Source organism: Strongylocentrotus purpuratus, unplaced genomic scaffold (genome assembly GCF_000002235.5).
Source record: "Strongylocentrotus purpuratus isolate Spur 01 unplaced genomic scaffold, Spur_5.0 spur5_contig_818, whole genome shotgun sequence".
In the NCBI taxonomy this organism is placed as follows: domain Eukaryota; kingdom Metazoa; phylum Echinodermata; class Echinoidea; order Camarodonta; family Strongylocentrotidae; genus Strongylocentrotus; species Strongylocentrotus purpuratus.
This window is the reverse complement of record NW_022145522.1, coordinates 1,828-140,201: the sequence shown is the minus strand read 5'-3', so window position 1 is coordinate 140,201 and position 138,374 is coordinate 1,828. Positions and strand designations below refer to the sequence as shown.

The 138,374-nt window shown below is 37.0% G+C and overlaps 6 protein-coding genes and 1 long non-coding RNA gene across 8 annotated transcripts; 5 read left to right on the top strand and 2 right to left on the bottom strand.

Moving 5' to 3' along the window:
• Positions 1–17,432: 17,432 nt before the first annotated feature.
• On the top strand, positions 17,433–26,716 carry LOC115922127 (calcium-responsive transcription factor-like). The gene is made up of 6 exons (XM_030980221.1): positions 17,433–17,861; positions 20,204–20,376; positions 20,828–20,935; positions 22,314–22,460; positions 23,707–23,933; positions 25,377–26,716. The coding sequence occupies exons 2-6, from the start codon at positions 20,308–20,310 to the stop codon at positions 25,396–25,398; spliced, it is 573 nt and encodes a 190-aa protein (XP_030836081.1). The 5' UTR covers positions 17,433–17,861; positions 20,204–20,307; the 3' UTR covers positions 25,399–26,716.
• A 2,064-nt stretch (positions 26,717–28,780) lies between these two features.
• On the top strand, positions 28,781–46,237 carry LOC105442606. Its single transcript, XM_011674873.2, has 12 exons — positions 28,781–29,242; positions 30,896–31,161; positions 32,062–32,303; positions 32,579–32,751; positions 33,481–33,658; positions 34,221–34,881; positions 35,128–35,589; positions 35,783–35,925; positions 38,482–38,613; positions 40,770–40,921; positions 42,157–42,277; positions 43,998–46,237. The coding sequence occupies exons 1-12, from the start codon at positions 28,896–28,898 to the stop codon at positions 44,277–44,279; spliced, it is 3,159 nt and encodes a 1,052-aa protein (XP_011673175.2). The 5' UTR covers positions 28,781–28,895; the 3' UTR covers positions 44,280–46,237.
• Positions 46,238–61,001: 14,764 nt separating this feature from the next.
• On the top strand, positions 61,002–66,349 carry LOC115922122 (ribosomal protein 63, mitochondrial-like). Its single transcript, XM_030980210.1, has 3 exons — positions 61,002–61,208; positions 64,083–64,194; positions 64,856–66,349. Exons 1-3 carry the CDS (start codon positions 61,138–61,140, stop codon positions 64,997–64,999), a joined length of 327 nt encoding a protein of 108 aa, XP_030836070.1. The 5' UTR covers positions 61,002–61,137; the 3' UTR covers positions 65,000–66,349.
• A 1,427-nt stretch (positions 66,350–67,776) lies between these two features.
• Positions 67,777–109,225, bottom strand: LOC105442604. Of its 2 annotated transcripts, none has more exons than XR_004063326.1 (18): positions 109,114–109,225; positions 103,522–103,654; positions 101,712–101,830; positions 100,542–100,827; positions 99,888–99,997; positions 99,271–99,380; positions 98,676–98,720; positions 95,898–95,979; positions 94,929–95,041; positions 94,175–94,353; positions 93,606–93,736; positions 92,988–93,103; positions 91,684–91,896; positions 91,328–91,445; positions 70,460–70,558; positions 69,954–70,029; positions 69,354–69,458; positions 67,777–68,944 (listed from the first exon to the last, which is right to left on the bottom strand). It is a non-coding gene; the product is annotated as an apoptosis-inducing factor 3 (long non-coding RNA). The 2 variants fall into 2 exon arrangements; XR_004063327.1 differs by having other exon boundaries at positions 100,542–100,707.
• On the top strand, positions 73,612–80,214 carry LOC115922108. Its single transcript, XM_030980187.1, has 2 exons — positions 73,612–76,204; positions 78,652–80,214. The coding sequence occupies exons 1-2, from the start codon at positions 74,420–74,422 to the stop codon at positions 79,468–79,470; spliced, it is 2,604 nt and encodes an 867-aa protein (XP_030836047.1). The 5' UTR covers positions 73,612–74,419; the 3' UTR covers positions 79,471–80,214.
• A 185-nt stretch (positions 109,226–109,410) lies between the features above and the next one.
• Positions 109,411–115,629, top strand: LOC585298 (cytochrome c oxidase subunit 6A, mitochondrial). Its single transcript, XM_030980204.1, has 3 exons — positions 109,411–109,552; positions 113,059–113,219; positions 114,973–115,629. Exons 1-3 carry the CDS (start codon positions 109,450–109,452, stop codon positions 115,054–115,056), a joined length of 348 nt encoding a protein of 115 aa, XP_030836064.1. The 5' UTR covers positions 109,411–109,449; the 3' UTR covers positions 115,057–115,629.
• Positions 115,630–122,713: 7,084 nt separating this feature from the next.
• LOC764654 (ribosomal protein S6 kinase 2 alpha-like) lies at positions 122,714–134,428 on the bottom strand. The gene is made up of 6 exons (XM_030980179.1): positions 134,330–134,428; positions 133,639–133,787; positions 132,872–132,989; positions 125,672–125,871; positions 124,538–124,750; positions 122,714–123,646 (listed from the first exon to the last, which is right to left on the bottom strand). Exons 1-6 carry the CDS (start codon positions 134,397–134,399, stop codon positions 123,608–123,610), a joined length of 789 nt encoding a protein of 262 aa, XP_030836039.1. The 5' UTR covers positions 134,400–134,428; the 3' UTR covers positions 122,714–123,607.
• Positions 134,429–138,374: the final 3,946 nt, after the last annotated feature.

Genomic DNA, 138,374 nt, shown 5'->3' with positions numbered 1-138,374 from the left:
TGGAACAGTTCGGACTTATGTATCCATTTTCAACGTGGACAGAAGTTTGGCGTGTTATCGTCGAATCAACAGCAGACACATCGGTCACTTGTTCGGAAACATGACCGAATACAATGTTGATTGCTGCGAAGGTTAAGGACAGCCTTTTTTTAAGCAGATGCCTCCACAAGGCATGATGAATATGCATGAGCATTGCATCATGAATATGCATAAGGGCTTATCGCCGTTCAGCGGTACTTGATGTTTAAAACCTGATTGATTATCAGGTCGAGAAGTCATCTTGAATGTGTCGAGTTGGTATCGGTCTGAAGGATATAACCCGAGTGTTATGCTTGTGGGGAGTTTGGCGTGAGACGAGAGAGCACAATTGTACAGAATTTTATGTTAAGGCAGTGCATGCATCTCCAATGCATGATGCAGTTTGTAGAGGTTTTATTACTTTGATGTAGGAAGAAGATGTGCATGCATGAGGCGATGAGCAGAGGATGTTAAGATATAACCTTTTGATGCAGTCACGATGTAAATGATATATCCTTTTTTTCTTAGGGAAAGAGAGCTCCGAAAGGCTTATTTTGTACAATCTTGTGTATATATTCCTCTTACCAGAATGCATAGGCCATACACGTAGGTGTATCTTCACCTGAGAGAAAGTGATATATGCGCATTGTGATCCAAAAGGGTGTTCATGTGTATGGCACTGTCCGAGACTTGTGTTGTGTAGCAGTGTGCATGGTCTCACAGCATAGAGTGAAAGAAAATGGGCTCGTTTGTGTTGATAACTTACCGCTAGATTGTTCCACTGGGATATATTGAGATTCAAAGAGTTTTAAATGATGTATAATGCCTTCACCATGTAGTAGTGTATATGATGTTATGGAGAGGAAAAGGTGTGAGTGAGTGGGTGAATATATGTGGGAGTGTGTGTGTGTGTGATAGTGTATGAGTGAATGAATAAATGAATGACATCAAAACAATATGATATGTTGTCGCGTACTTGTCATTAAAATGTACTATAACTTCAGATTTATCAAGTGCAAAGATACTGCTATAATAGTATCACAAACAAAACATTTTGATATACATGTATTATTAAACTTCACAGCAGCAACCCAATCAAGTTATCATGATGGAATAGTGAAATTCAATGCTAATTCTGGTCAGGTTTATCTCTGTCCAAATGTACATGCATGTACTGGTATTTGAGCATCATGGCTAATAGATTTTGTTACCCTGGATTATAATTGTAATGTAAATCCTCATGTTTTTGTTTTTGTTTTTACATGCACTGTATCAAAGCAGAAATGGGTTCAAATTTATCAAAAGCTAAATCATACTTATATTTGAGTGTGAATTAATTAGCTCTGAAATCAACTGAGGGATAAAAATATAATATTTTAACATTTAGGTCTGATTCGTTGACATATGGAGAGTATTTTAAAGTCACTGGAATGTATTACTCACAGTGCTACATTGTTGATCATGAGGACCAAAATTAGCTTGCACTTTGTCTGCCGAGAGCCAGGAGGGTACTAAACTTGTATACCATACTTTCATATAGAGAGCTAACACTTTTCTTGCTCCCATCATCTAATCAGGAGTGTACGAGGCTGAAATGCCTTGAAAGAGATCACTAGTGTTTTCGTCTCTGATGGCAGATACAGAAGGCCCCAGTACGAATGGAAATAATGATGATTGTAATGTACATTTGTAAAGAAAATTGTAATTTTCTCTAACTTCTTGAATTGCAAGGGGGAAAAGAGAGTTAGTATATTTTGCTTATGGATTTCTAACAACTACTCTGTTCAGTCTGGAGCATAACATCATTACACATTCAGGTGCAAGAGTGAATTTGAAAATTCTTTTTCTCCTGCTTTAGAAGCATTTCTAAATATATGCATTTTATGAAAACTACTATGTGAAATATTATTCCATCAGTGTAGTTTACATGGTCTCTTTAGACTCAGACGGGCATTGACTCTGTGATAAAGTTTATTGAGTTAACGCCCTTCCGGCTCCAAACAGAAGCATGTAGTACGCTCTTTTCAGTCTTCTGTGTATGAAGCGCAGGCTCACTGCACTTGTATACGTCACAGCCTTGTATTATCATTACATTTCACTTCAAATACAAGAACACTTTGGCCCGAATTCACAAAGCAGGGTTTGAGCTCAAACCTCCTTTTGTTTCGCCAAACCTCCTTTTGTTCTTTACAAACCAGGTTTGTAAAAAACGAGTAAAACGAGTCATATGACGTACAAAACCAAGGTTTGTCGACAAACCTCCTTTGTGATTTGGGCCTTTGTGTCTTGATGATAACTTAAAGCAGTTCTGAAAAGACATTTTTTCTGTGACAGAGTTGGTCAAACCTGTATTTCAAGATCACTAAAGGGAATGAGAAAACCTGTGTTTAACTAAGGACAGTTGGTTTTAAGCTTCCTTTCATTACAGCTTTTGATGAAAAAAATGCTCAAGGAATGCAAGATTGTGTCTTTATAGACAGGTGGTCTTTATAGACAGTTGGTCTTTATAGGCAGTTGGTCTTTATAGACAGGTGGTCTTTATATGGGACAGGTTCAATCACTGTGAATGATACACTAGTTGTTTTGAATATGAGATATCCTTTCTTTCAAACTTTTTAAGAGACAACACTTCATAATTTGGACTTGACCAGACAAAGATCAATGGCATTAAAATATAAACCTTGCTCATAAATATTTAAGGAGTAATATTTGTTTCCATTACTTATGATATGATATAGGTTCAGTGATATGTACTCTATATGCTTGCATTGTTGAAGGATCAATTCTGTCTTTAAGATATTCTTTGCAGAAGGTTTTGATTGTGGTTTCTATCTGTAGTCAAGTCATGTAAAAGCAATATTTGTTTCTTGCTATATACATTATGTGTATTTAAGTGTTATTTACTTTTGGTTTCGACCCTTTTCAAGGAGAGGAAGTCCTTTTTATACACCAAAATAGTTTCAAAACAATATTATCTAATGCCTCGATTTCTGGCAGATGCTGGGTATAAGTAACCTTGCCTTTCACACACTGAGTTGGAATCTGTTTTGTAAGCCATCATGCTGATGTTCAGTTATATGTGAACAGACCATCTTGATAATTGAGGAAAAATATAAGAAAGTAAGTTCGGTGTATTTAATTTTATCTCCTGCTAAAACCCAGAGGGGTGTCAACTCTGAATGAAGTTAAATGAGTAAACCCCATTCTGGCTTTCAGGAAATGATATCACATTGAAATCAATTTTCTTGAAAAGCTCTTTTTAAACAGATGCAATTTGTGGTTTTGGATACTTGAGTTGCAAGTTTTAAAAAAATTGTAATTTGTGAATACATTCCTCTCTCCCTACTTGAATGACTTGAGAATTCTCATATTTCCTTGTCAAAATTTAGCTCATTTATTTTACAATAGTTACCTCATCTTTCATATTCAGTTTGAATAACTTCAAGATGGTACTTAAAATTTTCTTTCCAATTATGATAACAGATGGATCAATCATTCTCTAAGTATGAACACACATAGCTTTGATAAACAGAAAAGAAACAGGAAAAAAGAAGTCAGTTCACATTTATTTTTGTTTCTGTTCATAGAAGAGTTAAAGGATTCCTTTTCAATGTGTGAAAGCTGGGTTTGTTTTTCTTCAGGAAACATGTTTGATAAAGCACTTTACTTGATAGGTGAATGTTTACATTGGAATTGGAGAGAACTAAATGCAATTACAACCAAGAACTATTAGCTTGCCATGATTTAATTTTGGATAAAAATATAAAAATGATTTCAATATGAGAAGGAAGGTTATCTGTTTCAGTCTAATAACAAATAAGAGTGCAAAAATATTTTTTTAATTAAGCCTATTTTTCATGGTATTATGAGATTAAAATGAAATTTGAAGTAACAATTTTATTAGTCCAGACATGTGGTTGCTGTTATTGTTTTGATTGTAGTGTTTTTTCCTTCATGTTTTGATCTTATATATAGTATTATATATTGTGTGTATAGTATTTAATAACACCTCTGTATACATTGTAAATAGTCAAACGCTTGTTATTTCCTGAGTGAAATTAAACTTTGTGCAAGTTGTCTGTGAAACACGCTAAATATGATTCATGTGTTTTCTTTCTTGGATTTGTGCCATACCCCCCCCCCCCCCCCCCCCATCCCTGAGAAGTCTGGATCTGCTACCATATAGCAACATGTTGAAGATGGTGAGGGTAGGTGAGCTAAGGAGGAGGGGGGGGGGGCAGATTAAGCAGGAAACAGAGAGAGAGAGAGAGAGGGAGATAAAATGGGGCATACATAGCAAAATGTAGATGAAGGAATAAGAGCAGAGGAAGGAGAGAGACAGACAATAAGGAATAGGTAGTGCAATTTACAAGACAACAGAAATGAGCATAGATACATCTCAAGAGAGAGAATGAGTGAGTAAGATGGGAATACAAGGCAAACATTTAAAAGATGATGAGAGTGTAACAAGAGGAAGAGAAGGTGGGTGGGAGTCAGTGGGCATAATATTTGTCTCTAACCTTGACTTCACCTTTTTAAGGAAAGAGATGGAAATTGGTTAGAATGACTCAACAGTTCATGTAGACTGCTCGTCATGTGATCAGAGATGATGTCAATTATGACTCTTCTCTCAGCTCAATTGTATGATGTTAAACAACACTAAACATTCACCTGGGATTCAAGTACATGCTGGGTTGAACCTGGGCCCGGTTTCATAAAAACTTGTTAACAATAACAAGTGCTAAACTTCTATGACAAATTTGCTCTCGGCCAATCAAATGCCATGATTTCAGTAGCTTAATAATAATACAAATTAAAAAAAAATAATAAAAACGGTGCTTATATAGCGCTTACCACCGAAGTCTCTAAGCGCTATAACAAACAAAATACAATGATAAACAGTTACATATCAAACAAAACACCAAGAAAATGGAAATAAACCTACAAATTACATACATATGAAATATACATAAATGTGAACAGAGTAAGTTAATCATCAAAAGCAATTTTGAATAAATGTGTCTTGAGACAAGTTTCGAATTGGTTAACAGTTGGACAGTAGTTTATAACGGTTATTGTTACTTGTTACTGATAACAAAATGTTATAAAAACAGGACCCAGGTACGATTCTAGAAGATATTTGGGGGGTGGGAGTGGGGGACTTGTGGTTCATGCATTCATTTTCCACATGTGAGTCGCTTCAATTAAATTACAATATTTGCACCTTTTTTACATTCATATTTATTCCATTCTCCTTTCGTACGATTTCACTCTCAAATGGCGCATCGCCATAGACCGTGCTAGTTTAACGCAGGCCTACGTCAATAAAAATGATGCCTCGTGTGCCATATGAACATAACAACCTTATCTTCGTACAATTGATATGGCATCTTGGCTCCGATGGAAATCTTACTTAACGAACGATTCAACATTCATATTATGGATGTTTTTAATTATTTTTGTTTTGCTTTTTTAAAGTAATGTACTATTTTTCTGTTAAAAAGTGGAGAGATTTCACAAGCATAGAAATCACAATTGCAAGCGCCAGGACGGATGCAACCACTTCGTTGTCATGGTAACAGTGCTGATGGTGATGTTGAAAGTGTTGATAAAATCCATGGTGTGATATAAGGAGCTATAATCTATCTCGAGGAGGTACGATGAGTGAGTAGATTAATGATTGACGCTGTTTGTCACGTGATAGTTAATGTGATGACGGTACCCAATGTGGTTGCATGAATAATTTTCAGTCAAATCTTTCTTTTGAGTTATCTTCTGGGGAGGGGGAAGCCCACAGCAAACGTCGATTTCACACAAGACTCGTCGGTGGTGATTTCTTTTGTTGAATCCACTGTTACTAAAGTGACGCAAATGAGACGTAATTACATTATGAATGATTGAAAAGGGACGTTTTACAAATACAGACACAAATACGGTACTATACCATTAATGTTACATATAGAAATGTCAAGCCAGTCGTAGTAAGAAGAAAGAAAGCACACTTTTGTTCAATTCAGTTTATTTCAATTTATTCCATTATCATATGAAAAAGAAATGTTTAAATTGTACGAATAAATACAAATACACGACGAAAAAGAAAACTACGAAAAAAGCGATATGTTTGAAAGCACTTGACCGTATAAAAACATTATCAAGGTGACGAATTGTTTGTCACAAACCCATCAGTAAATAAAGTCTTCAGTTTTGGTCAGAAGTGACTCATAAACACTCATGAGCATTTCTTGAAGTCAATAAATTGACGAGATTCGTTTTGTTTTTTGCGGGATTGAAATTTGGTAGAAACTTTGACTTCTACATCCACCTTCCCGTTGATAAGTAATGAAATTGATAAGCTAGCAAATTATTCAGATGGCAAATAATTTTCCGTAGGGTGGGTTTAATATTGTTTCATGTGTCCCTCCCCTTCGTTACTCACTGTATTCAATTTCCATTTCGATGCATCTACTCTCATTACTCAATCACTCTCTCCCGTCCTTCTACTCTTCCGCCTCCTCTTCATTTTCCTCTACCTCTTTCTCCTCCTCCTCCTCCTCCCCTCCTCCTCCTCCTCCTCTCTCCTTCTCCTCTCTCTCTCTCTCCTCCTCCTCCTTCTCCTCCTCATCCTCCTCTCTCTCCCCCTCCTCTCTCTCTCTCCTCCTCCTCTCTCTCTCTCTCCTCTCTCTCTCCTCCTCCTCTCCTCCTCCTCCTTCTCCTCCTCCTCCTTCTCCTCTTCCTCCTCTCTCTCCTCCTCCTCCTTCTCTCTCTTCCTCCTCTCTCTCCTCCTTCTCCTCTTCCTTTTCCTCTACCTCTTTCTCCTCCTCCTCCTCCTCCTCCTCCTTCTTCTCCTCTCTCCTTCTCCTCTCTCTCTCCTCCTCCTCCCTCTCCTCCTCCTCCTCCTCCTTCTCCTCCATTCTCCTCTTCCTCCTCTCTCTCCTCCTTCTCCTCTCCTTTTCCTCTACCTCTTTCTCCTCCTCCTCCTCCTCCTCCTCCTTCTTCTCCTCTCTCCTCTCTCCTCTCTCCTCTCCTCCTCCTCCCTCTCCTCCTCCTCCCTCCTCCTCCTCCTTCTCCTCCTCCTTCTCCTCCTCCTCTCCTCTCCTCCTCTCTCTCCTCCTCCTCTCTCCTCCTCCTCCTCCTCTCCTCCTCCTCCTCCTCTTCCTCCTCCCTCTCCTCCTCTCCTCCTCCTCCTCCTCCTCCTCCTCCTCCTCCTCCTCCTTCTCCTCTTCCTCCTCTCTCTCCTCCTCCTCCTTCTCCTCTTCCTCCTCTCTCTCCTCCTTCTCCTCTTCCTTTTCCTCTACCTCCTCTCTCTCCTCCTTTTCCTCTTCCTTTTCCTCTACCTCTTTCTCCTCCTCCTCCTCCTCCTCCTTCTCCTCCTCTCTCCTTCTCCTCTCTCTCTCCTCCTCCTCCCTCTCTCCTCCTCCTCCTCCTCCTCCTTCTCCTCTTCCTCCTCTCTCTCCTCCTCCTCCTCTCTCCCCTCCTTCTCCTCCTCCTCCTCCTCTTCCTCCTCTCCCTCCTCCTCCTCCTCCTCCTCCTCGTCCTCCTCCCCGCTTCCATGATGTCACCATATGGGGTCATGATCACCATGGTGACCCCTCACCAAGAAACCTCCCTCCATGACGAATTGATAAATCTATCAATCTCAGGATGAGACAGCCGTGTATGTGGGTAACCATTCATTCGTCGTCGTTTCGTCGTCGTTTCCTGGTCGTTGATGTCAAACCGCGGGCCATGCTGCGAAAGTTCATGGAATCACCTCATCATTGCTTCGACTGTTTGATTGCTGGTGAGTCATCGATCGCGGTGTGATGCTACCTAGAAGCATAGTGCACGGGACAATGGAATCATTTAGTATGCGATCAGGCTTACGAATGCTTCGTCGGCGTGTGGGCGCGAAATGTAGAGCAGAGATTATTGACAACTAGCTGGTTGATCAATTAAGAATATTTTGCTTAACCAGTCAACGGAGGGGTTTCATTTTGTCCATGTAAAATGTGTATATTATGATCCAAGTTCAGATGGTAGTAGTAGTAATATTTATTTCCGTATAAAAACATAATAACAATGCATGAGGTAGGCCTACGGTGGATTGCCCACATCCAGCTTATCCGACATGGGAAAGCTGGCCTTCCGTGGATTAGATTACTAGTAGTCAGCACCCGAAGACGTATCAATGGCATATAACTGATAAACGGTGGGTTGGGGGGGGGGGGGGTTGTTGCAGGACCGACTCTACATGCCTAGATAATTATATGGAGAGAGATTAACATATTGCCCTCTCCCCTTTTTTATCATATTTTCTTAGAGAAGTAATTTTTTGCCTCTTTTAGTTTACCAACCCTAGTCCTGCATGCTCACAGTATATCACTCGTTAACCTCGCCCTTTAAAAGGTTGTTTGTGCATCATTACATTTTTTGGTAACAGGTGAAAATCCCTGCGTGTACCCAAATTTCACCCAGGGGAAAGAATTATGACTCGATGACTAACGGTATTATGAACGGATGGTGCGACGTCATGTGACTCATTATTATATAAACTACCAATGGGTCACCCCCCCCCCCTTCTTATTATCTTTATCTCTCCTTCTCCCCCTTCTCTATCTATCTCGCGCACACACACTCTCTCTCTCTCTCCCTCCCCCTCATTCCCCTATCCTCGTTCTCCCTACCATCTTCCCTCATCTCTCCTCTTCTCTCTCCTCTTCTCTCTCCTCTTCCCCTCTCTATTGTGTCTTTTTTTGCGCCATACTAGCAGCATAAGCTGTACTCTATCTTGTACATGACCCAACAAAAACTTCTCTTGCCCCATGTACATAGTAATAACAATAATTATTAATCTAAATTGTACTTCATTTTTGTATTTACTAAATCAATATACATGCAGCCCCTTTCTTAGGCCAACTCATCTATATACAGCTATACTTATTGGGTGCTTTAATATTTATGCATATAACAGGTTATAAAATAATTTATCGAAGAAGACTGCACACTTATTGTTAACATTTTACAATCGTAAAACAGAGACGGTTTTACGACTGTGTAATAATGAGCTTCATTTCGAGACTGACATTTTAACAAATGAAAACAAGAGCAAAGCCAACAAACAATGGGAAATTGGGAAGAAACCCTGAGGACATTAGCATCTTATCTAGGGCAAGTTCACCTCAATCTTATTACCCTCATGCCAGTATACGCCACAGGCAGGAGACCCGGAAGTGCTGGGAAGGCAGTGACATCTTCCTATATATCCTCCTTTCTGCAAATTCGCCATTTTCAGCCTTATAGGCAACACTGCCGCCCCAATAATAATTATGTCATGATAGCTATCATCCCCGGGGGGCGGGGGGGGGGGGGGTACTCACATATTAAGACATACGGGGATGTGCGCTCTAAAGAGTCACTTGCTAACAAGAGGCTGTTCACACCGCAATGAGATGCGCTCTATCAGCAGTCACTAGCTTTTTTTCTAGCGCGCGCTAGACCGCGCTATCTCTCTGAACCACCCCAAGAGGTGCTCCAGTGGCACGCCGTTTTGGCTCGCCGGGCTCGCTGTTGGGCAGACCGAAACGACGTTGTACCTTCAAACCGTAGAGATAGCGCGGTCTAGCGCGCTATCTCTGCCGGTGTGAACAGCCTCAAAGAATCCCTAACATCGGTTCCATTTTAACAAAATATCCCTAAACATGGGTCCGTTTTTCAAATTTCCAAAATGTCGGGTGTTTGCATGCTTTTTTTTTTAGAGGGTGGGCTTATTGGAACTTTATTCTTCTGCTATATTGTCAACAAGTGCCCCTCCCCTATCATATCATGCCTTTTCAAAGTGGTGATGTCTGGTAATGTAAGTAAACTAAGAGAGAAAATCCTATGACTAATTCGATATAATTGTTCCGTCTTTGTCCAATACAGTTTATCGTGTCTTACAATAAATAAAAACTAGTCAAATGCAAAATTGTTCTCAGTCATGCAAAAAATAGCTTCTTTGACGATGTGTTTACTTGATTAATGGCAGTCCATGCATGTAAAAGGTCTATTATAACGATTCGAATATAAAAACGTTATTGGGGAACAAAATCAGTGTACCAACACCCTACACGTGAGTAAATTTATTTGAGTAGGGAAATTATTTTTCCGTAATTTTAGTCAACTTTTAACTGTCATAAATTTTGTATGTGATACACTCACAATTAAAAAGGACATGAATTATGTACAAAACATTATTATCATAATGTATAAGAGCACTTATTCAGTGGCGCATCCGAAATCTGGTGGATGCGTTATTAACTGAAGAACCCTGTATGCTTATTCTGTAGGTTTTATTAAGATAATTTTCCCAGGCCTTCCAACTGGATTCCCTGTGATATAGGTATGCTACTGGTCTGTGTTCCCGCCCTTTGTTCATTCTTCGTTGTTAGCTTTTTGAGAATACAAATACGAGAAAGAACCACACCTGTACTGACGTCATTCGCTATTGTTTGTGAAACAGTGAATGGCATTAGTTTCACGAACTCTTTTTCATAAAATCAGGTTAAACATGCATTCACTTTCCCGCCCAATCACTGCATTTATGTCACCACACGCTATATAGCTACAGCAGGAGGAAAAGAGGAATAAGGATGAAGAAGAGGACGAAGAAACCGGGGTTTTGTCAGTCTCGGGACGACACAGAAAATAGAAACGGCTGTCAAAATGGGGAAACCCCCCTGCGCTTTTGGGTTGAGTCACGCATTGCATGACGTCATGCTAACGGTTAACATGCAGACCATGGCATGTAAATTTATTCCCCCCCCCCCCCCCTATACTCAGTGTTGCAATTTTAAATAACTGTTTCTCAGTTCTGATGCTTTTCTAAACATCTGAATTTTTAATGTTGATTATGATATTGGTCTTCAGTCGTTCCCCTTCCCCTATGTTTTTACCGGTTTCGTTTGTCTTCTTCGGTTGACATGCAATAAAAGAGAAGACTATTATACGTGATTAATTTTCTTCTCAGAATCAAACCAGGGATATTAGGAACATAAGGTCGATGATATATATTATGACGAGTTGACGACCCATATGAGAAGAAAAAAATCGTCACAAGTTTGGCAAAGGTAAAGGAAAAACAACTCTGTATAGCCCTATACTGGCTTGTGTTGTCTAACCTGTAACATGTCATGTGATTTACATTTATCATGTGTCTGTTTATAGCAGTCATAATAAAAACAGAATGCCATCAACCGATGTTTGAATTGCATGGTGCCCGTCAACCGGATTAAAAGATGTTTTCCAAAAAGTGGTTTAATTGTAAGAGTAAGAGTAAAGTTTATTTAACCATAAAATGAAACATGTACATACAAATGAGTAACATAGTAAACATAATACGGTAAAGGACACCCTTAGAAGCAAATTGCTTGTGGTGGGGCCAGGCGCGGATCCAGGATATCTTAGGGGAGGGGCCCCACCCTTTTTTTTTTTTTGCTCCCGAAAATCTGAAAATCGCGCCGGCCGAAAAGTCGCTCAGTGGGGGGGGGGGGGGGGGGGGGGGGGGGGGGGGGTGGGGGGGGGGGGGGGGGGGTACAGAGCACATTTTTTTTTTTTTTTTTTTTTTTTTTTTTTTTTGCTCCCGGGGGGGGGGGGGCCCAATCCACAAAATTAAAAATCACGTGATTTTACATGATTTTTTTTCTCAAGGGGGGGGGGGGGGGGGCCCCCTGGCCCTCCCCCTGGATTCGCCACTGGGTGGGGCCTTAAAAAGAAAAAACAAACTACACATGTATGATAAGTAAGCAAATAATATCAGATCCGGTTTAAATAGAGACATTGTAAAAAAAAAAAAAGCGATAAACTTGGCTGAGCAACAACATTTTGAAGGGGCGACGTACTCAGTCTTTAGGGTTAATGAGTGTATTCGGGGTGAGCGAGATCACAATTGGCGTAGTGTCTATGGTTGGGGGGGGGCGGCCGGGGAGTCGATTCTCGTCAAAGGGGGCGGGTAAGAGGACACTTTTTTTTTTTTTGGTATCGAAATTGAAAATTTGACATTTGCTCCGTTGGGGGGGGGGGGGTTAAGGTCATCTTTTGAGGTCGGCCAAAAAAAAAATCCAAAAGGGAGGGGGGGGGGTTAGGGAAATTTAGGGGGGGGGTTTACACACAAAAAATTACCAAAGGGGGGGTTTAAACCCCCCAACCCCCCCCCCCCCCCCCCCCGTGTACGCGCCTGATTACAGTGTATTCCAGGGCACAGTGTTCTCATGAATTGTTCAAAGATAATGATTAATAGAAAGTTCATTGTACAGTATGGTGTTATTTTCAATGATAAGCATGGGTTCAACATTCTGTAGAAATGAAATGAGAGAGAGAGAGAGGGAGAGAGAGAGAGAGAGAGAGGAGAGAGAGAAGAGAGAGAGAGAGAGAAGAAGGGGACTATGGGGTTTGGAGTGACAATCAGTCCCCCTCCCTCCCCATTGAAATTTGTTACACCAAATCCTTAGAAGCTAAGCTCCTTTCGGTATTTCGTAAATCTCCCCTTTTTTTTTCTTGAATTGCATCAAAGTGGTTGATCTATGCCCCTCAAAATAATGAATAAGGTTTTCATCCAAGGTAATGTTGGATGATATGCGCAGACAAAATAAAAACAACACTGTTTGATTCAGGGGCGGCGGAGCGACTTCCAAATTCCAAAGTGGGGGGGGGGGGGGGCACCAACATAAAAGGGGCACTTTTCTGGGAAAACGGGCACCTACAAATGGAAATCTCAAAGCGAAAATATACAATATTTTAGACATTGGAATACACCCCTACATTGTAATTACATTAATAGGGATGATTTCATTATTTGCTTCTCTTTCTACACCATACTTTGCAGTTGGGTGTGGTGATCTGAATATTCAATTTCGAGCGAGCGACGCGAGCGAGGAATTTTTAAGATTTGTGAGGTCGCAGTGCGAAAAATTACATGTTATAAAGAGGAAAAACCAATCCTGCTGGGGTTATAAACACATTATCACAACGGGAGGCTGAAAAGACCTTTGGTATAAGTAACATAATTATATCATCTGTAAATGCGAGCGATCTTTAATGATGAGAGGAAAATGGGACACTTATCGAAAGGTATAAGACAGAAAAGGGGCACGTGTAAAAGTACAAAGGTTGATTATCAGAGGTGAAAATGGGCCACTTCTTACTCCTGAAAAGAGGCACTCACCAGGGATGTAAAAAAGGCTCTTATGAGAATGGGCAATTGTCGAGGGAAAAGGCACCCATCACATTGTGATAGGGATATTTATAAGTGGTGAAAGGGGGATAGGTCCCTTATTAGAAGTGAAAAGGGGCACTTATAGCACCTGAAAAGGGGCACTTACTATAGATTAAAAAGGACACTTATGAGAATGGAAAAGGACACTTATTGTAAAGGAAAATGGGAACTTGTCGAAGGTAAAGGGCATGTGCCAAAATAAAAGGGGCACTTATCAGAGGTGATAAGGGGAAAGGGCACTTTAACGGTGTAATAAAAGAGGAACTTTTGGGGCACTTGAAAAAGTGGGGGTGCTGTGCCAAAATAGAGTCGATGCTCACTACATGCAATACAAGCATTCTGTTAGTGATCCTAAGACTTCAATCAAGATAATATCCAAGGTAACTTGATATTTCTATTTAAGTATAGAGTGAGATCAATTTTACATTTTATATCAAAATCTTCCTTATCAGCATACGCACAAAAAAGCAGCGACTGTACATTTATTCTGACTTGATATAGATTGTGATTTGTGTAAATCATAATTAAGTAAGGCAGCTTTTTATTTTCTTCTCCATAATTGAAAATAAAACATCAAGAGAAAAGGGCCTATTTATATCAATCTTCAGAACAATTTGATTTTATAACAATCGTAATGATATATAGCCACCGAGCAATATAGCTACGTACGCATGTCCGCTCTTTAATCGTGTTACATAAAGCAGTTATAACACCATTACATTGTCATTATAAACTCTCGTTGTTAGTTAACCATGACGCAAACGAAATACATTGATTTTGACCTGGATTCCATGCCCGACCCCCCCCCCCCCCACTCCAGGAACGGAGGGACCGCATGCGTGTTCCCAAAATCTACGGCTCGTAACAAAAGAAAAAGGTCTACCCGTATTGACATTACACACCGGACTTATGCTGAAAGGGGGGAGGGGGTGTGCTGGGAACACGCATAATAACATGCGTACCCTATAACACTGAGGGGGGGGGGGGGGGGCGGGATTCCATGAAACTGGTTTTATAGTTGATGATTTTTGGGTAAGGGCCTATTACCATAATGATCATAGATATGTCTCGTTTGGTGTAGACAGGAACGATCCTCATAATGGTTTGATCTACATTATTATATTTCATGTTTCATGAAGAAAATCCTTTATTTTTCTTTTCAAAATGCGTTGATTGAAATCTTCCACCACTGTGAGCAAAACAATTACCTTGCCTGCAAACGCCTTTCACTCAATGGTCTTTTGTAGCTCGAAGCATTACGTGCGTCAGCCTTTTAATAGAAATACGTCAGTAATCAAGGTTTGTATATAGTGAGAATCTTTCTTCCGTGTCATCTTCGCACTAATGAAGTAAACCAATGGTTCTTCTCGTAACCCAAGGGGTAAACGCCGTATAGTCTACCCTTGTTATCTTGATTATACACACTTTAAGGTCCTTTTACTTTGAAAAGGATTTATGAAAATAACAAACAAATAATATAATTAATTGCGTATCCCGAAATAATCCAAAGTGGGTTAGAAAATCAGAGGGGCCGAAGGGGGGGGGGGGGGGGGGGGGGGGGGGGGGCGCAGACCTACTTCGTGTTGTATTTTACTTGCGGGCCATTTTAATTCTCCGAAAACGTGTTTTTCAGAAATCCCGCGGCCCTCCGAGACTTGCTAGGGGAGGGGCGGCTGGAGATAAACAAAATACCGGGATGCCCCGGTTGATTTGAAAGAGTTCAGAAGATAACCGAACAGAAAATAGCAAATGCTTGATAATAATAGGATAGGAACTGAGTGGAGGTTCAGGATCAGAGATTGGGGTAAAACACTTTACTATGAAAGGAGAGTTTTTACACAAAAAGACGCAATCTTCCCCGTTTTCAGTATCGGTAAGAGGATGTATAGGGACTCTCCCTCTTATTAATTTTGTCAAAATCTGTTTCAAAAGAGAGGGAGAGAGACATAGATAGCGAGGTGGAGAGGGAGAGAGAGAGGGGGGAGGAGAGGGAGGGATGGGTGAGAGAGAGAGAGAGAGAGAGAGAGAGAGATGTGAAGGATCAGGTGGTGTAGGGACTTCAAAGAAGAGTGGTCGAGACAGAAACCGAATGGTTGCAATGGTTGATAAAGACCATTTATCATTTTGAAGCTGTCCCTTGTTCAAACAATCGATCCATCAACCGAACTTGATGACGTCAAATACTCTTGGCGGGAAAAGCCACACGGTGTATTTGTTTCGTTATTGATGTCTACATTGCCACCATGTTAGCATGCGTTTCCACGTTTAGAGTTGGTCATCGATTGGCCTAGTTTTGATAAAGAAAGGGACCATGTGGCGTAGAGACTAAAGAAGAAATTTTCTGACCACCTGTGCTATCGTGTAATTAACATAATATATGAAATTTGCAAGAACCAACAGTTTTGTAAAGTGTGTCAATCTGGTTTGTTATGATCTTGGGGCTGAAACATCGCTGGCAAATAATTACATAGAGGAAAAAATGCAACTATTCACGCTGTAAGAAAAACCACTGTCGTTTAGTCACGGCGTTTTAAGAAAAAAATGTTTTCAGTGATAATTTTAAAGATTACTTCGGTCGGAATAATGCTAAAATCCTTAATAATTACAAATTACAACAGAAAATCAAATACTAATCTCACAATACCTCCTTTTGAATTGATTGTGTAGTATGACTGTGTAGGGTACGTTGTTTAAGTTGTATTATGAGTCATCCTATTATGACAAGTGGCTATTAGTATAACAGATAGAAGATAATTGCAAAATGGCAGAAAGCTAGACAGATAGATAAAAAAAAAATAAAAAAAAGAGCGATTATAAATTAAAAAACGATAAATAAACTTTGACGTAACACATGTAGGCCCTATATATATATGAAATTAGCTATGTATTTATGTAGGCTATTTGGGGGCTAAATTTAGAGAGATAGTGAATGCCAATACAAAAAGAGAGGTCGAGAGTCGAGACGCTGGATTAATAGTGAAAATCATGAAGTATTACAAAAATAAAGAAGATACAATGCTTGTCCGTTACCGGGGCTCGTCCGAACTCTCAAAATCGGCATGAAAAGTCAATCGTTAAAGGGGAAGTCCACCCTGAAATTAAGTTAGTTTTAATAGGAGTAGAAAAATGAGAGAAACAAGTCAGTGAAAGTTTGAGCAAATTCCGATTAAAAATAAGGAAGTTAGGATTTTTGAAGTTGTGATCAATCAAACACAAATTGGCAACTCTATGACGTATCATGCGAGCTCAACTTCCATTTGTTCAGTACTAAAAAACTCTAAAATTTTCAACCATTATGGTTGAAATTTTTCTTGAGGGAAAATGAAAATTTATGTATGATACATGCACCCTAAATATAATAATTGCAAATATGTTTCTATACTCCCCCTGCAAGGAACAAATATATATTCCGTCATCAATAACGAAGAAAACATGATTTTATGGAATATTATGCACAAAGCAAATGAAGGAGAGCTCGTATAATAAGTCACAGAGTTGCCAATTTGTATTTGATTGATCACAACTTCAATAATTCATAACTTTCTTATTTTCATTCAGACTTTGCTCAAACTTTCACTCACCTGATTTTCTTATTATTCTGCCTCTATCGAAACAAACTTATTTGGGGGGGGGGGGACTTTCCACACTCCAGTCTAATATTTCGTTGTTATGTTTTTTCAATTTTATTTTATTTTTTGCATTTTTCCATATACAATATCTGAATAACAAAGAACATATAAACGTAAGGTATAATACAAAATATACACACAATAATAACTTCATGTCAAAATGTTTTTTTTGACAAATGTACATATAATAACAAAACTTAATATTTCTATGACATATTATAAATTTAAAGTATTATCCAAACTATCTGTTGAAAAAGTGCAGGAGACTGTAATCATAAGCGATGCTTGACCAGGATGGAGGCCTCAACAAAAAATCAGCATCGTTTGTATCGTTGTTATGTTTTGTAGTATCTTGTTTTTGTTTTTTAATTTCGTTGAATATGTTTGAAATATCCAGGGTGATTAATAAAAAAAGAATATATACCTCTGGGCCTTGCATGGTTCTGGCATACGCGTTCGGATTATATTCATCTATTCAGAATAACCTCGTTTCATTCTAGAGGGCGGCAATGTAGTCATGAACTGGTAGCGTACTAAGGTGGGTAGGCACTTAAGAGGCGATTTTGACATGAGCACATAATATGAATATTAATCAGTGGGCGGGCCGATCGAGAAAGGCCAGTCTTTCTTATGAATATTTATGAGTACATCTCGCGCGAGTGTCAAACATCATGATCAAGATGTCTAGATCTACTGGGATTAGTGGGAACTCGGCTACGAGTACGACTACGAGTACGAGCTCAACATCACCATCAGGCCCATCAATATTGTGGACTCCAGTAGACTCCGGGGTTGAGGACGAGAGTCTTCGAGGATTTGTCCGGTCATTCGACGAAGTGACAGCGATCATAAAGTCATTCGAGGTGGCATCCTCCTTTACTTACGTGAAAGAGTATGATAGGTGCTATGGCCATGATGATGATCATGATGACCCTGCCCTGCCAGGCCATGTGGTGGGCCTACTGCTACTGCTAGTGCTAGCGTTGGTAAGTAAGTTGGTAAGAGTCAGTAGGGTCTAGAGAGATCTACATCTACTCAGTACTCTACGAACGAAAATGTCAACTAGATCTATCCATCTTCATAAAATAATGTCCAAAATGTCGAAAACCAATTGAATACTAGATCTAACTTTAGTTAGACCTCTAATAAGGCTCTAACTTATTATAGATTATCTAGATCTATGTTGTTGTTAAATATTGGCTGAGCTATGACCATCTGGCCCTAGACCCTATAGTCTATGTGAACTCTGTGTTATATGCTCTGGCTCCTAAGCCAGAGCATATTATAAGTATAACACTTACTTAGTTCACATAGACTCTAGGAAACATATTCATTCAGATGGTCATATCTCAGCCGGCAGCCAATACTTAATCTTACCCTATTCAATTGGTTTTCGACATTTGGACATTATTTTGTAAGTCTAGATCTAATCTAGAGTCTAGATTTAGATCTAGAGGTCTATGCTCTTTCGGAAAATGAAGAAAAAATTGAGAAATTCTAAAAATAGATTTTTATGACGTCACAGCGCTTCGGTACTCTATTAGCAGGATAGATATCTACTGAACACTATTAGGATAGATCATAGCACTTTAGAAGCCCCCCCCCTCCCCCCCTCCCAAAAAAAGGAAAAATGTAAATGGTGTGGTGAACAGGGGCATCCAAGTAGATCTAGACCTATGTACTAGTAGTATACCTATAGGTCTAGAGCCCCCAAATAAGAAATAAGGTCAACATCAAATTTGTTGTTTGTAGTCTACTTTCTAATTCTACTTGTACAAATGCAATTTTTTGGTACAACAGGGCTTCCTTATAGTTATACTTTAGCTAGGGTCTAGGACCTTCTGAACAATTTTGCCTATGGTAGGACTCTAGGAACCCCCAATAAAATATTTATAAGGTGCGATTTGGGGGCGGGGGCATAGTCCCAGAGCCCCCAGATAAGAAATAGGGTAAAATAACATCATCATCATCATCATCATCATCTAGTACGGGCAGAAGGGTTGGCCTGTAATTCCCGGTCACTGCTTCTAGGTTTAGCCTGTTGGATTTATTACTGAGTGTATGCGCATGCAAAAATGCAATTTTTGGTACGGGGCTTCCTTGTGACATTATAACTATGTGAGGGTCATGATATTCATATAAATGTATGTGTGAACAGGGGCAGGGCGTCGTGCCAGAGGCCCATGTTTAATGTAAGATCACATTGGTCTGTGGTTCATTTTAGGACCGTCTTTTTTTGGTTAAGGGACCTACTGGATGATGTTAAGGAAGGAGCCCCTAAAAACATTCACTTAAGTGTGAAGGGGCAGAGGCGTTGTTCCTTTCTTAATATTGTGTATTCACTGAAGTTTCATTGTTGTGATATTACGATATGGTCATATCATGCAGCTCTGTATGAAGTACGATATCCTTTTAGTTTTTAGGTCATCAAAACACCGTGCACATGAAGAGGGATATGCGATTGGAAGGTTGTACCGTCTTGCATAAACTACACTGAATTATCTTTCTCTAATTTTTTGTTGAAATACGTAGAAGGGATACTATATAAGGTTAAAGGTAAAGACCAGTATTGGAAACGCCCCAATTTCAAAAAATGAAATGGAAGCTCTCATTACCAATCATGTGAAAGAATATGTTTTGACTAATACATGATGATACAAAATTTGCCGGGAAACCGCCTACTAATTCATATATTTGGTAAATTTATTTCTCTCATGGTCTGTGAGAGATATAGGGTAGTCCCATATACATCTTTCTGTGTATAGTGCTTGTAACTTTACGAAGAATGGGCCAAATTTCTTATCATTTTGATGATTCCAGAACCTTGCAGATGCTAGATGCTAGATGATCAACCTTTTCTGATCGATTCCACAACATTTCTTTCACAATGCAATCGCATGACCATAACTGGTCTTTACCTTTAAGAAAAAATGGGCTTAAATTAAGGGTTACTGTAAATGCAAACAAATCTTGGTACATTAATTTTCATGGATTTCGGGCTAAGATCAGCAAGCGCAAATTTTAGAACTCAAAGAAAATATAAGCATGACTTCTTATGATTGTGTTAAACAGGCTGGATTGTGTGAAACAAGCCTATGTTTTGGTGTCGCTCAGTGCGAAAAATTAATCCTGCGAAGATAACAGTGTTTACAATATTTGTACTTTATGTTATGAAATATGGAATTAAGAATAGAAAATCTATTTCGATCGCATGAAACTAAAATGCAATTCTATGAGATATGAGACTCAACCTTGATGATTAAACTCATACAATTATCGTAGGACTCTATTCCTTTTAAATTGTAAAAATCTTTTTGTTCTATCACAGGTACAGCCAAACAACGAAAGGTCCGCTTCCAGGACATTCGGGATAGTGTGATCCCTGAGGATGGTGTGCCGTTTTTGACTGAGCGGCATATCTCCTATGCATGCATGTTCGGTCGAGACAAAAATGCTGCAAGGAAAAAGAGAGGAGAGGAGGAGAGGGCAAGACTTCTTTCGGTAAGAAATTGAAATAAATGCCAAAAGTTGTTTTGGTTTAGGTCTATGTTTGTGGCATGTACTTAGCTTGGTGGTTCATCTACATTGTATGTTTGTTTTCTTCCTTTTTTCTTTGTTTTTTGGCTAACCATTTGATAATGGTGATTTCAGGATCCATGTAGGTGTTGTATAATATAGTCCAAAGGAGGTAACTTGTTCTGACGTATATAGGCCATTTGTACCCTGCGAGGGGAAACTACGCTTTGCGTTGACTTGTTGAAATTTCTCCCAGGAATATATGTAAAAGAGAATACATGTTACCAATTTCAGATACCCCATACTTATAGTTTTAGCGATTTAGGATTATGACTCTTTCATTACTTTTTTTTACTTTTTTTTTCTTCAGTAAAGATAATTCCTTTAATTCTTGCATTTTATTTTTGATGTTGTTATATTATACTGATAATAACAGGGTGACCATCCTACAAAAAGACACTACAAGAAAATTGTGGGATCCAAGAAAAAGGGATGTACAGCCGGAATAGACGTGAAGCAAGTGACAAGATTCATCGACTACAAGGTAACAATTGTTGCTCAGTATGCCCTTGTACTTTTGTATGTACATGTATGCATGGTGGATCAGAGAACCAAATCAGGAGTATGTCCAGTCTTAATCTGCATAGTACACCCAAGGACTGATCTTCTGAAACTTGTTCTTTCCTTTTTCTTATCTGAATGGTATTATTTGTCACAACAGATTTTGAATATGCACTTTTGATTGGAAAAAAAATGCCCAAATTGACATTCAGCGATTTTGCTTTATTTCTGATTATTGAAGTTCAGATAAATGATGCAACGATTTTCAGAATACTGGCCCAGATCATTTCAACACACCAATTATTTGAGTCTTCAGATCTGTTGGCCATTTCCAGAGAAATTCCTGCATTTTTTCTATCAATGTATGTGCTTGACATTGTTTGTCACTGATAGTTTGCAGATGTTACACCATTGTTGTCCTCTTATCAGTAGCTTTCAAAAGCACTGCTCTGTGCACACTTATTGATAAACGATATAAATAGTGGTTAGGTCCTGTATTAGCAATGAAAATTGTGCCCTCTTTCTAGTTTTTTGTATTAAGTTGCAATTGTTTGAAATTGTGATTGAATTATCGCTTCCGGACATTTCTCCCTAATGTCTTAGTCTTACGCACATTTTGATGCCCAAATTGTTAAAACTTGACTGTGCTGTTAGGTAGAGTCCCCAGTTTTCTGTTTTCCAAATGCAAATTCTTTGTCCTTCTGTGTTCTAAACTTCTATTTCCTTCTTCGTGACATGAAAAAAAACATGACAAAGCAATTTTAAATAGTGAAATCTAAAGGGCCTATATAAAGTTTTATAAACAAAAAATATCCATCTAAAACGTCACCTTCCACATGGCACAACTAAAGCTTTGCAAACATGCTAACCCTATGTTTAAACATTGGAAAACAGATTTGATCCAGATTTTCCACTGATGCACAGCTTAGTTTTATTGGTTTTTGCCTTTCTTTAATGTCTTTTGCTTAAATAGGATTTTTCGTGAAATTCTGTTTATAATACTTTTCATACATATCAGAAAGCAGCTCTGTATTCCAAAAAATGTCAGCTTTCCTTGTTCTTGAAATATGCACATCTATGTAAGGAAAATGTCTTAATGGCACCTTTCTAATTTGGGATATTTTGATTATAAAGTGTAACACCCACAAGAATAAGACTCACTTTTTCCTGTTCTTAGAGTTAGATCTCATTCCCGGATGTCACATGTGTTTTATGATATAATCTTTCACTTTAAACGATTTCCAAAACCATAGTACATGTAGATTAAAATAAAAAACAGCTATCCCTATTCTATTTTACACTATTGAATATTATTGTAATGGCTGAAGTTTAATGTATTATTACTCTTGTTTTTGTTATAGGATTGTAACTCCAAGTGGAGTAAGAGAAAAGCAAGTGAGGAGATCAGGCTTGCTCGCCTTAGAGGGGAAACCCTTGCCTCTGAGAGAAGATTCTACATTAGGCTGCCAAGCAACGAGGACCACCAAAAGACACACAGTGTGGGCGAGGTATACCGATACTGAAATATGTATATAGTTTTCTTAATCTTGTCTCAATTAACCAAGACAGTGTGTGGCTATAGCTGTGACCTGTACCACATTATGGCAACCAGTTACACCTTTCCACATAAACACACACCCTCACCCTCTCACACACACATACACACACACACACACACACACACACACACATTCTCACATCAGGGCCTTTGTGGGGCACCTGATTGTGGGGTATTTCTGTGCGTTCCAGATATACCTTGTGGTCCCCTACTAGTGGGGTATGTACAACCTGGCGATAAGAACCCGGCGGTGTGCTTACGATGTTACCATAAAAAAGTGTGCAAGTTTTAGCACACGCTCACAAAAAGTCATTTATGGGGTACCACTTCTAATGCCCCGCAGGGCATAGGACACCGAATATACAGTCATTTGAAAGACTTTACTCTGAAAAAATACCCCACAAAGTAAAAATGCCTCACAAGGGGTATGTGAAGCGCACATAAAACCCCACAAGAATGCTGAGGTGAGAGCGCAAACACACACACACACACACACATACTCAGTTTACATCAGATCAGGGTTAGTATTTGGATGGCAGTGAATGGGATACCTAAATTTGGCCCTGACAAAAGTTACTGGAAATTGTGAGTGGATTATCAGATGATCTCACATATGTATCTTTTTATGCAAATTGGACAATGTGAGGCGAAGAAAGTATGTGTGGCACTCCAATAATGTTACAGTGTTCATTTTTTGAGAGGGGGGCATTTCCAAAACTGGTGTATACCTTTAAATTGAATAAAAGCCAAGACTTCTAGCCACACAATAAAGTCAAAACAATAATATTTACAAAACAAAGTTCTTCTAAGGTCAAGTCACTTCATAAAATGTCAGGCAGACATGACAACTGTAAAGTTTGTTGTACAGAACAAGATAGCAACATTTATTCCTCTTATACAACAAAAGAAAAATGAGGGCAGAGGCAGACTGTTGTTTTGACATAAGTATTGCATTTACTCTAAGATGGCTGTTTTTTGTGTGTGCAATCACTCTTAGTCTATTTCTTGCTATGTATGTCAAGTTTCCCAGTACAAACAAATTCTATATATAAGATTACACGTATACTATGTCCCATTATAAATCTGTTTGCCAGTAGGAGTGTATAAATAGTATATCCAGAACATCTCTTTTTAATGATATTGTTGTACTTCCTTACAAGTCTTTGCCAATCTTTGTCAAACTTTGTTCTTTATAGCTTACTGGGTTTCTTAACCCATTAAACAGTGAATTGAGGAAGAAAATACATGAACTGGTGACACATGGCGTCACGACAGTCAAGGAGATGAAGCGCCATCTGAGAATACATGTAGAGACTGTATTATTTCCAAGTCCCCAATCTCGGCCACCATGTACAAACTTGGCATATTATCCCACCGAGAAGTGTCTTAGGAATCACATATATGCTTCAATCGTGAAATTAAGGTATTTATTACATGCATGTATTTCTTATTTAAAAGGGTAACTTTAAACTTCAATATTTCTGCATGCTTATTTTTATGCTTCCTCCATTTCTACATTTGTAATGTTATATTTTTGGATTTTCGGACCTGCTGTCATTCACACTTTCTTGTTAGGCCCACCGCACACCTTACGATCGGTCTGCTGGTCTGTGACCCGTTTAGGTGAAAGTAATTAATATGAATATTCAAACATGGAAGATCATACCGACCAAAGCTCTAAATTGTTGTATGAGTACTAAAGTTGAAATTCATAGCTCTTGTGAGCCTTTTTATAGGTAAATAAGCGAAATCAATTCATAATTAAGTGACGTCATAGCAATACAGTACGATCGGCTACGATTTGAAGCTGATTTGGCCTTTACTCCGACCTAAAGCCTTGCAGTTAACCAAAATTTAGATTTTTATATTCCTTTATTTATTCTTTATCTCAAGTAAGATAATTGTTAATTGTTTATACTCAAATTGTGCAAATATTAATGAAAGTTACTCCAAAAAAATTAATATATCCCACTTTGGTGGGTTGTATCCTACTTCTTTCTTTATATTTAAAGAAAATTTTGGTCCTACTATTCATGTAAGGCCTGTTTCTTGAAACCTTCATAAGTCTAACTTCTTGACCCAATCAGCATTAGTAAAGCTACTGGTTACGTGTCTCACAAAGTCGTTTTTGCCAAGATCAAGAACAACATCCTGAAAGTGGATATGATGCTTCCAACCTGTCATAACTCTTTAGTCGATGGGCAGCGCCATTACATGTCCTTATTGGGTAGACTATGGCTGGCAAAAAAGGAGAAGAAATCCTCCAGCTATGATCTATCCACACATTCACTTAAACAGGGAGTTATCATATTTTATATTTCAAAATCTTATGAAATATATAATATATATATGCCATAAATATGCCATGTTTAGATCTAAGACTTTTTCCACTTTTTCAACTAAACCGATTATACATGTTTATTTCCACATTATAAAATCCTCGAAGGGATGGGTATTGGGTAATCTGCAAGGGCAGGCAAGCCATAGTCAGAAGTGTATTCTCTAGTTTTCAGACCCATATAAATTAATTTCTAGATAAGGCTATGTCTTTCTCCTCTTCTCGGCAATAGTATCGATTTCACGAGATGTCTAGCTCATAAGCTTTTTGTGAAACGGTTTAGGAAGATCAGAGACATCTCCGTAGTTAGCGGATAAAGTTATGACTGTCTTGACGTTGGTTTCGAGAAACAGGCACCTTATCTCTGTCTTAGCATGCTGAAGACCTGCAATTATTCATGATGAGATTTTAAAAAAGTTGATTCTCAAAAGAGGAATTGAATTCTTTTCTGAAAAATAAAATAAAAATAAGTTCATGTGTTTCATCAAATATATATGTATATTTTTTTTGTTCGTCAATGGATACTAGCTATGCTACAAATGTGGATTGAGCAGTGTGGACAACTGGCGTAAGTTTTATAGGTCCTTTGTCATGCACCTTTTTACGCTTGCTGTGATCCTTCATATATTTTTATCTTTATTTCCATATTATTTTTACTGCATTATATAGTGCAATCTCCAATTTAGTTGTATTATATCCTGCTTTCTGCTTTTTTTTGTGCTTTCTTATTTGTGTACTCTATCAAATGAATCCTTAGTGCATATGTAGTAGACTGGTGATGGGTTTTTCATTTACATGGTGCTGGCAGCAATTTCATAGACTTTTAGTATTTACTTTAACAAAAATAAAGCTTTGCCAATTTATTTTGATTACATTGTGCTACTGCAATTTTAGTTGGCTTTTGGCATGACACAGAACTCTTTATTTGACTGCAGTTTGTTTAATATATTCCAGCCATGTGTCCTGAAAAAAGTGTTGCTTTTTGTATGTGTGTGCGTGTGCCAACAAATTCCCTTCAACCCCCAACCCTTGCCCCTCCCCCATGGTAAATTTCAGTTGAGAATAATTGTTTCGTATACAAGTACTTCCATTTGTGTTCATTTGCCTTGTGCTTCACATGTCCACAGGTCTGGCTTTTAAGCATGAACCCTGAATACAAGTGTTAGATTTGAAGAGCTAGCTTACTATTAAATGCTTTAACCAACAAGACAATGTGCTTTGAATACTAGGAGCTTTGATTTCTTCTATTTTTATGTTTTACTATTGCCCTCTTAAAATAAAAATTGTATTGTGTATGATGGTTATCACTGAGTTTGCAAAAATTAGACACTTGTCGTTGGGGATGAAGCTGAGAGAATCCTTATTTCAGTGAATCAGACTTATTTTTATCATTCATTGATTTTTTGATTGATTTTGTTTTAACTATCATGGATCAAAAAATAGAAAATGACATTTATTTTACATCTGCCATTGATTTTATGATTTTTGTTGTTGTTTGTTATTATGTTTTTTATATAGCGCTCAACACATCGATCCAACAGATACATTTTGTACAACAATCAAATTCCATGATCATATTATCCTGGGTTAGGCGATTAAAACATGGGCATGATAACAAATAAAAACTGCAATGGATTAGGAATACATCTATTTTAATAGGTCACATATAAGTTGATCTAACAAGTGTCTGCTTTTGGCATGCTAGGTCACATGCTTGTACATATGTAAGTCTGCCACGAATTGCAAACTTCTTTTCAACTTTTTTTTGTCATTCTCATGATCAAAATGTATTTTAGCCTCTGACTCCTTTAATTTATAACATTTCTGTTATAATTACCGGTATTGGTTATTTCTATATGCAGAGTGGAGTTGGGGCTATAATTATATTGAATAGTTTATAATTGTTATTGTTATTTTTATTTGTATTATTATTTGTATTATTATTATTATTATATAATCATTATTATAATTATTATCATTAATATTGTTGTTGTTGCTGTTGTTGTTATTGTCGTTGTTGTTATGATACAATTACTATTATTATACTATTATTATACTATTACTATTTTCATACTATTACTATTATTACTATTATTATACTATTAATATTATTACTATTATTATGCTACATGTATTACTATTATTATGCTACATGTATTACTATTATTACTATGATACAAATCTAACATATTGTCATTTTCTCATCGCCAAATGTATACGCCAAAAAAACACTTTCCTTCCTCTAAAGATTGCTTAATGATTGACCGTATTAAAGGCGATATGAGATTATCATCCATCCCTTTTGCTCTCTCTCTCTCTCTCTCTCTTGTCTTTCTTTCTTTCTATTGCTCTTTTGCTCTTCATATAGATGTATAATTTGGAATGTGTAAGGTGTACTTCTATTGCCCCAATTCTTAACATTACATTTTTCAGAATAAAAGTTAAGCATTCTTATTAATAGATTCAAATATTTATTGACCTCGGGCATCTTAATCTCAATACTTCAAAAGAAAAATATTCTCAAAAAGAATGCAATGCCGATAATAACAAATAACCAAACAATAAATACCTGCTTGTATGGAAAAAACAGCATGAGGAATGAAAATTTTTGCATTGGAAGTGTGTCGCTCGTGGTTGTAAGTTTTGTTTTTACAAATTCCTTTTTTTTTGCTTGAAATTCCTTTTTTTGGCCATCATGATTCCCTTTTTTGGTCGCACATGATTGGCAGCTCTGGTTATGAACACCAGTTGTAGTTTCCCACAATATATATTTGTTTTCAGTGAAAGGTTGAGGAAAATGGAAAAGTAATACAACAGTTATGAAAAGTATTTATAATTCTAAAATAGGTATTAAATGTATACAGATCTCAAATAGGCAATATCCATATTGTGCTCATGAGATGTAATTATGCTATACCTTGCAATTGCCCACTTTTCTAGAATGATTTATTGGGAAATAAGACTTCTGTATGTAGGTGATGTTTGTAAATTAATTCCTCACAATCTTTTCAAGCACATTGATTTCTATGTTTAAAGCTGATTTTTTTTTTTTTTTTTTTTTTAAACTAATTAATTTATTATTATTATTATTATTATTATTATTTTTTTTTTTTTTTTTTCTGGGGTGGGGGGGGGGGGGGGGGGTGGTTGTGGATAATGAGAGCAGCACAAAACATCATTTAATATCTCTGGAGCAAGATGAGTATGTTTCCAATTTCAGATGTCAATATATTTAGCGATCTTAGGTTTTTTTAGATCTTAACAATTCTTTATCCCTTGCCAATTATTCTTCTAAAGTACTTCTAAGATATTTCTACTTCTGTTAAAGTGCATACTATTTTTGGGTTTGAATTATTCTTGAAGCATAGCCACAATGCCTAAGCTTGCCTACTAACCCGAGTTTGCTGCCATTTTATAGTGTGCATGAACTTGTGTACCAGATCTTACATTACATGCGACGTTTCTATTCTGCCCAAGGATAAGTCTTTATTAATATCTAATTTCTGACTGACAACCACATAACTAAACACAATACATACAATACAATAATACAAAACTCTACTTTTCTTTAAAAAGTTTATCAGGATATTTTGTTTTTTGTATTATTGGGGATGTACGTGGAATTAATACCTTTAATGATGAGAACTCAGCTGAAATGTAATAAAGAATTAACCTTAAAAGCAAGTTGGGAGTACAGCTTTTATATCATCATTATAATATAGTATTAATATGTTGACAATTTCTAATTTTTATGCACCTAACTGTGTTTTAAATTGTATTCTTCTTTTTTTGTGAGGATTTTTTCCTTAGGTTTTCACTGATATGCTTTTTTGTTGTTTTTTGTTTGCTTCTGTTTCAATGTATTTCCTTGGATTTTGGCTATTCTCCTTTTATGAGTAACTTTTAGATATATATTCATTGACTTAGTAGTAGTAGTAAGCTTCTCTAGTGAAGCTGTACAACCATTTACTAAGGGTGGAATGAGCACTGCACATGACTTGCTGATGTGTGTCTGCCAGATGCATGGCTAAAACTGCATAAATTCAAATGGCTGATAAAGTGATAGCTGCAATTGAGATGTACATTGCTAGGTACATAAAATATACAATTCGATGTGTCTTTCCTAATGTGACATACTTCTTTTTTGTTTTGGTTTCATGTAGGTACTCTAAGTTGGACCTGGAAAATCTAGAAATTCAGGTGAAGGAATGGGCCCAACAGTATCCAGAGGACAACTTCAAGCTGACCCTTCCATCAACTGCCCCTGTGGGAGACATTGATGACCCAATACCACAAGAAGATGATGAAGAAGTAGTACCTAATCCCCGAGAATCTGGTGCTTCACACTTCTTCTTTTGCCATCAAACAAGATTTCAACGACACCTATTACAACGGTTTGTTTTTATGTTAAATTGTGACAACTTCCTATATTTATTATTCCATGAAAAAAAGAGAGTTCATGTTTTTATTTCCTTTTGAATGGATCTATTCATCATAGAAATGCATAAGAGGCAAATCCCTACACTATTAAAGAAATGCATATCATACAATTTTATTTCACAAACCCAACTCCCTCTTTATAATAATTAGTACTTTATACCCGTAATCAGTTTCCTGATTACTCAAAACAGCGGCTCTATGCTTGATTTGTATGAAGTTTGTTTTTATTTATATACGAGAGGCCGACTGAAAAGTTTGGAGCCTCCCAGAGATGGTAAGAGTCAGAAGAACTGGACTGCCCTATTTTTCTACACAGTCCCCTTGTGAGTCCACACACTTCTGCCAGTGGTGACAGAGTGCCTCAATACCACTGCTGTAGAAGTTCTTTGGTGGGTCCTCCATGTAGGAGTCATCGGCATCAATGACCTCGTCAATGGTGTAGCTTGTAAATTCTTTTTGAGTTTCGGCAATACATGGAAGTCTGATGGGGCTAGGTCTGGTGAATATGGTGGGTGAGGAACAAGTTGGAAACTGCGATCCCGGATGGTTGCCATCGCAACCAATGATGAATGTTCTGGAGCATTGTCCTTGCCTCTTTGTCTTGATGTTCTCGCTTAAGTGCTTCAGTAAGTCAGATTAGTAGTGTCCATTGATGGTAGAACCGTTCTGGTCTTCTGGAGGTAGTCCACTAAAGCACTTGTGCATCCCAGAAAACAGATGCTATGTCCTTGCCAGCAGATGGAGTGACCTTTGCCTTCCTTGGGACTGGTGTGACATGAAATGCTTCCACTGTTGACTGTTCCTTGGTCTCGGGCTGATAGTGATGAACCCAAGTCTCATTCATATACATGTAGTAACAAATCGTTCCAAGAATTTGGATGGGTTGGCATAAAAGAGTGTCAAGTTTTATCTTGACATTCTGCATCTGCTGTGCTTTTGTTCTATAGTCAAAAGACATGGTACCCATCTTGCAAACACACCTCGTACACGTAATTGCTACAATGTATGGTTATATGTCTTTGCTTCCCTTCTCTATTCTACTCTTTTGCTGTTCCGCTTGCATCTCTTTACATGTTCAACAACCTCTATCATTCTCCCCTTTCTTTATTTATATAACTATATCTCCCTTTTGTTGCCCCACCGGTAGTCTCATCCTTTGTCACCCTTTTTTTTTCTTTCTTTCAAGTCTTCTCTTCCTTTATTTTTTAATTTGGTATTTCTCTTTGATTATGTATAAATCTAAGCCATTATGTCAAAATGTTTCATATTTACTTTGTATTGCATTCATTTGATCTTTTTAATGATGTAAATTCCACCTAAATCAGCTGTTGACCTGCCCAAACCTTTTCAAATCAAATCAAATCTAATATTGATAGCATATTAACATTTTCAATGGTGAATTTCTCATTACCCCCAATCTAAGAAAAGGAAGGAAAAAACAGGAGAGAACAAAATATTAGCTGTGTATAAAATAGGGAATTTAAGGTGTCCTACAAAGGATGCTGCTATCAATTGTACCAAAAACGGTGCAAGTGCCGTAGACAAGCCAAAATGATGTTCATATTAACAAAAATCAATAACTCAGTAATTGGTTTTCTTTGTCCTAGATATGGCAACAAGCTTTGCCTTCTTGATGCAACATACCGCACAACGAAATATGCCGTTCCGTTGTTCTTTTTGGCCGTAAAGACCAATCACGGCTATTCAGTCGTTGGTGATTTCGTTGTGCAGTATGAGACTGCAAGAGCAATTCAGCTTGGCCTCCAGACCATCAAACAATGGATGGAAGAAGATGGTAAGGATTGGAACCCTTCATACTTCATGACGGATTTCTCTGAAAGAGAAATCAAAGCAATTGAAGAGACATTTCCAGGTAAATAAATTTGTACATATACAAAAGATTATGGGTCATCACCATTTGGTAATGAGTACATGTATGTATGATAAACATGCTCATCTTTTTATACATTCATCTCGAAGGGTGCCAGGGGCATTATGTGTTTGGGTTGTGTGTCCATCTGTCTAAACTTCGGAAGCGCATTGATATTAGCTCATAATGTGATATGCGCTATAAAAGAACGGCATATTATTATTAACTTGTGAACGCGATATCTCAAGAATTAATGGATGGATACATATATATATATATATGAAACTTCATAGCTAATACGGGCGGCCCGCAGGCGAACTGATCAGATTTTGGAGTCATGAGGTCACAGGTACTACTCTGAAATAGCTTGTGGACATGAGATCTAAACAAATTAATGTGCATTATATTTCTGATCTGGCAGGCGTGTGGTTGAGAATCCATCTTGTTTATTTAATTTTTGTATATGTATTAAACATGATAAATATATTCTTCAATTTATCTTTCCTCCTAGAATCATTGTATAAGATGATTTTGGAACCATGTACACCATTCTGTTTCAAATTTTTTTTTATAACATAATCTGTATCGGTAATACATAATCCATAATTTAATGAATTTAACTTTGCCATTCCAGCATTCCAGCATTTATATTTCTTAAAATTGCTATATTGCCAATTTAGAATTATACTTGTCTTTTTCTCCCAAAACATTCTCTATTGTGTTTCAAGGATTTTGCTGCTTCTGTGTAGATATAGTGATCTGCTCTTTATTAATTTGTTTTTTCTATTCTAAATTAGGGCCTGTTTAGAACCTTGGTCATGGAAATTGTCACAAATTACTCAACAAATTCAAGTCAAATTTGTATTCTAAATTTTCTCAAAATCCTAATGTGCTTTTTTGTAGAATGCACAACTTTCCTGTGCGACTTCCACCGAGAGCAGGCTTGGCTGCGGTGGTTGAGCAAGACGGAAAATGGTGTCACCTCTTGTAAGCAGAAGGTGTTAGGTATGATGAGGAGGTGTGCTCATGCCACACAACCTGCGGAGTATCAAGCTGCCTTGGGCGCTTTTGAGTCATCACCTGAGTGGAGATCTAGTTCCAAGCTGAGGAACTGGTTCTCCAAACAATGGTACCCACATTTCAAGGTAATATATCTTGATGCATCACAGATAGATTGTGTCATTTTAATGCCTCATATTTGGTAGGTCCTTTATTATCATGCACTTTTTTCCATAGTTCCTTTGATACACCAACTTCAGTGGAAAAGCACTCCTGTTAAGATTTTAATTTACTCCATGCTATCAGCATTTTCACAATGTAAATTTCTACACAAAGAAACTTCAACTTCAGATTTCACCTCAATTTTCCCTCAGTCATGGCTAGCACAATCTCATTGTTACCTATTTACCTTTCATTTCAGCGTTGGGTTTGGGCCTATCGTGCTGACAGAGATCTTCAGGTCAATACGAATAACGGTATTGAGCGGCAGAATAAGATTTTCAAGTATGACTACTTGGAACAGAAGAAAGATCTTGGCATCTCTGGAATGGTCTCTGCCCTCATTACAGAATACCTGCCAACCATGAAACTCCGGTGAGAACATATCAGGTTTATTTAACTTGATTCAATGATTGTCATTGCCATCCACATTATTTTCCTGTATGTACATGTACATGTATTCCCCTAGTAATTGTAATATTACTATGTGTTTTGTCATTCTATATGTTAATTCCTAAAATGCCACAAAAAGTTATGAGATGGTAAATGGGATGACTTTTAGAACATATTGAAAGCCTAAACATATTATTGATTTATCATCTTTCAGGGACATATAATGTGATTAAGGTTATATGGTACAGTATGTAGCATTACAGACTACCTTTTGATTTTGTTTAAAATCAATATTTATTAGGTGATCTGCCACATAGACATGCACCTCACCATTTGATTTCATGAAAAATAAAAAAATGAAAAATTCTATTTAATAAATATTTATCCTTATTTTCCTTTCTGAATAGTTTTTGTTTGTTCATGCTCTAAATTCTAAAATAGGGCACATGCCCACTCCCTACCGTATACCCCAAGGGGTTCAAGGTTAGTCCCTTTGAATAGGAAATTCCATCCTAAATTCAAGTTGATTTGAGTACCGGTAACTAGAGTAAACAAGCAACATAGTGAAAATGTCATGATCACAAATTTCTATTTAAAACTATTTAATTCCCTCTCATTCTTTAATTACTAGTCTAATCTTAACATCTTGCTACACTAGTGCATTGCCATTGTTTTATTGATGTTTTTATTTACTCTTCTGTTTAATAAAAGGTACATTCAGAAAAATGTGTCGTCAATGGAATCACTTGGAAGGACCTATGATGAAGGTATTCCTTCATATTTGAGGTCCCGCCCACACTCCTTCATACACCATTGCATGATGAAGATGGAGTATGCACTCACTGTATGCAAAGAAGATGTCATAAAGATATCCGGATCTCACTTCCAGGTACTATATGTATATCATAATTGTATTTAAGTTGCTTTAAAATATGTTGACATTACCTTCAAGCCAGTAAATAATCTTTTGCCTTTTTTTGTTTGTTTTGTTTTTTGTTTCTATTTTATTTATTTTTTTATTTTTTTTATTCATTTATTTATTTATTTATTTTTTTTTTTTCATGTATTTTTTTTTTCTTTTGTATTTCGGCCAGACTGAGAATTTGGCTTGCTATAGCATTTCAGCCAGTCTTGGGTCGTGGTTATAGGAACACTAAAAAGTGGATTCCTTTGTAACTTTATGTAAGGTTTAGCATTTATAAATAATTATTTTCTTTGATTATGCATTAATTTGTAAGATCATTTCACGTATGTTATATTTAGTTCTGTATTCAATGACTCCTGTTCAGGAAGGCCTGTAAATAAATTAAAGAAAGGGATTAAAGTCTCTAAAACAAACATATAGTTTATTATAAATACATGAATGAATTGTGTAACTCTAATTAAGTAGTAAAAATTTTGATGGACTTTAACTTTACAAAGTTCTTCTAACTTATTTGTTCTCTTTTAAGGTGAAAAGTGAGACATCTCTGCCGGGATGTTGTTACAACGTCCATATTAATTCAGCACAGAACATTCCTTCATGTGAGTGTTGGGCTTGGAGGTGGTTCCGCCTCCCTTGCAAGCACATGTTTGCCATTTTCCACCTTGGTGAGGCCAGCTGGCAGGACCTGCCAGAGGAATACCGCGAGTCGCCTCTCTTCACACTGGACTCGCATGTCTCTGGGTTTCTCCCAGAGAGGTCTGGTGTTTCATCGATAGATGAAACACTTGAGTTTGATGAGGGAGAAGTTTCACATGTGGACCTGCCTGTGAGTCGTCAGCTGTCATCCAAGAAGGCAGTCGCTTTACAGGTGAGGGAGCATCTTGAGGTCCTCCGAGATCTCTCTTATGTCTGCAATGATGTACAGATCCTGACATCGATGGAAGATAAGCTGGGCTTATTAGTTGCTACCACCCATCTGCGTATGCAGAATGAGGCTGGATTAGTTGACGCTCCAGTAGCACCACGAGGAAAGAAAAAGAGAAAGCGACAGAAACACAGCAGTGGGAGACATGACACTGTACTCCCACAGAGGAAAAAGAGGAAGTCTGTTCGCGTTGGAACTGCAGCTGATAGGAAGAGAGGCAACAGCAGACTAATTACAGACTATCTAGCTCAAGCCGCACAAGGTGAGAACATTTTGCTTCTTTTTCATGTAATAATAATTACTCTCTTTTAACCCTCAAAATGTCACACTTTGTGGCCCAACCCAACTGTGTAGAATTACCCATATGTGTTATAAAATGAATGTGCCTAAAGAAGTGAATACATTGAAATTAAATGTTGTTAGGTCCTGTATCTGTTATTCTATAGGGAGAGCAATATGGCAAGTAGTACAACTGCCCCATAACCCTATTTTAACTGGGCTTTTTCAGAGCTCCAATTTACTCCATCTACCTCGGCCCCAGACGTCTCTGCCCCAGCCGCCTCGGCCTCGGCCCCAGGCGCCTCGGCCCCAGACGCCTCGGCCCCAGACACATCGGCCCCAGCCGCCTCGGCCCCAGACACATCGGCCCCAGTCGCCTCGGCCCCAGACGCCTCTGCCCCAGACGCCTCTGCCCCAGCCGCCTCTGCCCCAGCCGCCTCGGCCCCAGCCGCCTCGGCCCCAGACGCCTCGGCCCCAGCCACCTCGGCCCCAGCCGCCTCGGCCCCAGACGCCTCTGCCCCAGCCGCCTCGGCCCCAGACGCCTCTGCCCCAGCCACCTCGGCCCCAGACGCCTCTGCCCCAGCCACCTCGGCCCCAGACGCCTCGGCCCCAGCCACCTCACGCTCCTCAACTGCCTCATGCTCCTCAACTGCCTCACGCTCCTCAACTGCTTCTTCAAGACTGAAAATGGGTGTGTATGAAGTTCTTAATCATCATAATCATTATTTTATAAGTAATTAGGTTATTTTTTCTTCCCAAAATTACATGTATAACTCTTATAAATAATATTATTACAATTGTCACAGGTTATATGAACAGGAAATCTGCATGCATCTGTCTCTTATGCAATATTTATTTATTTATTTATTTTTGTTTGTGTGTAGATGCAAGAAGGCTGCTAAAAGAAATTGTCTTGCCAAAAGTAGCGGTACCTAAAGGCAAACGGGCACGGTACCACGTGAGCGGTGATGTGCTTGAGCACCGGGACTTCGTCAGTCTTGTTCATCCCAATTGGATTAATGACAAGGTGTGTATACATTTTTTTTTATTGTAGAACAGTACAACATACATTTTGATTGAGTTACGAATCCCAGGAGTATTGGCTCAGACCAGTTCACGGTTAGCACATGTCCCAAATGACCCCGAATAGTCACAGATCTTCAAAATAGAAGTGGTCCCACTTTGTACATTTTGCAATAAATCACTCCTACAGCGATGGAGGTGCTACAGAAATAGACCTATCATTGTTTCCCCTTTTCAAAGAATACTTTCACCTGTGTATCATATGGAGTGCACTGCTTGTGCATAAATGAATAGTGATCACATAACTTTCGTGAGCATGTATCCAGTATTTTCTCTCTGTGTATTTCACAATTTGTTCTGCAATGACCTTTATCTGCTCATGCGCAGACTGCAATTATGAACTGGCTTATTGTCAGGAATAAATTTTAATTTCACCCATCTTCCATGACATTATTGTTAAGAAATTCACAGAAGTTATATCCACCAAAAAGTATTGTTATAAGCAAGATCCTCATGCAGGTTTCTCCACTTTGAACTTATGATTGGTCCACCGCTAATTAGCAGTGAGAAAGACAGTGATTTAAACACTTAAATCACTTGAATCATGGAATATCCATGTTCAATTTTGGTTAATAATTTGAACTTGCTGTTCCATGTGTTATACTTTGGAACACTTGTTGATAGTACAAAATTGTTTGTATGCGCCTTGCAGTATCTCTAGAGATGGATATGTTGCCCTTTATAAATATGGTTATTATTATTATTGTTATTAATAATAGAGGTTATATTTTGATTGATTGTTTAACCCTTACTGTACTCTGACTGGGGGGGGGGGGGGAGCCTGGGAGGCCCCCCCCCCCTATGATCTCGGCCGTCGAAAGTCCAATGAACACGAAAATTTGCATATTTGTAGATATTTACGTAAGGAACAAGATGGTATAATTAGTTTTTTCCTAATATGCAAATTTTTGTCGTTATAGCCCAATTAATTATGCAAAATGCTAATTTTATGCATTTTACAGAAAACTCTACATATTTGTCCGTAGACTTGTGAAGAATCTTGAAAATGTATTGAATAAATGTTTCCTTGTCATCTCAAATTCATGAGATTTCATTAGTTTTATGATATTTAAAAATGCATAGGTTAATTTGCATAAATTATGAATACGCAAATTACGCATTCATGAATATCAAATCTGGAACTATATTTAGGGAACTAAAATCATTACAAAAATTATCAGACTCCACTTTTGAATGTTAAAACTCATTATTCATATGAAATTTCTTTTCTAACACAAAATAGTTATTTGATATAATTAATAATGATAATTTATGCAAATTTGATGCGATTTTCAACTATTTATTTTCTTATGTATTCTACTGTTTTTTATTTCTTATTATATCTATTGTTTTATTTCTAATGTATTCTTTTGTTATGGGATACATCAAAATACTCTGAGAAACATATAAAAGCAATTTGATATCAATTCATATCTTCACATTTCTGCTTGTACATGAATATATGCAATTATAGCACTTTTTTGATGACATGCGCATACTAATTGTTATGTAACGCCTTACAGGTATATCCGATTTTGACGAAAATGGTATCAAAATGTGCGCAAGACTTGAGGGAAAAAAGTCATGAAATGACAATTAAAAATTCCAAGCGGTTGCGGCGCGATCTGCAAAAATGTCGAGGGAGGGGGCCTCCCAGGTCCCCCCCCCCCCCCCAGTACAGTAAGGGTTAAGATTTTGAATCCTATTTTACCCATTTTCATCATCTTATTCTTTAGTTACACTGGACGGGCTTATAAAGATATTACCGGTAGCCTTCTAGTTGTTAACTGGGCATGCGAAAATGTGCATTTTTAAATTTATAATTCACAAATCATATGGTTCTCAACATTTTTGCTCCTCATTGGCAGTGTTTTTATTCAAGAAAAATACTATTACAAAGCACACCAGCCAAAAAAAGCCAGCAGATGGAAACTGCTCCTTTGCTAATGACAGAACCTGCTTTAATATGTAACTGTTACTGGTAAAACAGCTGAATGCTCTAAGATGCACATATTCAGAACTTTTCAGAAGGGGGTGGAGATCATTAGATCAGAAGGAAAATCATGTTAACATGGAGGTGTGCTGGACGAGTGGATATGTCACCGAACTGTGGATCACAAGGTCCGCGGTTCAAGTCCCACCGCGGCACTAATATCCTTTGGCAAGACATTGATCTACATTTGCCACTCTCCACCCAGGTGTTAAATGGGTACCCGGTAGGATACGAAAGCTAATGTGCTTAGATTAGCAAGTGTATGCTTGTAAAAATGACGCCTGGCTGAAATACTCCCCAGGGAGTGGAGAATGTGCATACACTGTGTGCGGGTAAGCCTGGATCCGATGATCGGGGTAATAATATGATTGCGGGGCCCTCGGGGAGAACAGTATGAATATGTTATTATTACATTATTATTATTATTATTATTATAGTCCATCACTCGTAGGTCTATGGTATTGGGCATTCTAATTGTCTTTGTTGATGTTTCTTTTTTTTCTTCAGATAATCAATGGCTATTTGCATCTGTTGATGACCAAAAATAACCAAAGTGACTTTGGTCACATCTTCCTACTCCCTTCATATGTGGCCGTCCAGTGGAGCTGTAAGAATATGCAACCGTGGATGTTTCAGAAGGTAAGTTCTAGTTGTTGAAAACCTATATGTTAATTTTTTTTGGTAATGTTTGAAAAGTTATAACCTGCATTCAAACTAATCTTGAATGTTTAAAACTTTGTATTTAAAGAGCAACTAGAGTACAATATTCATGCGCTCCCTATTCAGATAATTTATAAGACATGGTTTATCACAGCTCCATGCATACACAACAAAATGAAAGGCCATTTTTTAAATTTGAGATATTGCAAAAATTGTAGTTACAAATATTGCCTTTGTACATGCATGCCTACAAAATTATTTAGGGGGACATCTTCCAGGACTAGTGCTGAAGGAACCTGCCGGGCCCCTGATAATCTGTTCAGGAGAGCGAAAGTTCCATGGACCTCTTATATAATCAAAATGTCAAAAATTAGAAAGTGGTCTCTTAACACTTTCATTTGTTACAGATATGATAGAGTTTCTTCTTAGTGTTAATTTCAAAACAAAGAAAACAGTGACATTTTCTGAGTATATACTATGTAATTTTGTAACTATTGTATTCAAGTTAGTCAATAGTTTTGACTCTAAAGAAAACTAATATTCAAAGTTTGAATTCATTGTCAATTAAAATTACTCTTACCGTATATTATAAATCCCTTATTGCATGAAAGATGAGATCTACTAATAACTGATATAAGTTTGAAATAAAAATTTCTGAAATCAAATATACACTGTAAGGCCACGATAATTTGCTTATTTTTTTCATTCTTGTGTAAAACTACCGGTACTTCACAAGCATGAAATGGGAATATAATTTCAGGATTCAATCTTCATGTATAGCTTGCTGAAATAATTTAATTAAATCTATAAGTATTTGAAGGGCCTATATTAAAGGTAATACAAAGTTTTGGGAAATTTCAAAATTGGCCCGATAGTGATTCTTTACAATTTTGATATATTTGGATGCCCCTGTAGATGGATTATAAGCACTAACAAATTTAGCCTTTAAAACACTTCTGCTTTCGATAAAAATTGAATATCAAAATTTACCGGTGCTCCTGGTAAATTCTGATAAATTTCATATAGTGCTTACGGCCATACAATGGTGGCTGCGACCACGAAAATCTCAAAATATGTAGTTATGATATGCAATTCCAAACGGGAATAGCTAATCGGTTGATTTTAGTCAAGAAACATTGTTTTATGGCTTAATTAATATCTTGACCTTAAGAGGGAGATATACAACATAAAGAGTTTAATATTTATAATTTAATAAATTTAGACTTGATTTCAATCGCATATGATTCCAATATGTTCATTTGAACCAAACTCATGACCCCATACCAAAACTTTGTATTTCCTTTAAGAAAAATAATAACATTTTCAAGAGAGGACGCGAAACCTGATCTGACAGTCAGGTTTAAGTTTTCACAAAGATTCAATTCATGAAATACGATACAACGGTCACTACGCATTTGTAAGATTTTAATGTTAGAATAATAGTCCAATATAATTGTTATTATTGAATCTTTATTAAAACTATAAGTCTTTCGTGCACAAATTTTGAAACCCAATGCTAGACATATATGTATAGCCTTGTGAAGTCACTTGACATTCAGCAAGACAATCTCTGGCCAAAATGCTCTTTTCTTTTATTAACAAATTAAATGGAAATGGGCTATAGTCTTCAAATTCATAAAATAGTGATTATTTTCATAATGATTGGCACAAATAGTTAATTTGTTGGTAATTATTATTGTTCAATGATCTGTATTAAATTTCTTTGAAATACAATAAACTAAAAAATTAAAAAACATAAGAAATTGTATGAACAAGGGCATACATAAGGAAAACTTTGTTTTTTGAATTTCATTCCGTTTATGTTGCACCCCCCCCCCCCCCACACCCACACACACACAACCTTGTCACCTACCAAAATCGTAGCCCAGTCTTTGTTGTATTTTCTTTCACTTTTTTTCCCTCGGCCATCCATTATTTGTTGACTTTTCTTTTTCGGCCTTAATAGACATGTACAATTTTCCGCCTATTATTAATACAGCTGGTAAAGGCGTTGACCTAAACAGTGATGGAACAAAGTATCTTTTGTGGAAGGAAGTCCTGTTTGACTTTTTACCCTCCTCAAAGCTTCATGTTTACTTTATTTACAAAGTACATTGCGGTGTTCTCTTCCATAGGTGGTGTTGAGACGATTCACCTGGGTTTTTATGCCCATCAATGTTCGCCAGAGCCACTGGATCCTGTTGGTGGCCAATATCCAATCAAGAACAGTCTCAATATTGGATTCCCTTGCCGGCCATGACAATTTGTTATACTTTGAAAAATTTAGGTAAATATCTGATGATTACCAAAAAAGAAATGTGTTATTATACTGTGGAAATGTAGTTTTAAAATGTGTAATATCATGTTGTTACGGAACATGCTCTACTTGTGCATGTTATTGGTTCATGTCTCTCACATGTACATGCTAATCTTACATTCCCTAAATTTAATAGGAACAATGATTTGTCATTTCATACTATCCCCAGTATTAAAGTTAGTATTATTTTACAAATAATGTGCAGTTGGCATTGGTTAAAATTAGCACATGCAATGAACTTTCCAATTGTATGTGTTGTAGCTTTGGATAATTATGAATTTATCAAATGTGCTACGATAATTAATTGAGCAATGCATGAACCAAGGTCGCATGTTATTTGTTTTCTAAAATAGAATATATGGATCCTTGTTCTTTGATAGATTATGTAAAATGTAAATTTAGTCTAGATGATAGATCTACAACAGTTGGATTTGATAATCCTAGGCGGAGGACTGGTCTATTCATACTGGATATGGGGAAACCCAGATCAGACCAGGGAATGTGATGTGAGTCAGACCACAGGCACAAGGAAAGCAAACTTACTAACAAATGTAAATCAAACACGGTATATCCCTTCTTGAAAACACAATATACCGTAGCACAAAATTGACACTTATAACTACAAACTAGCTAGCTAGCTGAGCTGGGACAGCACTCTAGCTTGCAAGTTAAAAACTAGGGCAGGGAGCGGCATGCTGGCCACTGCTGATGAAGCTAGAGCAAGCATTGCACACTTGCAGCCATACAGGTGTAGGTGCGCTATGCAGCACGTACATGAAGATATAAGCTCAACCTTAAATTGAGGTACGTGTGCACGTTGCTCCAACTTGTACGTGCTGCTTAATTTAACCTTATCAGTCACATTGACGCACACACGTGCAAGCTACTTTCCTAATGAGCGATTGCTTGCCAAAAATGCAAGGTTAGGCCGTTAGGAGAAATGAGGAATGCTATGTGACTGGCTCTCAGCTAATCATTTGATTATGATCCATATATGCCCATTTTATAATTTTTTATGTGAAAATCGACTTTAAAACTTACCAGTAGACCACCGTACTGTCAAACCGGAGGTTCAAGGTTTTAATATTTGCAGTTATATTTCGTTATTAACTTTTACTCTATTTGTTAAACTACTTATGTTAATAATAAAAATTATTTGAACTTTCTTGTAAAATCCTTTTTTATATGTTTTATGTATTTCGTAGACAGTACATGGCAGCCAGGGCAAGGTGTACTGGCGAACTGCAAGAAGAGTGGTCATATGACGAGAAAATTACTTCAGCCCAACAATCGGACGGTAGTTCATGTGGCCCATTTGTCATGCTCGTAAGTGTATTGTTGTTTATCAATATTCTGTTCTTTTGTATAAGACAAAATTACTTAGAGTTACATACATAGAATTATTAACCGTATCAGATATCTGAGCTATGGTCTTACAAAACTGTATTCCCCTCGTTTTTTATGCAGACGGGGCAATGATGGTAATATTTCTTTTATCGCCATCTTTCACAAAAGCATATGGACTTAACATGTTGTAAAACAGGCAATATGTTGTTGTATCATCACTGGCTAACGTCCTGGCATTTGAGGACACATAGAAAGAGGATATGTGTTTGAATCATACGCATTGTAACAACGTCATAATGACCTAGCACGGCTAAGACAATGGATACATGCCCCAATAATTAAGTTACAATAAAGCTCAGAGTACCTGATATACGGTATCTAAATGTTTTAAATGCAGATCGAGCTGCCAACTTTAATAGTCCTCTTTTAGAGAAAATTCACAGAGAAATCAGGTAAATCGTTCTCATTGCAACATTCCAATTGAGATTATCAATGTATGAATCAGAGAGATTCTAAATATTAATGTTTTTTATATGCAAAAAATCATCAAAATTTCAGGGAGTTTTCATGACAATCAAGGATACTTGGCAGCTCTGTCAATGGGTAAAACTTTTCCATCTTTACGATCTTACTCTAGATGTCTGATTTGGATAATAACAAACAGGCTTTATTTTTATAGATCCATATTGCCCTCGTCTTCGACTCTGGCAAGATGAGTCTAGTTCAGGAAATATATGTGGTATCTCCCTCAAGGCCAGTCAATATTATATATAAATATTCATAGCTGTTACCTAACAGGGATAACATAAATATAAATGCATATTGTGTATTCTTCTTTTCTACATACATGTTTGTACTGTGAGTTTGGAATAAAAACAACAAAATATGAACTTCATGAGATGTCATACCTTACAGGGTGGTTTTTATGTTGGCTCAAACAGTACAAAATATCATTAAGATATCCAGAATTTAGAATCACCAAACCGTTTATATTTTTGTTTACTTCTAACACGTGACCATCTCTTTTAGTGCGTTTGAAATTTGCAACCTGAAAAGGAATATTGGACCTGGTTTTTTTCTTCTTATTTGTTCTTTTTGAATTGTGCATTATTACAGTCGGTAAAGTTTTATCCACTGTGATCTCTCTGGCATTGAATGAGTACAACCTTTAGCATGACCTTGGTAGGATTTATGAAGGGGAAATGAAGTTGCAAAATTAATGACTCCCTGTAATATTTGTGTGATCCTAAAACTCAAAAGCCCCAAACACTGTTCTGGTGATCATGAAGGATGTTCAATAGTGCCTCCATGGAGCTGTAGCAGGGTCCCGTTTCAATACAGCTTGTTATCAATAACAAATTTCAATAATGTAAAAAGCTACTGGAATCGTGGCATTCAATTTGTCATAGAAATGTTGCGTTTGTTATTGATAACAAGTTTTATGAAACGGGACCCAGCAGTAATAACCAACATATTAAGCTTCCTGGCTCATTATAATGTAAGGATACATGTATACAGAAATGTCAGCAATGTAGGACAACTGCAATTGTTTAAAACATCTAGAATTAATTTAATAAAATCCATTCAAGCTGTTCTAGTGAAATTGTTCAACCTACATGCTCTTGCTTCTTAGTTATCAACAATTAGCTGACTTAATTATCAATTATATTTTCCTTTCTTCCTGTATTAATTTGTTAAGAATGCCTTGGCTTTGACCTGGAATACATCACCTTCAGTCCTCAGACAAGACCATGCCAGGAGCATGCGGAACTATGTGCTCTTCAAACTCCTCCAGGCAGCAGAAAAGCCACATAAGCAAAGTAAAGTTTGTGACATGGTGGGCTGCAGCAAGCCAATATTGCCAGCAGATTGGGTGTGCTGCGAGGTATGTGGCAGATGGTGTCACTACAAGTGTGTAGGGATGAGCAGTGCCCCTGAAGGAGACTATGTCTGCCCAATCTGCATAGCTCGGTATGAGTGAAGTGTGTAAGAACGATATTGCCTACGGAAAGTATATAAATCAGTTATTGACTGGCATATGTTAACACAGAATTAACTTTTACATTGCTTGCACTGTTCAGAATAGTACATCATGTGACATGATGTGAGTTGAACATCTGGTTTGGCATTTTGCAATTCCTGTTATTACTCTTTTGGGAAGAGGGATTTCTTTTGGTTGTAACTCTATCATCACAGGAAATGAGTGATTTGTTGTATTTGATTGTAATCCCTAGGCTTCGTGCTTTCCATTCATATGAAATTTAATTACTTTTTTTTAGCTTCCTATCTACTTTAAATTCATACCATACCGTATGTATTTCATTTATCACTCAATAGGTTTGTCGGAACGCTTTGCGAAAAATGAGCATAAAACCCATTATGGGCTCCAATATTGAGCAAAATTGTACAATTTTTACCTTAACTTATTATTCACTCAAAGTTTACCTTAGTTTCTATTCCTTCCTAAAATTTTACATTTTGATCCATGCTATTAAAAAATGTACTGATTGTTAGTTCAAAAAGTTATCGCTCTCTTTAATTTATTTCATTTTTCCATTCAATAATAACAATAAAAACATAGACAAGGCTTCAAAACTTATGTACTTTATTTCACATCGTTCTTTAAACAGTGTTGATTTATGCAAATGATGTGTACTCGTCAATGATCCTTGCAGTCGACTGCAAGATTTCAGGGGGGGGGGGTGGGTAATAGGATCCCCCCGGCTATGGGGTAAACTGATATTCTGGCCTGATTAGGGTTTAATTAACACTATTGATTCAATTCAACCTAGATGCTTTAGGTGGACTTGCCGTTGATAATGTTTTTTAATGTATTGTTCAAACCTATCTCGGATTTCTTGTAGTTTATACTAAACTACAGTTCAAAATCAGTCACTTGAGGTTTATGATATTACCATAGAAATAACCTTGTTATAGCAGGAATTGCATATCAGGTAAAAAAAGGAATGTATCATAAAGAGCTGGGGACAGGAATACATGTATTACCCTGTTATGACAGCAGTATATTAATTTTACTTCTGCTGTGTTTGTGCCTTCAACCAAAAAAGGACATTACTATGATACATAATATAAAAATTGTTTTCATATATTTGCCCATAAACATCAGAAAATTAATAAATACAAATTTGATCAAAATAAATCCAGACAACTTTTTAAATCACCAGAAAAAAGAAGGAGATGAGAGGTAAAGAGAAGAGAATAGAAATGGTTATTTATGGGCCAGGGCTTGCAAAAGTAAATCCTTCACTGTTTTCTGGAGGCATACAAGTCCTTGTACTTACCGGTAACATAGCTTTGTATTCAAGTTGGCTGCCAGTCCATCCCATTTTCATTGTTGCGAACCATTCAACATATCAACTTCAAACTTGACTCATGTAGATATTAAGTGGCTTGTTCTGGCAATAATAATCGGACCACTTAACTTCAAACTTGTAGCATGTGTGCATACCATAGTGAGAATTATCCGACAAGATTTGGGGTGCCAAAGATCACAGCATTCATAATAAGTGAATTAATTGAAATTGCCTAATCTTACATGAAATAATGTTTGATACATCAACTTACATGTTTACTTAAGTGTATGTATACTTGAGTGAGAATGATTTGGGGGTCATGAGATCCTTGACCGCACTCAGTGAAGGCAATCAACAGTAGTTTCTCATGATTATTTACCACCTACTGTTCAACAATGTGCTTATCTTGTCAAATGTCAAATGTTTTTGGTTACGTTTTTCGGGTTGTCCGTATGTCCCGTTCTCGTGATCGTGTTATCTCAAGAAGAACCGATGGATGGATTTCTGCCAAACTTAAACCATGCATGTATCTGGCAAAGCCAATGAACTGATTAGATTTTGGGGTCACAAGGTCAAAGGTTACATGACTCATTATGTATGCAAAAATAGCTTGTGATCACGTCATCTCAAGAACCGATGGACATTTTACCATCAAACTCAAAACATGTATTTATCTTGCAGAGCCAATGAACTGAGTAGATTTTGGGGTCAAAGGTCATGGGGCTCATTATATATGCAAAAATAGCTTGTGAACGCCTTCTTATTACAACCGACAAATGGATTACTATCAAAATCGGGACATGTATGTTTCTTGCAGAGGCATTGAACTGATTAGATTTTAGGGTCATAAGACCAAAGACCAAAGGGTCATCGTTCGTTCGTGCAAAGAATATCAGGGAGTACATCATCTAGATAGGAAGATCCTTATTAAGCCAACAGATTGTTTCATCATCGAGCTCACGAAGTCTGGGAGCGCCGTGGGGGGATTTGTAGATTGGACAATCATCAATGACATGATTTATAGTTTGGATCTCTCCACAGGCGCAGTTTGGTGATAAATCAGCTCCAATTTTATGTAGGAAATATTGTGTACGGCCAACTCCAGTTCTGATGCGGTTAAGGTTGACCCAGGCTTTTCTTGGGAGGTCGCTGCCACTTGGTTTTGCACAGGGCTTTGGGATGAACGCCTTCAAGTTGGTAGTGGACGAATTCCACTGGTCTGACCAGCGTTTTGCTATCCAAGTGGCTAAGGTGGAGGGGGGCTTCTCAAGCGGCAGCTCAGCAGCCTGTGTTGCAAAGTGTCTTCTAGGGAGACGCTGTCCTTCAAAGGCAGAGGAGGCAGGAACAAGGCATTTATCTCTGTCATGCTTTTGGACAAGCTTAGTGTACTGCGCATCTCATCCGTGCTGAGCTGGTGGTATGCCTGATAATATTGGCAGGTTGCTGACGGGTGTTGCAGTGAGTGTTCCGCTGATTTGTCTCATATAGCATCATTGAGGACAGCATCAACCTTGTGTACATGGGTGCTGTGGCTCCATGCAGGTGCAGCATACTCTGCAGTGGAGAAGGCAAGAGCTAGAGCAGAGGTGCGAAGGGTGGTGAAATTAGCTCCCCATCCGGTCCCTGCAAGCTTCTTTAGAAGAGACACACTGGCTTGGGTCTTTTGAGCTGTGGCTTTGGCATGCTCTGGGAAGGTGAGGCTTCGGTCAAGAGTGACACCTAGGTACTTTGGTGTTGAGACGAAGTTCAGCCTAGACCCATCTAGTGAGATATTCAGCTCTCGATTGGCGCATCGGTTAGCCAGGTGGAAGACAGAGGATACAGTCTTTGGTATGCTCATCTTGAGATGCCATCTGTTGAAGAACTCGGCTAGCATCTTCAGGTCCTTCTCCAGTGATGTTTTGATTGCCTCGAAGGAGTGGTTGTCGAACCCCAGTGCGGTGTCGTCTGCGTAGGAATACTGCATGCATTCCCCCTTGGGCATATCAGAGACATAGATGTTGAAATGTATCAGAGCGAGGACAGAGCCTTGCGGCACACCATTGCGGAGATTCCTCTTCCTACTGCATTCGCCGTTTGATGTTTCAAGGACAAATGACCGGTCTTGTATAAGCAGCATGATAAATTTCACAATTCTTACATCTGGAATGGTCTGCAGGTTCTTGAGGTATAAGCCACGGTGCCATACTGTGTCAAATGCCGCAGTAAGGTCGACAAGAACTGCACCAAACTTCTGCTTCTTCTGGAAGGCCGTCACTATGTTGTTTACAAGCCTGACTACTTGGTAAGTGGTTGATTTACTTTTCCTGAAACCTGCCTGTGTAGTAGGTAGCTTCTCTTCAACAGTGTCAACGATTCTGGCAAGTAGCAGCCTTTCAAGTAGCTTGTAGATGTGCGATAGCAGACTGATTGGACGGTAGCTCTTGGGTTCGTCTGCAGGCTTCTTGGGCTTCAGAATGGCAATAACTTTAGCGGTCTTCCATTTTGATGAAATAGTGGATGTTATCATGCAGGTAGAGAGAAAGGCTTGAAGCCAGGAAGTAGCTTTGCGACTCATGTTCTTGAGGAACTCTGTGTGGATGTTATCATTGCATGGTGCTTTGCCAGACTTTATTGATTTCAGTGCAGTTTCAACCTCATCCAAGGTGAAGGCTTCAGACATGGAGGTTGACTCTGGAGTGGACTTGAGGAGGTTCTTAATCTCAGAGTTCACCGAGCGAGAGTGGACTTTGGCCTCAGTGGTTTTATCTTGCCACTTTCCATTGTTAACTTGGACTGAAGCGATGGAGTTTGCAGTAACAGGACACTGTTTTGGAGCGTTGCTTCGACCAGTCAGTTAGTTGATGGTAGTCCAGGCCTTGTGACTAGAGTGGGTAAATTGATCTCAGAGACTTCTTCTTCCCATCTAATCTTCCTCTTTTCTCCTAGTGATATCAGCAGGTCGTTCCCTACAGCTTCTCTTTCTTCAGTGGTCTTGGACTTAGCGTAGGATTCGTACAGACGGTCGCATTCTTCCTCCAGCATGGAATATACGGGTGTCTCCTGCCCCTGGGGATGGAGAGTTTTGCCACCTGATCTAACATGGAGCAGAAAGCAGAGTAGGAGTCATTCACATTGCTGGTGGAGGGGTCTGGCAGTCGAGATGTTAGCTTGTTCGTGAGTTCCTGGAACTTGGGCCAGTCAGCTTTTCTGAAATTCCATCTCTTCTTTGGTAGGTTGGAGAGTTGAAGCTTGATGTCGCTTGAGATGATGATTGGAAAGTGGCCAGACCTCGGGAACTTTGGAAGAACAGTTCTTGAGCAGGTGTGTCTGATGTTTGATGAAACCAGTGACAGGTCGGGGCAGGTCCATGATTTGTGGCTCCCTGAGTAGAATGTGTGGTTGTCCTTGCTGTCGTACAGTATCACTAGCTCCTGAGATTCAAGCCATTCAGAAATGACCTTTCCATTCTTGTTGGTGTTATGGTATCCCCAGGCAGTTCTGCGACTGTTGAAATCTCCGCAGACAAAGGAGTTTCGGGACATCTTTGGTCATACATGTATATAAAAAATGGCTTGTAATAACGATATTCTGCGAACCTGTTAATGGATATCAATCAGACTTGAATTTGAATTTTTTTATTTTTTTTTACTGCGCGCAATCGAACATCCATCTAGCTCATATTTAGAACATTATGTGTTGAAATTTGTCAGATAGGATTTAACCTGCAAACCACTCTGTATTCAATAATTGTAAATTATATATACATGTGTCTACATGCACATCTACTGGTACTTTATTTCTCTGCCAGATTTGCCAAAGTGCTGTGTGTGCTAAAGATTTTTATTACAAGATGTTTATATTTTTTTTCTATATTAATGGGGGGGGGGGGGACTCAACTATATTGCTGTACTCACCAAGACCAAAGGTTTTCTAAACCACCACTTAAGGCTTTATTGTATTAATTTGTTCAATCTATACCCTATTCACCTATTATCACTTGTTTTTGTTTTCATTTTACCCTCTAATGAAGTGTAACCCCTATAAAACATCTACCTAGGTCGTACAAATTCCAGACCAATGTGGTGGAAAATCAACCTAATTGTTGTTGTTTTTTTTTTTTTTGGTCATACATGTATATAAAAAATAGCTTGTAATAACGATATTCTGCGAACCTGTTAATGGATATCAATCAGACTTGAATTTAATTTTTTTTTTTTTTTTACTGCACGTAATCGAACATCCATCTAGCTCATATTTAGAACATTATGTGTTGAAATTTGTCAGGTAGGATTTAACCTGCAAACCACTCTGTATTCAATAATTGTAAATTATATATACATGTGTCTACGTGCACATCTACTGGTACTTTATTTCTCTGCCAGATTTGCCAAAGTGCTGTGTGTGCTAAAGATTTTTATTACAAGATGTTTATATTTTTTTTCTATATTAATGTGGGGGGGGGGGGGACTCAACTATATTGCTGTACTCACCAAGACCAAAGGTTTTCTAAACCACCACTTAAGGCTTTATTGTATTAATTTGTTCAATCTATACCCTATTCACCTATTATCACTTGTTTTTGTTTTCATTTTACCCTCTAATGAAGTGTAACCCCTATAAAACATCTACCTAGGTCGTACAAATTCCAGACCAATGTGGTGGAAAATCAACCTAATCGCAGGGGTCCCCCCCCCCCCCCCCCCCCCCCCCCCCCCCCCCCCCCCCCCGGTTCTGCAGCCCATGAAACAGGATTTGACATACTCCAGAAACATACCTCTAAACTGATTTTTTTTTTTGCCTATTTAAATCCAGAAACATACCCTTTTTTTATCTTTGCAATTTTTTGGCACCCTTAAGTGTGTCATGCTATTATCTTGCCATAAGCAACAAAAACCCTTTGTACCCATTATTGTTTGTTGTCGCGTGCGTGTACAGCAATATAGTTGATCCCCCCCCCCCCCATATGCACATTAATTAAATCTCTTCCAAGATTTGCTGAAAGACTTTCAGTTCAGTTTACATTTTGGTTTTTATTATAATGTGTATTGTGTACGTATATGTATAAAGAACTGTGTCTTTCGTGTACAATACAAATCCGTCCTCCCCCATCCCCCACAAGAAATGCCTCTTTGTTGAGTTTGTAAGATTAACACATGGAAATGTTTCTGGTTGTTTGATGGAAGCTTAGTATCAAAATATTCTCTGGAAATATCACTAGAAGAGATGTCCCCAATATGTAGGTCTACATATTATTTGTGAGGATAACTGATTTTGTGAATTAGGGAAATGCCTAGGGGTGGGGTAAGCCTCTCTAACGGATGACAAAAAGTTTGGTGTGATGGGAGCTTCAGTCCTCTCTCTGCACATGAGATTACATGTGATTACATGCACATTAATTGTATTCAAATAAAACCTTGTAATATACAGTTCAATACAAGTGAAGTCATTTTGCATTTGTATGGAGAGAATATTATTGTCTTGAACGTGCAGTGAGATGAGACGAACGAATCTAGAGTGAGGTGCAGTACTGGGCCTATAAAAAGTAGTAAATTTGAAGATTTACATTGAATTTCTCTTAATGTAACGTATTGTTTTTAAAAGATTGCATGAACAGATTACGCACAGCACAAATTTAATGACAATAATATTTTGGAATTTAGAATTTTGAAAAATTCAGTCGAAAAAAAAGTCAAGTTGGATTTACTAAAGAGAGAATAATATGTGGTGACCATACAGTGAGGTGAGGCGAACATGGAGTGAGGTTTAGGCCTATAGTTAATTAAAACATGTCTGTTTCATTTCTTTATTGACTTTTGTATTTGAGTTCTAACATATTTTGGCAAAATAATTATATTCCTAAAGGCCTATTAATCTGGACTATGGATTTAAAACAATTAGTTATGCAAACAAAGTCAATGTGGCGAACGTACAGTGAGGTGAGGCAAAAGTAGAGTGAGGTACTATATGCAGTATAGCGAATTAAAACATGTTTGATTAAAATTTGGCACGCAAATTATCATCATGCATGCCTATTAATTTAGACTATAGAATTCAAAATAATTCAATGCAAGCAAAGCCATGTTGAATGTATTCATGTATAGAGAGAATTATGTGGCAAACTAACAGTGAGATGAGGCGAACGTAGAGTGAGGAGATATCATACTGACTTAAAACATATCTACGTTGAATTTATCTAAATGTGACATTTTATTTTTGCAAGAGAGAACAGATTAAGCACAGTACGAATTTAATCAAAATAATATTTCGGAATATAGAATTTTAATAAATTAAACGGAAACAAATAAAGAAGAATCGGATTTACTAAAAAGAGAATAATATGTGGCGAACATACAATGAGGCGAGGCGAACGTAGAGTGAGGTTAGGCCAATAATTAATGTTTGTTTCATTTTGCCACCGGGACTTTTTTGTATACTTGTTGTAACATGAGATTTTGCAAAATGATTATATTCCTATAGTCCTATTAACCTGGACGATATAATTCAAAACAATTCAATGCAAGCAAAGCCATGTTGAATTTATTCATGTAGAGAGAATTGTGTGGCGAACTAACAGTGAGGTCGAGGCAAACGTAGAGTGAGGTTTAGGACTTTGTTTCATTTTCCCACCGGGACTTTTTTGTATACTTCTTGTAAAATGAGATTTTGCAAAATGATTATATTCCTAAAGGCCTATTAACCTGGACGATAGAATTTAAAACAATTAGTTATGGAAACAAAGTCAAGTTGGATTTACTAAGGAGAGAATAATATGTGGCGAACATACAGTGAGGCGAGGCGAACGTAGAGTGAGGTTTAGGCCAATGTTTTTTTATTTTTCTTAATCACCGTGAGTTGTTTGTATAATTGTTGTAAAATGAGATTTTGCAAAAATAATTATATTCCTAAAGGCCTATTAACCTGAACGATAGAATTTAAAACAATTAGTTATGGAAACAAATTCAAGTTGGATTTACTAAGGAGAGAATAATATGTGGCGAACATACAGTGAGGCGAGGCGAACGTAGAGTGAGGTTTAGGCCAATGTTTGTTTGATTTTTCTTAATCACCGAGAGTTGTTTGTATAATTGTTGTAAAATGAGATTTTGCAAAAATGATTATATTCCTAAAGGCCTATCAACCTGGACGATAGAATTTAAAATAATTAATTATGTAAACAAAGTCAAGTTGGATTTACTAAGGAGAGAATAATTTTATGGCGAACATACAGTGAGGCGAGGCGAACGTAGAGTGAGGTTTAGGCCAATGTTTGTTTGATTGTTCTTAATCACCGTGAGTTGTTTGTATAATTGTTGTAAAATGAGATTTTGCAAAAATGATTATATTCCTAAAGGCCTATTAACCTGAACGATAGAATTTAAAACAATTAGTTATGGAAACAAAGTCAAGTTGGATTTACTAAGGAGAGAATAATATGTGGTGACCATACAGTGAGGTGAGGCGAACATGGAGTGAGGTTTAGGCCTATAGTTAATTAAAACATGTCTGTTTCATTTCTTTATTGACTTTTGTATTTGAGTTCTAACATATTTTGGCAAAATAATTATATTCCTAAAGGCCTATTAATCTGGACTATGGATTTAAAACAATTAGTTATGCAAACAAAGTCAATGTGGCGAACGTACAGTGAGGTGAGGCAAAAGTAGAGTGAGGTACTATATGCAGTATAGCGAATTAAAACATGTTTGATTAAAATTTGGCACGCAAATTATCATCATGCATGCCTATTAATTTAGACTATAGAATTCAAAATAATTCAATGCAAGCAAAGCCATGTTGAATGTATTCATGTATAGAGAGAATTATGTGGCAAACTAACAGTGAGATGAGGCGAACGTAGAGTGAGGAGATATCATACTGACTTAAAACATATCTACGTTGAATTTATCTAAATGTGACATTTTATTTTTGCAAGAGAGAACAGATTAAGCACAGTACGAATTTAATCAAAATAATATTTCGGAATATAGAATTTTAATAAATTAAACGGAAACAAATAAAGAAGAATCGGATTTACTAAAAAGAGAATAATATGTGGCGAACATACAGTGAGGCGAGGCGAACGTAGAGTGAGGTTAGGCCAATAATTAATGTTTGTTTCATTTTGCCACCGGGACTTTTTTGTATACTTGTTGTAACATGAGATTTTGCAAAATGATTATATTCCTATAGTCCTATTAACCTGGACGATATAATTCAAAACAATTCAATGAAGCCATGTTGAATTTATTCATGTAGAGAGAATTGTGTGGCGAACTAACAGTGAGGTCGAGGCAAACGTAGAGTGAGGTTTAGGACTTTGTTTCATTTTCCCACCGGGACTTTTTTGTATACTTCTTGTAAAATGAGATTTTGCAAAATGATTATATTCCTAAAGGCCTATTAACCTGGACGATAGAATTTAAAACAATTAGTTATGGAAACAAAGTCAAGTTGGATTTACTAAGGAGAGAATAATATGTGGCGAACATACAGTGAGGCGAGGCGAACGTAGAGTGAGGTTTAGGCCAATGTTTTTTTATTTTTCTTAATCACCGTGAGTTGTTTGTATAATTGTTGTAAAATGAGATTTTGCAAAAATAATTATATTCCTAAAGGCCTATTAACCTGAACGATAGAATTTAAAACAATTAGTTATGGAAACAAAGTCAAGTTGGATTTACTAAGGAGAGAATAATATGTGGCGAACATACAGTGAGGCGAGGCGAACGTAGAGTGAGGTTTAGGCCAATGTTTGTTTGATTTTTCTTAATCACCGTGAGTTGTTTGTATAATTGTTGTAAAATGAGATTTTGCAAAAATAATTATATTCCTAGAGGCCTATTAACCTGAACGATAGAATTTAAAACAATTAGTTATGCAAACAAAGTCAAGTTGGATTTACTAAGGAGAGAATAATATGTGGCGAACATACAGTGAGGCGAGGCGAACGTAGAGTGAGGTTTAGGCCAATGTTTGTTTGATTTTTCTTAATCACCGTGAGTTGTTTGTATAATTGTTGTAAAATGAGATTTTGCAAAAATGATTATATTCCTACAGGCCTATTAACCTGAACGATAGAATTTAAAACAATTAGTTATGGTAACAAAGTCAAGTTGGATTTACTAAGGAGAGAATATTAATATGTGGCGAACATACAGTGAGGCGAGGCGAACGTAGAGTGAGGTTTAGGCCAATGTTTGTTTGATTTTTCTTAATCACCGTGAGTTGTTTGTATAATTGTTGTAAAATGAGATTTTGCAAAAATGATTATATTCCTAAAGGCCTATTAACCTGAACGATAGAATTTAAAACAATTAGTTATGGTAACAAAGTCAAGTTGGATTTACTAAGGAGAGAATATTAATATGTGGCGAACATACAGTGAGGCGAGGCGAACGTAGAGTGAGGTTTAGGCCAATGTTTGTTTGATTTTTCTTAATCACCGTGAGTTGTTTGTATAATTGTTGCAAAATGAGATTTTGCAAAAATGATTATATTCCTAAAGGCCTATTAACCTGAACGATAGAATTTCAAACAATTAGTTATGCAAACAAAGTCAAGTTGGATTTACTTAGGAGAGAATAATATGTGGCGAACATACAGTGAGGCGAGGCGAACGTAGAGTGAGGTTTAGGCCAATGTTTGTTTGATTTTTCTTAATCACCGTGAGTTGTTTATATAATTGTTGTAAAATGAGATTTTGCAAAAATGATTATGTTCCTAAAGGCCTATTAACCTGGACGATAGAATTTAAAATAATTAGTTATGCAAACAAAGTCAAGTTGGATTTACTAAGGAGAGAATAATTTTATGGCGAACATACAGTGAGGCGAGGCGAACGTAGAGTGAGGTTTAGGCCAATGTTTGTTTGATTGTTCTTAATCACCGTGAGTTGTTTGTATAATTGTTGTAAAATGAGATTTTGCAAAAATGATTATATTCCTAAAGGCCTATTAACCTGAACGATAGAATTTAAAACAATTAGTTATGGAAACAAAGTCAAGTTGGATTTACTAAGGAGAGAATAATATGTGGCGAACATACAGTGAGGCGAGGCGAACGTAGAGTGAGGTTTAGGCCAATGTTTTTTGATTTTTCTTAATCACCGTGAGTTGTTTGTATAATTGTTGTAAAATGAGATTTTGCAAAAATAATTATATTCCTAAAGGCCTATTAACCTGAACGATAGAATTTAAAACAATTAGTTATGCAAACAAAGTCAAGTTGGATTTACTAAGGATCGAGAGAATAATATGTGGCGAACATACAGTGAGGCGAGGCGAACGTAGAGTGAGGTTTAGGCCAATGTTTGTTTGAATTTTCTTAATCACCGTGAGTTGTTTGTATAATTGTTGTAAAATGAGATTTTGCAAAAATGATTATATTCCTAAAGGCCTATTAACCTGAACGATAGAATTTAAAACAATTAGTTATGGTAACAAAGTCAAGTTGGATTTACTAAGGAGAGAATATTAATATGTGGCGAACATACAGTGAGGCGAGGCGAACGTAGAGTGAGGTTTAGGCCAATGTTTGTTTGATTTTTCTTAATCACCGTGAGTTGTTTGTATAATTGTTGTAAAATGAGATTTTGCAAAAATGATTATATTCCTAAAGGCCTATTAACCTGAACGATAGAATTTAAAACAATTAGTTATGGTAACAAAGTCAAGTTGGATTTACTAAGGAGAGAATATTAATATGCGGCGAACATACAGTGAGGCGAGGCGAACGTAGAGTGAGGTTTAGGCCAATGTTTGTTTGATTGTTCTTAATCACCGTGAGTTGTTTGTATAATTGTTGTAAAATGAGATTTTGCAAAAATGATTATATTCCTAAAGGCCTATTAACCTGAACGATAGAATTTCAAACAATTAGTTATGCAAACAAAGTCAAGTTGGATTTACTTAGGAGAGAATAATATGTGGCGAACATACAGTGAGGCGAGGCGAACGTAGAATGAGGTTTAGGCCAATGTTTGTTTGATTTTTCTTAATCACCGTGAGTTGTTTGTATAATTGTTGTAAAATGAGATTTTGCAAAAATGATTATATTCATAAAGGCCTATTAACCTGAACGATAGAATTTAAAACAATTAGTTATGGAAACAAATTCAAGTTGGATTTACTAAGGAGAGAATAATATGTGGCGAACATACAGTGAGGCGAGGCGAACGTAGAGTGAGGTTTAGGCCAATGTTTGTTTGATTTTTCTTAATCACCGTGAGTTGTTTGTATAATATTGTTGTAAAATGAGATTTTGCAAAAATAATTATATTCCTAAAGGCCTATTAACCTGAACGATAGAATTTAAAACAATTAGTTATGGAAACAAATTCAAGTTGGATTTACTATTAGGAGAGAATAATATGTGGCGAACATACAGTGAGGCGAGGCGAACGTAGAGTGAGGTTTAGGCCAATGTTTGTTTGATTTTTCTTAATCACCGTGAGTTGTTTTATAATTGTTGTAAAATGAGATTTTGCAAAAATGATTATGTTCCTAAAAGCCTATTAACCTGGACGATAGAATTTAAAATAATTAGTTATGCAAACAAAGTCAAGTTGGATTTACTAAGGAGAGAATAATATGTGGCGAACATACAGTGAGGCGAGGCGAACGTAGAGTGAGTTTTAGGCCAATAATTAATGTTTAATTGTTTCATTTTTCTTAACCACCGGGACTTTTTGGTATACTTGTTGTAACATGAGATTTTGCAAAATGATTATATTCCTATAGGCCTATGTACCTGGACGATAGAATTCAAAATAATTCAATGCAAGCAAAGCCATGTTGAATTTATTCATGTAGAGAGAATTGTGTGGCGAACTAACAGTGAGGTGAGGCCGTAGAGTGAGGTGTAGATCTAGGTATATTATGCAGTAGTAGGCCTAGTAGTGAATTAAAACATGTTTGTTTAAAATTTGACACACAAGTTATCATCATCATGTAGCCTATTAATTTAGACTATAGAATTTTAAATAATTAAATGCAAATTAACAATGATAAAGTCAAGTTGGATTTACTAAAAAGAAAATAATATGTGGCGAACCGTGGATGTATAGCCCTATTATGCAGTCGTAGTGAATTAAAACATGTTTGTTTAAAATTTGGCACACAAATTTTCATCATGTAGGCCTATTAATTTAGACTATAGAATTCAACATAATTCAATGCAAATTAGGCAAAGCCATGTTGGATTTATTCATGTAGAGAGCATTATGTGGCGAACTTACAGTGAGGTGAGGCGAAGGTAGAGTGAGGTGTGGAAATCATATAGGCCTACTGAATCAAAACATTTACGTTGAATTTATCTAAATCAAGCATTTTATTTTGCAAATGTGAACAGATTATACGCACAATACGAAATTCTATGAAATTAATAGAGCATGCCAGTACACGGGTCTTTATGGGGAAAATAGAATTTAAAACAATTCAATCAAAGTCATGCTGGATTCTTAAACTAAAGAAATAAAATGTGGCAAACGTAGAGCGAGGTGAGGCGAACGTAGAGTGAGGTTATGAGAGGTGGCACGTATGATTATGTGTGAAGACTTTTCACGACTTATTTGTCTATGATTGGTCAGTGCTCCATCTCGTAAAGTTGTAAATTTGCCTTATGAATATTTATTAGGCTTCGTGACCTTTACTGTGAATTCACTTCCGCTCATGTCACAATCGCCTCAAAAGTGCCTACCACTAAGGTGCCAAGGTACCGGTATTGCGGCCTCATGAATAAACATGAGTATATGACGTCACGAACTCGCTACGAACTCGCCACGCCTACTCTACCCCTTACCATTTAGCGGGTATCTATGTTAACGTTGTCGCCTCTATAATCTATTTTTGTTGTACGTACGGCCGTACCTACACCCCGACTATATATATATACCTACCTATATACCTACATATACTTACCTACCTACCTACCTACCTACCTACCTACCTACCTACCTATATATATTATGTCTCATTTTGAAGAAATTCAGTCATTAATTGTTCTCGCTCATATATTAGTAACTCCATATATATAATATATCCTAGCTTGATAGCACCCCTCCATTAATTATATTGAGCAATAGAAATATTAACTCCATCACTATCCATCATTTAAACTTGCTCGAACTCCAACCTAGCACCTCCTCTATACAGCCTAGCACCCCCTCCATATTAAGCCTTGGAAATATTAACTCCATCTATCTCCATCATTTAAACTTGTTCGAACTTCATCCAACCTAGCACCTCCTCTATACAGCCTAGCACCCCCTCCATTGAGCCTAGCTCCCAGGACCAAAATCCAATTGAAACCAGTTGAAATCTCCAACTGGTTTCAATTGGTTTCAACTGGTTTCAATTGGTTTCAATTGGTTTCAATTGAAATAGAAAATTTCCAGTTGAAACCAATTGCCGAACTGGAAAATATTGTTATGGGTACTCATTTCCAGTTCAAACCAATAAGAAGTGCAACTGGAACCAGTAAGGTAATTTTTCCAGTTACTCAATTGGTTCCAGTTAGAAGTCATTTCCAGTTACCCAACTGGTTCCAGTTAGAAGTTCAACTGGAAACAGTAAGATGATTTTCCTGTTACTCAATTGGTTCCATTAGAATTCATTTCCAGTTACCCAACTGGTTCCAGTTAACATTCATTTCCAGTTAGAAGTCATTTCCAGTTACCCAACTGGTTCCAGTTAGAATTCATTTCCAATTACCCAATTGGTTCCAGTTAGAAGTCATTTCCAGTTACCCAACTGGTTCCAGTTAGCATTCATTTCCAGTTAGAAGTCATTTCCAATTACCCAACTGGTTCCAGTTAGAATTCATTTCCAGTTACCCAACTGGTTCCAGTTAGAATTCATTTCCAGTAACCCAACTGGTTCCAGTTAGCATTCATTTCCAGTTAGAAGTCATTTCCAGTTACCCAACTGGTTCCAGTTAGAAGTCATTTCCAGTTACCCAACTGGTTCCAGTTAGAATTTATTTCCAGTTACCCAACTGGTTCCAGTTAGAAATCATTTCCAGTTACCCAACTGGTTCCAGTTAGCATTCATTTCCAGTTAGAAGTCATTTCCAGTTACCCAACTGGTTCCAGTTAGCATTCATTTCCAGTTAGAAATAATTTCCAGTTACCCAACTGGTTCCAGTTAGAATTCATTTCCAGTTACCCAATTGGTTCCAATTGGAAATATTTCCAGTTACCCAACTGGATCCAATTGAAACCAGTTAATTTGCATATTATATGCTTGTGTGCAGATCAATGTTTTATGTAATTTATTTTGATTTACAATGTACTTATTAATAAATTTTCATTTGCAAGTAATGCATTTGTTTTAGATAAATATAAAGATTAATTAGCAATGATAAGCATGTTCATTAGTAACATATTTTTGTAATTACACAGATTAAAAGTTGATGAGTAAAACACTAACCATGTACAAAATACATCAATTACAAACATATATAATGGCAATGCCTTCCTTGTTAAGTATATTATATGGTCTTCATATTATAATGCCCTTTACATTGTACTTAATGTAGACACATATAACAATGTTTCTGTGTTGACATGAGCGATAATTAGTGCAAGAGCGAATTAACTTATAACTAATTAAGTTTATGCCAATTACTGTAAGTTTCAATTGGATCCAATTGAAACCAATTGAAACCAGTTGAAGCCAACTGGTTTCAATAGTTGAAACCAATTAGGCAACTGGATCCAGTTGGCAATTGGTTTCAACTGGTTTCAATTGGAACCAGTTGGCAATTGGTTTCAACTGGTTTCAATTGGAACCAGTTGGCAACTGGTTTCAATTGGAACCAGTTGTTCCAATTTCCCTATTGAAACCAGTTGGCAACTGGTTTCAATTGGTTTTGCTCCAATTGGTTTCAACTGGATTTTGGTCCTGGTAGAAATATTAACTCCATCTATCTCCATCATCTAAACTTGTTCGAACTTCATCCAGCTAGCTAGCCTAGCACCCCCTCTATACAGCCTTGCACCCCCTCCAATGAGCCTATCCATCTATCTCCATCATTTAAACTTGAACTACATCCATGCTAGCACCTTCTCTATACAGCCTAGAGCGACCATTAAGCTTGCATGTTTTCAGACCTAGCTATTACGATAATGTGTATCTGTCCAACCTAGCTTGCACCAACGATATCCTGGCCCCTATATAGCAACAACTCCATATGTAGCTATTGGTATACGGGTAATTTAACAGAACCAATTTCATATATCTTTCATCAATTATATCTAGCTATAGGTGAAGGATTTGAGTTCGTAGCGAGTTCGTGACGTCATATACTCATGTTTATTCATGAGGCCGCAATACCTTGGCACCTTAGTACGCTACCTCATGAACTGTGGGTGAGAGATACAATATAAACAAAATCCTTCATTTCCATTCTTGATGGATTTGTCTGCTCAAAGCTACCGTATCGACATGCATCGAAAAATTAATATTTATTAGGAAAACAGAGAATATTTATCAGCCTTTTGCCGTTCCCCAGTCATCATATTTTGGAACAAACATTGCATGAAAAATGTGGTTGACACGAATATTATTTGGTCATCGTATTCGGAGTGGAAAGGTTCCCGGCGTGCAATTTATAGGGTAAGTTATCATTGCATAAAAACAAGTTGTTGTGTTCGGTCCCATGTGCTCGTATTAATGTTGCAGTTATAATATGGGAAAATTAATGCCATTTCGTCTGTGGCATGTGGCATGTGGGTTGAAGGTTTTGATTATGTTTGTATCTGTTTAAGTTTATTAAAACAAGTTGAATATCATTGGCTTGCTGTAGAATGGGGATGAAGCATTAGCCATTAAAGGACAAGTCCACTCGAAAAATAACTTAGATCTACTTTCAATAAAAGCAGAAAAATCAGACAAACCAATCAACAAAAGTTTGAGCAAAATCGGATAACTATTTAAGAAAGTTATGAATTTTTGAAAAAGTATGTAAAACTATGGAACAATGAGAATCACAACACAAATTGCCAAGATGGTTATCAGTTTGTGACGTCATGTCCTCACAACTTATCAATTGATTTACATATTTTAATCCCGTTAATTTCCCTTTTTATCCCCCAAAACTCGATTTCCCCATACCTTTGCCCAGGTTATATGATTTGTATCATATTGCGTGCATGACATATGCCCAAAACTGTTATGAATTTTGAAGAATTGATACTATTTTCTGAATATTGTATTTCATAATTATTGATTTTTATATAAATAGTTTATCAAAATTCAATTTTTTCATGATTTAACTGGACAAAAATTACTCTATATTTGTGCATCCACACAAACACATATATTACTAACAATCTAACTTGGATGCTGGTGTGAAGAGATAAGATTCTTAGGGTGAAAATAGGAAATTTATATTATCAATATACAGAAAATAATTAGTGGATAGTGAGGACCATACGTCACAGACTCATGAGTGAGTTGCCAATTTGTGTAGTGATTTTCAAAGTTTTTCATGTCATTAAAAATTCATAACTTTCTTATTAGTTATCCAATTTAGCTCAAACTTTTTTTGATTGGTTTGTCTGATTTTTCTGGTTCTATTGAAAGTAAGTTATTTTTCGAGTGGACTTGGGCTTTAATTCTTTTAAAAGTTATTGTAAGTTGTAGGGTCTCGACTCATTTCAATGGGGGGGGGGGGGGGAAGGAGGGACACACAGGCGCTTGTTCAGAAACCTATCTAAAATTTGACCCTACTAAAACATACCCAAAATGAAGTAAATATTCATTAAATGTCCAAATAAAGATCATGAGTTAAAAGTCTTTATGTTTATTAGTATTCCCTGTTTCGTGTCTCTTTTCTTGTTATTTTATTTTTTGGATAAACATTGATATTCTATACACTTTTTCATAGGTTTCACGGCAAACCGCTGCACAATACAAGTACACACCAATGGGCGTGGGTTGCAGGGGCGGATCTAGCTTTTTGCTAAGGGGGGGGGTTGACCAAAATAATGACGATGCAGAGCATCGTCCACGAGCCGCGAAGCGGCGACCCGATTTTTTGGGGGGTGTTTATTTGAACCCCGTAAGTGATGTTTTCCTGGCATCTATTAACACAATGGAGACCATAAAAAGCAGTGCATGATAACGTCTTTTTAAATCAAGTAACAGTTAAATACACAGTTATATCCAGAGTTATCATGTGTTTGGTTAAGTTACCAGATGAGTTGAAAATCTTCTCACAATATTTGCACTTGAAAGGGTTTCTCTCCAGCGTGCGTTCTTTTTTCTTTCTTTTTTTTTTCACTTCGGCGGTGGCCCGTGTCCTCAAAAAAGCTGATGGGGGGGGGGGGGGGGGCAAGGGACTCTGTGACATTTGTTCGCCCAACCCCCCCCCCCCCCTCCCCCAAAAAAGAAATAATAATAAATAATAATAATAATAATAATAATAATAATAATAATAAATGAAATAAATACATAGAAATAGAATAAAATAAAATTACAAGTTTTAAAAAAAAGATAAGATTTAAAAAAATGGTCCCCGGATTTTTTTTTTTTGGGGGGGGTTGCAACCCCCCCAACCCCCCCTCTAGATCCGCTTCTGGGTTGTGCTTGCGAGCAGGTGCGCGCCTGTGTGAAGTTATCTACTGTTATGTCTCAGATCCTTATTACGGTAGATAACTTCACACAGGCGCGCGCCCGCCCGCAACCCACCATCGGTATGCACTTGTATTGTGAGGTTTCAGAACAAGCACCAACACATACTACATAGCTGCATTACTATCCTGGCTGTGCATTGATTAAAAGCTGTGCTATTGCATCACAACATTTCAAACACCACTGTACAAAACTCCACTGATTTCACTCAAAATCTGAACTTACGTGACAATTGATGATACCTAAATAGCAGTAAAATACAATTTGTTAAACCTACCGATGTTAGAAAGAATAATTTTAAAATTCTAATTGTAAGTCTACTGTCAAACTTGCCGATCAGCCACATCGGCATGATTGTCTGCATTTGTGTATTATACGTGTATTGACTATTCAATTCATGTGTGCAAATGCTGCCTATTAACACGTATTGCAGTGCTAGAGGTCAATACGCATTAGCATTGACTCTCTATGCGTTGCTTGAATGGGGGGGGGGGGGAGGGTAGACTCCTCTCTGTTGAGTATGAGAGGACAATTGACATCTGGACTATTTTGACTTTAAATTTGGCAAGTTGAAGTCTATGTTAATTGAGGTAACCTTGTAGTTATACCCCAGGATAGCTTTGCATGTGGAAATCTAGAATTGGCTCCCAGGTTTTGTAATATGTATTCGCATGGATTGGTCTAAGCGCCTACTCGGTTCTTTGGTCGTTATCAAAATCAGATCACAAAAACTGGTTCAGGACTAGGAGATCTGCCACTCAAACATTTATGTCTGAGTCATCTGGATTGCATCTTTCCTTAAAATTGTAGATATGAATTTAATTTAACTGTACTTTTGATCTGTTTTATCTGCAGCAAACATCGCCGTTTCAGACCCATCTCCAAATCTATGATCAGAAACGTTGAACAGAGACTTGAAGTGGAGGAAGAAAATGCTAAACATCTAAGTCGACCATTTCTTACCAAGGTACATCTTAGGGAAGGAGTACCAACATGTAGCTGCAACAAATACTCTGGAAATCTCAACCAAATTGATAAAAGGGATAGAAAGTTTGCTTCAGTATAAGTGGAAGCATAACAAGAAGAGATGAATGCATGAAGCATAACAGTACAGTTCGTTAAGAAAATAAAATAATGATTGTTTTAGAGTTCGGATCATAAATACCATGGGTCTTTTTTTTTAATTGGCACTGTGAGATACTATACACAAAGAAATCTCCCATTTCGTTTTTGTATTAACAAAAATTAAAAATAAAGAAGAAAAACAAATCAATATTTTTTTGTTGGTGTATAATTTCAACACTATGACTAATCGACTATACACATGTATTACAAGTATGGTGCCATCATGCTAAGGATAATTGAACACTTTTTTCTAATACAGTCAAACCTGCTTTAGTGACAACCTGTCTACAAAGGCCACATATTTGGTTTCCCTTGAAAATGGTTTCTCATTGAAACATGTACTAAAGGAACCTGTCCTCAAAGACCACTTTTTGTGCTTCCCTTGGGCGGTCGCTAGTGACAGGTTTGACTGTATCTAGAATAATACAGAATTGTTTTCCTTCCATTTTGAATTTTTCCATAATTACCAAAGTTTGCTTTTCTCCTCTCTGCTCTCTGTACAGGAAGAAGAATACTGTCATGCACAGGAAAGGCGATCCCAGCTGAGGGAGGAATATAAAACAGTCCGACGTTTCAGCAAAGCACCCCCCAACCGATACATCGATGACCATTTAGCCCATCTCAGGATATCAAGGAAATGGGAATGACCAAAGGAGCGCTGTGCAGTGTGAGAACTGCCTCAAAGAAACTCTGGGCTTTAAGCCATTTTGTTTGATGCCATCTTGAAACAACGTGTGCACATCCTAATATACACATTGATGCTCCATGCGTTGTAACTCCCACATGGATGTAAATTCACTCACTGTGAAAAGAGTATTATCTAGCAATATCCTAAATAATTGGTTTTGTGTTGGTGTTGCTTTCTAGTCTTGTAAGGTACTACAAGATGCAATGTACTAACCAGCTTCATAAAGAGAATCTTCATTATTTGGAGCATCAACATATTGTCTGCTGAGAACCCCAAAAGGCACAAAGTTATGTTCCTAAACATAGTTTTTTTTAATCGCCCTTCTGGCTCTCAACAGATAATATGCCAAATATATTTGGAAAAAAAAAAAATTCTCATTGCAATCTCTTATACCAGAAGTAAGAGGTTGTTGAAAATTCAAGTTGTAAGTCCATATTGATTATTTGATTCACCCCTACTTTAAAAAAAAAAACACAGAAATTAAGTAGCTCTAGCAAGCAGCAACAAAAAGCTCATGCTTTACCAGAAATATAGATTCTCTCACATCGAAAGTTAGATCTTATAGCAGCTGGTGGTTCTGCTTTAAGAGATATTGTGTGATAATTTGGTATGTTTCTGATAATGTAGTTTTGGTCAAGGGAAGAAAGTGTGTGATAGAACCACCGACATTGTGAAGGATGTCAAAATCGATTGAAAAAAGGGTGTGCTTGTAGGTAGGCAACCAGTGGACCTACGGGTTTAAGTCATATCTGAGTGACTTTCGATAATCGATGATAACTTTTTTAATCTGGGGCCTACCACTGCTTTACCACCAAGCCCCCTTAAATTCCAGAGGTTTACTTGTGTAGGGAAATACATGTATTTATGCTGAAAAATTAGTGATTTTAAGACAACTAAAAATCCTACAGATAAGTTTCCATAGGTAAACCTATATGAAATAAAATTTCAGTGAAAGATGCACTTGTATTCTTGATTGCTTCTAAGCAAGATGTTATCTTTGAAGTAACTGGAAATTAAAGGCATTTTATATATTGTAATCAATTTCATCCATTCATGTGCATTTCTCACCAGATTGAATGCAAGTATTTTGCTTAGTCCTATTGAATAGTCCTATTGAAGAAATCCCTGGGAAGATTCAAGATTTCACCAATAATAGCTCGTTTCAAATTTACTATCATCTTGAAAGAGATGGAGTGAAGTCAATTCCTTGTCCTCGCATTCTCACCACTTTTATATATTATTTGAACTGATGCATGTATTAAAACTATAATAAATACATGAATATATCATGTTCATGATGACATAAGAATTACTGTGTTATCATTTTGTGCACTTTGTGCATCTGTAATTTGACAATAAGAACACATTCAAACAATATCTTGGTCTCATGCTACATATTTTATTATATATATATATATCACAATATTAATCAGACTTATATAAATCTCTTGTACATTGGTTTTATATATTACATAAAGACACCCTCCACCAATAATATATAATTTCATATATTATTTAATTTTGTTCTTTTGCACATCTTTTCATATTTTTGGTAATGACATACACAGCTCATCTTGAGGCATTAAATATGATTTAAATGATTGTACTTGATCTGGATATAACTGAAGACTCATTCCCACATGATGCGGTAGATCCCCCTCTGCAGCAAAATGAAATTACATCTAAAGATAGAGTTCTGGTCATGCAATTGCAATGTAAAAGAAACTGTGTGGGGAATCATCAAAATGATCGGTCTTGGTTAAGTTACAAGCACTGTACACAGAAAGATGTATATGGGACTACACAAACATGTTGCATAAAAATCTGTTCCAATTTTTATGATGGTACATGCCATATTTAGAATACGATAGCATTGGAAGAGCCATGCTTTTCAGGGAACATTTTTTATCTGATGTTCTTCCACACTTGCATAATAACAATGGTAACGCTTACAAATTTGTCTTTTACCTCTTCCCAGAACTCAACCTTCTCTTTAAGGATCCTAGTACTAGTAGTATGAATCACATTTCTGTATCTTAATCTCATAACACATGGTTAGTGAGTATGCGCAAGGAACATTGTTATGAGCATACTGTGGATACTTTGTCCTCGCCCCACTAGCCTTTTATTTACACATGATCATAACACCGGTATGTGTGAAAGAGAATTTACATGCAATGCATAGTTGCTATTTGATAAGGCACATAAGAAAGAGATTTATTTATTTAACACAAAAGTGGTTCCTGTACATACATTGAAAAACACATGGGTTAATACTGGGGCTGCCATGCAGTCTCTCACATCATATTTTTACATTATTTACAAATAACATGCAAATAACATGTCATTTTTTAACCCAACTCCTTCTCAGTTGATGGTTGTAATGAGCCATGTCAAAAAAGAGAGAAGAGAAATGAGCCATTGTCTATTTATTTTTAGTTAATGGGGTTGTAGAAAGCCAGATATATTATTTTCAATTATACTTGTAAAGTTATCATTTCAAAAGATGAATATGATATGATTTGGGAAGTAAAAGAGAGAGAGAGAGAGAGAGAGAGAGAGAGAGAGAAAGAAGAGGGGGGGGGGGGGGGAAGGAGGGGCAGATGGAGAAGAGAGAGAGATACAGTACCAGTTAACACAGTAATCACTTTAGTACATATAACTGAATACTTAAAATATGAATATTTCTATAAAAACACACACAAGAAAATCTGAAGTAAATACAAAAATTCCCTCTTTTGTTTTAGTTGCTTTCTCACTTCTACCCACTTGTACAATGAATATAAACAAAGTACTGCGGTGGATCACGTTGAACTGGCTATAATCAAGGTTATATTTTGATATCCTATAGTATCTCAACAATGTCGTGTAGAATCAATAGTTGACCTCTTCATTTTACAATTGCCTCTATTCATGGAAAAAAACAAAGGGTTACGGTAGTACTAAGTGAGTCCAAGTTACTTGTTTTTTTTAGGAACAGTAAAAAATCAAACATGGCAGACCTTTATCAAACATATTACAATAAAACATATAAAATATACATACATTTATTTGTTACACATCAAAGCATAATGAGGGTTTATGTGTCATGATCTCAATTCAATATGGCTAGTTGTAAACGGCTGAATATTATGATCTGAGGTTTGAAATTGCAATTTCAAATCAAACATACAGTCATTACAGTGAACCAAAATAATGCTGTATCAGCTTCCATTGCCTTGTGGGATTTAGATTTGAAACAATGCCATGCTTTACAGGAGATCACATCTAAGGCAATGTCACTGCCATTGATCAGTCTTGTGGCTGTACAAATTTATGAAATTCAGCAATAGAACCACCAGAACATCAAAGAGAGAAAAAAAGTAAACATAGGATGGAGGTTGATCCTAATTCATGGTTTTAAATCTTCATAAGAAATGATTCAGACCACGGTGAAAATTGAACCTCTTTCATGTATTTAAGCCAATAAGTATGGAAAAAAGTTTCCTGTTCAAAATACAATGTTTGTAGTACAGATTTCTTCTTTAGATTACAGATAAGATTTCACTAACAAAGAAATTGCTTTAAAAATTCAGGGCTTCCAAAGAAAATTGTTCTGGGGTTGTGTTTTTACTGCAAAGATGAATGATCACAGAAAGGCTTTTTACAGATATATAAATTTGTAAACATAAGTTATGAGTTGACATGGATTCTTAAAGAAAAAGAAGCTGTATATTAATGGTCTCTCATTGCTTGGCACTCAGATTGATGATAATGCTCATCGCTGATTGGCTCCGATGATCAGTTGACTGACGACTCGGTGGTCTTGATGGTAACGGTATGTTATGTAGCAGCATAAAGGCTGAGAGTCTTTAATAGACTGGTGGGACTTCATAACTTGCTTGACCATTGACTTGGATCAGACCTGAAGTTAAGAGATAGAAGGGATATATGAGATCAGCAAGGCCATTGCATGACCAGAGGGAAGAAGTAGGAGGGAGTTCTACCATTTACTTCCACATTCCTTCCCTTTCTCGCTCATTATCTCTCTCCCTCCTTGTTGCGCCCCATGCCCCTCAATATATGCCACTTGTCAAGAGCATCAATGAAACAATTCTAGCTGTTTAATCTTTTTCTCCCTCTCAGATATGTTTAATGCATTGAATCATATATAGAAGGATATAACTTTAGATTTACTATGCTAATTTGTAGAGAAAACTGTGTTTATCCGCTTTACTCTGCCCAAACTTTTTCAAACGAGCTGTTGCCAATATTGCATCATACTATCGGGTACTTTACTATTTTTACTTTGTAAACATGAAAAGTATACTTACTGTATTTCTGATTTACTCAGCTCCCTTCCACTTGCTAGCAGCTCGGCAAACTGTGACACGATGGGGTCAGAGTTCATACTAGCCATGGCTACCACAGTCTCGTCCCTGGGTGTGTGCAATATAATATTACAACGATATGAATTATTCATTCATTCATTTCTCTTTTCACCCAATGTTTGAAAACCACAAAGAAGTTTTTACATGGTATTTTTACAATTCATACCATACACAGAAATTAAAAGAATAACAAAATCTACTACAAGACTGAATCCATTAATATGGCAGAATATATCATTTAAACATTCAACAGTATGATTAGATTGTACAAGATATAAATAAAGAATGAGAAGTAGCAGTTAGCACAATTGCAAACATTTACATAGAACATTGGTGCTTTAAGTGTCTAGAAGTCAAGCCTCAATTCCTTTTTTCTTTTCTTTTTTTGATGGATCATCATATTTTGCTGTGTGCAATATTAAGAATGAATACACATCAACTCTGGGGTGTAAGCAAATTATGATGCAATTAACATAGAGACTGCTAAGATTATGTCTTTAAAAGTAGACAAGAAAAGTTTGTGAAAAAAAAATGATGACTCACTTGATGTAATAAGCTACAAACTTGAGTTCATTTAGATCACCTGTAACAATAACATCCTCAAATCCTTCATTGAATCCTGATGGAAAGAAAAAGAAGAGAGAGAGAGAGAGAGAGAGAGAGAGAGAGAGAGAGAATGGGGGGGGGGATTAGAAATTGGTCAAAAATGTAAAAAGTTATTACTTCATTGAAATAAAAATAAATTTGTACCTAAATCCAACAACTCAATTAAAACAAAATAGGTACCCGATTTAACAATGAAATTAGGAATGTTTTAATAATGTATCGAAAAGTATGATTTTCCATCAACTGACATTATCCTACGGGAATACTCACATTTCCAAATGTTTTTTTACTTGACGTACATATTCTTTGAATCAATACCCTATACCTTGGTTCGTGAAAGTCCATCCTCTGTTTGGAGAGGGGCATTAACTTATTTGTTTTTTTTTGACAAATAGATATATTTATATTTGCAGGCAATCATATCACCATCACACCTTTCTTACCTGCATATCTGACACTTTTGCCAAAAATCTGGGTCCAGAAAAATGGTACCGTCTCCATCTCGACCTTCTGTCCAAGAATATTGAGGGCTGCCACACGACCTGTAAATAATGATGATAATAACATTAGTAATAACAATAATACAAATAATGATGATAGTAATAATAATAACAATAATAATAAATAAATGATAATACAAATATAATATAATGTTCTCCAATTTTAATGTTATGTTATGAGAAAGATATGTTACCCTATGCACATACATATGGAAGACTGGGTCTCGACAAGAGAAGAGTCTTTTATGAGAATGATTACCAGGAATAATTATAAAGGTATTGAATTAGGCCTATTTAGGGTGCGTTCAATCGAATTTTCGAAGCTAGAATCACAAACATGAATCACAATTCAAAACGCCGTTACAAAAAGCAAGGTCACTGCGGTTTGCGTTCAAGCGATTTTTCATCAACGCTGATTCTAGCTCATTGCGAGCCAAACCACTGCGCATCACACTGCGCAGTATGGCCCAGGAACTTCGGCGCGCGCTTTCTGGAATTGTTTACGGCCGACTGTCGACTGCTGTTTTGAGCATAGATCGCAATAATAAGACAAAGAATGAGAAGGTGATAGAAGGAAGAAACAAAGAATAACATAAGGAAAGACAGAAAGATAAAGTCGATAGAATAATTAAAACAAAGAATAACATAAGAGAAGGTGAAAGAAGGAAGAATCGAAGAATAACATAAGGAAAGACAGAAAGACAGAAAGAGAGAGTGATAGAATATGCTTAAAACAAAGAATTACATAAAAGGTGATAGAAGGAAAAAACAAAGCATAACATAAGAATAGAAGGAAGAAACAAAAAATAACAAAAGAGAAGGTAATAGAAGGAAAAAACAAAGAATAACATAAAAATAGAAGGAAGAAACAAAGAATAACATAAGGAAAGACAGAAAGAGAATGTGAAAAAGGAAGGAACAAAGAATGACATAAGGAAGAACAGAAAGAGAAAGTGATAGAATGATTAAAACAAAGAATAACATAAGAGAAGGTGAAAGAAGGAAGAATCAAAGAATAACATAAGGAAAGATAGAAAGAGAAAGTAACAGAATGATTAAAACAAAGAATAACATAAGAGAAAGTGATAGAATTATAAAAAACAAAGAATAACATAAGAGAAGATGATAGAAGGAAAAAACAAAGAATAACATAAGGAAAGACAGAAAGAGAAATTGATACAATGCTTAAAACAAAGAATTACATAAGAAAAGGTGATAGAAGGAAAAAAACAAAGAATAACATAAGTATAGAAGGAAGAAACAAAGAATAACATAAGGAAAGACAGAAAGAACAAATGATAGAATGATAAAAACAAAGAATAACATAAGAATAGAAGGAAGAAACAAAGAATAACATAAGGAAAGACAGAAAGAGAAAATGATAGAATGATAAAAACAAAGAATTACATAAGTATAGAAGGAAGAAACAAAGAATAACATAAGGAAAGACAGAAAGAGCAAATGATAGAATGATAAAAACAAAGAATTACATAAGAAAAGGTGATAGAAGGAAAAAAACAAAGAATAACATAAGTATAGAAGGAAGAAACAAAGAATAACATAAGGAAAGACAGAAAGAGCAAATGATAGAATGCTTAAAACAAAGAATTACATAAGAAAAGGTGATAGAAGGAAAAAACAAAGAATAACATAAGTATAGAAGGAAGAAACAAAGAATAACATAAGGAAAGACAGAAAGAGCAAATGATAGAATGCTTAAAACAAAGAATTACATAAGAAAAGGTGATAGAAGGAAAAAACAAAGAATAACATAAGTATAGAAGGAAGAAACAAAGAATAACATAAGGAAAGACAGAAAGAGAAAATGATAGAATGATAAAAACAAAGAATAACATAAGAAAAGGTGATAGAAGGAAAAAAAACAAAGAATAACATAAGAATAGAAGGAAGAAACAAAGAATAACATAAGGAAAGACAGAAAGAGAAAATGATAGAATGATAAAAACAAAGAATTACATGAGCAAAGGTGATAGAAGGAAAAAACAAAGAATAACATAAGTATAGAAGGAAGAAACAAAGAATAACATAAGGAAAGACAGAAAGAGCAAATGATAGAATGACAAAAACAAAGAATTACATAAGAAAAGGTGATAGAAGGAAAAAACAAAGAATAACATAAGTATAGAAGGAAGAAACAAAGAATAACATAAGGAAAGACAGAAAGAGCAAATGATAGAATGATAAAAACAAAGAATAACATAAGAAAAGGTGATAGAAGGAAAAAAAACAAAGAATAACATAAGAATAGAAGGAAGAAACAAAGAATAACATAAGGAAAGACAGAAAGAGAAAATGATAGAAGGAAAAACAATGAATAACATAACGGAACAGGCCACGATGGTATAGTGAACGCAAATTGCATGCAAAGCGGGCGCGCGGTTTTTCCCAAACCGGAAGAGGCTTCGTCATACAATCATGATTGAGAACTCCGTCCGTTCAATCGAATTTTAGCGACCGTGATTCTTTTGAATCATGATACAAAACGCATCTTTTTCAGCGTTTCATGTTTGTGTTTTCAAACACGTTTATTTTTACGACCGACGAAAAAATCGCTTGAACGCATTGCGTTTTAAACTAAACGTCTTTAGAAACCGTGATTCTAGGGTGAAAAAGTGTCGATTAAACGCACCCTTAGTTGTTTGGCCTGTATTAGAGTTAATTAGCCAGTCACTTGAAATTGGCCCAACTCACACAAGAATATCAATTAAATGAGGAGGGGGTCATCACCATGGACCTACACTCCGCTTCTTATAAATATGACCAAGGAGCATGTCCCTGTTATGACCAAGAACTTCTTGTTATGACATAATGTTAACAATCCGGTTCACAACCTTTCAAATTTGGTACAAGGACACTTGATGGCGAGAGTGGTCTGTGGGGTTTATGAGTTGGATGAAATATTCATGTGAATGGTTAGCAGGTGGCCCCGGCCAGGAGAGAGAGAGAGAGAGAGAGAGAGAGGAGAGAGAGAGAGAGAGAGAGAGGGGGGGGGGGGGGGGAGAGAAAGAGAGGGAGGGAGGGAGAGAGAGAAATTAATAGAAAGAGCGAGAGAAAGAGAGAGAGAGAGAGAGAGAGAGGGGGAGGGTAGCCATCACAAATGATACTGAACGTTATGATATGCCTACAGGCTACAGATGCAGAAAATATATTGGAAAATTTCATGGTTGTGAACTTGTGATACATTTTGGTCTTTATTTTATCATGGACTCAACATATTAGAGATATCAAGCGAGTATTGTTTTGTGTTTTACTGGGGGATGTTGTTTGGCAGTCGGCAAGTTGATGAAGTAGATGATGGTCTACTACTTAGATTCTAGACCCAGTCGGGGTAGTAGGTCCATGTCATGATACTAGACGGAGAAGAAGAAACAAATGCTATAATCCTAAGCTTATTCAAGAGAGTACCTTTCTCGAATCCGTTGATTAATAGGCCTTTATGAATTTTGAACTTCAGGAGCAATGCGGACTATCCCCTGCAATATGTTTCTCTTTTTTTTTCTCCTAGTGCTACTAGTCTACACTCTGGAAAAAAAAGACCCCCAAAGCGTCTACACTTTTAGACTACTAGTATTGCCCACTACTATCTTCAACGTTTCCCACGAGGATTGTATCTCGCTACATGTTCAAATAAACTTCGAAAGCCGACAGCTCATCACTCTCTCTCTCTCTCCCGCTCTCTCTCTCTCTCTCTCCTCCTCTCTTTGGCGCGCGCGCTTGAACATAAGACATCAAACACACGTGTTACATATACATTGTTCTGATCTTCATGTATAATTAATGCATACACACAATTCAACGGAGTTGAGGCAAATACATGCGTCCTACTATACCTGGTCCTACTGTGAAATAAGGTCTTGTAAATAACTAAACAAATTAGCAATCATGGTTTCATTGGAAAATGATAGGTCTGTGTTGGGACAAACAGGTGATAAACTGTTACAGTTGATATCTCATGATAGTATTAGTATGGATATTACGGGTACGACTACGAGCAAGACTTCATTTGAGATGTCGTCAAAGTCGACAATCTGGGTTTCGCCTTCGGCAGCAAAGCCCAACAGCACATTCCCCTCTCCTCTAACGGCCTTGGGGAGCTTGCCTACACCCTGGAGTAGCGGTCTCAGTTATCCATGTAATAAGACGGTGGCGGCGTCGGACCAAAACCTCGTTGAAAGCGATTCCCGAGTCGATGATGTCACGTTTAGGCCTAACCATCCACATCAGTTCGCCTCTGTAGGATCGGGCTATTTGTTATCATGCGACACTCGTTCCACGGGCCAAGTCGTCTCGACCAGTGACTGTTCTGAGAATATTATAGCGACATCGAATACCACGTACGATGAGGTCGATGTAAGTCGAAATTCATGGCGCTATCCGTTAGCAGCAAGTCGTCAACTTGATGAGGATAGTAGCAGATCCAAAGATCTAAATTACCATGCTCAACCAGGCTGTGCTCAACCGGGCTCAAGCCTGACCAGCTTTGATGGCATTGATGAAGTCTCATCGTCTACAATTTCATTGCCCAGCTCGACGTCAACTTCGACTTCGGTTTCGGTTGCTATTGACGCTTTGCCCATCTTCATGTCACCTGTCGAATCGGTGAAACCATGTCCACAGTACTGTCGATGTCATGGCTACAGTCATGGATGCTACAGTCCAGTCTCATTACAAAATAACCATGATAACACAATGCTGTACCCCACGCCTGATCTTCTTCAAAATACCGAACCGGATCAATTTTCTTCTAGTTCTACCAGTACTTCATGGACCATGTGCATGAATGCGCCGTTGGTATGTCCAGGCCCTTTTCAGCCACCTTTGAAATCATTCAAATCTGCCATGCCAGGATCCGTCGACGAGGGCGCGAATTCGGTTAGGTTGGTCTCATCGGCGCCCATCGCCAGTAAAATGAAGTCGGCTCCTACTCCTAGTCCTAGTGGAGAGGATCGGGCATACCCAGTCGAGATGGTAGCGTCAGCTTGGCTGACCACGCTTGTCAACGAAGCTGTCGGCAAGGGTATTGATCATGAAGTAACCGCGCCCTCAACTGCGTCCATGGTCATGAATTCGGCATCAAAGATGGACAGTACTCTAAAAACATCTTCGCAGACATCATTTCCCCCAACTACATCCCAGAACTGTGACAAATATGACGAGTCTTTCTCGAGAGTTGTGACGAACTCTGCATCTAGTATTGCTGTTGCCACCAATAACTTTTCTACTCCAGATGACCATCAATCCTCCTTGTATCCTCGCATCTATCCCGTCTACCCCCCACCGGCCTACCCTCCACCCGAGTATCCCTCCTACCCTCCTCCTGAGTATACAGGCCACTTTCCCTTTGGATACCAACCTCATCCTACTCCAGGCTACCACGCCCACTCTCCCTGTGGCTACTACCCAGCGCCTGGCAGTATCCTATGTTCTCGACCGACATCGCACTCCTTGCCGTATGGTTACCATGGTGACGCGACGGAGGATATTCCACATATTTATCGTCGTTGCTATCCTAGCCGCGAAGACGATCGACCTCGCAGTGCTGACGGTGACAAGCAGAAGGTTCCACTCCGCAAACGAGGTCCAAATACTAGTAGCACACGAAGGCTCCTGGTGGACCAGTTCCCGGATCTCTTACCCGTCATCTTCTGGTGCCTTAATCATGAGCAGGTAAATAGTGTAGGTCTACATGACTTTTTTTTTTATTTCAATGTTCTTCATTAATGACGAAAATGAGATCTGCGGCAAAAATGGGCCTAGGTCTAGTACTAGATCTAGACCTAGTTATGATTTTGAAAATGGCGATACAGAATTTGGTAGATCTAAAGCCAGTAAAGGCACTTCCGTTCAATAATTGGCTGATAATGAATTTATTGAATAGAGCATGTATATATTTATTATCTCTAGAGTCTATATTCAAACATGATAAATAGGCTTTAAATTAATAGGATTTCAAGAAGAATTTTTTTTATCCCAAGGAGTTTATAACAGGATTATAGAGCCGACCGTTTCATCTATTAAATATAAATTGTTATTTTGACGCAAAATACTAACTCGTTGAAAAAAGGTAGATATCCTTATCAATTGACAACATATTTCTTTTTCACAGGACTACATCAAAGTTGTTTGTACATGTATTAGTAATTTTCACTTTCTAACGAGAAAATTGTGTTTTTACTAACATGATTCTAAAAACCTTGTCAATATAATGTAATAAGTGTACGAAAGTAGAAGTTTTGTAAAAGTTAAAGGATGTCAAATTTAATGAAAGTTTTGGCTTACATTTCAAGTTATCTCTTCATATCAACCTTTTGAAGTTTAAATAACTTTTTTTCCTAAACAATACAATACCACTAAATCTGTATGGATCAGTAATAATCAACTCAATATAGATTCCAGAACAATAAATTACATTGTGCATATCGATAACCTCTATAGCCAGTAGGCCTAGTTACCCATTGTCATTTATTCGACCTGACACATAAACAAAGTTTTAACTTAGATGACTCTTTAGACTTTATGAGCTTTATTACGATCAAATCGTGAACAAAGTTTAAACTTATGACGTTTTAGACATTATGAGCTTTATTACGATCAAATCGTCTTGATACATAACTTTCAAGAAGAACCTATTATTTCCCGAGAAATTAAGTAATCGTGTGAAAAACAGAAATTTGCTAACCACTGTCCACTTCATATGAGGTTGATAAGGCCAAATAAATAAATAAATGTGTTTCTCGTCCGGACTTTAAAACAAAAGGAGGCACTGTCAGGCAGGGCATTACTATTTACTATTTTGCAACTTTTTTCCTCGGATGGCTGCCATGCTAATTATCAGGGGGAAAAATACTTTAACAATTTCGGGGGCTACTTTTCAAGCTTGCTTGCATGAAAATAACACTCTTTAATTTTTTTGCATTGAACTCTGCAAATTTGTTGGGGTTCTTTTTATTTTAGGGCGCTAAGTCGCCCCGAGCCCCCGTGTATTTTTTTTCACTGCTAATTATAGTTACAAGCATATGTGATCACATTGTGCTATATGAGTACCGGTATACTGATGCAATGTATGACAAAACAAATAGTTGTATCACTTAAGAACCTATTTAAACAAAATATATACCACAGGCTCTTTTTTTTTATTGGGGGGGGGGGGGGGCTTTCTTTTTTCTTCCTGAATAGTAAAACGTGGAGAAAAAAGGAGGTGGGCGGCAGGGCGGGGACGAGGAACTTATTGAGAGGATCTGTTCTGGATTGTTTATCCTGCAGTAGATTAGTTGTTTGAACAAGTGAATTAACGCACAAAAACTTACTGGGCATCTTCAATAAAAACCACAACTCCCATTTGCGCTAAGTGACCTGTGTTAAGCCATGAACCTAATAGAAGGTGTCGGGCCTACTTACATGATTTCCTGACCGGTACCTTCTTATACCCTTTTCTAACTGCACTCTATCGGAGTCACACCGATGAAAATACCGATTGCATTTTCCATATGTAAACAAAGGTGAAACCGCAGTTTTCCCCCTGTCGGTTTCTAACTGCCGGTGAAATTCACTCGCTGTGGCGAGCCCTTGCCGGAAGTGAAGAATTATTACGTAATTATTAAGCCCGCGCTCCATCTAGCTAGCATGCAGCTTGTTCAACCATAAGTCAACAAACACAGCTGGTTACGGTAAAGCGCGCGTATACTGCGACCTTTGACCATTTTAATCGCTGTTTTAATCGCCCTTTTCTCCCGAACGTTTTCTAACTGCACATTTCATCGGTGTCACACCGATAGAATGAGAATTTCTCCTGGTCTAGAGCAGGAGAATTTAATCGCCTATTTCTCTTCTTTTCATCGGCTATTTAATCGCCTTTTTCTCCTCTGTTGCTTTCTAACTGGCACTTTCATCGGATGCGTCCGGATGCATCCGATGAAAATCGGTGCAGTTAGAAAAGGGTATAATGCTCATTACTCAGCCACTATACTATACTCGTTTTATAGCATAATTTATGTCATTTATTTGTAATCTTGAACATTCAGTGTAAGTTTCGTTTGATTCCGTGAGAATTAATTTTTCATATTTACCAAAGCTCAAGCTTATTTTTATGGACTCTTTTTTTTCTTCAATTGCAGACAAGCACGTCGGCATCACGCTCATCAACCACACCCATGATGACTGTACCATTCATCCGAAAGATCATCGTCGAGTGCATTCCAGGGATGAAAGAGCGCGGTGGTATTGGCATCACTACACTTAGAAAATTCGTAAGTCGGGTGAAGAAGACAATGCGCAACAAAGTCGACTTCGATCGGGCAAAGGCAATCATGACACCGACGGCAATGGTAGCTTCGTCCTTAACGCAGCCTTTGTTGCAAGAAATTAGTGCGGGCGGAGCGATGGATTCGGTCTCACATTCTGTCTCGAAAGGAAATACCGCCGAGCTTCCGGATAGACTTGCGGATTCGATCCCGAGTTCCATCATGAAAGATTCTGATTTTGAGTTTCTGAAGGCACCCGCGGAACCAATCTTACTGTCAATGATGAAATTTGTGAATAACACATCCAAGGAGCGATCTATGGCTTCTTCGAGGAGGAATCGCGCCGAAAAGTCGCAAGACTCTCAACGTCGTCCACTCGACAATGACGCAGTGACTTCCTTTGTCTACGACATTTCTACCGGCGGCTCGATGTTCCAATCGCTCATGGACGCACACGACATCGCAGAAGACGAAGTGAGATTGAGCAAAACATTCTGCGAATCTTCGTCGGCTGATGGTTCTGATGCAAACGAGCCACCTGTCAAATCGTCGGACTTCCAACCAGAAATCGCGGCGGCAAAGGATAAAGGGAATGATGTCGCGAATGACCCTTCAAGTGAGCCCGCTATGTGTAACGATTACGACTCTGATGATGATATCATGGTCATCGACGAGAGTTTTCAGAACATCTAAAGTCAGATTTCGTATGTTAAAGGACTTTTGTGTTGTGTTTAAATACCCGCATCCGACGTCAAAACGGTGAACGGACAGTAATCGCCTTGTGCTAAAACTCGGAGCGATATGACTACGATTTTTCAACTTAATACCGGCATACATGACACAGATAAGTCAGATATGTATCTGAACCAATTATATTTTACCTTTTTTCGTACCTAGGTGAAAAATGGGCTTAATTATAACAGGATTGCGTACACGAAGGCGAATTTTACTTGGGAGAATAAAAGTTAAAGGAATGTACAGGGTCTACAGTAAATACCGGATTACACTATCAGAGCCCATCCTATGCGTTTTCTCGTTGATTAATTTCTTCAAATTCAGACAAATTGATGAAAGAACCATTACTATATTTTGTGTTAAAGGGGGTGGGGAACTGGGGTGGTAGTTATTTCCATGATCAGTGCATGTGGAACTGTCATTCTTGCAGATAATTATATGTTTTACACGACTAAGCAGATAGCTGAGATCGTCCTCGATTCGATCCATCCTTTTCTATGAAACGGTTTCCGACTCTTAGCCATGAACATTATTCGTCGATGGTTTAGAAGTTGAAGTTGATGATTTAGTATTTATGCTTACGGATTTTAGTTGTTTTCTTACCGAGTTGTTTAATAATATCATAATTGGCTGCATGTCATTAGTTATGTTATGATTCCTTGTTGACGATTACCTTTATAATCGCCATGATTGTTATTTTTTCGAGAGGAAGATCCCTTTTGCCCCCTTTCTTACATCAAGCAGGATATGTTTGCTCGACGATTTTTTGGAATGTACGTGTTCGGAGATGGATTATATGTGTTCGTTCTTCGCCATTCCCAGAAGTGATATGAAGATGAAATGCGATCATGTACCTGTTTCTAACTATGTAGACTTGTTACGTAAATGATGCACGTATGTTATCTGTTTTGTTTTTCCAGAACTTGTAAACTGTAAAGAAGCTTGATAATGATCCGTAAAATTGTTCTTTTCACACAAGTGTGCATTCTGCACATTTTGAATGAAAGTATGAAACAATGTGAAAACGAAAGCTAGCTAGGATTTACTACTTCGCCATTGATAGGAATTTCGTTTTATGTTATTTTTTCAAAAGCAAACCCTTTTTTCATCGAATATAAATATGAAAAGATGTTCTTGTAGTAAAAGGGGTATACCTATTAATTATGCTAGCCCCACGAGTAAAAAAATGTCATGTTCCGGCGATGGTAACGTTTTTATGAAACTGGTATAACTAATGTAGATGTTGTTATGAAGATTGTTATTTGAACTTGTTTATGCTGATTGTGCATGCTTTTAAAAGCTTTGTATTTATTTCTTTCATAATAAAACGAGTTTTTGAAGAGAACAAAAATCACTGTTTTTCAATAAATGTACGTAACATGTAGGGCCTATTTGGTATCCTTCCATACTCACCTATTGATACAATTTTCTTTACATTTTACATGGGATTAAACAGCATTATAGAGAACCTATCATTATGCCACGTTAGCGGATTAGGTAATCCGTCGATGGCTGCAAGTCCCTCAATCACAACAAACAACAGAAGGGTGTTTACAATAAAGTAGCCCAGCGTTCTTATGAGCAAATAACATCGCATTTCCGTTTTAGGTGTGTGGAGCTGATAAGCTGAAAATAACCTTTCTTATAAATAAACTCGATCCATGGTATCTGCATTGTTTTGGTCTACATAATGTGTGAGGGGTAATGTCAATGAGAAACAAAGGCCAGATATAAAAGGAATAGGGTTTAAAACCAAGTGATAAACTTTTACATTTTCGACTGACGACCACTATATAAGACAATCCGTTTACTTTCTCTTTCCTTTGTTAATGTACATTGTGTATTTTAAAGGCCCACTGCACTACTTGTAGCTACTTGCGCCCTCTATATAACAAACAATGCCTAATCGGTGACCATTGGTCCCCCATGATCCTCTTTTTCTTATGTTAACTGAGAACTGAGTTGATGAGATAACCACCTGTCCAGTGACCTTGCAGGGCAGTCTAATAATCCCTCCTGTAAACTACGGCAGATAAGCTTTAAAAGGTAGTTTGAAGATGAATCTAAGAGATGGAGGGTGAAATGAAAGTGCTTGGGAGGGAATGGCGAGAGTAGAGAATGAGAGGGAGGAGCGTAGAGAAGATTGTAAGAGATTGAAGTGAGGGGAGAGAGATGGAGAAAAGGGTAAAGGGGGGGGGGGGGGTTCTGAATTATTATGGATAATTCTAGCTAATGTATAGAACAGATAAACAAAGTGGGCCTATTTTATCCGGATGGAAAAAAGGATAAGAACAAGATAGAAAGGTTGTTCGAAACTGACAGGGGGAAAGATACGGGACAGGGGGAAGATACGGGAAAAATAGAATGTTTGAGCCCCGATTTGAGCGTGGTATAACAAAAGGATGGTTCTCCCATTCCAACGCCAATGGGCGATGAACGCTCTTCATGGGAAGATCATCGCGGTATATTGGCGGTAAACTACCACTGGTAGGTCTATGATATTACTGAGGGGTAAACAATGAAGAATGGGTAAACCCCAGAAAGAATTGGACCCAAATCAAATGCAGTAGATTTGGTACTTGAATATGATGCTCCAAGGTTCTCATCATACCTATAATAATGCACGTTTGTTTTGTTTTTGTTTTTGCAGAACGTGTTAAGAAGCATAATAATGAACTATAACATTGTTCTTTTCAAATAGGCCTAGTCGTATAGGCCTATGCATTTCACACACTTTTCATGAAACGATGTGAAAACGGAAACTATAGCAATTATTTACTAAGCTTTCGACTTTGTTTCGTCATTGGTAGAAATTTAGTTTTATGTAATTTTGTTGTTTACAAAACATTTTTTCATAGAATATGAAAAGCTGTTCTTTTAATAATAGGCGTATATATTATATACCTATTATTTATGTAACCGCACAAGTTAAATTTCAAATTCGATCAGAGGTTTTTATGAAACGGATAAATTACTGTAGATTTTGTTATTGAGATTTTTTGAAAAAAAATTTAAAGCTGATAACGCACGCATTCAATAGTTTTGTATTCATTTCTTTCATAATAAAACAAGTTTTTATAAAACAAACAACAATCTTTGATATCCTTTCATTGATAGAAATAACAGAAATCAATTTTACATAGGATTAAACAGCATTATTGAATGCCTTTGTGCCACGTTTGAGAATTAAATAATCCATTGACGAACATTACGTCCCTTTATCCTAGAAGGACGTTTACAAAGGAGTGCTGTCAATACATGATAACAAAAGGAGCCTGAAAGCTGAAAATGATCCTTTTACATCCGATGGCTTCTGTGTTGTTTTTTTCGAAGTGGGAAAAGAAACGAAACACAAAGACCAGATATAAGAGAAATAGGGTTGTAACAGAACTTTAAAAAAATTCAAGATTAATATAAACCTTACATTTGTTTAAACCTACGACTAATAAAACAATCGGTTTACTTATTCTTTCCTTTGTTGGATACATTTTTTGTTAAAGGGAGCTCGAAGATGAATCTAAGAGATGGAGGGTGAGGAGAGAAAGCCACATTGAGATAGAAAGAGAGAAATGCGATGGAGAGGGCGAGGTTTGAAGATATATATCTATATATATATATCTATTACTATATTGCAGTTCAGTTGGGCAGAAGAGAGAGGGGGTAAGAGCAAACGAGGGAGAAGTGCATGGGACAGAGAAGAAGAGAGGTATGGGAAGAGAAAAATGGGAAGGGGATAGAGAGGGGCGAGGGTAGCATTGAGAGATAGAACAGGGATAGAAGAGCATGGGTAGTTATGTAGCCTTCAGTGGGGTAGAAGGAGGGGCTAGATTATTATTTTTTGTGAGTATTATTTCGTCCCTGTTTTCACGAAGTGACGGTAGTGAGGAAAATCTGCACGCAAATTGAATGGGAACAGAGGGAATGGCGAGAGTAGAGAAGGCCGAGTAGATTGAAAGATTGTAATAAGAGAGAGAGAGAGAGAGAGAGAAGGATAAAATGGGTAATGCCTATAAGTGGGGGGGGGGGGGGGGAGGAGGTCTGGTGAATTATTATGGACAATAATATTCTGTCCAATGTATAAACGTTACGATGTCGTGCATAGAAACAGATAAACAATTGTGTTGACATACGGGTGGAAAAGGATAAGAACAAGATAGAGGGGTTGTTCGAAACTGTCAGGGGGAAGATACCGGAAAGATGGGATTATTAGACAATAGAATGTTTATTTGAGCCCCGATTTGAGCGTGGTATAACAAAAGGATGGTTCTCCAATTCCAACGCCAATGCAGGCGATGAACGCTCATCAGGAATATGCCGGGAAGATCGTAACGGGATATGGGCGGTAAACTGACCAATATTGATAAGAATGAGGGGTTAAATGATTAAGAATGGGTAGACTCCGAGTTAAAGAATTGGAACCGAATAAGCTGAAATGGTGCAAAGAATGGGAATAAAGAGGGAAAACACATAACAGGATAGCAAATTGAATCATTTTAGTTTTAGAAATCATGACTTAATTCAAAGTTCTAGCCATGTTGAAAACCCTTTTGTGTGTGTGCTCTCCCCCTCTCTCTTGCTGAGAAAAAAAAAAAGAAGAAAAAACCCTTCCCTTTTTCGGGGATGGAGTCATTATTGAGAGATTTGGTTGGACCCCCCCCCCCCCCCCCTCCCCCCTTCCCCGTCATCAACACCATTGGCACACGTGGGTGTAAGATATAGTTGGGAGACAGAGAGAGAGAGAGAGAGAGAAAGAAAACGAAATTATTGATGGCACTAAAATTGTAATATAGTATTATGGTATCCAAACACGAAGGAAGGATAATTCTCAACATGAAGAGTATACGTATTACGTACAATAAAAAAATGGTTACCCAGAACCTGAGAATATAATTACGACTTTTCAAATAAATTCCTTTTGTCATTTTTACCTATCAATCTTAGATCAGATTTCTCACAATGATGAAAGAGCAAGTCGAGCGGGGAGGGGGGGGGGGGGGGCTACAGAACTTGTGTCAAGGTTAGAGAGGGAGAGGACCGGAGGAGGGGTGGGTGATGGAAAGGGTAAATCGGCAATCAATTAGCTATGGACAGTTGTTGCTTGCCGAGCATAGACAGAGACAGAGAGAGAGAGAGAGAGAGAGAAAAGAAATAATAAATGTATGTGTGGCCTGATTGAATGTTTACTTTCAAAGAGCAATTACCACTTCTTCACACATTCCACTCCGATCATTAATAATTATGACCTATCAACATGTCCGCGAATTGTATTTAGATCGTAAATCTACATTTCCATCGAAACTTGTTGCGCCTATGTGGCAAGAAAAGTTACAAGAGACTTTTCCTCTGCTACCACCTTTTGCCTAATCCCCTATTCAAGAGGATCTCAACAAAAAGTGACCCATCTAGGGATTAATTCGGAGAGTTCCAAAATGTCCACGTTCACTGAATTCTAAGACATTAGAAACACGCCGCCTGTTGTTTTCAAACCTTTTTTTTTTGCATAGAACTCTATAAAAAGCTGGTCTTGTAATAATAGGGCTATTTTTTTCTTTTCCTGCACGAGTAAACTGTCATATTCGAAGATGAGGTTTTTATAAAAACGTGTACAAATACTGTAGAATTAATTAATTTGTACTTTTAACTTGTTTAAAGCTGATTACGCATGCATTTAACAGTTTCGTATTCATTTCTTTCACAATAATAAAACGAGCTTTTGAAAAGAACAAAAATCACTGTATATCATAACATGTAGGGCCTATTTGGGATCCTTCCATACCCACCCATTGATAAATGTGCTTCATTTAACATGGGATTAAACAGCATAAATAGAGAACATAATTTGCCACGTTAGCTGATTAGCTAATCCGTCGATGGGAGCAAGTCCCTCAATCACAACAAACAATTAGAAGGGTATTTACAAAAGAGTTGCACGGCGTTCTTTGAGTTTCAGGTCAGGTGTGTGGATACATGATAACAAAAGGAGCTTGAAAATTGCCACTTTTTAAAAATAAACACGGTCCGTCATGGTATCTATATTGTTTAGGTAGTGGGAAAAGAAACACCGGATGCACAAAGACATGTACCAGATATAAAAGGAATAGGGTTTATAAATTTAAAATCGAGGGATGTAAAACCAGGGAGATGGAATTAGATAAACCTAACCTTTTTTTAGACTACACAAAGAAAACCCGCCAACCCTTAGGCCTAAATTGTGTATTCTTTAAAAAGTAACTCGAAGATAAAGAGTGATGGAGAGAAGGAGTAAGCCAACTTGAGAGAGAGGGAGAGAGAGAGAGAGAGAGAGAGAGAGATGGGATAGAGAAGAGCGAGATGTAGCAGTTCAATGGGGTAGAAGGGGCTAGATAAATGAAAGAGGTATAGAGAGGGAATGGTGAGAGTAGAGAAAAAGGATTGAGAGAGCTTAGAGAAGAATGAGAAGATTGAAAGAGATCGCAAGAGAGAGAAGTGAGGGGAGAGAGATCTAATGTACTATAAATGTTGAGATGTCGTTCACAGAACAGATACACAATAATTGTACAAAAGGGATGAGAACAAGGTAGAAAGCTAGTCAAAACTGAGAGGAAGAAACGGGAAAGGTAATGCAATGGATTGTAAAACAAAACTTGTGTCGAGGTCAGACATTGGGAGGATGGGTGGGTGATGGTAGACATATAAAGCTCTACCAAATCGGCAATCAATCTAGTATGGAAAGGTGGTTGCCCTTCATAAAGAGAGAGAGAGAGAGAGAGAGAGAGACAATAAATTTAAAAAAATGTATGTGTGGCCAGATTGAATGTTTACTTTTTAAAGAGCAATTACTAATTCTTCACACATTTCACATCGATCATTATGACCTATCAAAATGTCCGCGAATTGTATTTAGATCGTAAATCTACATTTCAATGAAAGTTGTGCTTCGCGTGGCAAGAAAAGAAAAAAAGGATCAAGATTTGACTTTTCCTCTACCACCACTGCCTAATCCGCCTATTCAAGAGGAGCTCAACAAAAACCACCATGAACATAAACAATGTAAGTGACCCATCTAGGAATTAAATGGCAGAGTTCCAAAATGTCTGCATTCACTGAATTCCGAAACATTACTAACACGCCGCCTGCTTAGATCTCACCGACTACCAGTATCCAAATCGCTCTTTTTGGCTTGGCACTATGCATTAGGCTATTCTTCGCGCTTCATTAATGAGGGATTATCTTTATTGGGGAAGGGGACTATTGTTTACGTTCCCAGCCTATTGTGGGAAAGTTCGGTCCACAAGTGCCGAATGATTGACAAGCATCCAGGTGAACCATCAATCAGGAGTCATGTGATATAATCTAGCCAATCATCTCAGGCAGTGTTTGCAGTAAACCAATCAGGAAGTTTGTTTGGGTGGGCGATCCAGGCACGAGCTCAGTGTGTCCACGTGTGTATGTTTACATAATTGTTGTACATGGCTTTTCACACACTGGATACAGGGCATTGAATTAGGATAAAACCAGATGATTATCTTTCGAGTGTTCATTGTTCGTTCAGGTACCACGCTCGATTTCATTCTATCATTAACTCATCAAGTTCGATTGTATCTCTATTTTTGTCAGCTTTCATCATGACTTCCGTGAGCTCTGAGTTTGGAGCCGTGACAACAATTACCAACCATCTACCTCCCATCTCTTATGGCAACGCTCCGAGGCAGTGCTGCCGTGAGACCGCGTTCAACAGCTACGACTGGGAAATCAGCTGGCTCTTCGGCGCTGAACTTCTAGGCTACCCCGCTCGACACGCGATGGTTGAACGCCCACCTCTCCCGCTGTCTCCTTGGGTTAGCCCACCCTTACCCGAGGTCTGCTGGCCAGTTGTTGAGTCCAGAAGGGGAACACCGATGAGCTGCCTACCGCCCCACGACGGAGTGAGTGACTTTCCTGGGGGGTTTGCAGCACCGTCATGTCAGCAAGGATACCTCGACGTGAACAACAACTGCTGTTCTTCGATGTCGCCTGCCCCTTCTCTCTACCCTCCACCGGAGCTCCTGTCATCCCCCTTTGTTCAACCGAGCGTGCCTGTTGGTGGAGCTGGAGCAGGTAGAGTCCTACCGCCGTTCAGCTGCTTCCTGAATCCAGAGCGACAACTAATGTATCCTTCAAAGAACAAACCGACATCAACAACAATGACATTGCAGCTGCTGCCGACGAGCAAGTTCCCATGGTCACCTGCTCCTCAGTCTCGGAGCGCTGGCCTTCTCCTATTCCATCGCCACCATCTGACATCGCCAGTGACAACCCATTCCCGTCTCCACGCATCCGTGAGATCTTAAGCGATTTGCTACCTCGCAGACCCCATCACCGGCAACCACTTCGCAAACAATTTCCTGAGCTCAAAGGCATTGTCACAGATTTCGTCACGAACCTCATCAGGGATGCTATGTTTGGGGAAGGCCGTCTTCAATGCATTGCACAAGAGGAGCTTGAATCGACGACGTTGGTGTCGCTACGGCAGCGGCTCTTGGAGATTGTACCAGGTCTATCTGATCGGGGCATTAGTAGTTCAAGCGTCGCACGGCTACTGCTCCCTCTCACAACAAAGACCATCAGGTGTTGCCTGCAGGACAATTCAGCGTGGTGCGCAGTCAGTGATGTGCTCGATGTCTACGATGAACAGAACAGTTTTGGGACCGAGATTTGCGACACGGCCTCATAAATGTGTTACCTTTCAGAACTGGTACTTCACAACATGTTTTGTGGATTATTCATAGACTTGGTTTATGTGATGTGAACATAATCATTGTATATATTCTGCACTTTCATCTTGTGATCTCGTACATTTATTCTTGCAAACTGGACATATTACAACTGTGATTTATCTCTATGCCTTTTATTGCATTCAAATGTCAAGGAATACCGCCCTGCTGACTCCAATTTCAGAAGGTTCAGAAGGACATTGGAGTAACATTTTCATGGAATTACTCATGCTATTTTGGTAATGATTGGTTTCAATAATTGCCAATGTCAATTGATGTTTTATTAATATGTCTTCAACTCTGAATCACTGCTATTTTTCTTAATGATGAAAAAACTTCTTATGTTATGTTTGATAATTTCAAACATGACATAATTTTCTTGCCATTGTCGATTAAGAATTGTAATTATGTTTCTCATGAAATGTTCATTTTACTTTCTTCGTACAGTGTATTATTTTTCCTGAAAATGATAGAGCTGAATGTTCCTGAGAGTTATTTCTTGCTATCTAGGTTGGGTAGTTAACATGATCCTTCAAATCATATTTCAAACGATTGATTTTGTGACTTCGTCTTGCCAATAACTGTTAATCAATCATGGGGATATGATGTTAACTTGTTAATCTGTCTTTGCATCTTGCCTTCATACTTATACAAAATACTTACTGGGCTTGATGTATAGCTTTGGAACTCATTCTATTTAGTTTATTAAATGGGTTATACTAATATAGATTTGGAAATGTATCCATGCATGTCAAGAAATAGAGCTTTCCAAGATTACCAAGATTATTTTAACCTTTGTGCCTTGGTTCAGAAGTGAAAGGGCTTGAACGTAAACCAGACGCTGAATAATTTTTACTGAAGTAATGGTACTAAAATGTGAAAAATAATGGTACTAAAATGTGAAAAGTACTACCTCTTGCATGTCAAAGGATGTTGTAAATAAAATATATATCTTTCAGTGATCAATATGAAATCAATGAGTCTGAGTTTTAATAATTTTTTAAGTATGTTATGATCGTATGTAAGAGATAGTTGAATCATGATTTTCAATTAATGGAAACATTGATTGAGGAGTGAAAATTAATGAATAGAGAATGGTATGATTGATTGAATGAAGAGTGAAAATGAATGAATGAAAAATGGTATGATTAATTGAATGAATGAAAAATGGTATTGATTGAATGAGGAGTGAAAATGAATGAATGAAGAATCATATGATAGAGTGAATGAGGAGTGAATATGAAGGATGGTATGATTGATTGAATGAGGAATGTCAATGAAGAATGGTATGATTGATTGAATAAGGAGTGAAAATGAAGTATGATTGATAGAATGAGGAGTGAAAATGAAGTATGATTGATAGAATGAGGAGTGAAAATGAAGAATGGTATGATTGATTGAATGAGGAGTGAAAATGAAGTATGATTGATTGAATGAGGAGTGAAAATGAAGTATGATTGATTGAATGAGGAGTGAAAATGAAGTATGATTGATTGAATGAGGAGTGAAAATGAAGTATGATTGATTGAATGAGGAGTGAAAATGAAGTATGATTGATTGAATGAGGAGTGAAAATGAAGTATGATTGATAGAATGAGGAGTGAAAATGAAGAATGGTATGATTGATTGAATGAGGAGTGAAAATGAAGAATGGTATGATTGATTGAATGAGGAGTGAAAATGAAGTATGATTGATTGAATGAGGAGTGAAAATGAAGTATGATTGATAGAATGAGGAGTGAAAATGAAGAATGGTATGATTGATTGAATGAGGAGTGAAAATGAAGTATGATTGATTGAATGAGGAGTGAAAATGAAGTATGATTGATTGAATGAGGAGTGAAAATGAAGTATGATTGATAGAATGAGGAGTGAAAATGAAGAATGGTATGATTGATTGAATGAGGAGTGAAAATGAAGTAGGATTGACTGAATGAGGAATGTCAATGAAGAATGGTATGATTGATTGAATGAGGAGTGAAAATGAATGGATGAAAAATGCTGTGATTAATTGACTGAAATCCATGAACATTTGAAAGAAATATTAATGATTCATTGATTGACTGACAAGGGGAAAAATGAGGGATTCAATCAATGATTAAATGGAGAATATTGTTAATGATTGAAAGAGGAGTTAGAATTTAAAATTGTATGAGCAAATGATATATGATTTATTCATTGAATGAGGAAATGAATGGGAAGGGAAATTAAAGGGTTGATTGGAGAAATGGAATGTTTTACTACTGATTAAGATTGAAACAAAAGGTTGTTTGATAGAAAAGTAGAAGAAATTAATCAATGACAAAATTCATATAAAAGGAACTGGTAGTTCAATAATGCAAAACATGCATGGTAAAACTCTTCAGGCAGCAAACAGAGTCATTTCATTTTCGATAAAACAATTATAAAGATGAAAATGGAATAAAATAATGAATAGTATAAGAAGTCCTTAGTCTGGTCAAGTTTTCAGTGTCTGCCTAACGTGGTATAACAAAACAATCACAACTTACAAGTAAAAATAATCAAAGATAAAAGCAACAACCAAGCAAAGAAGGTAATCACCCCTGTCCACCCCCCCCCCTCCCTTTAAAGAAAAAGGAACATGAACCAAAAGTATTAATGTTCATCAAGTGATCAAACATGTGGGCTGTTTGGAATGATGGAACGCTAACAGTAAACATAGAACCTCAAAGAACATAAATCAATGTTAGTACAAGTGTATGAATGCTATGTGTCGAAACAACAAATAAAAGGCATGAAGAATGCAGGAGAAAGAAGGCCAAGAAAAGAATTGACAGAATCAAAAGGGCAATTAAAAAGAGAAAGTCAGGCAAGATATATAAAATACCCCTGAAAGCAACAGTAGATGGGTAAACAAACAATGTCAATAATACATTTCACAGTAGCAAACACTTCTAAAAAGTGCAACATGGTATTTATGCTCAGAAATAAAAAAAAATGTCATCATAATGTTCACACCTATGGAATGGTGATGCGTTTTTTTTCCTGAATTGCACGACTTTCAGAAATGTTTGCGACTATGCTATGAAGTAAAGAACTAACAAACTAAGATGCAACGTTACCATGTCCATGAGCTATTTGCCAGTGACCTATGTTGACCTCTCTGTTGTCAGCCATTGCTAAAGGAAACGATGCAATGTCTCCAGCTGCATAGATGTTAGACTTGTTTGTCTTCATGTACTGTGTCGGATCAAATAGATGGAGAAGTAGCAATTAAGATTAGAATAACAAAAGAGCATAGGCATTTAAATTAAAGCTGGTTTAATTTTCATTTTAGAACCATATTTTGAACTATCAACCTTAGACCCCAGAATGAAAACTACTGTTACCCCCCTTTTGAGGCGATCTGACATTTGTGCTGACAATATTTACTTCCAAACTTTCCATCGATCCATGAATCAATCCATGATAAACCTACCTTGTCCACACACACTGCTCCATGATCCGTCATCTTCAGACCGCTATCACTCAGGAAGTCCGTTGCCGGGGTAACACCTACTCCGAGGACACAGACCTCCGCAGCTATCGTCTGGCCATTCTTCAGGATGACCTTCTTGAGCTTGCCATCTTCACCTTTGAACTCTGACACACCGCTATCCATCACAAACCTGACTCCTTTAGATTCAGCAAGCTGGGAGGAGATCAGATAACAATCATTATAACATGGTATGCATATGTAGCACATCAAAGGGTCTCCTCTCATCTTATATTTTCCTTCATGAAGATAAAAAATAAGATAGATGTGTATATCAAACAAAATATTTATGAAAACAGAAATGTATCAACAATATCCCCTATCTTAATGTTTATGAAATATAAGATATAAATACATGAATGCAATGTGTTACCATCAATTTAACTTGGGCAAAGCCATCAGAAAATCATTTCCTTGGAAAAAAACATGTTGATTAAAGATAAACTTGAGTTCTGGTTAAAAACAAGAAAATAAATTCTCACAGAATTAAACAAAACTTACACTGAATGTTCAAGATTACAAATAAATATCATTTGCCAAACAATTTTGGTAGAAAATGTATAATGGCTGAGTAATGAACATAGAAAGATAAGGAAATCAAGGTTTCGGGGCCCCGACACCATTTGTGTAGTCCCATATACATCTTTCTGTGTACAGTGCTTGTTACTTTACCAAGACTAGGCCAAATTTATTATGATTTTGATGACTCCAGAACCTTGCAGTACACACCAATACTTACATGCTACATGATCAACTTTTTCTGATCCATTCCACACCCTTTCTTTCACAATGCAATGATATCGCATGACCAGAACTCAACTTTATCTTTAAACTGTAGCTACACACTCAACGTATGGTATGAAGTATAGCCTTGACATCACAGCTCAAAGAAATTTCATTAGAATGTCAAAATCCATATAACCTAGCTTGATAGTTTCCCATAACCTAATGAGATGTTTTTCATTTCGTTTTCATTTATTTTCAATTTAATAATACATGTACTTATAATATTATGTTTCCTGCTTTTTAGGTTGGGTGTGACAAATAATTTGAACAGTTGCTCCTGGAACTATTTTGTCAAAGATTTAGGGTTGCAATTAATTGAGCTTCAGGTTAGGATTAGCGTCAGGTGTCGGGTTGAGGGTTGACATTGGTTTGTGTTAGAAGCAATGTTTAATGGGGCATATGGTGTACAACCATCATTCATAACTGATTTATTTCTAGGAATACAGACTGGAATGACGTACCTTTTGTAATGCCATGCCTACTTTCTCTCCTAGTGAAGCTTTGTATGGAGCTGATCCTCTCCCTATGACGGTGATACTGGCTGATTTATCTGATAAGTAAGCTGCTACTTCCATACCTGGTAAGAGAGACAAAAGAGATGGAATCAACGCTCAGACGGCACTGAATTCAGGATCAAAACGAGACTTCTTCTTACTTCAAACTTTTAAAATCTTTCATACATATCTGCACTCTAGCCTCAAGAAACAAGTGAGTGGCTGCTATACAAGACAAAACAACAGCACTGAATATATCAAGCAGGACATGTAATGTCAGGATCTCCAATTTGAGTACGACTCAGGGAAACCTGCCTTTCTTTCAGTGGACACTGCTGAAGGAGCAAAGGTTGTCCCTGCAATGCCAATGAATTACTTAGATTAATTGGAGAAAGACACTGGTCTGGAAAGGCAGGAGCTCCCACAGTACAACACAAGTACACTTGTCTTGGTAGTAATTTATACACCACACCTACTTAATGTGAAAAGTTTAAGACTCCATTAGACAGATCATGTTGACAAAATGCCTGTCAATGATGGCCCTTTCATCTTTACATCTATTCATGCATTCAGTTTCTCCCTTACCAATGAATGAAGTTCCAACGATGACAACATTCTTTCCCTGTCCCTTCTCCGCTATGCTGTTTCCATCTTCAGGACTACGTAATAAGCATACTCCATCAAGGTCACTCCCTGGTACATTGAGTGATCTAGGTCTGTCAAGAATGCAAAATGAGAAGGTTAATGGCTTGCTCAGTGGTATAGCTATTGGGGAGGGAGCAAGTGCACAAAATTCAAATGGCTAGAAAAGGGGAAAGGGGGGGGGGGGAGAATAAAGAGAAAAGGCAGGCAAAGACAAGAAGAAACTGGGACGGACTCCTGCACCCTCAAACACTTAATTCAGCGAGAAAAACTGTGGCAGGCTCATACGTTACACTCGTCTCTAAGGGTTCTACAAAGTAACATTTATAAATGATAATACATCCTACCATCACCTCAGTCACACCAATGAGACCAACACCAGGCAAACAACAGACCAAACAAAAAATTACATTATATAATTTACAATTTGGTTTGGAATCAATTTTCGTGGTGTGACGAGGGTATTCATAAGCTGGTCTATGACAGAGAGATTTTTGTTGAGGATGACATACTTGCCGCCCGTAGCAATGACGAGGTAGTCAAATGAGACGTTCTCTCCGTCTAGGAAGGAGACTGAGTTGAGGACAGTGTCTATGGATGTGGCTTCCTTCTCTGTCATGACGTTGATGTCGTAGATGGTGAAGAAGTCTGCATTCCGGAGTGCTAGAGATTCAGGTTTGGAGTCCATCGCCTGTCAGTGTTAGATACATGTACTATAATTAGGTTTCATGTAATACAGTCATAGGTCATTCAGTGGTTGTCAATCATTCCTGTGTGACTCATGTGATATTTCAAGAAAATATATGTTTATTTAGTAAAGGTATTAAAATATTGGATTGGCTTTCAATCATCTTTCCCATATGACTACTGTTGGCAACCACACAAACGTTAATGGAATATTTTGTAAGATATTGGTAGTTTTTAAATATATGACTGGATATCTGACCAACAAAAATATTTTTCTTGCACAAAATGCAATTTTAGTGACATGACTTGGGTACTGTTTCAGGGCTTAAAAATGGTCTCTTGAATTTGTTATGACTTGAGGAATAAGGACAGGTGACTCGTAAGACATAGTTTATTTTATCTGCTCTGCGTAGAGGTTTTGCATAAATCAGCTTTTAATTATTACTTTTGCTAATTTAACATGTATATAGTAATTAATATCAGGGTGGGTTTCCCATTAACTGATCTTGAATTTGTGGATATGAATTTTGTTCTTCTTGACCATAACAAAAATTGAAATCGGCTTAGTGTTCAGCTTACCTTGCTGAGTTTGGGTCTATCATAAGGAAGATGTTTCTCTTTGGTTGCTATGATAACCTGACCTTTGAATCCTTCTTGTCGTAACGATTCAGCACATGTGACTGATGCTGCACCTGTTTCAATCAAATCATGTGAAAAAAGTAATTTAGTTATCAACTGTAGATGTGTCTACATGGAGTAAATCTGCTCGCTATACTGGGGCTTATTGTTGACACATTTGCAAATGAGGGTAAAGGTACTCCTAGATAAAAACAGGGGTGCACATATCAATCAACTTGAGACAGGTATTTATACTCCTGTCCTGTTGGCAATGGATGGAACAAATAATAACATTACACTCTTTCTGGATCATATGCACACCACACCAGACTCTCTTCATTTCTAATCAAGAATGCAAGAGTGAGCAAGACCCACAGGTTTTAGGGTTTTAGTTCCTGACAACTTGTTGGTACACTCCATGGATCAAATCACTCTTCACAACTTCCTGTGTTTATTATTTGTAATCCTTTTTTTGTTTGTATTTTTATTTGCCAAATAAAGACTCATAATAGGCCTGTCTTCATCAGCTCGAGATTGCAAAATAGCCCACTCTTTCTGATTTGGGATATAATCTAGAAGTTACAAACTGCGGCTTCATCAGCTCGAGACCCGATCTTGAAACTTGAAACTTGAGCTTGAGAAATTAGCTCGAAATATTTTGCTCAGCATTTGTGGATAGTGGAGTCTTTGGGCTGGTGAAGATACACCAGACTAATAGGGGGATATTTTGCAAACTAGCCCAAGATATCTTGGGATGATTATCTTGACTTAATATCCTGCTAATTGCAACTTCGGGCTGATGAAGATGCAAATTAACTGGATAATTTGCGATAGAGATAGTTAAAATAGTAGGATATTTCGCAATCTCGAGCTGATGAAAACAGGCCTTATGATTCTTCAAGATAAATTCCAAGGAGCCCTTCTACTCACCTCCACCTATGATGAGGGCTGTCTTGTCATCATCGGGTGATCCGATACACATCGTCTTTACTCTCTTGTGAGAGGCGAAGTCCTACAGAGAATGATTTGATGGCAGAGGAAAGAAGAGAGAGAGAGAGAGAGAGAGAGAGAGAGGGAGGGGGGGGGGGGGGGGTTGACAGAAAGAGAAAGGTTGATAGAGGAAGAGTGAAAGAGAGATAGAGAGAAAAGAGACAGAGAAAGAGAATGAGGGAGATAAGACAAGAGAGAAAGAGAGAGAGAGAGAGAGAGAGGGGGGGGGGGGGGAGAGATATGGAAAGAGGGAGATAGAGAGAGAAGAGGGGGAGATAGGAAGAAAGAGAGATAGAGAGAGAAGAGAAAGAGAAAGGGGGAAATAGGAAGAAAGAGAGAGAGAGAGAGAAAGGGGAGAGAGAGAGAGAGAGAGAGAGAGAGAATAGAAAGACAGAGTGGCAGACAAATAAAGGAGGAATTTAATAGTATTAGATCAATATTTACCTACATGGCAATAATATAGCTGTATCATGCTACATCGTATTTTTGTAAACAAATGCTCATGTGGTTAAAATATTCAATACAGGTATTGTAAATGTAACTTACGGTAGTAAGTCACTAGCACACTAATTGCTTATAAATGCAATAAAATGTATCATATTCCCAACAATGAGCTACCAGCATATGTATACCGGTATGTTTCTTTATAATGATATTGCCTCCATGAATGTATAATACAGAGCTGCCAACCTTGTGCAACCAAAAACAGGAACCATGATGGCAAAAAAAAAGGAATTTATTAAAACAAAACTTGTAACCACGCTCGACACACTTCCTAAGCAGAAATGTCCATTATTCATTTTCGTTTGTTTTTTGTTGTTGGTACTATTTGAGAAAAAACCCAGAATAATTCCAGAAACAAGGGAAACGCTCTCGGCGGTCTCGCATGCATTACGCAATTCAATATGATGAAAATGAGGTTGGGACATTATTTATAGGCAGAGTGGCCCATTAGCAGGCCCCCCCCCCCCCAATAAATGAAATCCTCTGAATATAATCAGCATTTTGAAGTGAGTACTGGCTAAGAATCATCAGAAAAATTATTACTATAATTCATACCAAGATTGATAACTTTAAAGCCCAAGTCCACCCCAAAAATAACTTACTTTCAATAGAACCAGAAAAATCAGACGAACCAATCAAACAAAGTTTGAGCAAAATCGGATAACTAATAAGAAAGTTATGAATTTGTAATGACATGAAAAACTTTGAAAATCACTACACAAATTGGCAACTCACTCATGAGTCTGTGACGTATGGTCCTCACTATCCACTAATTATTTTCTTTATATTGATAATATAAATTCCCTATTTTCACCCTAAGAATCTTATTTCTTCACACCAGCATCCAAGTTAGATTGTTAGTAATATGTTTTTGTGTGGATGCACAAATAAAGAGTAATTTTTGTAGAGTTAAATCATGAAAAATTGAATTTTGATAAACTATTTATATAAAAATCAATAATTATGAAATACAATATTCAGAAAATAGTATCAATTCTTAAAAATTCATAACAAATTCTGGGAAATGTCATGCATGCAATATGATGCAAATCATATAACCTGGGCAAAGGCATGGGGAAATCAAGTTTTGGGGGATAAAAAGGGAAATTAATGGGATTAAACTATATAAAGCAATTGATGAGTTGTAAGGACATGACGTCACAAACTGATAACCATCTTGGCAATTTGTGTTGTGATTCTCATTGTTCCATAGTTTTACATACTTTTTCAAAAATTCATAACTTTCTTATTAGTTATCAGATTTTGCTCAAACTATTTTTGATTGGTTTGTCTGATTTTTCTGCTTTTATTGAAAGTGAGTTATTTTTCGAGTGGACCTGTCCTTTAATGGAATATAAACAAATACTAAAAATTGATTTATTAATTCTCCTATTAAGTTGTGAAAACATAATCCAAGTCTACTGACCTAAAATGACCTTTGACCTGGACTTTGTGACCTTGAAATTGCGTCATGTGATTTGTGATATTTGATAACCCTTGTGTACAAGTTTCATGGAATTTGAACAAACACTTTTGAAATTATGCTAAAAATTCAAAATCTTGAGGTTGATACCACAACAAAGACTAAGTTTGCAGACCTGAAATAACATTTGATCTTGACTTTGTCACCTAAAAGACTAATCACATGATTGATGATACTTGATACCCCCTATGTTCAAGTTTCATGGAATAGGAATGTATACTTTCAAAATTGTAGCCTTTTGTTAAGTTTTTATGTTGATGCAACGACATAGTCTAAGTTTGTTGACCTGAAATGACCTTTGACCTTAACTTAGTGACCTGAATTTCTACTCACATGATTGGGGATACTTGATAACCCTTTAGTCTAAGTTTCATTGAATAAGAACTTATACTTTCAAAATTATATTAAAAATTCAAAAACTTAACCTGAGGTTAAGTTTTCGATGATGATACCACAACATAGTCCAAGTCTGTTGACCTGAAATGACCTTTGAACTTAACTTAGTGACCTGAAATTCTACTCACATGATTGGGAATACTTGACAATACGCAGACGAGACAAAAACGTTATGGTTGGCAGCTCTGTCATAGTCTCGCATGGGTGATATCATTCAGTTCAATACATAATCAAATAATGGAATGCTCATGTGATGCACCCAGTATAATATAAATAACCATTAAACCATGTCCCAGGCTGTTTGGAGTGATTAGTTCTACATGTAGATTAGTTACCTTTGAGTTTCCACCGACGATGACTTTATCTCCTTCTATCCTAACCTGAAAAGAAGCAACACACAGAACAAAATAAAAATAAAAAGGGAGCTGGTATCAAATTAAGAAATGAAGATAGTACCAGTAATCTGCTAATACATGTAAGTTCACTCACGGAAAGGAAATGATATGTTACGCTTGTACACTGATTCTTGTACACTTAGAATTTGAAATTATACCCATATAAAGCTCATATACATGAATTGCATGATTTCGGAAAGTGTCAAAAGTATTTTCCAATATAAAGAAATGGGCATGAAATTTCAGGCATATAATTGGATTTTCAACTGAGAGTTTTTAATCCCCCAGCTATCTCATTCAAACAATATATGACAAACAAGTTTATTTTTACAGGGCTACTATAGAAATAGTCAAGCAAATATTCATTTCTACTCCATGAAATAAAGTGCTTCAACACAAATCTTATTTTAGGTTGTTTTAGATCTGTGACATATCCAAAATTAAACATTACCAGGACTAATTAACGGAGCTGTTTAATTGGTCCATCACAATGATCTTGTTCAACGATTTACTTGAGATATACACTAAAACTAACCTCAAACTTTGGGACACTGTCCAATCCTGGGAAGTCTTCTATATCCCCCGTCTTAGTACTGAAACATGCACCATGCCATGGACATCTCACACGACCATTACATAATGCACCTGCAAGGGGAAGGAGAAAAGAGATATCATGGAGGGCAAGACTTAATTTTTAGAAATAAACTTAAACAAACAAAAACTAAAACAAAATAATTTTTGTTAAATAAAGGTTAGAACACACGCCTCAAAGGGGCGTCAATTTGATGCCTCTCAGAATTATTGCAAAATGAATTCAGAAGAATAAAGAAGTAAGAAAGAGAAGAAAGAAACAATGAAAAAGAAAGAAAGCATTTGCACAAAACTTGAGTTATATCCAGTATACTTATCACAGCCCCTTACAAATTGTGTACATTGAAACTGTTATATCAGAAATATATCTTCTACAGGGTCAGTAAGAATCAATTCATGAATGAATAAAGCAAACCAGGAACAAGGTGTTATAACATGCTTTGATACAGAAATTAATAGCTAAAAGAATGATAAAACTGGGAGGGGTGCATTAATGATAATAATTAGATGACATTCTTACAGGAAAATTTCTTTATACTCGAGACCCCATGTGTTACTCACCTTTAACCAGAGGTGCACCATAGTGAGTACATTTGTGTCCAATTGCACTGAACTCTCCTAGTTCTTTGACAAGAAGAGCTTTTCCTTTTCCCACATCCACCTCTCTCATCCTGCAAAATCAATTGTGAATGTTAAGGTGTTAATACACAATCAAGGATGACTATGGGGAATAGGAGCTACATACATGTATACACGATGATCTATAATCTATATACAAGTAAGAAAACATAATTGTTATTCATGGGTAGAATAACGGTAAGTAAAAGATAAGATGACCAATTCAGAACTAGAATTACGCAGCAGAAACATATCACAGGGAAACAAACATTGCCTGATAATCAAAAGTACTCTCTTACGCACAAAGGGCATTTCATTTTTCCTGCTCATTTATTAAATAGGGAAAATGAAATTAAGGCAAAACTTAATATGCATTAAATTGACATAAATGAAATGTATACAATTTTTTCACTCAAAATTATAATCCATTGCATTATTCCGTAATCAATGGAAAATGTAGATAATGATTGTAGGTGGCTTGTGCAATGACTGCTTTAAATTGTAGCTTGTTTGAATCTTACTTTCTGTTTTGAAGATTTACAATGTTGAAGAATTCATTTTGTAACTAAATGACAAGTTAGAAGAATCTGAACTTACTCTCCATCCTTCATGTCATCCACCTTACACACGACAGACTCCACTTCTAAGGGCTTGGCTGGCTTAGGGGTTGCCTTAGGGCCAGCACCAGTCCCATTAGCCCCACCAGCACCACCAGCACCACCACCACCTGCAGCACCACCACCTGTGGTGACTCTTACATCACCTGTATGAGTGGATTGATCATGAGGGGGTGAAGGGGAATGGGCGGGGTCAGAGTGAAGGGGGGTAGGGGAGGGCAGGGTTGAATCATGAGGGTGATTGGAATGTGAAACACTAGTTTGTACTGATCATGCAAATGGTTTCAAAGAACATGCATTTTATACATATTTGCAAATGAATGTATGTATGAAAAATAAAATAAAATATGGCCATATAAGGTACCAAAATACAAATTAAATGTTCAAAGACATAGGAAACAATCAAATGTTGAAATAACCATACAAAGTTAATAGGTTTATACATGGAAGTACGTGTACATATACAAAAGATAGATGAATGAAGCAAAATTTGTACCAAACAACATAGGATGTGAGAATACGATTGTGTAAAATATATATCATTGATTATGTAACAAAAAAATTAGAACAAAAAAATATGTTTCCACCAAAATGTTAATAGATTTAATGAATAAGAAGTAAAATTGCATAAAAGATGTCCAATGAGATCGTGATACCATCCATGTAATGATAACAAGACATGCACAATGAGAGTAATAATATTCATACAATAGGTACCATGGTGTCGTTTATCGATTGGAATTTATCACATTCCAAATGACAGAAGAAAAAGAAGGTGGAGAAAAATAAAACAAGGAGTATGTTAATATCTTCTTCTCTTTTTTATGAGAGAGGCTGGTCATATCAATAAATGATACATACATGTACATGTATACGGTATGCAAAATCTAGATGTATATGACAAAACATCTTGCAATTTTGCTTCACATTAATATACATTCAAAAACGATTTGTTGCTTTTGTTATTTCATTTATATTTTCTACAAAAGGGTATACTTGTACATGTATTTACTGTAGAATATAATTTGATTTTGGTAATTTAAACATTTTCTATTGACTTCAACATGTGCTATCTCAGATTTAATACTAAATGGGTCTTCATATTTGTTGAGAATGAAAGAATGATTCTTTCTGTCCATTGAAACCTTACCTTGGCTCACTGTCCCATCCTTAGATGAACACCCTCCCATGATTCTAACTTCCGCTAGCTCTCAAAGCTTCTACTCAAAGTTACATGTATACCACACTGGTATCCCCGCCACAAGATTTCTGTGAGAGAAAAATCATAAAATTCACAAGACAAAGTTATACATACCTTCATCATGGTTAGCTGAATTCTCAGGCTTACTCATAGTTGTATTTTTATGGAGGAAAGATCTGAAATTTGGAATATTTATGATCCTTTTCACGCAATCAGAGGTTCAATGTTGAGCTACATGTATGCATGCACAATCAGTTCGAAAAAATGTCAAGTCACAGACATGAATCTATTTATGCCTCCTCCTAAAAACAAAATTTTCCCCTGAAAAAGACCTTTCCATTATAAAAATTTCCCACTTCACGATTCAGTGAACGCATTGACCACAAATTAAGTTGGAAGGCCATCCATTCAATGACTTGTTGACCCAAATTGCCGTAGTTCCTTGAGTGGTGTTGACAATCATAATACATCAATTTATAATCATGGATTTTGCCCCTCTGAAAAAGAATATCAAAATACAACCAAATATAATGAGACTTTGAGTTCACTAGACCTCTACTAAAAGCTAGTTACATTCTTTGTTTTTAAAAAATAGATAAATATTAATGATAAGAAAGATTAAATAAATAAAAAAGTAAAAGCTGCAGAGCACCAATTTTATATCTCAAATATATCTTGAGATAGCTCTGCAGGGCTTGAAACCCCTGTTATCCTACTCAGTCAATACGACCCAGAGGAAATAAGTCCAGTGTAAATTAATATTCAAACACACAAAAAAAATTTTATTACCAGTACCTATGGTGACAGAAATTCTAATCAAGTAGATGTACTATTCCTCATTAAACATTTTCCTGCATATTTCGGCTCTAGCTACCATGCATCCTTCGTTGACAATAGAATGAATATGCTGCACAGAAGAGTAATATAATTCTATTGATATGTTCTCATCTTGCTCTCTATCATCACCCGAGGAACCCTTCTCTGAAGTGGCAATATTGATATGATGAGGGTGATACTACAGGATTTCAGGTCAATTACTTATGCAAATTCCATCATCATCCAGTAAAATTACGCACTACATGTCCCTGAATCTAATTGAGAGATATCTCCCTGAAAGCACTTTAATCATGCAGGCTCACTCTGCACTCTAATACAGAATTAATACATTAACAAAATGTATGAAACAGAAATTTAGAGCTTTTGGCTACTGTCCATAATGCACTGAAGCAAACTGTGCACAGGACTCCTTGATTGAATTATTGTACATTCTCATGAAAGTTGACACTGAAAACTGAATTTCTGATAAGAACACTAACTGTTATTTGAATGATTAGAATATCCACAAGAGATACAGAACCCTCTTCATTTCATGTTAGCAAAGAGATACTACTTCACCTTTCACTGTTTGTTTACTTTGATTTTAGCGTAACAATTAACAGTACATTATAAACTACATGTACATGTACCTGCAAGTACAGTATGCCATACACTGTAGCAACTTTAATCCAAGCAGATAAGCAATGAATTACACATGCATTGTTCTGCCAATTAATCAATAAATGAATGAATTGAAAAGAGAAAAAGACCCGACTGATATTCAAACATGCTCTAAAAATATCAATAAGTATTTATATCAATCATTCTCATTAAAAAAAAAATCTTTAAATGACACTTTTCCTTAATACCTGTAAAAGTCTATATTAGAAATGTTAAGACAAATTTGACAATATAAAGCCATTTAGATTACAAAAATGCTTACCAAAAATGCTGGAAAGCTGGGCATAAAGAAGCACAGCAATGTTGATCCTCCTCGATCTCCTCTGCTTATAGTAACAGATACTATATGTATTCCTCACAAATCTGTGCTAATCTGTCCGATCGCAAGAATAACTCTGCAAACAATGAACGTACAATAAATGAAAGACAGACCAAACCCAACACTGTAAAACAAATAACAAACAGCTAGTGCATGAAATGTTTCTGCTTAGTCATGACCTCCAGAACTATGGCTTCATCAGCAAGGTATATTCTGGGGTATAATTAGTGGTGAGGAGGTGGGGGGGGGGGGGGGGTTACATCCCCAATCAATGATTATTGCCAGAAAATACTCCTTCCAATTAACTTTCACTGCACATTTGATGCACTCACATCTAAATTTATTTTAGTTTGGTCTTCTATAAAAAGTAATATGTTTACCCCCCCCCCCCCCCATTTCAAAATGATCTAGTGGCACCCCTGGGTTCAATATCACACACATGCTGGCACCACAACAATTGTCTGTTCTAAAGATGAACAAAATAAATAAAGCTGGTAGGGGGTTTCATTAGAACTCAGTTGGATATATAATGGAGTACTTCACACACAGTATAACCTAGCACTAATCTTAGGCCAATAAAGAATTTCTTGTTTCTTGTCCCCTCCTCCTTCCCCTTTTTCAACCCCCTCAATTTTTTTAGTCATTTGATAGTTTTGTTCTGAAATCAAATAAATATCACCCTGAAGATGTCTATATAATGGGGTTAAAAAAAAAAAAAATCACATAATGTAATTTAACATTGTTTTAGCACATGTATATCAGGGCTCGACACTAACAGGCGCCCGGAACAAATGATGAAATGATGAAATAATGAAATAACGAAATTAGTTTTTTAACACTGAATTTAATATTATTTTATAGTGTGAAAGGTCTCTCTATGTTTTATCATATTCAGGCATATGATCTGTCAGACAACTGATGCTGTTATGCCTTCATAATTGCATTGGTATGTCTGTCGGAAATGGACACAGCAGTTGTTTAATGATGAAGGAATCTAAGTTATTTAGGTATTAATATCATTGTAGGCTATGTGTAGTCTGAAGCTGTATGATCACACAGACACTGTCCTAATATAAACAATAAGTGTCAGTCTCAGAGTCTATGGTCAGCAATTTTCACTGCTACTTTTAAAAGAATTTACTATTGAAATAGAATTAAAAGAAAGCCTTTCATGAATTAGATTTATTGTGAAAATTGTATAAATAAGGAAAAATACCCCCCTCCCCCAAAAGAAAACAATTTTTTTTTTTTTTAAATGCATGTACAGGTACATGTATACATAATAATAATAATAATAATCCGTTCTTTTATATAGCGCTCTATACACAGATCCAACGAAGTGCCTAAGCGCTTTACAGATATATTATTACATATCCCTTACCTCCATTAATGATGGACACTCTTAATTTTTGTATTTATCATCAACAAAAGAGATAAAAGGGGTCTGACATATCACTTTACTTGGAACCAATTTCTGTCCATATCTCTTATTTTTTATTTTAGTTCATAAAATTAAAGGACAAAGCCGTTACTGCAGTTTTCAAACTACAATACTAAACTGAATGGAAATTTGGTTCTCTGGCCTGGGAACTTGTAATTATTTATGATAACTTTAACAAAAATCTAATGCAGTCTTCAGTCAATGTGATTCTGAATGGTTTAAAGTCTTGTTGCATTTGACTTTGAGAGGCTTGTTCAACTGCATTCAAAATTGTGTACTGCTAAGTCAAAGTGTTAAACAAAAATAACAACAAAATCGATAAATTCCATTGACAATAATTACAACAACAAAAAACTCTGTTCTAGGTTCTCATATTACTAATGCCTGCTAAATAAACTTAGTTTGCTTTTCATAGGTGATTTCTTAAAACAATAGAGATACCACCAGTGTTCGTTAATGGTATACAACACTATCAGTTATAATTTACCATTCACACATATTTAATTTATTGATACTTTCACAAAGATGGTAATACAAATAAAAACTGTTTCTTATAAAGCACTGTACTAGTTACAGTGTACCCATCTAAAGTGTTACAGTAATATCACCCCAGTCACTAGATTCTGTTACGATTCTCCAAATTACAGTGTGCACACTCTCCACTCCCTTGGGAACATCCCAGCCAGTTGCTCTTTTACGAGCACACACACGCAAATCCAACCACATTATCGTTCGCATCCTACCGGGTACCCATTTAACACCTGGATTGAGAGGAGCAATGTAGATGAAATGACTTGCTCAAAGACATAAATGCTGAGCAGGGGATTGAACCCACAACCTTTCCATTCCGAGTTTAGTGATTGTGCCATTCGTCTACGACATCTTTATTGGAGAATGCAGGGTAGAAAATTTACTAACAGAGCTACTATCTAGTTCCAGTATTTTATGGTTTACAAATCGGAAGTGATAGAGGGGGGGGGGGGGGGGGGTGAGGTCTGGAATATTTGTTTTACATTACTATGCAACTAAAAGGAAAGCCAATCTAGATAGCAAATAATTCTGAATGAAAGCAGAAGAATCACATTTATTACAAAAAAAGAGTTACCACAAGCTCTCTGGCATCTCTTTGGATTAACTGACAGACATTAATTGCAGAAACAGTAAGACTATTTTCTTCAAGTTGTGATCATACATATGGGACCTAAGATTAATGAATGGGAGAATTGTTTCAAAATACATCAAAATCCAAGGACTAAATTGCCAATTTTAGATTTACAGGTGTACATAGATTTAGACTCAATTAGATTCAATTTTCAAATCTATCATATGGATAATTTCTGTCAAACTTTCACCAGTCTTTTCTCTTGTTTTTCTGCCTTAATTCCCACTTCCCACAGCACATAATCAGTTTGTTACCAAATAGATGGAGCCCACAAGTGTATTAATCAGTAAAACATGTCTTGCTCTTGATATAAGGGATTCTATGTGGCTACACTGTATTCAAAATATGAGCTTCAAATATTCATTTTACAATTTATAGATGTTCTAATTTAGATATATTCTCATTAAATAGTAAAACATCTTGCTGAATAGACTACTTAACGCACTTTAAAAAACGGCGCCAAGGACCTCAAGCCCGACTTCGGCTCCATGCACGTCCTATATGCTGAGTTTTATGTTATTCTTTATTTCTTCATGCTCCTTAACAATTTTTTAAAGGTTGATCTCATACATTCTAGCTGTAAACAAATTATTTTTCAGGTGATTGGTACAATTTAAGTGTATACGCATGTACATGAATGTGCTGTAGAAATGATGATAATAAAATCCGACTCGACTACTGCTACTACTACAACTACTTCTACTACTACCAGGGGCGGATCCAGGCCCCCCCCCCCCCCCCCTCCTGGCCTCAAAAATATATATTTTTTAAAGATGGTAACATTAATTTTACCTTTAAAAAAAAAGAAAAAAGATGCCCCCTCAGGGGAAAAAAGCTCCATACCCCCCCCCCCCAGTGAAAATGAATTCCTAATCAAATTATGGAAATGCAAGCATAGCCATTACTTTAAACAAACAGAACTTTCTCATTCCTGGCTCATTTTTCCTGATTGAGGTGTCATATGAAATGGCAGAAAATGAACTTTCTAGAAATGTAATTTTCTCTTTGAAATTCAGATACCTCCCACCAAATGATTTTTGGTACCCTCTCTTCAAATTGTTTTTAATCACTCATGCATGAAATATGAATCATATGAGTTGCATCAAATGAAAGAGGATAAGCTTTACAAATATATGTTACATTTATTACGGTAATTATAATGGTCCTTAAGTTATATGATAAAACATCAATAATTCTCGGTTTCGTTTTTTCTGGGACGCACTGTAGAATTTATTTATTTCATTTTCTGAGCTTTTCCCTCAATAATAATTTGGAACTTTCCATATTTCTCTAACTCAATTTTGAAAAGTCAAAGAAAGATAGTGAACACATCTTCTCTTAATTTGGAATAGACTTCAAAACATAGACCTAGGCCTTTCAATAATTTTGAGCGCAGATGTCATCAAAATTGTAAGTTAAAAGTGGCATCAACTGATTGTATAATATTTTGCCTTGCAAAATATGCAATTATCATCACAAAAAGCGATTTGATTGATAGCTTTTTGTGATAAATCAGCTGGAAACCCCCATGGCCATGCGAAAAGCAAGGTCTCGTTGTTTTCGTGAGTTGCAGCGCGAACACGAATTCGACATTAAATGTTTAGATCATGATATCTCCGGAATTCTTTGACTTTTGTCTTTGAGTTTGGTAATAAATTTTCTACTGTTGGCCTACTGTAGACTAGCTTCTGTCGTACTGAGCTGAGTTGCACCAATTTGTAATAACAAACTTTGCCGTCAATTTGGTAATAGTCTATTTGAAATAAATATATTTGTGTAGGTCTAGATCTAGATCTAGAATATGACTGTGAAATCATGAATCAAATATTACATTTTCTAAAATTTAAAATATCTGCAAACGTGGACTTTGGTAACTCTATCACTAAAATATCAGTAGGGTCTAGACTAGACCGAATTTTCCGTCTCTTTCGTTCGTTAGCCTCTTATTGGGCTAGGGTCGGCTCTCTCTTTAGAGACGGAAACCGTCTATACACATTCCCTTGATAACGCCACGGCCATTTCAGGTCGTAGCGTTTTGCCCCCAAAATCCCCCAAAATGTCATTTTACCTCGTGCATATCCACATGTAAATTAGGCCTAGATCTAGGCTATAATACATCGGTTCCACTTAACAACTTGACTGAAATAATCAGTTTAATAGTCCCTTTTTAGGAAATTATGGGTCAAAATCGAAATCCATTTTGAAAATCTTTTTCAACATGGATTTCGATTTTGACCCATAAATTCCTAAAAAGGGACTATTAAACTGATTATTTCAGTCAAGTTGGTAAGTGGAACTGATTTATTATTATAGCCTAGGCCTAATTTACAATATAACATGCACGAGGTAAAATGACATTTTGGGGGATTTTGGGGGCAAAACGCTACGACCTGAAATGGCCGTGGCGTTATCAAGGGAATGTGTATAGACGGTTTCCGTCTCTAAAGAGAGAGCCGGCCGACCCTACCCCAATAAGAGGCTAACGAACGAAAGAGACGGAAAATTCGGTCTAGGTCTAGATCTAGACCTATCATTGTCAATCATAAAAGAATTTTTCAGGATAGATCTAGATTCTAGGTCTACAAACTAATTATTTTCGCGTTCTATAATCTCCAGAAAGTACAACACAAATTTACAAGGATTTACATTATATCACAACATGTATGATGTGATGTACCATCCCTAACCTTGGCGGCGGGTAAAGGGCGGGGTTATGGCTCGATCAATCAAGTTCCAATGCCCCCCTTCAATTCAGCTGCGTGCAACGGTAACTCGAGGGAACTTCGCCCGTGCGCTCGGCGGACGGAGCTCCCTGGCATTGGCCTTGACTTGGGTTAAATGTCACAGCACCGTTCCTTGAATAACAGAATAACAACAGAAAATAAAGATAGAGAGTGCCAAATCTACCATTTAAAGAAACAACAAAACTTACCTTTTCCGTATTGAAGGTTATTCGTATGATTTCACGCGTCTGGAATGAGTAAATGATCGAAACATGTTTTTTTCAGGATACATCCTCGTTACAGGGATAGCAACGATAAATAAAGTCGTCTCCTATTTCTTTATATCATTTGTAGATTTATAATTAATTATTTACTATAAATCCGATTTTATTAATATTTTAATGATTTATAAAAATATTTTATTGAACTAAAAGAAGTTTTCAGATTATTTGAAAGCAGTGAACTAAAATAATTTAAAAGATCATGAAACGAAACGAATAAGACTGAACGAGGCCAGGTTATAAGCTGTCCACAAATTTGTCAAAATGGCTTCTCAAATGATGAACGTTTTTCGCCGTCAATTTTCTACTTCATTGACAAGGAGATCGACAGCAACAGCTCATGGCCCGGCAGCGGAAGATGCAGCAGGTATAAAATATGAAACTAATGTTTGTATATGTATTTTGAATTGTTAAATTTTGTGGTTTTCTGTCGGCTGTATTGATGGTGTTCTTGTTGTGCATAAAATTACCTAGCATTCATTCTATGCGGAACCGGCTACTCTACGCCACGGTATGGCCAGCGCCAGTCGCGGCCATGACGTTGTCTATGCTTTGTCACGTAGCCTAAAATTCTATGAGACTAAGGCAAGCCTTATTCCCCAAGGGCTTGATGATAATGTAAAATATGATATTGATATCACCAAGCCTTAACTGGTCCCCATAGATCTAGACCTGCGCAGCTGAGGCGGGTAAACAAACCCTAAATTAAAAAACAGATTTTGACCCGTAACTCCGGCGTGGCCGTGGAGATACCCTAGAGTAAAGGAGCCCGTAATCGACCAGCTCCCGTTTTCGGCCAATTGGTTGGATGCAAGGTAAAATCACTCTAAAATACATCGCATAATAGCATAACACATATCCCACACATACCATACCATGCCAGTGTCACTGAAGAACCACATTTGCAATGGAAAATATATCCTAAAATATCACATTTTAGCGATGTAATCGCCGGTCCCACTACCCAAATCTGAAAAATCGAGTATCTTACGCGTGTCTGTAAGAAATATGGGTACCATAAAATGAGCTTTATTTCAAGTATTTTTCAGATTTAAAGCCCGATTTTGTGCTAGTCGCAAGCTCAAAAGTATGTCATCACATGTATTAAATCAATGCAGCCGCACACCGCGACGCACACACGATATCTCTGTCTAATTCAGATTCCAACTTCCGATCACCGCTGTGCCTGTCTTCGGCCAGGCGAGCACCAGGGAGCTCCGGCGTGGGATACCTGTTCGCCCGCTTGTGCTGTACATCAGCGCGGAAACGCACGGCGCGCGCGAGCGCTTCCTATTGACTTTGTACATGCGGCCGTAAACTGAAACGCTCGGCCGATAACGGGCTCCAAAACAGTGAAAATTGAAATGAATATTGTCATGGCAATTCGTGATTTTTTTCTGGGATTCTTTTTTTGTTTAAATAATAATAATATTTGCTTCATGATTTGAACAAGAAATGATAATAAATAGGAAGTAAAGAGTCCTAAAAATAGGATTTTGTCTTAAGTGGCCGAAAACGGGCTCCTTTACTCTACTAGAAGTAGGGTGTCTGATCGCGCACCCAATGTTGTGTGCTAAAACCCTTCCCATAGAGATTGTACGCTTCCCTATGTGGTCTACGTGCATTGCGCGACCATCCAAAATTGGTCAATGATTTTATGAAAAAATTTGAAATTCAAACCTTAATAACAAATGATCCTGAAGGTGAAACTCAATAAATGAGGTATCATATGAAAGAGCAGGTTTTTCTCCATATTCCCCATCGGGGGCCACCCCCAGAATTCTAAAAAGATCTTGGTCAAAACAGCGATTGAAATGTTGTTTGCATCCTAGCTCCAAAATTTGCCACTTTCCTGAGCTCCCGCCCCGCGGCTTAAGCAGGGCTAGACGTAAGGATAATATCCAGATGCTTTTTTTTCGCTAGCCCCAAGGGATCATTTGTTATAACAGTTTGAAAATACCCTTCCCACATTTTTGGAATCAGCTAATTAGGGAGGCGTGAGCTCCGCTCAGTCCAAACCATGGTTACATCGCGTAACATGTGCGCTTATAGTGAATGAAAGTATGGGTGGCCGTTCCCGCCATAGAACCCGGAAGTGAATACACGTTGTAGTCAATGGCAATATCGCGGAGACAGTCTCCGCGATATTGCCATTGACTACAACGTGTATTCACTTCCGGGTTCTATGGCGGGAACGGCCACCCATACTAGTCAATGGCACATATCGCGTAGACAGCGTGGCTCAAGCTTGCAAGTCGCGCATTGGCTGAGCAACTTGCGTACGATATGCATACGCTTGCATATCGCGCGATACAGCTGTTTGGCTAAATTTAGCAAAACAACATAACTCTGCGTGTACGTCTTTTTCGTCGATTCTGAGCAAAATGCTATGAATATTTCAGCGTTTTGAAGGGGCTGTATCTTTTGATAGAAACATCGGCGAGACTTGAAATTCGAAATGTATTATTCTGATAACATTTTTAATTCAAATATCAAACAAAAATGGTGAAAAACGATCCCAAATTGAAAATTGAAAAATCGTTCAGACACCCTACTAGAAGTCTAGATCTAGATCTAGTAAAACATAGTCTACCCAAAATGAAATAAATATTCATTAAATGTCCAAAAAAAGATCATGAGTTAAAAATCGTAAGTTTTTTACCTGTTTCGTGTCAGTTTTCTTGTTATTTTGGAGTATTTTTCGGATAAACGTTGATATTACTAGTATATGGTGGTGTGACCAAAGTTCGCTATCTCAAAAAATCAGTAAGATTTCGAAAATCTGATATCACCAATGGAAAGAGGAACGTAAAATTACCCAGAAACGAAATTTTCTTTAGAATGGGGTGTGAAATTATGAAAATATTGACAAAAGATTGGCAAATTTTGCAGTCTTTTGCGTCACCGAATTTTTAGATCGCGATATCTCAGAAATCCTTTGACGATACATTTTTCTAGTTGAACCGAATTGTAGTAAACAACTTTGCCATCCATTTGGTAATAATTAAAATAAATAAATTTGTGTATAATATGAGAAATCATAGATCGAATATCACATTTTGTAATATGTTCTAAAATGTCCGCGAACTTTGGTCACCCCTTCATACACTTTTTCACAGGTTTCACGGCAAACCGCGTCGCTGCACAATACAAGTACATACCAATGGTGGGTTGCGGGCAGGCGCCTGTGTGAAGTTAACTACCGTAATGAGGATCTGAGGATCGATTTTCTTGATGCATTTTTACATTGACTTTGTACAGAGACTTTCACGTTTAATATGAGCGATAAATCCTTGGGAAGACGGACAACCCATAAAGTAGACGGTTAACTGGGGTTATTTTCTTACACGGAATCCATGTTTTGCATCGCCAGCGACCAGCTCCAGCTCAGGAAGCCAAAAACCTGCGGAGCGCCGATGACAAAAAATGCAGACGATCCTTATTTTTGAGGACGCATTTCTAGTCCGTGTTTACGAGGATATCCTCGTAAACGCCGACAAAATGCATCGTAAAAGATGAGGAACGTCCGCATATTTTCCAGACATTTTTTTTTATTTAAGCTTTATTTAAGCTTTATTTATTATTATTATCATCTAGATTACAGATCACACAGAAAATCATCTATCAAAATTGAATGGGGTTATGATTTCTTTTTCTTTCTCATGAATTTAGTGATGCAAATGTGATTTTGGTCCTACATGTCTATCTTTATTTTTCTTCTAATTTTTCTCCAATTTTCTCTCCCTGTTCTTTCCCAAGGACATGGTTATATACCATAATTACCTTTTGCTACTTTGGTAAGGTGAGGCACAATAAATTTGCCAACAAAAAACTATAAAATATTAAAGAAATTTCTTGTTTTTCTTTTCTTAGGTTCTGCCAAGACGTGGAAGTACATGTCTTTCCTGGTAGCGATTCCAGGAGTGATATTCTGCATGGTGAATGCTTACAAAGGAGAAATGGAACACAAGGCTCATTTTGCCGCTCACAAGCCTGAGTTTCATGCATACACACATCTTAGGATTAGGACAAAGGTAAGTCATATTTCATGAAGGGTCCTGGGTAGTGTTTCAAAAAGACTAAGATCGACTTTGAGTTGGACTTAACTATGGCAGGCCGTTCATGCCATTATTTTCTCTCATTATTTACTGGCATTGGTTTCTCAAGGTACGTACCAATCGTGGTCACAAACCTACAGAATTTACATTTTTTGATAGTTCATTATTGTAGGAAAAAATATTATCTAAAGATTTTAATTGAGAGGCCAATGGTGAGAGCAACCAGTGGCATGAATGGCCTGCCATAGTTAAGTCCAACTTAAAGGGGAAGTCCAACCTGAAATTAAGTTAGTTTTAATAGGAGTAGAAAAATGAGAGAAACAAGTCAGTGAAAGTTTGAGCAAATTCCGATTAAAAATAAGGAAGTTAGGATTTTTTAAGTTGTGATCAATCAAACACAAATTGGCAACTCTATGACGTATCATGCGAGCTCAACTTCCATTTGCTCAGTACTAAAAAAATCTAAAATTTTCATTTTCCCTCAAGAAAAATTTCAACCATACATGCACCCTAAATATAATAATTGCAAATATGTTTCTATACTGCCCCTGCAAGGAACAAATATATATTTCGTCATCAATAACGAAGAAAACATGATTTTATGGAATATTATGCACAAAGCAAATGAAGGAGAGCTCGTATAATAAGTCACAGAGTTGCCAATTTGTATTTGATTGATCACAACTTCAATAATTCATAACTTTCTTATTTTCATTCAGAATTTGCTCAAACTTTCACTCACCTGATTTTCTTATTATTCTGCCTCTATCGAAACAAACTTATTTTGGGGGTGGACTTTCCCTTTAAAATCGATCTTAGTCTTTGTGAAACACCCCCAAGGACCCTGTTTCAAAAAATGTTGTTATCAATAACAAATGCTAAAATTCTATGACAAGTTAGCTCTCAGCCAATCAGAAGGCACAATTTTAGTAGCTTATAACAGTTATTGTAAACAAGTTTTATGAAACAGGGACTAGGTTGAACTTAGTAGGGTCTGTATGCATAATTCTTAGAGATAATGTTGAAATTTTGAAATGGTTGTGGAGGGGTTCTGGCCCTAAATTTGGGGCACTCGTGTGTCCTGGATGCTGTATAATGTTGAGCTCTTCTTCCATGGTTGAAATTTATAGGGGATCTCTACCGTATAGCATCATGTTGGTTTAAACCTGAACATTGAGAGAAACACTGACAGTTTTAGGAATTAAGGTTGATCAAAAACTAAGAGGAAGATTTGTGTTTTACCTTTCAAGCACCTCTCCCATTCGTTCTGTAGTAAAATCATAGAATTTTCCTTTGATCAGTAAAAAATTAATAATATCAGAAAAGTCAAGGCTTGTCTCCGCTAGTCTTTTTGATTCCAAAAACTTGTATTCATGTATTTTAGAAGAAATTTTCTATATTAGATCTGTTTAGAAGACATGTAACGGTAATCTTTTGTTTTGCTTCATCATACAAATCAGTGTTTAAAAGGTACTTCTTTGTTTGTAGAAGCTCTTTTGGAATTTTCTAGAGTAATAGTGGAATTTTTCACAGTGACCCTTTTATCTTTATATTTCTCCCAAAGCTATGCAGAGCTATATCTTTCATTGCTCTATCTTTCATTGCTCTTATGTATTTTTGTTTCCACTATAAAGGTGACTTGGCAAACAAAAATATATAAAAAGCAGACATGTTTACACTAGCATTGACATATCTTGATTTGTTTTTTTTCCTTTCATTTCATTTGTAGTCCTTCCCATGGGGAGACGGCAACCATTCGCTCTTCCACAACGTTGAGTCCAACGCACTCCCAGAGGGTTATGAAGAAGAATAATTCCACCGCCTCTGAAGATGTCTAGATTCCTCATCTATTCTTATTGTTGTATTAAGAGATATGCATTTGAAAGCTGTGAATATTAAAGTTGTTTGGAACAGACTTTCCCATTAGATCTGGCTTTGATGTGTCATTTTGCACCACAGAAATGCTTTGGAATGAATACCAATTTAGACTACAGTGCTGTTGTATATGAACAAGAATCCAAACTAATTTGTTAATATCGACCCGCCCAATTACAATTTGCCGTAAATCTTCTTCATGGTTTCTTTGCTCATTCATTGAAGGCATATTTGAAACATGTATGAAATAGCAAAGAGTGAACATACCAGTATTCACTTTTAATGGGATGTTTAATGTCAGCATGAAAAGAAGAAACAACAAAATAATCTCTGTCCTTCTAGTTCTTTCTACTTTAAATTAATCTCAGGATTTCCCTGAATTGATTTGTTTCAATATGAACAGCTGTAATCGTATGCATTGATAACTGCAATCTATGTATGATATATATTGAAGCACTTTGTCACCAAACTTTGCTGTTGGATATTAAAGTGTGAATTATTTAGAAACTTACGGAAGTCTTGTTGTCTTTTATTCCGTCCTTGCATGTATTTTAATCATTTCTCTTATTTTTTAATACAGCTGAGGGCATCTTGGGCTTGGCATATGCTAGAATTTTCTGTCTGTTTTTGCTATTTGAGTTTCAATGAACCTAAACTTCAAGATTTGTTCTTCTTTTCTGGAAGAAAAGGAAGTTGGTACGTTTCAAACAAAATCTTTAGAATTAGACTCTTTGTTTTTGCTTTAATTCATGTACTACATGTAATTGGTCTTTTAGTTATAATAATAATAATCTTTAATGGTCTACTCCAAATTGTATTAAACCGAAAGGGAGATGATTGAATAAAATAGGTGTTGGCTTGTTTTAGCAATGTGTACCGGGCCTACCTACATGAACAGTGTGTTGGCGAAGCATTTGTTAGTATGAGTAATAAATGAAAGTGCCTTGAGTGTGAGTGGTATTCTGTCTTCAGGCCAAGTAAAATTAATTTCTGATTTTTCATCCATATTTCATGTTTTTCAAATGAGGAGCGGATTCAATATTACTGATATTTATCCAGCAATTACAAATGCTTAATCACCCCATGTCCGACTACATGGGCTCAGAACATGGTTGTACTACGATAAGGATCTGTTGCCATGAAAATGTGAGTGAAAAAAAAAAAAAACAAGAATCTGACGGGGATGTAACCAGGAATGAATGTTACTTGGCTTTGTGTACATGAGTTCTCAGTCAAATTGGTGCAGCATGAAACAAGGTGTGAAAATAAATTGATATAGTTTATAAGATGTCCTCTTGTTGCTTAAACATACTTTCTCTCACCATCAATTTTATTTCTTCTCTTTAAGTTGTATCCTTATTGCATTTATAAACCTTAACTTTTAGTATCGTTTGTTTCTTCCATTGTATCAATATTTAACCATCCTGCCATGTGTCATATTTAAGCTCTCTCAACTTGTACTGCTCTACCGGTACTTCTTTGCTATCTCTCACCTTCATTCATTCAGTCCTTCCATTAAACAGTTAGCGTGCATTTGGAAAAAAAACTATGTATTTCTATCTTTCCTACTGCCTTCAGTATTCATTCCAAAAAAAGAAATCACTTTAAAATATCTTAAAACAACAAACACTAAAACACAAATCTTGCAAAATTGAATTCATTTATTTTTAGAAAAGTTGTGACAATAATCATCTTTGTACAATTACACATATCAAGATTCATGAAAAATAGTTCACATTCATTTAAAAATGCACAAAATTATAACATGATTAGGCCCTCAAGGCTCTGTGCAAGAATAAAAACATCTGCAGAAATCTGAATGCATCATAATAAATCAATTCCTATTTCTATAGTCAATCAAGATGAAAGAATCGTAAAATAGGGGTGTGCAATTCCTAACAATCTTCTTTTTATTACACCCACATTTCGACAACACAATTGCTGCACTTGTTCTAAAATCAAATGTGGAGAAGAGGACAATCACTTTTCTGCACACCATATTGAGTTGCTGTTAACAAAAATTAAGACTAATTCTTAGCCCCAACAAATCCATCTTAAATGGAGCTAACACAAACCTTTTTTTAACTGTCCAGAATTCTAGTGAATACCTTTGGTATATGGAAGAGCTTTATACGTTACATATCTATATCCGTCTAGCAAATAGTTTGTTAAAGTTCTTTTGGACTATGGCCTATTAAACATTTTAAATCTGCACTGTCACCCAAGCAATACAATTAAATGTCTGGCAACATACTATCATCAGATTTGTTTACTTTGTAACTCTTTCATGTCCTCACCCCTGCTTCAAGGTCAAAGGTCACTAATTTTGCATGTCATTTTGGGGTGAACATACATGTAGGGCTGTAGTCAACATCATCTTTTATAAATTCCAACACAATTATTTAGACTTTGCATAATGAAGGCTTGTTCAGATTTAAAAATTTGTTTATGAACAGCAACGGTGCACAACAAAAGACTTGCACGTATGTATTGAGCTCTGTCTCATGAGAAGCGTAGTACACTTTACATCGTCATAACATAACGCCAAGGTTTTGAGGAGTCATGTCTGAACAAACCTTAAAGGTAAAGACCAGTATTGGAAACGCCCCAATTTCAAAAAATGAAATGGAAGCTCTCATTACCAATCATGTGAAAGAATATGTTTTGACTAATACATGATGATAAAAAATTTGCCGGGAAACCGCCTACTAATTCATATATTTGGTAAATTTGTTTCTCTCATGGTCTGTGAGAGATATAGGGTAGTCCCATATACATCTTTCTGTGTATAGTGCTTGTAACTTTATGAAGAATGGGCCAAATTTCTTATCATTTTGATGATTCCAGAACCTTGCAGATGCTAGATGCTAGATGATCAACCTTTTCTGATCGATTCCACAACGTTTCTTTCACAATGCAATCGCATGACCAGAACTGGTCTTTACCTTTAAGGGTAACAAAAAGAAGCCAAAGTATCAATGATTTAAGTACATTTATGAACAAACTGGTATTTGCATTTGAAGTATAAAAAATAGGCATAATAAAAACATTTTATGAATGTGTTAGAGACAACTGAAATAATGCGATACAATTCAAAGCAACTCGTCAGAGTTTGCAAAAGGAACACAAACTTGCCTTCGTTAAAAGGAAACGTAAAATTGTCTGCATCAAACTCAAACCATAGCACAAAGCTTATAAAAGTATTACTATCAGCAATGCAATGCCAGTGACACTACTCTCCATAGAGAAATAAAAGAATCTCTTACAAAATCAACTCTGACATGAAATGCTAATCAAAAGGTACCAATAAAAAAAGACTGAAATGTCACTAAGAAATAAATTGGTTTTGACATCACATTAGCACTTTTGTTGAGGCTGCATACCGGAAACTCAGTCAAGTCTGCATTTTTAAAAGTGGTTGCGTTTTTTATATGAAAGTCAAACGCTGTGAAATTTGAAGGTTTTGCAGACTCAGTTTGATGTTTAATAAGGGCGAATACAAAATATTACTCAATAATTGCTACTTTCCCAAACAAAGTATAAATAGGAGTATAAGATAACTTACATGAATGCAGTTGAGTAATGTTGCAGCAAAATACATAAACCAGAGAATATATCTTCAGGGAATATAATTGCTCATAAATAACAATTTTTGCAGCAGAGTAAAACCCAAAACTTTCACAACCTGTCGATGAGAGGTCAACACTAGAACTATCACTGTTTACTGTTATGTTTCTGAGTTGATAGATTTACCTTATTCATAATAGGTCATGATGATTATCTTGTTCACAATTGAGTAAAAATCACATACGCAAAATCATGTTCTCATAAAATACCAGGGAAAACGATCAATGGATACTTTACTGTGGAAGTGACACTCAGAACAAAAGTTGAATGTCAAATTGGTAATCTATCCACGTCTATAACAATGACTCTAGAACTTTAAAAATACAAATAAATGCTGCATGAATCTGCCAAATGAACTTTAAGAAATTTGGTAGATTGGGCCATGAAAAGATAATGTAATCCCGCATCTCAAACTGTGTTGGACCTTTGCTGTGTGTTTTTTTTTATACAATTTCCTTTTGCTGGCAAAAATGATACTTGATCAATAATACAGAACAAATTTTTCGAAAGTTCTCTTAAAAAGCAATTTGATGTTTCATTTGCAAAAAGAATTTAAGATAACCTTTTTAAGATACACAAGAGATCGTAAAGTCACCTATAAATGAATTTGATTACTTTTCTTGACTATTCTTCAGATTTCATAAGTCATATTTAGACATCCTCAGAGTAATACATAGCACCAGAAAGCAAATAATAACATTACAGCTTCTATAAATAGATATTTCTATTCTACAAAAAACGATTTACTCATGAACAAATTCTTAACCTTTTCATTCTATCCAGAAAATATTGCACTTATTTGTAACACATCATTTTACAATATAATAAAAATGAGCAATATATAATGAAATAATGCATCAATTGAGACTCCACTGCTCAAAACTACTTGAAGTCACAAATCTGACAACAGAGGATGTGATGATAATCAAAATATAAATTACCATACAGACAACATGATACAGTCAAACCTGCTTTAGTGACCACCTGTCTACAAAGACCAATTTTTTTTTGTTTCCCTTGAAAATGGTATATCATTAAAACATTTTGGGTGTTTCCCTTTGGTGGTCACTATAGACAGGTTTGACTGTATCAAAGAAAGTTGTACTGGAGTAGACTAGACAGCAACTCATCTGCTTGAAGCCAGAATGGCATTAATACTTGTACAATGATAGCAGTTGATGCCTTCTGACTCCAAACAAAGTGTCAAATGTCAATGGAAAATTTTGAATAGGTTTTTCCAGAAATTACACAAAACAAAACAAGAAACAAAATTCTGGCAATTTACGAGTGGTAATGAGCATACGGGACAAATGTTCCTTTTGCCAAAAGATGTCTAGCACACATTGAGAAAATACCGGTATCTGGTTTATAAAGAAGAAGAAAAAAACGTATTTATCTTCTAAAATTGTCAACTGTGTGTTATACAACAAAATGCCGCACACATAGATAGGGTATTAGCCCTATCACTACTGCACATGTTTTGTCTTAACAAATCTGTACACTATCTAAAATCACAGAAATACATGTAGTTGTGACTTTATGAAAGGCTTTTTCTCGACATGATTCAATAAATCAATTCAACAACAAAAGTGAGGCACCATCGCTACACATACAATAGAATGCATCCAAGAGAGAAAGAGAAAAAGGGGAAAGGAATTTTGATAAAATATAAATATATGAAAATAAATATTATGCGATAGCAACTTATGCCTCTGATTGCTCTTAAGTGACTACACTACAGTATGAAAATGACATCTTCAAAAATGATTACTTGAATTACTACAAAATTAAAACTACTTTAATACTACAAACAATGTATTCGACTACCGGTATACACTTCCAAGTTTATTGCCTATTTCCTATGAATCAAAAGGAAAAAAGATATACACTTATACAAAACTCTATCAGGCAAAGGTCACTTACACCTAAAAGTGTCATTTACAAGAAAATATATAGATGTCTGTATTTGTGAGAGATACGTCTACACGTATATCAAGGCTTAAAAACTGATTAAAAATGTTTTACAGTTTACAAATAAGACACAGATACTTCTTTGGGAAAATACAAGCACATCTAAGTTCTTCAATTTTGTATTCTAAAATGACTGAATACTGGTAAATTTCTATTTTATTCAAATCAAACTTTATATGTAGTTTTTCTCGAAGATTCTTGCATGAAGATGGCGCAGTTTAAAGGTCAAAGAAGTACACTAAAAGGTTTGTCAATTGGGGATGTCAATAAAAGGAGGGGGATTGTCAACATTACTGCCTTCAAGTGTAGACTTCTTAGCCCTGTTGGCCCATCACACAAATTGTTTTCAAAGTTTGACACCCCCTTTCCATAACGTATTTCAAGTGGTAAGCTGCAATGATATATTATGTACAGCATACGTCACAAAACAAGACACTTTATACATTTATCAATCCAAGAGACAATGTATGAAGGCACAGAAACAGAGCTGTCTAAAGAGGCTAACATCTAGTGCATGCATGTACTCATAAATAGAGATTTATGCAAATTAATAAATCAATCTAGATGGGCGAATTCCTCTCTCTCTCAAATCTCTTTGAGATAATCCCACAACTCTTTCATAATTGATCGCATAATTTATGTGCCTTGCAAAATAAAATAATTAAAAAAGGGCAATAGCTACACATCTACAGTGTATATTCATTCTTCTTACTTGATTGGTAGATGATGAGCAGCCGAAACATAGAATTAACACCACATAAGAAAACAATACAAAAAATATAGAAGTGAGAGCATAAAATGTAATTGGTCAATAAATCAGGAGGTAAAAAAAGAGGTATTCTAATACAAGCAAAAATACAAAACAATAAATTAAATGTTTTAGCAATATTTTGGCTACTGTGTTAAGATACCATGTACATGAGTAACAAAATATTTGGCAAATTAGCACAATGTATTGATAAAGCTCATGGTGAGAAATTAATTTCAAAAGATATTTAAGGAAATTCATCTGGTATTATCATAAGAGCAAGAATCTTTCAAACATAGTCTTTCTACTTGACTTTGCAAATTAAAAATTCAAGGTTATACATCCTGCTGTAAAATATCTCTATGCCTCTATTCAGATTGGTGAAATGCACCTATACAAATATCTTCCAGTCCACCCAATTGCTCCAATCGCTTACAGAATGTAGATTACAGCACCATAACAAAAGCTGTAGTGACTCTATACATCCATGCATTCCCACAAATCATTCAATTAAATATGAAGTCCAGGATAGCTCAGGCTTGAGTCTGTGGAAAATACCAAAACCAAATTGCATTTAACAGGCTAGTCAAAAAATCAATATTGATCTTGGCAATATAAACTCTTCGTTAAAAAGATGGTATAAAACAAATACTTCCTATCATTCAAAATTGAATATTTTCAAGAGAGGCTTTACTAAGAACAAATCACAGGGGGGAAGAATGCTACACATTGAGCTGTGGGCATCCATATATTAACATTTAATATTTTCAATGATGTGTTTGTTGGAGTAGAGGTACATCAATCTTGGATAGATTCCTATAAAGATATCATTCATACCAAACAGTGCTCTCCTGCTGAGTACAACAGTGATAATGTGAATGGCGATGAAATAATGCATTACACTCATATATGTAAAGGCTACCGATATGTAATGACATGAAGAACATTGTGATTAATGATAAGGAAGATATTTTTGGTCATAACAGATATTTATCAAATTGATTTTTGTTGCTGATATTGACAAGTCTAACAATCCTGATGATGATATTAATGACAATGATGATGATAATTTAATGACGCCGACAACGACGACGACGACGACGATGATGATGATGATGATGATGAAGATGATGATAAAGTCGTGATAATGAAGTTTGAAGATTTTAAAGTTTTATTTATTCCACATTTTACATAGAAAAACAGTTTATATTCTATTCTTTTTTATAATGATATTCTTTTTTATAATGATATTCTTTTTTATAATGATATTCAAACCAACAAAATGACTTCATAGTGACTTGCAAGATATTAATTAGAGCCATGTTTATAATAACAGTACATTGGAGATTGATTATCATGGAAAGCACAACTCTTAATCACGATTGGGTGATTTCAACCATGCATTCATTAATACCAATACTGACAATAATGGTCGTATGAGTCATGGCATCAGCAACATCCCCTATCATAATAGCAAGGGCAAGAGGATCACTTTCATAATGAAAGAGATATTGATTCATTACCATACCAAGGCTAGTGATAGCTCAGTAATTCCTCTGTGTGCTGCGTGCGATTCTTCATTGCCTTCCACCAATGATGTAATGCGCATCACCTTGCAATGGCTTCCTACTAGCAATCTACATAGGTATTTCTTTCCACTCTCTTATCTTTTCTCTGTAAGATCTGTAGGATTCTTCGGTATGCTCTTCCGTTGATACCGATGCTACATCCCTTTGTAATGAAGGTACATGTACGTACTTGCCATCTCAATGTCTTTCAGTCACTTTTAAGGCAACAATGATCCTTCTCAACATGATCAGGCAGCTGCTTCGCATGCTTTCCTGAATAATGAATATGCCCATGCTATCGCTGTGGACATCAACGACAACCCTGCATGCGATATCACTCTAACCAGTCATCCTGATCGTTCAGTAACGATCGTACATCGATCACCTCCGCCTTTGACGAAACAAAACTCAGACATCATCGGTAGACTTCCAAGATGGATTCCTCTTCCATCCTGTCAGTCAGAATACTGTTCTTTTTATCAAGGTACTTCTTCTGATGTGTCCCTTTAAGAAGGTTTCATTTCATGGCAGCTGCTCTTGATGAGATCACCAGTCTGTCTCAAGTTTCTTTGGTACTATAACTGGGTTACTCGAGTCCACTCAAAATTGTCAACCTGTAGAAGTACAAAAGCAAACAGTGAATAATTTTAGCTACGCTTTTCAGGTCTGAGATGGTAAACTGCCAAAGCATTTTTATTTATAATGACATGGGTGTAGTATGCTTCACATTCCTATATCTTAAAAAACACACGTAGGTCTGTTAATGCACGCAGTTGCCATCCAATTACACATGTATTTTTTACAATGGTTTTCCAGAGCTCATATCTGAATGAGCCTTACTGGTGTAAGTCCAAAAGAAGTAGAGAGAGAGTACACAACATTGATAACTAAAGTGACTCGGAACATTGCCTCAGATGCTGAAACAAAATCCTGGATTCAGCTCATGCTGCAATCATAATTATAAACCTTTAGGTCAGTCAGGAATCCCATGACTTTTACAAGCCGATCGCCTGTCTGATTATTAAAATATTTATGATTGTAAATCGAAATCAAATTTTGCGTTGTCATAACACTAGTCTATTGGGGAAAACGAGTATGGTAAAACCGCACACTCAACCGGTCAAGAGGCACTTCATGATCATTTTGAAGCGCAATTTATTTAGGGCTTCAATATTACACCATATCACAGACACTGATAACACGTAGGGCCGTGCATCTCTGATTTAACATTATTATACGATGCCTTTAATAACAGATAAGAGATTCATAACAAAGCCAACTAAAATGAATTGCCTAAGAGCTAAAATGATGACCCTCACATAAATATCTCACTGCAATCATTGATTAGGGGCCATACTTCTTTACTCATTTCGGAGTAATTATTCTGAAGTTGACCTCAAAATATTTAAAAAATCTGGGGATATTTAGGGTTAATTGAAAATTCTGCTAACTACAAACTTTTCTTTGATTTGACAAAAATTCATAGAACTCTTGAAGATACTCACAGTAAAGTCACATGGTATCTTATCATAGAGAAACTCCCTGCCCTTCTTGTTGGTTGACTTCCTAGCTAAAGTCCTGGGTAACCTTCTCTTCAGGTAGTCTTTGGGGGTGATCTCCCGTCGTACCAACTGCTCCAATGAGATGTTCTTGATGAAATCTAGATGGACGATCTCCCCTAAGGATTGCAGTCTGTCATTGGGGTCTTTCCTGAGTAACTGTAGACAGGAACACAAAGGAAGAGCAAGGTGATAATAATAATATCAGTAATAATATTGGTTATTTGTTTAGTGCTCATATCAACCACACCAGGGGGTGTTTCAAAAAGATCCTAAGTCAAACTTAACTCTAAGTTGGATTTAACAATTATGGAAAGCCATCAGCATCTTTGAAAATATTTTGCAAGAGTTACTTTAAAAGGCATAAAACGTTGATTCACATCATTCATATTTTCTATTATCAAGGAGATTTCATGTTCTTGACGTGGAATTTATGAAAAGTCTAAAATACATGAATTTTTGCTTTTGAATATATTATATTTTAAGCCGACAAATGGCTCTCCATAACTTTTAAGTCCAACTTAGAGTTAAGTTTGACTTAGGATCTTTGTGAAACACCCCCCAGTAATAATATTGGATATTTGTTTAGTGCTCATACCAACTACACAAGGTCTACCAAATGTGGTGCTCACATCCTATCAGGTACCCAGTTACATCTGGGTGGAGAGTGGCAAATGTAGATTAATGTCTTGCTAAAGGACATTACATCTTGTCTGCAGGAGTGTTCAGTTTAGGCTAACACATCTTACAATCTAAAAGAACATGTTCCCCTGAGCAGAATTGAGGGAGAGAGAAGGTAAAAGAAAGGGAAACAAGGGGGGGGGGGCACAGATGAAATTATTAGAGCACTAGGAAAGAAAATACAAATACAAATAAAGGGGGAAAAGAAAAGAAAAATAAAGGGGGAAAAGGAAGAAACAAAATAAAGGGGGGAAACAAAATAAAAATAAGGGGGGGGGGGGGGAAGAAATAAAAATAAAGGGGGAAAAGAGATATGGGGGAAAGGGAAGAGAAAGGTAAACAAATGAAGAGGTGATGGGGAATAAGACTCAGGATCTAATCAAGAGAAATCTGACTCACCCTATCCAGAGCATCACAAGCCTCACTGCTTATACTAGAAGGTAGAACGTATTTCTTGGCAAGAACTCTACTATACATAGTAAAATGTGTTTTAGCGCCATCTATAGGGTAACCGCCAGTCAGGAGTGTGTACATGATGATACCTAACGACCACCAGTCAACAGCATGTGTGTAGTTCTCCTCGTTTAGGATTTCTGGAGCTGGAGAAAAGATACAAAAATAAATGAAGATAAATATGCGTATTGGTGAAAAGAAATGTAAGAGTTTGAAGTATGATCATACAATAACTTGACAGTAATACCATTCTACACATGCTCCTGTACTTAGTCTCTCTCTATCCTCAATTCTGATTTCTGAAGCTTACCATAAAAAAATACAAGAATATAAAAAGATAATTTAACGCGGAAATTTTTTTTTTTCTTACTGATTATTTGATTGCAGCTTGTCTTTGGAAAAAGGTTTAAGGACATGTCTCAACCCTTCTTTGTCCTAACAAAAAAAAAAAAAAAAAGAGGGCACTCGTGGCATGAAAAACAATTTTCAAACTCCACAACCATAAAATACACATTCCTAATTGAATGTAAATAATTTAGGAATCAAAATTTCAAGTTTCAATGACAATGTTCTTTATTGTGTTTATTAGATTAAATTGGAGTATTAGAGACAATAATAACTCATCTAATCTCTTTGGTCTATAGCTTTGCATTAAACCCTTTTCCTTTCTTACATGAAGCCGTTCTTTGAAATCTAACGCCACTATTTGGTCACACGTTCGCAACATTCTAGGGTTTCAGGTTTCCCAAGGGCTTTGAAACTATTATTACCATGAACAGGCAAGCAGCCAAGACATGGAGCTCTTTTAATCAACACTGGGAAACAGTACACCATGGTATGATCACAGCAACCGCTTGATATAGCACCTGGCAAGGGTTCAAACCCCACACTGACACCCAAGCGCCTGCTGGAAATGCAAAAGGCCATCAACCACATAGAATTATACTTGCTAGATACGTAAAATCCAAATAACAACTGGCAATAACAGTTGAGTGTACATTAGAAGAAGTATGTGTATGCTTTGAAAATGCTCCTTATTATTCAATTAAAGACAATGAAGAAGAAAAAAGAAGTGAGTACGATGGAACAACAAACAATTTTGCGGTGGATAACATCAAAAGAGCTCTGGAACATTTTTTTTTAAAGATCTAGGGGAAAGAGTGATGAAATCATCATATCCAATGTAAATATTACTTTCATGAGAGTATATCTTAGCCTGGAGAGATATTACATTACTTGTAACCCATTAAATCCAATTAGATTTTGGAAAAACACACATCTTCCATAGACCCCAGCTCAAGTCATCCCAGGCTTAGTATGTTATGAGTTAAAAGAGTACCGGTATGTAACTAAGCAAGACAACTCAAGGTTCTCACTAAATGTGACAATCATTCATACATCAGTCAAACATGGGGGGGGGGGGGGGGGACGGGAGGGGGGCAAGGAAATTGTCATGACCCCATCATGTGAGATGTATTTCCATTTAAATGCAATCAAGGTTCAGGGCTCTCTGTTAATATAAAAAGAAAACACAAACTTGGAAGATTTTCGTCAAATTAGGAATGAAGTTTGTGTGAATGCTCCTTTTGAGGCTGACAAAAGGAGTGAGAATAAGGACTAGTGTGAGTGAGCCCTGACGCTCATGTTACTCTTGGCCTGCAGAGATATTACATATTAATGGGAATGCATGCTCACTTAACAGCAAGAATGTTTCCCACCAAGATGAAGGGTAACATTAAACCCTCCCCTCGGGTACAGAGTGATTGTGATTTTAAAGTTTAAAGGTAATGTGTGGATTTATGCATCTGAATATCTCGCACCAACTCATAATTTTTTTAAAGGTACTATCTAAATTAATTTTGAAAATACATGATTAAAAAGTCAAGCGATTGGACTAAGATTATGGGAAGTGACAAAGGTATGAAATTCCTTGGAAAGTATTTCTAAACTTTTTGATAATTAATAATTATTAATTTCCCATTCACTAAAATATTGATCATATTCTTAAAGTTGTCTGTTTTATTTTCTTGTATTTCATGATAAAATGATTTCAAAACAATTCAACCAATTTCTCAATCATTTTACAATAATAAATAGCACCTTTAAAGAATGATTCTAAAAGCTTTGCATCACATATCAATTTTGAAAATCATAGCTTGGAATGTAAGAAATTGTAAGATTAATATTGAGTTCTAGAAGAACAGACTTTGCATTTTAGCTGCAAATATAATGTACAGCATTTGAATACCAGCACCATGTCTGTATAAAGAGATTTTGCTTTTAGGTCAAAATGCAATGTAAAATATTGTAACCTTAGATGAATAATAGTAGAGAAAGGCTGAAATAGAAGCGAATGGAAGAAAGAGGGAAAGAGCACTGAGATTAGGGAGATGAGACTGACAAAACTATAGATCAGAGACAGAGAGAGAGAGAGAGAGAGGGAGAGAGAGTCAGACAGACAGATAAAGAGAGAGAGAGAGAGACAGACAGACAGACAGAGAGAGAGAGAGAGAGAGAGAGACAGACAGAGAGAGAGAGAGAGAGGACATTAAGGACACTAGACTCTGAGTGAATAAATGAAATTTAGAGAGATCTGCAAATATTGTTCCCTTTGGTGAATATTTACAACTGTACTATCCAGGTCAAATGCATTAGCTAATGAATCTGGTGGGACACACAACATAATGAATTCAACAATATGTTGCTCCTCTCTCACAAGTTCAGTCATTTATTTGGGTTTGCAATCAATAATCAATTTGCTGATGACAATTTCCAAGTATCTGCATTGATCAGATCACATGAATGTTATTATACCAAGCAAAGATCAACATTAATTCAAACATTTGTTTGCCTGGTCATATTTTTTCCACTTTTCAGTGTGCGTCTTTTCTGCAAGTTTTGGAATTTGTCTCGTTAGACTATTTAAAGGTCAAATAAATGTTTAACAATTGAGATTAATTTCTTAGATTTCTTCTCTGGAATATTTTCATTTACCAGAAGTAAGAAATACATTTTAAAAACAATTGAGTACATGAACGAAATGAGAATGATTTGTAAAAATATTTTTTATGACAAGTTTAATCAGAAGATCTCAAAAGTACCTACAAATAAACAATCCAATTCATGATCAACACATCAAGTAAAAAATAACTTCTTCAATATCTCTCAGAATAGTTTCATTTACCAGAGCTGAAGATTTCCTTTAAAAAGACATGACGAGAAATGAATCACCTCACCTGCACACACAGACCACAGTCATCATCTCAACATGAATCATGCAGTGATAATTGGATTGCATCACCTATCATGTATCAAGGGGTTACCAATAGTACTGTGTTCATACAATGTATAGGTATCGTTCTAGCATTGGTCATTACAAGAAATTGGAGTGTATCATCTGTATAATGGGTATGTATCACATGTATGTTAAAGCTGATCTAAAATTTCAATAATTCATCATTTTCTGGTTGCTTACATGTATCATTTTTTTTGTTAAACTCCACCAATCTGTTTCTCTGATTATTCTGCTCTCTTTCAAAGCAGCAAGCTAACACAGCTGGATTTCCTCTCCATGTAACATACAACATTCCTGAATAGCTGAATGATATGTAGAATCTCTGGGCAGACAGACAGACAATCTCTTCTCTATCATCCATTACAAAGAATGAGAAAGTGCTCCATACTCTGTCATGAATCAGAGATAAAGGTCTGACGTTGAAATAATGATCAATGCACACCGGGGGAAATAGTCAAAGAACATTGAGGGAAACATTCATCTCCTTTGAGTGAAAATATCTGTCACTTCAGAGACTCCTGATCAATTCAATAATATTCAGAGCGTCAGAGAATGTCTTTTCTATCACCCATTAAATAGGTGCCCCTACTCCATCATGATTTAGAGATAATGGTCTGATGGTGAAATATTGATCCAAGTGCACCTGGGAAAATTTTGACAGAACATTAAAGGTAATAATTCAACATTTCTAAGTGAAAGGTTAATTCCATTCAGAAATCTACCAATAACATTTCTTTTATTCTAGAAAATTTCCAATAAATTATCCAGGGTTTTCTACAAGAAATTCCCACAATACAAACATTTTCATTTTCACTTGAAGAATGATTAGTTACACAATACCTTTAAATTAAAATAAAAGCTCGCCATTGTTACAATGGAAGGATATAACACCACTGAGCACTCTCTCTCTATCTCTCTCTCTCTCCCCTCCCCTCCCCTTCCCTTCCCTTCCCTCCCTCCCTCCCTCCCTCCCTCCCTCCCTCCCTCCCTCCCTCCCCTCCCTCCCTCCCTCCCTCCCTCCCTCCCTCCCTCCCTCCCTCCCTCCCTCCCTCCCTCCCTCCCTCCCTCCCTCCCTCTCTCCCCTCCCCTCCCCTTCCCTCCCTCCCTCTTTCTCTCTCTCCCTCCCTCCCTCCCTCCCTCCCTCCCTCCCTCCCTCCCTCCCTCCCTCCCTCCCTCCCTCCCTCCCTCCCTCCCTCTCTCCCCTCCCCTCCCCTTCCCTCCCTCCCTCTTTCTCTCTCTCCCTCCATCCCTCTCACTCACCAGCATCCACAGACAAGATAAACCAGGCCTAAGGCCTTTAAGTAGTATAATACATTAGCTGATTGCCAGGGGGACATATGAAGCATTAAGACATGGACTAGGTAATAGCAGCTGCTACTAAAAGGTGTATCTAGCTCAAGTGGCAAGGACGTTCAAAAGGTAGGAAGTTCGACAGGAAGAGAAGACGATTTGATGGAAAGAAAACATTCTAAAGATGCCCCTTTTTTCATCTTTTGACAGGACTTTTCTGTTTATTTCTCATGCTTTTATTGCTATTGCTAGATCTCCTACTACCACCACTACCTCCCATCTATACCACTACTGCTGCTACTGCTCTGCTGCTAAGTAATACTTCTTCTTCATTCACTAATGTGTTTCTTGGCATACCTATATCACTTTGAATAATATGATCAATACCTTTACTACATCAACAAAATCATTTCTTAATCTCATATTGTTTTCTCTTTCCATTCTTCGATGTCTTATTTTCCCACTCTTTTCTCTTTGATGTCATTTTTCCAATCTTTCCCCTTTCTGATTGTATCTCTCCTTGTTCATCTTCTTCCTGACACTACCAGAAATGTGTGACTTAACTTCTTCTATGACAACCTCATTCTGTTTTCTGTTAATAATACTTATGATAGTAATATTTATAAAGCGCTTAATAATGAGCTTTCTAAGCATTGTAATATTTTACCTGGCACTCTTCTTCTCTTCATCAATCTTCTCCACTCCCTTTCAACCCATCAAGCCCCTCACTCTTCCTCTACTTGACTTTACACAAAGATCCTTGTCACAAATGTATCTATCTGCTGGAGGGCTTTTTCACTTCCAAACCTCTCTCTTTCAAACAAAGAAAGAAAACCAAAGGACAAATGTTCTGTCAGTAAGGAATCAATTTGATGGATGAACAACTTCCTGGGAAATATTCTTGTCATTATTGATTAACCCTTTCAATACTGCCATAGCATTTTATGTTGTATAGATCCATATGATGTGTTACAAGAAGAAGATTCAAGAAGGACAAGATTAAACCTTTGAGTTATATCCTTTGTATATGATGCAGAATGTCACGACTAACCTATACTCTATTAGAGATCTTAAGGTAGCTGTACAGAAAGAGGTCTTGAGTGAATCGTAAATCGACAAGTCATGATTTCACAATATCCATCAAATCAAAGGTATGTCACAGTCATTTGACATATCCTGAACATTACTCCACCCATGTCTTGTAAAATGCTATGTCATTTTCATGTTACCCTGTACACCTGTATTCCCTCTTGGGTATTAACATTCATCATGAGTCTTTAAAGAGCTAAGGAGGGGATGAAGGGAATCTCTTCTCACCAAAGGACTGGATGGCAGGAAAGTCAAAAACTATTTTACATTTTTTTTTCTTGCGCTGCAGATGATATCCTCCATTTCTTTTTAATTTGCAAGATAAGTTTAGTTTGTCTTTCTGTCTCCATGTATATTTCCTGTTTCTATCACCATCTTCTTGATACTTCCATTCTTTGTTCTCTCTGTTTCTCTTTGATTCTCACAACTAGTCATCTCACATACATCTTATCTTATACTCATCCCCCTCCCCCTCCCCACTTTCTCCTAAAACCTTTTTTCTCTCTCTCTCTCTTCCTAATCATACTACTCCATCTCCCTCCATTAATTTTTTTCTTCCTTTATTCAATATCCCTTATGTCTCTGTCACTCTTCAGCTCATTCTCTTTCTCCATATCCCCCCCTCTCCACTCCTTCCCTCCCTCCCCGCCCCCTCCCCGCCCCCTCCCCCTCCCTTCCTCTCTCTTTCTCTCTCTCTCTCTCTCTCTCTCTCTCTCTCCCCACCTTCATCCATCTCTGTATCTTCACTCTCACCTATGCTCAATAACCTGGTATATGTGCTTGAATAACTAGCCACAGGCTAGAACATAGGAAATTTGCCCAATTTACAGCTAGCTACATGTAGCTCCCAAATAAGGTAATCATTTCATGCACCTCATTGCACGTATAGAATCTTCCACTCTATATCACACCATTTCTAGAAGGCCAATGATTATGAATGATTTTGATGTTGATTTGAGTTTGATGTTTTATCTCCACCATTGAAAATGAAGAACTTGAAGCAGACAAGTCAGGAACAGTTCCACACATCAGGAGCACTAACTTTAGAATTCTGAATTTTGTCACCCATGTGAAAATCATGTACTATGACCATGTGACACACTCTGATTCAAACACCATCTGTTTCATCATCAATATTTATAACACTTTAAAGTGTGCCATGTTATTCATCATATGATTACCTAATATAACATGTTTTTAAGTTCACATTACACACTGCGGATAAAATTGGTCTCCTCAGTGCCCCCTTCGAGTACTTGAATCAGAAATGCTATGTTTATAGATGTAACTGTTTGACTTTTCTGCTTACACAAGCTTTTTTTAAACTTTTATCAATACAAAATAAATATTTCCTTCACATTTTTCCAAAGCTAAACCACTCTCTGCTACCTTGTATCACTGATGAGAAGAATTGCTGTATGATACTCACAAAATACATTTAGGTATACCTACAAAACAATCCAGGTACCTACCCATGTACTGTAATGTGCCACATATCGTTGATGCCCGGTTTCCTTTCTTCATCCATTTTGAAAGGCCAAAGTCGGTCAGTTTGATGTGTCCCTCTTGGTCCAGCAGAATGTTCTCCATCTGACCAAACAAAACAGACAAGAAAATATGTTAGACTGACTTTGTTGTTTTTACCACAGCTCTTTTGATGTAAGAACTACTTTAGCTTTCCTCTCCAATGTTTTTACACTGCATGCAGTGATGCCACGCAAAACATCATACTGACAATTTACGTCAGACAATGCTAGACAATATTTACAGAAGTACTTTTTTTTTTGGGGGGGGGGTGATATAAGTTGTCCCGAGACATTTTATGCCTTTTAAAATAACTTTTACAAAATACTTTTGTAGGTGCTAACGGCTTTCCATAATTTTTAAGTCCAACTTAGAGATAAGTTGAACTTAGGATCTTTGTGAAACTCCCCCCCCCCCCCTGGAGTGTGAAATCTATAAAGAGACATGAGTACTATACAAGAAACCATGTTTATTACAGTCAAACCTGTCTATAGCGACCGCCCAAGGGAAACACAAAAAGTGGCCTTTGTAGACAGGTTCCTTTAGTACATGATTCAATGAGAAACCATTTAAGGGAAACAACAAATGTGGCCTTTGTAGACAGGTGGTCTTTGTAGACAGGTGGTCACTAAAGCAGGTTTGACTGTATTATCATTATCAATGGACATGAAATGGAAGTGAGATAGCTACAAGGGGTTGAACCCAAGAGGGATACCTTTAGGTCTCTGTATATGACACCAGCATTCTGAAGGTAGTCTAGCGCCATCGAGAGTTCCGCAATGAAGATGCAGACGGCCATCTCAGTGAAGACTCCTTCTAAGATCCATAGTGTGTAGAGATCACCATGGGTTGCAAACTCCATCACTGGAAGACAACATATGCACACAGAATAGACATTAACGCTTTCACTCTTAAACTATGTTAACAAACTCCACGACTGTAAGACAATATATGCAAACAGAGTAGACAGAATGCTCCCCAGGGAGTGGAGATTGTGCACACAGTGTGTGTGGGCAAGTATTGAATCCAATGACCGGGGTAATAGTATATCTGTAAAGCGCTTAGAGACATTTGTATTAAGCGCTATATAAAAGCGGAATTATTATTATTATTGTTATTAATGGTTTCACTCTTAAACTATGTTAACAAAAGTAACACAACTGGAAGAAAAAAACTTCCAAATTAAAAAGTTTTGCCTCTAAATAAATGGCAAGTGAGGAAGAGAAAAAAAAGGCCCCTAACAACACTCTCTTATCTGTGTGTGAAGCACAAAATGTCCTATTACGTTTCCTTTGCTTCATGGAGAAACTTGTTTTCCTGCATGTGCTATCAAAGTTGAAAATATTACGGAACTCTATATATTTTGTTTTGTTTTGTTTTCATCAAAGCATCTGAATAATGCTTACCTATATGTAAGTTGATTTTGCTCTGCCATGACTTGTATATCTGGATGATAAAAGGATGATGTCCCACCATGGCCTAGAGAAACAAGCAAACAAGATCAAAAGAAAAGATATTTAAAATAAAAGACTGCAAGCTAATAAAGATGAACAAGTGAGGAAGGTAAACAAAAACAAAACAGCAGTTAGAAATGAATTACCAATCTGACATCTGAAGAAGAAAAAAAGCTTTGTGAGATCGCCACCAAGAATACAAGTTTGTCTCTTTTAAAGATTAAGCACAAGACAAATCTGAAATGGAAAGGGTGTTCCCATATTATGGTGGCCCTGAAGGGACATCGCGAATAGACTAAATCGTGAAAAATATGCGATAAAATTCACGATATCGTCAATTTTATCGCATATTTTTCACGAAGAAATTCACGAAATTGACGATATCGTGAACTTTATCGTGAACTTTTCACGATGAAATTGACGATATCGTGAATTTTATCGTGAAAAGTTCACGATATAAAGTTCACGATATCGTCAATTTTATCGTGTACTCTATCGTGTACTCTATCGTGTACTCTCCTGACGGGCGCTTCGTAAACAAAACCAGCCCTAGCTGGGGGAGACAGAGAGAAGGAAAAAAGGGAAAGGGAAAGAGAAGATAAAAGGAAAGAAAGAATAATAAGAAGAAAAGAGGGAAACGGGGGAGGGGGCGAAGGGCTCTTGCCTCCTCCTCACTCCCCCCCCCCCCCCTCCCCGCCAAAAAATAAATCAGAGAGAGAGAGAGAGAAGGGAAAGGGAAAGGGAAAGAGAAGATAAAAGGAAAGAAAGAAGAGGAAGAAGAAGAAAAGAGGAAAACGGGGGAAGGGCGAAGGACTCTTGCCCCCCCCTCCCCCCGCCAAAAAATAAATCAGAGAGAGAGAGAGAAGGGAAAGGGAAAGGGAAAGAGAAGATAAAAGGAAAGAAAGAAGAGGAAGAAGAAGAAAAGAGGGAAACGGGGGCAAAGGGCTTTTGCCTCGTCCCCCGCCCCCGCCAAAAAATAAAATGAGAGAGAGAGAGAGAGAAGGAAAGGGAAAGAGAAGAAAGAAAGAGAAAAACGAAAAAGAGGGAGAATAGGAAAGAAAGGAAAAGAAAGAAAAGAAAGGAGGCAAGAGCCCTTTGCCCTTCTTTCCCTCTTTTCTTATTCTTTTTCCTCTTCTTTCTTTCCTTTTATATTTTCTTTCCCTCTCCCTTCTCTTTCCCTTTATGGCGGGAGGGGGGAGGGGGAGGTAAGAGCCTTTCGCCCTTCCCCCGTTTCCCTCTTTCCGTCTTCTTCTTCTTTCTTTCCTTTTATATTTTCATTCCCTTTCCCTTTCCCTTCTCTCTATCTCTCTCTCTCTCTCCTATTTATTTGTTGGCGCGGGAGGGGGGAGGAGGCAAGAGCCCCTCTTTTCTTCTTATTCTTCTTCCTTTCCTTTTTTATTCTCTTTCCCTTTCCCTTCTCTCTCTCTCTCTCTTATTTATTTTTTGGGCGGGGGGATGCAAGAGCCCTTCGCCCCCGTTTCCCTCTTTTCTTCTTCTTCTTCCTCTTCTTTCTTTCCTTTTATCTTCTCTTTCCCTTTCCCTTTCCCTTCTCTCTCTATCTCTTATTTATTTTTTTGGCGGGGGGTGGGGAGGGAGGAGGCAAGAGCCCTTCGCCCTTCCCCCGTTTCCCTCTTTCCTTCTTATTCCTCTTCTTTCTTTCCTTTTATATTTTCTTTCCCTTTCCCTTCTCTCTCTTATTTATTTTTGGGGGGGGGGGGGAGGAGGCAAGAGCCCTTCGCCCTTCCCCTGTTTCCCTCTTATTCCTCTTCTTTCTTTCCCTTTCCCTTCTCTCTCTCTCTCTCTCTCTCTTATTTATTTTTTGGCGGGGGGGGGGGGGGGAGGTAAGAGCCTTTCGCCCTTCCCCCGTTTCCCTCTTTCCTTCTTCCTCTTCTTTCTTTCCTTTTATATTTTCTTTCCCTTTCCCTTTCCCTTCTCTCTCTCCTTATTTATTTTTGGCGGGGGGGGGGGGGGGGGGGAGTGAGGAGGAGTCAAGAGCCCTTCGCCCCCCCCCCCCCCCCCCCCGTTTCCCTCTTTTCTTCTTCTTATTCTTTCTTTCCTTTTATCTTCTCTTTCCCTTTCCCTTTTTCCTTCTCTCTGTCTCCCCCAGCTAGGGCTGGTTTTGTTTACGAAGCGCCCGTCAGGAGAGTACACGATAGAGTACACGATAAAATTGACGATATCGTGAACTTTATATCGTGAACTTTTCACGATAAAATTCACGATATCGTCAATTTCATCGTGAAAAGTTCACGATAAAGTTCACGATATCGTCAATTTCGTGAATTTCTTCGTGAAAAATATGCGATAAAATTGACGATATCGTGAATTTTATCGCATATTTTTCACGATTAGTCTATTCGCGATGTCCCTTCAGGGCCACCATACCATATACTACATTTACTTCATCTACAAACGTAGTCCCAGGAGGACTTTTCTTCAAAATAAGCCATGTATCATCCTCCTAATACACCACTTGTCAGGTTTTCTCTTTGGCTTGCTTGGTTTGTAAATGCAGGCCACCATAGACCACAAATCTGTTAATTGATGGAACATGACCTTTGATGTGCAAATTCTGTTCACCGCAACATTGGTTTTAGCTTGTCTTTACAAGGACGTTCTGAGAGCTCTCATGCCTTTGAATCAAGACGGTCAAAACTTGAAGATGCATGAAAGAAGAGGGGGGGGGGGGGGGGGGGGGGGAGAAGAGAAGAGAAAATATCCGATGTCTATGCCCTGATTCTTTGTATTCACAGAAACAACCCTCAAATCCATTCTAATCATATCAGAGATCTCAAACACTCTGGATACAAAATAATCTACATTTTAAGAAGGGGATATATATATGTAATATTTACATTTTCATTCTTTGTATTTGCCACTGCCACTTTCAAATCCATATTGATCATATTTTTGAATCTCTATCATGATGTTGAATATGCAGTCAATTAACTTTTACACCTCGCCACGTTTACCAAATAGTATAGTCTTGATTTTCCTTCAGTATACCTATCTCATCAATAATTTTCAGGATAGGTGTATTTCTAAATGTCTACTCATTCCGCAGAGATCTTCAAAAAAGAGATGAGTATGTCAAAGGAATAAAGTGTGGAGAGGTTCAAAGGTTTATTGAGAGCATGTAGAAAAGGCAACGAAATGATAAAGTCAACAAAAATACTGTATACATGAAAAAGATGTTACACAGTTTTTGAGGAGTTGGCTCTACCAATTTCTCTCGCATTATTGGAATATCTTAAAATAACCTGTTAATATCCATGGAAACTGTATCGTCCTGATGTACAGGATTAAAAGGGGAAACCGTTCGTCAAAACTATAGTCTCTACACCTTCAATGGTTTGCAGTTGTGTTCTTTCATCTTTCAATCTTGACCCTTCTTTATTCTACCATACTCTTCTCGAGCCAAATTAATTGATTTTTCCCTCTATCTCTCTATTTCCAGCTCTCTAATTTTTTCCTAGGGTGCATACTGCATGTGATTGATCACGGCTGATTAGAGACTACGGCAGGTAGGGGTCTGATGCTTGGTGATGGTGTTGAGAGGAGCAACGTCTCTCTAGGCCTGTTTTCATCAGCTCGAGATTGCCAAATAGCCCGCTATTTCTGATTTGGGAAATGATCCCGAAGTTACAAATCGCCTCTTCATCAGCTCGAGACTTGACCTTGAAACTTGAAAATCGAGCTCGAGAAATCAGCTCAAAAAATTTTACGCTCAGCGTTCGCGCATAGTGCGAGTCTTCGGTCTAGTGAAGACGCACCAGACAAATAGCAGAATATTTGGCAAACTAGCCCAAGATATCGTGGGATGATTATCTCGACCAAATATCTCGCTAATTGCAACTTCGGGCTGATGAGGACGCAAATTAACTGGATAATTTACGATAGGGATAGTTCAAATAGCGGGATATTTGACAACCTCGAGCTGATGAGGACAGGCCTAATTTCTCTCTTCTTCTGCCAGGGGAGGGAGGGATGGAAATCA

Bases quoted from the DNA above. Each gene is read 5' to 3' on its own strand.
- LOC115922127 (XM_030980221.1), top strand. From the start codon at position 20,308: ATGTTCGGTCGAGACAAAAATGCTGCAAGGAAAAAGAGAGGAGAGGAG. The intron at 22,461-23,706 runs GTATACCGATAC...TGTTCTTTATAG, and splicing joins AGACACACAGTGTGGGCGAG to CTTACTGGGTTTCTTAACCC. The intron at 23,934-25,376 runs GTATTTATTACA...AATGGATACTAG, and splicing joins GCTTCAATCGTGAAATTAAG to CTATGCTACAAATGTGGATT.
- LOC105442606 (XM_011674873.2), top strand. From the start codon at position 28,896: ATGGCTGATAAAGTGATAGCTGCAATTGAGATGTACATTGCTAGGTAC. The intron at 38,614-40,769 runs GTAAGTTCTAGT...TCTCTTCCATAG, and splicing joins AACCGTGGATGTTTCAGAAG to GTGGTGTTGAGACGATTCAC. The intron at 42,278-43,997 runs GTAAGTGTATTG...TAATTTGTTAAG, and splicing joins GTGGCCCATTTGTCATGCTC to AATGCCTTGGCTTTGACCTG.
- LOC115922122 (XM_030980210.1), top strand. From the start codon at position 61,138: ATGTGGTTGACACGAATATTATTTGGTCATCGTATTCGGAGTGGAAAG. The intron at 61,209-64,082 runs GTAAGTTATCAT...TTTTATCTGCAG, and splicing joins CCCGGCGTGCAATTTATAGG to CAAACATCGCCGTTTCAGAC. The intron at 64,195-64,855 runs GTACATCTTAGG...CTCTCTGTACAG, and splicing joins GTCGACCATTTCTTACCAAG to GAAGAAGAATACTGTCATGC.
- LOC115922108 (XM_030980187.1), top strand. From the start codon at position 74,420: ATGGTTTCATTGGAAAATGATAGGTCTGTGTTGGGACAAACAGGTGAT. The intron at 76,205-78,651 runs GTAAATAGTGTA...CTTCAATTGCAG, and splicing joins GGTGCCTTAATCATGAGCAG to ACAAGCACGTCGGCATCACG.
- LOC585298 (XM_030980204.1), top strand. From the start codon at position 109,450: ATGGCTTCTCAAATGATGAACGTTTTTCGCCGTCAATTTTCTACTTCA. The intron at 109,553-113,058 runs GTATAAAATATG...TTCTTTTCTTAG, and splicing joins GGCAGCGGAAGATGCAGCAG to GTTCTGCCAAGACGTGGAAG. The intron at 113,220-114,972 runs GTAAGTCATATT...TTTCATTTGTAG, and splicing joins ATCTTAGGATTAGGACAAAG to TCCTTCCCATGGGGAGACGG.
- LOC764654 (XM_030980179.1), bottom strand. From the start codon at position 134,399: ATGGTGGGACATCATCCTTTTATCATCCAGATATACAAGTCATGGCAG. The intron at 124,751-125,671 runs GTGAGTCAGATT...TCCTGTCTACAG, and splicing joins CTTGTGATGCTCTGGATAGG to TTACTCAGGAAAGACCCCAA. The intron at 123,647-124,537 runs GTGAGTATCTTC...GTACTTCTACAG, and splicing joins AGATACCATGTGACTTTACT to GTTGACAATTTTGAGTGGAC.